Here is a 144179-nt window from a genome sequence, read left to right on the forward strand (position 1 = left end):
GAAAAAACACACCAGAGTAACCTCTTCTGTTTTCCAGGTGGGTTTTGGCCAGCAACACCCCACCCAAAACTTGCCAAAATACTCGAGAATCACATACTTCTCTTTAGCGTTGTGGTTCTCAACAATGTGTATGCTGATGTGCGTTCCCTTCGAGAGGCCACTGTGGAAAACCCCTGGGGACACGGTCGAAAAGACCCCCTACACTAATAAATTGTGAATTTAAAAAACAGTAGGTAAATTAACGAGGGAGAAAAGCGTTTCAAAATATTTTCAAAAATGATTGCAAAAAGCTGAAAAGTAATCTCATACAATTAAAGATCAGAAAATACAAATTCGATACGCCGAAATAACATAGTTGCTTACCGATCATAATAATATTGGGATACTAAATACTTAAACCCATGCAAAGTCGTCGTCTTAAAAAACTTTGCGATTGCATTGCTGAGAGATGATTGTTTCATATTGGCTCACTTTTGAAGTGGCGCGATATCTGTACGAATAATCAGCTGAATGGCGAGTGCTAGACTAACCCCAAACATTAGCTACCCTGGACATGAAGGTGGTTGTTAAGTGAACAATTCCGATCGTTATCTCCGTGATCGCATGGAATTTATAATCGATCAGCGTCAAGTACACGCTCTGCGGACGCCCACTCGCGACCTTACCCCTGACTACTTCAAATTAAGTCAATCAAACATAACGATACAATAATGCACCGCTGACCTTCGCTATCAGAATAAATCAAAGTGAACGTACACGTGGCATGATGAATGTAGGTACAAATTGCAATTAAAATCAATGTGTAGGAAAGGAGTATTTAAAATTATCATCGCTAAAGTAAAAGATAAACTTAGTGAGGATTAGGGAATAGGAAGCTTAAGTCGCAGTCTATAGGCTGATAAATTCTGCCAAAGAACAACAGTGGACTGGGTAGGCTGATGATGATCATGATCATTACAAAACGCACAAAATACATAAGACACATTCATTTAATGACATAAATTCATCATTTTTTATTCATCTACTTATAAATAATATGTTTTCAAAACTATTTTGTCTATAGGCTATCTATAGCTGAAGACACCAAGAACCGGAATTATTTGAGTATATGCTACAATTGCGATCTACGTTTTTTATTAGACACCAATACAAAACATATTTTAAATTTTACAATAATTATATATTTTTCTTGGTAGGTAGGTATTAACTACAAATACAATCAGTACAGTATAAAAATAATATAGTAAAAAAACAAGTACATACATATAAAAAGATGGAACGTTAAAGATATGATTATAATATGTATTATTATTATACTATTTAAACATACTGTTGAGTAGATACAATAAATGTGAATATTATTAAGTATTAAACTTGATCAATCATTTTATTCTATTTCATGGAATATGCATGCAGCCAGTTGGCGTAAGTCTAGAGCTTTATTAAAATATGTATAATATTTAGAAGCTATTCAAAGGTAGAATCGATAAAAATATATTTATCACATAAATTTTGTGGCACTATATTAGCATTCTCGTACCAGCTATTACTAAAATAATTATAAACTAAAAAGTCTCACTAAGTTTAGTTAAAAATAAATTATGAGTAGCGTTTAATGACTAATGAGAATTGCATAATCATGATCAATTTGGTAAAAAGTCCAAAATGATCAAATTAGTTAATGTGTAAAAATAAGCTTTGGCTTTCGAAGTTCATTTGAAAAAAAAATTAGAAAAAAACATAACAGCGTAAAAAAATTTGGGCAATAACCAATAATTCAGTTTTCACTGAGATTAACAATCATGATTTAAAAAAATATAATAATGGTTTCACCAGACTTAATTCTTAAACTATAAGCTTCAACACGTAACATTAAAGACACAAATATTACATTTATCGCCGACCAAATATAATTTTGGCGACGTTTCTAAGTCTCCGTTTGATAAAATACCGATTCCGTAACTCCATAACGTCAATCGATTTCATTCCATAAACAATAGCTCCAACCATAGTATAAATGGAGTAAGTTGATAATTTATAGTAATTATGACTCACGCTGAACTGTCCCGCCAAACTCAATGACAGGGGGGCGCTACCATCGTTCAACTATATGGTTTCCAACATGGCAAAAATCGGAGCTAGCGATCCGGTATTGACGGTGGCGCCCCACTGTCAATGTCATGCATAGGACAGTTCAGTATTTTGGAACTATAACAATGGTTTTATATATTTATTTTTCTGTTTAATGGCTTCAATGGTGCGTATTTGAAGCACACTGGTTTCGCCAATGTCGAGTGTTTAACAATGTTTTATGTAGGCCGCAATCAAATCGAGGTGCTTGAAGAAAATGTTACTTTTTTTAAGTTACTCCTTTGTTTACGGCCAGAGGATGTAGGTCCACACAGCACCACCTCCTTAAAATTGTCAAGTGAAAGGTTAACAGAACTCACACCGCAGTCAGACGCGGTAGGTGCGGCGCTATGTGTTTTTTTTAAGTTGTTACTTTTGTTTACGGCCAGAGGATGTAGGTCCACACAGCACCACCTCCTTAAAATTGTCAAGTGAAAGGTTAACAGAACTCACACCGCAGCCAGACGCGGTACGTGCGGCGCTATGTATCGGGCGCGGTTGGCGCGGTTGCCGCGGGCGCGTTGGTGGCGGGACACACGTCGAGCAGGCAGAAGCGCGCGCGGCACACGGGGCACGTGGCGCGCCCGGCGAGCCACTCGCTGGGCGGGCCCTTGGCGCGTGCTGCCCACCAGCGCGCCATGCACGAGCAGCACCACAGCACTCTGTGACGAAATGGGTATATTTTGTGGAGGTCCAAAAGTGCCCATTCTCCTTTTTTCGCAATAAATATAGAAGTTTTAATTAATGGAAATTGGAATTGAAAGCTATATTCATACAGCACATAGGTATCGTTTTTCTTTAATATCTTGAGCTTAACATTTAACCTTTCAAGTACCAGCGAATCAGACACAATAGAAATCAATTGTTGCTGCAGTCAGTCTCTTACTTTGGGTTCCATAAGTTAACTTTCTAATGCCAAATAAGTAAGGATTTACGTAATTTGTTGGACATGAAACTGAAACCCTTCCCTTCTGTCAATATATTCTGTTGAGATGCGACTCTTAACGCTAAAAATTAAATAACTAATATGCCAATGATTTAAATATGAGCTTAATAAAGATAGGAACTGACCTGCAGTTGCACGGCTGGCACTGCTGCGGCCCGTTGGCGGCCTCGAACTGCGGCGGCGGCGCCAGGCAGCGCCGCGTCAGCTTCACGTCGGCCGCGGCCTGCATGCAGCCGATGATAGGGACTGACCTGCAGTTGCACGGCTGGCACTGCTGCGGCCCGTTGGCGGCCTCGAACTGCGGCGGGTCAGCTTCACGTCGGCCGCGGCCTGCATGCAGCCGATGATAGGGACTGACCTGCAGTTGCACGGCTGGCACTGCTGCGGCCCGTTGGCGGCCTCGAACTGCGGCGGCGGCGCCAGGCAGCGCCGCGTTAGCTTCACGTCGGCCGTGGCCTGCATGCAGCCGATGCAAGCCTCCAACTCCTGATATAGCACAAAAAATAATCTATAAACATAATACTTTTAAAACAGCTACAAATTCAAACAACAACAAAAGCCAAGATTACACATTTATCATTTACACAATCGCTTTGAAAAAGACATAATTCACTTAATATTATAATAACTTAAATAGTAAAATGAAAGTTAGTCTCAACATCACAATAGGATGTTGATGAGATCAACAATACAAATATTGACAACTAGCGGCCACCCGCGACTTCATATGTGTGGATCCCGTTTTACTCCCTTAGGGGTGGTTTCATAAAATCCGTTCTTAGTGGGCACCTATGTTCTAAAAAGAACCCTAGCTCTTGTAGTTTCTGAGATTTCATGATGAGTAAGTCAGTCAATCAGTGACCTTTCGCTTTTATAGTGACACATTTTACTTGTGACAATAAAGTTAAATCATCTTTTTAACAAGATTCCTAGGACTGTATGAAAGTTTTTAAATGCTATTTACATACCTGATCAACATAATATGTAGGATTCTGATCAACATATTGTTTGAAAACGCTCACAAATCTCTCAATCAGTGAAGGAAGCAATGAGAGATGTTCCGGCACTCGCACGGGGTGAATCAGTCTTGGTTGCAGGTCTCTCAGTGCAGCGGTTGAAATGCGGAAGGAGAAGCGCGGAATATTGTTATCGGTGGGTATCGCTTCAATTTTGATGAACTGGATTTCATCCTCAGCTGATCTGGTCAAATAGTGAACATCTGTCTGTTGATAAAAAATAATCATTAGGTAAGTATTAATCTATGAAATCAAGATTTAGAAGTATAAATGCACTTACTGAGGTGGCCACTAAAGAACATTCTGTTTGCTTAATAATATGTAGGTTGTATTGAGTTACTTTTATGAGCCATGTTTCAGTGGCTACAAACTTGCTGGTAGCTGTCAAAGGGATTGATACTTTATCCACACTGTAACAAAAAATTAAGGAACATGAAATGTTAAGAATTTTGACAATATCCTCTTAATTTTTTAATAAGATATTACAGAATACATACCCCCTAAAGTCCATGTTCAATTGGGAGGCCACCACTCGCCAGTCGCTGTCAACAGGTGCATATCTGATCAAGGGCCTCACCACAGGATGCTTGGATTTATCGTGCTCCCACCAGGTCACCAGTCGATAGCACATCAGCAGCGGGATTATTGCGGTCGCGGCCGCGGACGCCGGCAGCCATTGGTTGGTCACTCCACCGCACCACAGCGTGAACACATACCCCAACGGCAGTAACGAGTGAATGAAAGCAGTAATTGAGATCCTCTTCATATGATAACCGACAAAATTCACATTCTCCGACCCTAAAAACCCTTCGAAGAGCTGCGCGATAGTAAATCCAGCGGACACGAATTCCGTGGGAGGGTAGATTATGCAGATAGATAAAAGTACATAAAACAACGTCACCAACACCGCCATTGTATAATAAGTTATTTCAATCCATTAAATTAATCAAACATTATACTATTTTGCTTGAAAATGATAAAATACAAGCAAGACCAGCTGCGACGTCAACTGAAAATTCGTGAACTTTGACATTTCTAGGGTTGTCCAGCAATATGTAATTGATTAGTTTAGTCGATTTTTATTCAATCCTTCTACGGAAATGTAAAAACTGGAATATTAGCGCCGAGATAGATGATGAGTACAATTTTTAAACAGTTTTTAACAAGAAAAATAACGTTTTTAACATTATGCATAACATTTGGAACTATTAAATTCTTGCTTTTGATCAATCGTCATTCGTCATATCACTCATATCATAAGTAGCGTACTCATCCACCATAGCGGTGTGGCTCATACCCAGGGTACGGAAACTTCCATACAACGGTCATCGAAGTGAAACTTGCTTCCAAACAGCGACATCGGTGAATAAATTCAAATACTTTTTAACTACCCTAAAACGCTCTAGATGTCGCTGCTCCTGTTTCCTTCATATTTTCATTTTTTTCTTAATTAAAATATATTTGAGAATATTGTTAATTACAATGTGAAAACTTTTTTTAAATGAAATTAATTTGTTTTAATTTAAAACTGAACGGTGACAGTTTTGTTATAATTTACATAATAGAGTAGTAGAAATTACTATTTAACATATGGCAACTTTGTTTTTCCTCCAAAATGGCCGGTGTTGTTTTTGTTATGTTAAATGCATTCTTGTTTTCTTAGCCATCATTTAAGTGTTCTGTGGCCCTATTAAAGTATTGAAGAGTCGTCGAGTCAAATTCAAGTTCATTCCTTCGTACCTGCTGCTGTTCTGGTTCATCGGAGTTTTGTTCGTTCCTTCGTGAATCGCGAAGAAACTTTCTGTTATGTTCACAAGTGATCTGAGTTTTCTCAATGTGCAAATGCTTTTTCAGTGTTGTTGAAAACTTTGCGAAAAGACGCTTTTGGTGTATAATATTATGTGTGTTCATAAATAAAGTGAAATTATTAAATTCAAAAGTTTTTGTTTACTTATTTGCATTTCCATGTACAATGTAGAATTTTTCCAAATCCATTGTTTTGAAAATAATACAATACGTACACCATAAAGATAAATATTTTCAAAATAGTGGATTTGAAAAAATTCTACATTGTACATCATAAAAACAATAATTCTTTGAAGGTTATGAGGGCCTATGTGTGCGTGAACTGTGTGTATGTGTGCGTGGACTTTATGTATGTATGTGTGCGTGTACTATGTATGTATGTGAGCGTTACGTACGTAGGTTAAGTACAGGGAATTTAACACCAGGCTGTCAATTAGTAGGTTCAAAAATTTGACAGAGAGGGCTCTCTATTTCCTATGTATTACTTTTCTCTATGCTCATACCTAGAAATGTCAGTTTGACGTTTGACATGTTTGCTGTTGGATGTGGACACGTATCGTTTTTGTGAAATAAATTGTTTTTTTGAGTAATTCTGAATATTCTATTCAGAACATCAAATAAAATATACTATTCGGTTTAAGTTTCCGTATTTTATTATATTACCAGGTAAGTTTTTTGTATCCATTAACTGCTATAAATGGTCGCCGGATACATAATTGTTTGATAAATTCCACAGTTTTCCCATCCTTTATCGCTGTAGGAATCTTTATACCCCTTTTTGAGTATGTAATACCAGCAGTATGTATTCATCAATACTATCCGTACAAGTTGATCATGTGTTCTAAATCTTTACCTTAGTAATTGATTACACATGATTTTATTTGTATCGTAAAGGTTAGTAGTTAGAATCAACTTGTTTTATCAAATTGCTAAATTTATTTTTGTCTCTGAGTTAAGCACTTAAGTACCATGTATATTTGGGTATTGCAAGTAGTCTTGCATTTGTTTGTTTCATTTTTTTATATTACTACTCCCCTAAAATTATATACCAATTTGAAATCAGGTATGCCCTCGTTCTATAGTAATTTGTAAACAGCTAGTATTAGAATAATATTTTCTAGAACTTCAGCAATAGTGTGGCAAGACCAGTGATGGCTAAACGATGACATACTGTACCTACCTGTTGTAAATTACTTTATTGAAATGTAATTACTTATTTTCAGCATGGCGGGAGTGGAGCAGCCATGTTACACTTTGATCAACTTCCCCACCGACACAGAGCGCCACAATGAGATGCAGCTCAAACTGGATCTTGGTAATTATTTCAGCTCTGGCAATACTATTTTCAACTAATAAACAGTCTGGTGTTTTTACTAAACCTTTTACTCATGTTTGTCAATAGAAAAAGGAGACACGAAAAAGAAAATTGAAGCCCTAAAGAAAGTGATTGGCATAATCCTTTCTGGGGAAAAAATCCCAGGATTGCTTATGATTATAATCCGGTTTGTGCTGCCGCTGCAAGACCACACCATCAAGAAGCTTCTGCTTATTTTCTGGGAGATCGTCCCGAAGACTACAGCAGATGGAAAGCTGATGCAGGAGATGATCCTTGTTTGTGATGCCTACAGGAAGGTATGTCACTGAAATTAGTGCCACTGTTTGACCTTATTTTTATACAGTAACTAATTTAAAATTGAAACTAAACTACCAATTCTAATTGTAACTGCAAGAAACCCTAAGTATTGCATCTTTTGAGGCTACAGCCAATACTTTTTTTGCAACAAATGTATAGTTGTGATATTCATCTCTATTAATAATCGTTGTTTGTTAACTTTTGCTTTGGAAAAAATTTGCCTAGCCTATTATATCATGCCCAACTGTTATTTTATCATTGTAGGAAGGCCTTTATATGCCCAACTGCTATTGTATCATTGGAAGAAGCCCTATGCATGCCCAACTGTTATTGTATCAATGGAGGAAGGCATGCAAAGGTGTCCCTCCAGTGATACAATAAAGCATCATATTCGTCCCAGGACCTCCAACACCCCAACGAGTTCATCCGGGGCTCGACGCTGCGGTTCCTGTGCAAGCTGAAGGAGCCAGAGCTGCTGGAGCCACTAATGCCGGCCATCCGCGCCTGCCTCGAGCACCGCCACTCCTACGTGCGCAGGAACGCCGTGCTGGCCATCTTCACCATCTACCGGTGAGTGTGGCCAGAGCTTGTGACAAAGCTGTAGACGAATGTACAGCGCAGGAACGCCGTGCTGGCCATCTTCACCATCTACCGGTGAGTGTGGCCAGAGCTTGTGACAAAGCTGTAGACGAATGTACAGCGCAGGAACGCCGTGCTGGCCATCTTCACCATCTACCGGTGAGTGTGGCCAGAGCTTGTGACAAAGCTGTAGACGAATGTACAGCGCAGGAACGCCGTGCTGGCCATCTTCACCATCTACCGGTGAGTGTGGGTATAGCCTGGGACAAAGAGATGAATGTCTGAGTTAGGGCAGTAACTTGCAGCTCTGTTGCATTGAGCATCATCTACACTGGTTTTGGAGAGTAGACCCCGCCCTTTTGGTGGAGAGAGTGTCCCACGTTAACCCACTGTCAGCAGGGCCGTCTTTAACCTACTAAAAGCCCTGGGCACTTAAGGATTAAGGGGGGCCCTTATTATCTGGATAAAGGTATTTTAAGCAGATGGGGGCCCCCCTCGGTCGCGGGGCCCTGGGCACGTGTCCAAAGTGCCCAGTGAGAAAGAGGGGTCTGACTGTCAGTCCCTAATGACCCCCAAAGCACAAAGCATCTCCCGACAAATAAAAAGTCACACTTTTATTTTATGTAAAATGTACAAGTTCATTCAACTTCGGCCAAATCAACGCGTGCAGCTCGCGTCGGCAATGGCGATGGCGATCATTGCGCCTAAATAGATCACCGCGACCAATGACAGAGGACGCGTTGATGTGAACTCATCGCTACAAATTCATATTCGACATCTGATCGCCATCGCTATTGCGCACGCAGTCTGCAGTCTGATGCGTACTACGAGTTACGACTTATTGGCCTAGTTAGGATATATTCAACTGTAGTGCCTATACAATTTCTTAGGCTGAGTTGCACCACCTTACTTTGACGGTAACTATAAGAGTAGGCGCACACCGTTGATTTTTAGTTGGCCGATAGTTGTGCCCGATTTTAATTTGTATGAAGAATCGGCGTAGTGTGCGCACTCCCATACATGCCCATTCTGATCAACTGCCCGACTAAACTATCGGCCGACGAAAAATCAACGGTGTGCGCCTACTCTTACGGTAACCGATGTTTTTTGTATGAATTTTGACAGATTTTTGATGTTTGTAAAAGTTGAAGTAAGATGGTGCAACCCAGCCTTAGATCACAAGATTTAAAAAATTTGATTGCCATTATCTTTTTTCATTATGCTTTTATCTGAAAATAAATGATTTTTATTCATTTTATTTATTATCTTCCCAGCAACTTCGAGTTCCTAATCCCCGACGCTCCCGAGCTCGTCGCCAACTTCTTAGAGAGTGAGCAAGACATGTCGTGCAAGAGGAACGCCTTCCTAATGCTGCTGCATGCCGACCAGGAGCGCGCACTGGCCTACCTGGCTGCTAGGCTGGATAACGTGCACAGCTTCGGGGATATCCTGCAGCTGGTTATTGTGGAGCTGATTTATAAGGTCAGTTTGTGAACTAGGAATGTCGAAATGTCAGCGAATGTAATTCTTATAAGCTTTTTTGTTTTATGCCTTCACCATTAAAATAATTGGAAATGAATTTTGCTATGGGTATAGATAAATAATAATAAATAAAAAACTTTATTCTCACCATAGTCAATTTACAGTGCAACAGGTAAACTTTAAAAACTAGGTACAATGAAGGTAGGACAAAAAAAAAATCTCGCAGTATTACAATGTAAGCAGGTTTGGTACGTACACAATATAGTTGGTCTCTCAGTAGGACTATGGCGGGCTAATACCTGAATTAGGAAAATCCTGTATCCCAGGTTATTAACCCTCCACCCCATTCTAGGGTGACTAAATGGCTTTTTCTGTGAGCGGGCAGTCTGCATGCGGACTAGCAGGGCTACTTCGAAACACCGTTTACCTTGTTTCGGGTTTATCTGTCCCTGTCGCAACATTCGAAACTTTAGTTAACGTTTTTCACATGCGTGCCGAAATCCGCATCGCACGGAAAAAGCACTAATGAGAAGGACACTTTTGTCGCAAAAAAATCAAATAAAAAAAAACATGAAGATTCACGGTGATGAAGTCTAGTTGTAGAGTCATTTCCAGTGTAGGAACGCGCCGTAGACGCTCATCTCATCGTATCTAATCTGGATAGTTAAAATACCGCTCACTCAACATCAAATAAACCGCACCTTCCGCGACGCGAACTTTAAAGATATTCTTCCGACACAATCATGGTACCCCAACAATATTGGTGTTATTTGAAAGCTCAATAAATATCCTTGAAGAAAAATACATTTCATTTCTAAATAAATGATTAACATATACCATAAATGTGACTTGAAAATAGACCTCACTTTGGGCTCACCTCTGGGATCAATTAGACCAATTTTTATGGTTATAAAACCAAATATAGATCTCACGTGTCCTCTTTAACAGATGGATAGCGATTAATCCCAACTTAACAGTTTTATAGTCATAAAAATGGCTATAGCGTAACTACCTATTTTTTGAAGAAGTGACTCTGGATCCTTGTAAAGACACATTTTTGGGGTAAAAACCTTTCCTTTAATGAAATGAAGTTTAGAACTAGGCTTTCAAATGGTACTAATGTTGGTTGAAAGTGGGGATGCATACGTTTGATAAGTGCTTGTCGCGGGAGGTGCGATTTATTTGATGCCGAGTGTAGTTTCAAACTTCACGATCTACAAAAAAGATCCGAGCACTAAGCTCAGAATAAAAACGCGATCTTCAATAACGATGACAATAATGAGTACCAAGTGAATGTCCCGCAGGTGTGCCACGCCAACCCGTCGGAGCGGTCGCGCTTCATCCGCACGGTGTACGGGCTTCTCAACGCGCCGAGTGCCGCCGTGCGCTACGAGGCCGCCGGCACGCTCGTCACGCTCTCCAACGCACCCGCAGCTATCAAGGTAACCACTTGTTATAGGAGTTATTAAGACTTTTTAAGGCGAGAGTGAATAAGCACTTACAGGGCATACGTACCATCCTAGACAGCATCTCACTTAATATCAGGTGCGATTGCGGTCAAATACCAGCCTTGTTCTGCATAAAAAATACTTGTGATTGTGAGTGAAGCAGACCCCCATTTATTAGTTGCACCGTTAGTACAAACCGCAGGTGTTCGCAGCGTTCGCCCTCCCATCGTCGAGCGTGAAACCCGTCACATGCGATACATGACATGAAAAGAAAAAAAAAAGTGATTTAGAGGCCCCCCGTCTTTCGAACGTCCTCTCACCGGCGCATGCGCAGCGACGACCCAGCGGACCAACTCTATTTTAACTAAATAACTTGACGCCAGCGCTACGTAAATCCGGTGTTCGGCAGCCGGCTTCGCGATGACCCTAAGGCAGTGCCGTATCGATGCTGCGCGGGCGATAGCAAGATAAGAGCCCTAAGCTCTAAAGACGCTAGTGTAGGGGTCCTGAAGATATAAACGTGATTTTTTTTTAAAGATTATTAGTAATTTGTTATTACACAAATTACTAATACTCCCGTTAGCCCCTCGTACTAAGCTAAATAATATTTAGCTTAGTACGCATATTTAGTAAATATGCTTGTGTCACGAGTGAGCTCACCACAATAGTCGAGCGGCGGCGGGGACCGAACTCGCGTTCCCCGGATCACGAGTCGGCCAGTCCTACCCCTTCACCGCTCGGCTATCGTGGCAAGTATCGTGGCAAGCAAAAATTATAATGTGCGTGGACGTAGGCCTTCGTTGATGACACATAATATTTGTTCAATAGTACGCTTGCGTGCGTATGACTGGCTGAATTCCTTCCATTGTTTCACCCCCAGGCGGCAGCGGCGTGCTACATCGACCTGATCGTAAAAGAGAGCGACAACAACGTGAAGCTGATCGTGGTGGGGCGGCTGGCGGCGCTTCGCGAGGACGGCGGCGAGGCGGCGGCGCGCGCGCTGCCCGACCTCGCCATGGACGTGCTGCGCGTGCTCGCCTCCTCCGACCTGGACGTGCGAAAGCACACGCTGCAGCTGGGTGAGTTCTAAAGCCCGGTCTAAAGCAGCTGTCTAAAGCCCGGTCCGTGAGCACGTAGAATTTTGTCCAATGACCTCTATCTACCCATCATTATCGCTCGCGCGTAATTATCTGTCGCTGTCGCGTCTAGTAGCTGTCGCGACTGTGCGACGCGCGCCCGCAGTGAGGGTGCGAGCGCTATAGCAACATAATTACGCGCGAGCAATAAGGATGGGTAGATAGGGGTTCGTTCGTTCGTTCGTTTCAGCCGAAAGACGTCCACTGCTGGACAAAGGCCTCCCCCAAGGTTCTTGAGTGGCGACCACGAGCTGGAAGACGTAGCGTGGGCAGGCCTCCCACTAGGTGGACCGACGATCTGGTGAAGGTCGCGGGAAGTACATGGATGCAAGCGGCGCAGGACCGGTCTTTGTGGGTAGATAGCGGTCATTGGACAAAATTCTACGTGCTCACGGACCAGACTATAGTGCTCGCGGTGGGCGGCGCGCGTGCCCGACCTGGCATGGACGTGCTGCGCGTGCTCGCCTCCTCCGACCTGGACGTGCGCAAGCACACGCTGCAGCTGGGTGAGTTGCAAGCCCGTGATGATGCAACAATAGCTGGGAGCGCCGACGCCGTGCCCCTACAGCTACACTGTTCATACGCGCCGAGTAAAGTCCGCTGCCGCGCCGCCGCCGCGCCGCCACCGCGCCGCCGCCGCGCCTCCGCCGCGCCGCCACCGCGCCGTCAAAGCATAATTTCGCCGGCGGCGCGGCAGTATAAACAGTGCAAAGGCTGTACGCTGAAACTTAAGGCGATTAGAGTCCTCAATGACCTTGGGCGTTTGACCTTCACGCCGCGAGCAACACCCGTGTACCCCGCACCAAAAACTCCGATTTGACACCGATCAAAAATACACGGGCATAGGTAGATACAGAATAGAAGCTCTTTCTTCATACATTACTGCCTATTATTTTAAACTTAAATTGATGAACCTTGATGTTGGTGTCATTTAACTCAGGCGTAAAGGTATTTAATAAAAATAACAAAATCCATGAACATTTTGTACGGGATAAAATTTTATTTTATTTTTCGTAAATTTTCTAATGCTTTTGTCGGTTCAGTCGTTCTCGAAATTTGAACAAACCCGACTTTATTACAAGCTTTTATTTAGCTTGCAATTTATGATGTATGTAGGTAATTACATAAATGTTTGTTCGGGTGGAATCTTGCAAGCTGAATTAGTTAGACCAACTTCCTGACGACAACTAGGCTAGATGACAAAATTTCAATTATTTGTCCGTCAGACAGATAATTAGAAAATATTAAACTCATATTTTTTATTTTCTTTCATAATTAAATAATAACAGTGCTACATCGAGTTGAAAAGGCGCGATACGCCACGCTTGAGTAGAAGTTTTACTCAAATGTGACGTCACGCGAGATTTCAACTCAATATAATACTGTAATTATTCGATTATGGAAAAAATTAAAAAATATGAGTCTAATATTTTCTAATTATCTGTCTGGACGGACTAAATAGAATTTCGATTTCATTACCCAGTCATCATCATCCCTATTGGAACGCATTAGTACCTACCTAGTATTGTCTATGGCCTAAAAAAGCAAATGTTTCTGCTTTTGTCTATTGTCATTCTCTCTGTGTCACTTATGAAGAATAAACTGAAAATGTATTTGTCTTTTTATTAGAAATCCTTCATCAATTGATTGAGTTAAAATGTCGGATATACATGTAATTCGGGTGACAATGCAATAATGTGATGACATGGAGCTGATCTGATGGTAGAGCTGGAATGCCAGTGGCCCCATAGCAACTCCGGGATTAAACGATTCCATCGAGTTTAGGCTCGTTTGATTTGTATTTATTTATTACTAGCGGCCGCCCGCGACTTCGTACGCGTGGATCCCGTTTTATCCCCTTTAAATTTTTCCTGAATTTTCTTTACTATAAATCTCACGGAGCCCGAGACCTTTCCAACGAATGCAAAACCGTGGAAATCGGTTCGTGCGTTCTGGAGTTATAGCGTCAGGGAGGAAAACCCGACTTATTTTTATATAGTAACTAGATTATACCTAAATAATTTCATTACAATTTTCTAAAAATGCACAAAAACTTAAAAATCTTGAAAACGGTGATATTTTTACTGGGGTCAAAATTGGACGTTAGGGAGACCATGGCGAGGCCTATCGATGGTTGAAGGGTTATCCATTGTTTTTGGGACACCCTGTATAAGCAAGTTAGGTACTTGCTTATATTGTTATGTAAGTACGCTACTTTGAAAATCATGAGTCTTCAATTCTCTAAGGTAAACTGCAGGGTCTGATGATGGAGCTGGAATGTGGCCATAAGAATAGGCTAGTTTCTTAAAAAAAAAACTTATGAGCCGTCAATTTTACATTATCAAAAAATATTGGACACAGGATATTTTTATTTGTCAATTAAACAAGTAATTACGAAGATATGATGCGATGAAATTCCGCGTGACGACACAAATCGCCACATTTTTAAGCATGCCTTGACGTCATGTGCCTCATCTTCTGAACTTTGGTGCGCTTCATCTCTTTAAATTTTCATATGTTTAAAAATGTGAAAAATACATTTAGAGTTTGTTTTTGGTAAGTTCACCGACGGATTAATTCAAACTCTTGCTACTTTCTTGCTTTATCCACGAAACATCCCTATTCTTCGAAATTATTACGATCTACAAACGGAAAATCTCTGCTACTACGCCGCAGTAAATTCCCCATCATAAATAAAAAGATTTTTTTTAAAACAAGCTCTTGTATGCTAATAATTTTGGTTTCATGACATGCTCCTAAAATTCATCACCTTATAAGAGGATTTCAGTTTTTATCTGCGTAATTTTTTAATAATATAGGTACGTTTCATGGTTTGGTAATTTATGGAAGTTTATTTGCACTTAACATGAAAAATATGGTATCAATGTACTGTGTACCTATGCACCTTCAGTGGCAACAACAAGGTCTACTAAGTACCTATAGTCTACTAAAGGCATGAAATATATTAATTTCTCTAAAAATTAAAACCAACTCCAAAACGACTCACCAAAAGGTAGGCTGCCACCGACTCCGAAAATGGCTAATTTTGTAATCAGTATCCAAATTTTTTAATAAGCTCTATAGAACAATTCAATACCACTTTATCTTAATTTTTTTTAATGTGACAGGAGGCAAACGAGCAAACGGATCACCTGTTGGTAAATGATTACCGTCGCCCATAGACACCCGCAGACCCAGGGGCGTTACAGGTGTTATTTTTAATTGTGGTATTTTCGCGAAGAAATATATTGAAAATATAAATTGTTTTCTTCACGTAAATCGATTAAGTTACAGATTCTGACTAGCTCCTAATTTGGATACTGATTGCAAAGGCCTAGTAAATAAATAACGTAATAATTTTTCTACTTGTATTTATCTAGTGCAGTTGTTTTGGAGTCAATTATAGTTTTTTTACACTAATAGATTCTATTCAGGTAGAAAATAGCGTCTGAGCGCGTCATAATTCAATTGTATCATCTGACTGCACGTACTCTATGAACAATTCTGACATAAAATCTATTGTCGAACAAAAGCTGGGTTGCACCATCTTACTTCAACTTTGACAAGCGTCAAAAGTCTGTCTAACTCCATACAAAAAACACCGGTTATCGCCAAAGCTACGGTCAAAGTTAGGTCACGTCAGGTGGTGCAACTCAGCCAAAGAAAAAATTCATTTTGATCGCTAATGTCAGTTTGCAGCGAGTGACACAACCTCCCCGTCTGAAGGCCAGCGGCCGACTGCCGCCCGCACCCCGCGAAGGCCCCCTCAACAGCAAAACGTTCGGAATTTATCAAAAGTAAAATTTATGAATGAAAGTAATGTTCGATTGAAAAACGCAACGTGTCATTTAAAGATTAAAGAATTCCTAATCTATTCGTGCAAAAATCTTTTAAATTAACATAGCCGTTTTGGAGGAGTAGGGAATTTAAGTAAAAAATCGATGTCCCGTATTTATTTTTTTAATCCAAAACAAAGAGACGTAGCGAAAATTCAAACGTCACAAATGTAGTCCTTGAACTGTTGTATAACATATATTTTTTTCAACTATTTCTATCCAGCAGTAAAAGAGGAGTAGGCTTTACAAAATGCCCATTTGGCGCGGATTGAGGACTCTAATCGCCTTAATGTGTGCCAAAAGCGGGCACCCGTTTCGGAAATTCGACGCAAGCTACTGCGTTTCGCGACGGGTATCCACTGTGCACACACCTATTATGTAGTTGCTCGCATGCGGCGTGCATCCGCTCGCGCCTATTGTGTAGAAAGAAACCCGTCTCGTATCATGTGTCCGAACCACGCTGCGCGATACATTTTTTCGATAGGCGTGTCATGCGTGCATGCGCTTGTGCAAGTTTTAGCTTAGGCCCTCATTGGTGATGTAACTGCAGCAGGATTATGTATATTTAATGACATTGCGACATCTGAAGCAGTAACAGACACCCATATAGTTGACCATCGTCTGGCGGCTTTGCGGGAAGCAGTGGTAGAGTAGGTCAAAGTTCAAACTTTTTTTGAACTATCATCATTCGTCATCACATCATATCTAAGACTATTGCTAAACATAGACGTCCCCCAATGATTTCTGGACCAATCTATGTATACATATTTTGTTCAGTATTTATATCTATTGTTCCATTCCAGCGCTGGACCTGGTGACGCCGCGGCACGCCGAGGAGCTGGTGCAGGTGCTTCGCAAGGAGGCGGCGCGCTCGCACAGCGCCGACCACGACGACGCCAACAAGTATCGCCAGCTGTTAGTGCGGGCCTTGCACCGCGCCGCGCTCAAGGTAAAACCACAGAATAATAATAAGTATAGCCTGACCAGGAACATAAAAACCTTGGCATAGAGGCGCGTCGATTGCATTTGATAGTGCAACACTGAGTACAGTCGTACCTGTGTTAAATTAATAGGCTAACTTTATGTATCAGGATTCAGGATTACGGGCTAATTTGATATTTTCATAAATTAACGAAAAAATATTATTATAGGTAACCTGGTTTAAATAAATTAAATGAAACCATCAATCGAGCTAGTAGGATTTATTTTATTATTCATCAATAATCAAATTCAGAACTTGAATATTCAACTGCAATGTTTGCTCATGAACGCTTCATACTCGGTACTTCTTTCCCAATTCCATAAAATTCAACACTTAGAAAGTGACAAAAATTTTTAAAATAGGTAGTTGAAACAAACCACAGCTAATTTTCATAGTGGACTGTACTATGCGATAAAAATGTCAGTCAATTTGACAACCTTTGTCCGAAACATTATTCAATGAAAATATTGTCCGAACCCTTAGTATTTCTCTTCGACAAATACTTTAACACATTGTAAACCACTTTTATTTCACGACTATAAAAAGATTTTAGCAATTTAATTCACAAAATCAATTGCGCACATTTAAAATAAAGTTTGTTTACACTTTGACAGCAATCGACTGACATGCAAGGTGACATGACAATGAAGTTTTCAGTTACTGTTGCCATTAAAAGAAATTAGTACCATTAGTTTTCCGCAACATGGCGAGGGTTTTTATGTTCCTGGTCAGGCTATACTACGTACAGAAGTTTTACTTCGCAAAGGTATTTAAAAAAATGTATGCTCAATGTCGTTAACAATATGGTGGAATTTAGCCTGTCTCAAGAGTCACGCACCATTTTGTTGACAAACGTCAGTGATCGGCACTGCGCCGAAGCTATAGGGCTGACTTCGGTAAAATGATGTGGGACGTGAGGTGCCAAACTACGGAAAATGGCTACATAGTTTATTACAAAATACATACGAGGGGCGGCTGAAAATTTCGCGGCCTAAGGTACTTAGCGATGAGTAATTAGCTTGTTACTCATATCACTAGTTGCGACACTCAGTAGTATTATAAAAAGCAATCACTAATTAAGTTTGCACTGATAGTTCAATTTCTATCGAACAAATGACATCACCATGTCCGCCGAATCTGGAGATTTGCGGAATTTCGACACCGCGCGCCGCGGACATAATTCCTCGTAAAGAAGGAAAATAGACCGAAAGACATTTTTGAAGAGATGTCATTGGTTCTTCAGGATTCTGGACCTTCATATACTATGGTTAAAAAATGGGCCCGACTATTTCAACACGGACGAGAGACCTGTGAAAACGAACCCCGCCCTGTCACGATACTGAGTGAAGGAAACGTTCAAAAGTGGAAAAAATCGTTCCGGCTGACCAAAGAATTAAATCGTGGCAGATAGCTGAAGAATATTTCTTTATGTTCGCGAGGCTATTGTACAGAAATGACGGGGGAAACTGACACGCGGATTGCTCTTTCCGCAAGACAACGCGCCCGTTCACGCCGCACGTGTTGCGAGGCCAAGCCCTGAAAGACACCGGGTTCTCAGAGATTGACCACCCACCATATAGCCAAGACCTATTACCTAGCGATATTTTCCCGTTTTTCGATTTGAAAAAGGACTTACGGGGCCGGAGATATGCAGATGACAACGAAATTAAAGCTGCGGTTGGTCGTCATTTTGAAAAAAAATTTTTTGGGTGGGTAAAAGGCATTGTATGCGAGATTTAAGAAATGTATTTCTTTTGAGGGAGATTATATTACAAAATAAAAAATAGAAACCATTTATTTTATTTCATTAAGTATCTTAGGCCGCGAAATTATCAGCCGGCCCTCGTAGTTTATTGTGTTTACAATGCAAATGGGTGAAGAATACACGTGTGTGCGTCAATGCTCACTCGTGATTGTCCTGTCGATTAGATATCTCAGGATATGCACGCAGTCGCGCGTGTTTTGTTTTCGATACAAACTTGCGGAGATGCACAGGCCTGATATAATTTCCTGTTAGTTAAAATAAAACTGTGTTCATCATGACCATAACCATGAACCATACTAGCTTTTGGCCTAAGAGGAGGGGAACAGCTGCCTTCTCACCGTCACCAGCTAACGTGTGTTGTCTACCCTCAGTTCCCGGAGGTGGCCGGCTCGGTAGCGCCGGCATTACTGGAGCTGCTGGGCGACGGGGCCGAACCGCACGCGCACGACGTGTTGTTGTTCCTTCGTGCCGCCCTGCACACTTTCGCTGATTTGCTCGACACCATCTACGAGGTGAGTGCGCTTATTGTCCGAGTGGTCCGTTCATCACCATTATCATTTATTTATTTATTAAGGCATACACAACAGGTAACAATCAAGGGATACAACAGTAGTTACAAATAATTGCAATTTTTTTTTTTTTTTTATGTGATAGGAGGCAAACGAGCAAACGGATCACCTGATGGTAAGTGATTACCGTCGCCCATAGACACCCGCAGACCCAGGAATTATTACAAAATAATGCTTATAAATCTAGATTGCAACCTAAAAACGTGTACACACAGCATGCAATAACAATCACGTAAACGTTGTGTCACAGAGATAAAAGTAACAAAAAAGTAAGCTGCGCCTATGAATTACCCATAAAGACAAGTAATCCACAGGCGCAACCCATTCGCTTTAAAATCATAAAAGTAAAACAATAGTAACAATATTGAACAGGTGGGCGTTCATTAAACTTTCGCGTTCCATTTCAATTAAAATAGTAAGACACGGGTCTTAACGCGACGTTTATTAATGAGTTTATTTATTTATTTATTAGGTACACCAACAAAGTCACATACATAATACAGTTCATACATTTTAACATGGTTTAACACATGGTGCGTATATGACCTCAATTACAGGTATACACAGCATTTATTTTTGCAATGTTAGAGTACCTACTTATACACTAGTAAAAACAAAAATCAATTGAATAGAGTTTAAGCACCGAACAATATAAAGGTTTTAGTAATTGTTCATTTTGTTCGGTGCCTAAGTCGTTCCGAATACAGGCTTGAGTTTTGACTTAAATTTAGGGAGGCTGTCACTGAAAACGTCAAGACCTGTGTCTGTGTCGCCAGCCACCGCTTTATTATACGTTGCACACAACCGGTTAATTGGCGAGTTTTGGACTAGCTTAGTTTTGCACAAGGGGATGTGCAAAACTAAGCTAAGCCAAAACTCATAGTGCTTAGTGTTAGCTTTGTAGTTCCTTTAGGGTCTGAAACTTGCGTGGGTGCCCGCTCTGGTCTTCTGATCCTGGTCTGCACCTGCGCAAGCACCGTAAGGCTGGTTTTAGTGTCACGCTGACTGTCAGTGCGGATCGCTCCGCACAGCCGATCTGTATGAACTGCTAGGGAGCGGAGCGGTTCCTTCCGACCGCATTACTCTAAAACGCTCCCTAAAAGTTCATACAGATTGGCCGTGCGGAGCGGGTTCGCACCGGACGGTCCGCGTGACACTAAAACCAGCCTTAGGGTGCTTGCGCAGGTGCATGAAGCAGTTGCCCGCTCCAATCTTCCGACGCGTCTACTACGCTACGCGGCAGGTGTTGGTAGCTTGGCATCTCCCGGGGATTCTTCGCACCCCTTGCCCCACCGTTACCGTGACCGCTACCGTGGTCCGGGATAGTGGGGCCGCCGGGGACTAGGGGCCGTTTTTTTGTTTGTGCCACCATTTGGAGGGTTTTGCCCTAATCGCCACGCTTGGCAGGCGGGTTGGCGATCGCAGTTTTTTGCTTGGTTTCGCACGCAGACGCTGCTGCCCGTCCGGTGCTATAGGAGTTTGTCGCCTCTTACGACACGCCTCCTGTGGGCGGTGGGGAAAAGTATTCTTTTACGGCCGTCCCCACACGGCAGGTGCCTCCTGCCTATTACTGTTCATCCGTGGCGTGTTTCGTTGTCGTTGTCGTCGATTGAACCAAAAACGTCCACTGCTGGGCAAAGGTTTCTTCCAAGGATTACGAGCTACGACGATTGGTCATGTATAGTTAACATCTAGGTGTTTGCCGTGACATTCACCGATCGCAATCGTCGGTCCACCTAATAGGACGCCTACGTATTATACCACATTTTCTGGTTTTTAGTCGCTACGGTCATTAAACTATGTGCACCGCCCACTGCCACTTGGTTTAGTGAATTTAGTGATTCGTGTTGCTCATTGGTAACGCAGCATAAAATTGGAATTTGGAATGCCTTAAATGGTATATCTAGACTAGAAAAGGAAAATGTCTTCCATATGCTTACAAAAGCTAACTATCGATGTTGTTCCAGAAACTTCTCGAATGCATCTCGCAAATCAAAGTGGGCAAGGTTGCCCGCGCGGCGCTATGGCTGCTCGCAGAGTTCGCCGACACGCCGGCGCGCGCGAACGCCGCGCTCGACGCGCTCGCCGACGCCATCCCTGCGCTCGAGCAGAGCGAGGACAAGGTAATATAGCTCTTGTTACAACTGAATAAGATACCTTCCCTATCCGTCCCCCGGACACGGCCTGAGCCGAGGTCCGAATCTACCGTGGCGCCCTCAGACCGCGTCCGTAGTCCCTTCGATCGGGCCCACTAAAATGAGCCCACCGTAGGCTGGACTTTGGTCCGACACCGCGGTGGGCAACCCTCTAGTTGGGTTCGCCACTGATCGGGCGCCTTATGCGCTCGATACGGCCCGATCGCGAACGTCAGTCTGCGACCGACGATCGCCAAACGGCTAGAGTACCTTCTGTACTCGCCACTCTGCCCGGTGAAGCTGGAAAAGCTCTTCAAGCTACAAGCGCGCGTCCCTTCAAAAAAAAAATTAAAAAAATAATAATAAAAAAGATACCAGTTGAAAGTGAAGCGTCATGTTTAGCAGTTTTGTTTTATTTAATTAATGTGTCATAATGGTAGACTTATTAACCATCAAGTGTTTAAGTGTAGGCCAATGAAACAAAATAGTGCAAAACTAATTTTAAAATTCTCTCAAGATCAAATTCTCTTTCCAAAAGAAAGAGTTCGTTTGTTCAAAATGCTTCAAAACTTTAGAAGGTCGCGTGACGTATTTTTATCGCTCGCTTGTACCAATATATTAAACGCATTATTGTGTTGCAGGACGAGGCTGCGGCGCCCAAGGTGGATACTTCTGCGCCGCGACAGCTGGTGACCAGTGACGGCACCTACGCCTCGCAGTCCGCCTTCAACTTGCCGCAGTAAGTCATAATATACAGAGTGAACTTTCCAGTGTGTGGGGCTGACGAAGCCCATAATTATGATAATACTAGCTTTTGCCCGCGGCTTCACCCGCGTGAAATTTAGTTTGTCACAGATCTTCATAAATTATAGCCTATATGTTATTCTGGGTTATAAACAATAATACTGTAAAGTTTCATCAAAATCCATTCAATAGTTTTTGCATGAAAGAGCAACAAACATCCAGACATCCAAACTTTCGCATTTATAATATTAGTATGAGTAGGATTCTTAATTAATCAGCAACATTTGATAATTGAGAATGTTACTAGGTATGCAAAATCACTTGAAACCTTTGTTACAGTTAAGCTTTTACATATACAAATACATTTGTTTTTATTTCATTCAAAAATACCAAGTAGTTATGATTTTATAGGCATTCAAAGTTCGCTTAAATATCGAGCCCCGCCGACGGTCACGTGACCCCGCGTGACGTACATTCACAGTGTCCGCTCACTAGACAACGGATATAAACATACTTAAATACATTTTTTTTTGTAAATACATACATATTTATACATATTAACACCCAGACCCATCACAGAAATTAAAATTGAACCAAACCCAAACTTGATGCGATTGTGTCATTTTATCGAAGTACCTTCCAGAGCCATCATCAGACCCTGATTACTATATAGAATTGAAGTACTCGTCAATACAAAACGAACGAGCCCAAACTCGATGGAGTTAAGTCGTTTTATTATGGAGTTCCTATGGCCACCTTCCAGCTCCATCATCAGATCAGCTCCATGTAATCATAATATTGCATGGTCATCCAAATTACATGTGTATGCGAAATTTCAGCTTAATCGGTTGTCCGGAAGTGGGTCTTAATTCAGCTTGCAAGATTCCACCCATACAAATTTGAGCCAGTCACTGTAAAATGACGTCACGCGCATAAAATGGCGGGCCGGCCGCCGCCCGCACCTTTAAAATTCAATATCTTGGAAACTAAAGCACGTATCGAAATAATTCTTTCACGAGTATTTTTTATTTTTAACAGAGAATACAGAAAGCTAAAAAACAAAATTAGTGAACATTCTTCATTCAATAAAAATTGAATTGTATATCGAAGAATATTTAAAAAAAAAAAAAAACTTCGTTCAGATATCAGGGCAGTCGCCTAGCAATCAAAAATATTCTAAGTGTAATTTCCATGTAAAATTTCGCGGGTAGCGACGTGGTTTACACAGACACGCCCCGTTGCCGCGCTGCTATTTTCGAGGGCAGGTTATTTTATTTTATGAAAAAGATCCTGCCGCTCCCGCGCCATCCCATGACCGCGAAATTCGAGGCAGCGGCCTTAGAATTTGTCAAAATTAGTGCATTAGGTATAGATGACCCACACTGAACTGTCCCACCAAACTCAATGACAGGGGGGCGCTACCATCGTTCAACTAAATGGTTTTCAACATGGCAAAAATTCGGTATTTACGGTGGCGCCCCACTGTCAATGTCATGGATAGGACAGTTCAGTATTTTGGAACTATAGGTCAAATCCTCCTGTCGTTTCCCAGAGGATTGTGTTCCGGTAATGAAGATTCAATGACTCGACGATGACAGATGTTCGTTTCTGTCACAGGTCGTCAAGCGCAACAACAAACGCCGAATCCGGCCTCAGCACAGCGCTCCGCAGCGGTGAATCGTTCACGGCAGCGTGCGCGTGCTCGGCGCTGGCCAAGCTGGCGCTGCGCCTGCCGCCCGCCGCCGCCGCGCGCGCGTTGCACCTCGCAGCGCGACTACTCGCCCACCACAAGCTGCGAGCCAGTGAGTGCACTCACTAATGAACTATAGGCAGGGTGCGAGTGGAAGGTGTAACCTAAACGATCACAGCGCTCGCAGCGGTGAATCATTCACGGCAGCGTGCGCGAGCTCATCACTGGCTAAGATGGCGCTGCACCTCGCCGCGCGACTACTCGCCCACCACAAGCTGCGAGCCAGTGAGTGCACTCACTAATGAACTATAGGCAGGGTGCGAGTGGAAGGTGTAACCTAAACGATCACAGCGCTCGCAGCGGTGAATCATTCACGGCAGCGTGCGCGAGCTCATCACTGGCTAAGATGGCGCTGCACTTCGCCGCGCGACTACTCGCCCACCACAAGCTGCGAGCCAGTGAGTGCACTCACTAATGAACTATAGGCAGGGTGCGAGTGGAAGGTGTAACCTAAACGATCACAGCGCTCGCAGCGGTGAATCATTCACGGCAGCGTGCGCGAGCTCATCACTGGCTAAGATGGCGCTGCACTTCGCCGCGCGACTACTCGCCCACCACAAGCTGCGAGCCAGTGAGTGCACTCACTAATGAACTATAGGCAGGGTGCGAGTGGAAGGTGTAACCTAAACGATCACAGCGCTCGCAGCGGTGAATCATTCACGGCAGCGTGCGCGAGCTCATCACTGGCTAAGATGGCGCTGCACCTCGCCGCGCGACTACTCGCCCACCACAAGCTGCGAGCCAGTGAGTGCACTCACTAATGAACTATAGGCAGGGTGCGAGTGGAAGGTGTAACCTAAACGATCACAGCGCTCGCAGCGGTGAATCATTCACGGCAGCGTGCGCGAGCTCATCACTGGCTAAGATGGCGCTGCACTTCGCCGCGCGACTACTCGCCCACCACAAGCTGCGAGCCAGTGAGTGCACTCACTAATGAACTATAGGCAGGGTGCGAGTGGAAGGTGTAACCTAAACGATCACAGCGCTCGCAGCGGTGAATCATTCACGGCAGCGTGCGCGAGCTCATCACTGGCTAAGATGGCGCTGCACTTCGCCGCGCGACTACTCGCCCACCACAAGCTGCGAGCCAGTGAGTTCACTCACTAATGAACTATAGGCAGGGTGCGAGTGGAAGGTGTAACCTAAACGATCACAGCGCTCGCAGCGGTGAATCATTCACGGCAGCGTGCGCGAGCTCATCACTGGCTAAGATGGCGCTGCACCTCGCCGCGCGACTACTCGCCCACCACAAGCTGCGAGCCAGTGAGTGACGTCACTAGTGGACTATTGGCAGGGTACAAAGTGGATGGAGGGAGTAGCCTAAACGATCACTATATAATCACGCGCGAGCGATAAGGATGGGTAGCTAGGGGTCATTGGACAAAATTCTACGTGCTCACGGACCGGGCTTTAAAAGATCACAGCGCTCGCTGCGGCGAATCGTTCACAGCGGCGTGCGCGCGCGCTGCACCTCGCCGCGCGACTACTGGCCCACCACAAGCTGCGAGCCAGTAAGTGACGTCATTAGCAGAGTAAATACAAATGAGTAGGTTATCGTCATAGGGCGTGGTTTGTATGAGAGCGCGCCAATACGTATGCGGCGCGCACGCACACACTGACAAAATTTAGCGTGGCTTAGCGGGGAGCCACGAATTTTGAGTGCACTCACTAGGGAACTATTGGCAGGGTGCAAAGAGGCTGGAGGGAGTAGCCTAAAGTCTGGTCCGTGAGCACGCAGAATTTTGTCCAATGACTCCAAGCTACCCATCCTTATCGCTCGCGCGTAATTATATTGCTGTCGCGACTGTGCGACGGGCGCCCGCAGTGAGTGTGACCGGACTTTAAAAGATCACAGCGCTCGCTGCGGCGAATCGTTTACAGCGGCGTGCGCGCGCGCTGCACCACAAGCGGCGAGCCAGTGAGTGACGTCACTAGGGAACTATAGGCAGCGTGCAAAGCGAGTGGAGTGGAGGGAATAGCCTAAACGGTCACAGCGCTGCGCAGTGGCGTGTCATTCACGGCGGCGTGCGTCTGCTGGCGCACCACAAGCTGCGAGCCAGTGAGTGCACTCACTAGCAGAGTAAATACAAATGAGTAAGTTATCTTCATAGAAACGCACCGGGCGCGGTTTGTATGTGAGCGCGCCAATACGTATGCGGCGCGCACGCACACACTGACAAAATTTAGCGGGGATTAGCGGGGAGCCAGTCGTGGTTGCGCCGAATTTTTTCAGTGTGTGCGTGCGCGCCGCATACGTATATTGGCGCGCTCATATACAAACCGCGCTCGGTGCGTTTCTATGAAGATGACCTACTCATTTGTATTTACTCTGTCACTAGGGAACTATTCTTCTTCTTATTCGTTACGCTCTTGGCAGAGCGGTCGTGGTCACGTTGAGGCGTTGTTCACATCGGTTGTAGAGGCGGATACAACTCTCCGCACGATCTCCCTCCATCTCTCTCTATTGGCAGACTGTCTGGTGCAGTCACATACGCCGTCTCCCACTGCTGATTTCACTCGGTCGGTCCAGCGCATTGGTGACCTGCCACGCGATCGGGTTCCTTCGACTTTTCCTTGGACGACCTGGAACTATTGGCAGGGTGCAAAGCGGGTGGAGGGAGTAGCCTAAACGATCACAGCGCTCGCAGCGGTGAATCATTCACAGCGGCGTGCGCGTGTTCGGCGCTAGCCAAGCTGGCGCTGCACCTCGCCGCGCGGCTGACAAGCTGCGAGCCAGTGAGTGACGTCACAAGAGACAATGACTCGCCGGCCCATATGTTGGAGGCTGGAGCCAATGTTACAAGGGAACTGACTCGTCGGCCGCATATGTTGGCGCCAATGTTGGCCAAAAATCAGCTACCTCTACGTGTGAACTCAAGTTGGAGACAATGTTGGTCCAAATGCGACTACCAAGGTGTGGCCTCACGTTGGCGCCAATATCGTCTCAAACGCTATTTCTCCATTCAACGTGTGGCCTCAATCAGACTCTAATACTGATCGGGTCTTAAATGATGTCTGCGTGTTCACACTGCCGGCGAGCTACGAGCCTCATTGCGCGCTTAACGATTTCGCACCCGAATTTAAACTTTATTTGCTTTGACACAAAATTTAAGACATTTGACATTTATGGTTATTCGTGCTGATGACTTTAATCTACATCATTTAGGTATAGTTACAGGGCAAGTACGGTACATTTAATTTAATCTGCGTCTACAAACGTGTGAATCAATCAAGTGACTGCCCTGCCGCGTAAATATTCGAGTGACAAAAAGAAGTACATAGGAAATGAAACCGTATTCTAGGCACTTTACTTATTAATATCTTCTGTCGGCAGACACCAACGGCACCCAGTCGGGCCTGACTGCTGATGACCTAGAGCATGCCGCGCTGTGCCTGCAGGCCGCCTCCGCGCGCCCTGAGGTAAGTGTTGCCATATGCAATTTATTTCTCCTTTGTGCATTATGTATCTTATAACTATATATCGTTTCATCCACGAAGACGCGCCCCGCCATTCTTCTGCTAATGTTTAAATGTTATCATTGCTTATTTTTATTGCTTTGATAGTACCTAGAAATAAGAATAACAACAAAAAATTGTTCTGAATTTGCTTTTATAAATGTATCCCAATGAGAATCTGACGTGCATCTTTATAAACATTCTACTATGAAAATGGAAAATTCAAATCGCTATAACTTCTTAAAAAGCAAATATTTTCAATTTGTAATCGCACTTTTTTATACAAATTTGCTTATACAGGGTGTCCCGTAATGTAACGTCAAGCCGGAACTGGGTGTTGAGGCAAGTTATGCTGGTTATCAGAAAAATATAAAAAAAAATCTATGTGGCATTTGGCAAAATAATAGGCATTTAAAAAAAAACAAAAAAATCTACTCCCGGTGACGGTTTTTTTACTCGTGTTGCCACAAATCTTCACTTTTTCCAAATTTTTTTTTTGTTATGTAACCCTGAATAATGCTTCTCTAAATTGTTATCAAAATTACAAAACCAGCTGCTCCAGCTTAGATGAAAAAAATACATTATTCCCAAAAAAAAATTTCAAAATAAAAATTTTGCCTAGTTTAAACTGACTGTACTGAAAAAAAATTGTACTACGCGAGTGTGGCAAGTGACGTCATAATTTGGCGCATTTAGTAAGGATTCCAAAATGGTATAACACTTGGTAAATTCTTGCTGTGATTGTCGACAATTTTTGGTTTTTTGGAAATAATCCCGTTTTTAACATTATCTACCTTGGTTAAAAATTATTGTTCTAATGTGCCCAAAATTCAAGTTTCTGTGACTGACTACCGTACTGTCAGTCACAGAAACTTTTGTCATCATGACAGTAATTAGTAGTTGACATACTGTGACAAAAGTCACCCGTGCGCGCGCGCCTTTACTACCTGCTCTGCCTGCACTTGTACTTGGTAACAGGGATAATAAGGATATGAAGTTTCGGTTATGGATACGGTTACGGATATTAGAATAATATTATACCAGTTTCGGTTACGGTCACGGATATGAAATCATTTCAGATTATCCGAAACTTTCGGATAATCTAAAATTTCGGTTACGGAATTATTAGAATTTCAAAAATGTAGGTATAATTCAAATAGCAAGATGCTGCGTGACCCACATAGCTACTTTATGTACCAACTAAGACGACACCTATGTATGATAAAGGTAAAACAGGCTGGCATATTAGATGGTGCCAGGGAATGCCAGACAAGTTGGTAACAAATATTAAGATTTAAGGTACAATTCCAAGACGTGCCGCAACCGCAAACTGCAAAACTCTATGAAATCGGCAGCGCGGCATTGCAGCTGCGGCGTGTATACTGCAGATTTCATAGAGTTTTGCAGTTTCAGCAGTTTGGAATTGTACCCTTGAGACTCCGCCTTTATCCGAAACTATCCGTAACTTTTGAATCAGTTTCGGTTACGGTAATGGATATTTTTTTATTTCGGATATCCGATAGTTTCGGTTACGGTTACGGATATCCATAACATCCCTGCTTGGTAAAATGGCCCTCTCCGTCCCGCTCATATCTTTTAAAATGGCTTCTTCACCTCACTTAAGCAAGAAACTTGAATTTTGGGCACATTAGAATAATAATTCTTAACCAAGGTACATAAAGTTAAAAACGGGATTATTTCCAAAAAACCAAAAATTGACGAGAATTACAGCAAGAATTTAAAAGTGTTATACCATTTTGAAATCCTTACTAAATGCGCCAAATTATGACGTCACTTGCCACACTCGCGTAGTACAATTTTTTTTCAGTACAGTCAGTTTAAACTAGGCAAAATTTTTATTTTGAAAAATTTTTTGGGAATAATGTATTTTTTTCATCCAAGCTGGAGCAGCTGGTTTTGTAATTTTGATAACAATTTAGAGAAGCATTATTCAGGGTTACATAACAAAAAAAAATTAGGAAAAAGTGAAGATTTGTGGCAACACGAGTAAAAAGACCGTCACCGGGAGTAGATTTTTTTGTTTTTTTTTTAAATGCCTATTATTTTGACAAAATGCCACATAGATTTTTTTTTATATTTTTCTGATAACCAGCATAACTTGCCTCAACACCCAGTTCCGGCTTGACGTTACATTATGGGACACCCTGTATAATCAGAATATAATAAATAAAATCCATGCGCAAAAAAATATTTTTTTTTTGTTGACCGGTGTTATCCATGCGTGCACACGCACACTACAATAATGACGCTCAAATCTAACTCCCCGCACCCCGCGCTTCCCTCAACCAAAAATTGGTGGAGCGCGTCTTCGTGGATGAAACGGTCTATAACTGGTAATTTCTACAGGTGGTAGTAGACGCGCTGCTGACGACATCTCGCTCCGCGTTATCCGCGCTGCTGGCTCTGCCGGACTCGGCTGCTCATCTGCTTGAGCCCTCACAGGTGAGTGACGTCATATTACGCTGCATGTCATGGGCCGGAAGAATCCGGATGGCTCTTCACGAGCCATAATCTTTTGTTTGCGCATACTCTTTGTTTTGTCCGTCATATGAAACATGCACTAACTTTTTTGCGATCGTCGTATTTATGACTTAGTTCAGGTCTATTCCATTTTGATCAGGTGATCAACCTGTGATCGCCTGGAGTCCACTTTGATCACCTGGGTGATCTAATCCAGAAAGTGGACTCCAGGCGATACTTTGGTGTCCTTTGATCACCTATGGATAAGATCACTTAGGTGATCAAAGATCAAATCCAGGTGTTCAAAGTAGACTAGATCTCAGTTCAAGGTGTTTTATAGTTTAGTCGTGTTATTGTGTTCTTTGAATTACATGTCTTATTCCTTTAATGATACTTGCGCAAGTGCACGCACTCTCAAGTCGAAAATTTGTATGAGCAAAACAAAGTGGTGCGAACCACTATTATAGGCTCGCCGATGGGGCAGCAAGGTTGTGGGGTGGAGGCAACGTACCAAAAAGCTCAGCGTAGGAAGTCCACCCATAAGGTGGACCAATGACCTCATAAAGGTAGCAGGAAGGCGCTGGATGCAGGCCGCTACCAACCGGTCTTTATGGAAAACATTAAGGGAGGTCTATGTTCATCAGTGGACGTCCTATGGTTAAAATTATGATGATGAGTGGCCACCTGCTCCGTGTATCTGCGCAAGTTTCAGCGTAGGCCTCGAAAGTGACATTTCTGTGCTTAATGTAGTTCTTCTTCCCAGGACTATATTGCTACACATATAATACACACAACACTCCACTCACAACACAACACACTAATTCACTCAATACACCACTCATAACACTACACACAAATTCACTCAATACACCACAAAGTCCACAAACACACTAACTAAGAATGTATGTTAATACTTTTGGAAGAGCGGTAACCTCCTACTACAGGTATTCTTATACTTAAAAGGATGGTTACCAAAATATCTTGTTAATCCACTTTATTTATCAAATAAAACATTTTCATTTTTTTCATTTTTCATTTCAGGAGCGCGAGAGCAAGCGTGTGGAGCCGAAGGTGGAGGTGGAGACGGGCATCCAGTTCGCGCTGCTGGCCGGCGCCGGCGCCGCGCACCAGCACCACGACATCTTCGAGCTCTCGCTCAACCGGGCGCTGCAAGGTACATGATGTACACTAATCACGTTTTAGGCCTCAGCCTCGAGTTTAGCGGGCAGCGGGGCGGGAGCGGCGGCGGCGCGGGAGCGGCAGGATCTTATGCGTAAAATCAAATAGACCGGTTCTCGAAAACAGCGGCGCGGGAGCGGGCAACAAGCGGGCAGCGGCGCGGGAGCGGGCAACGAGCGGGCAGCGGCGAGGGAGCGGGCAACGAGCGGGCAGAGCGCACTCCTTCTTTTGCCCACAGTAAATCGAGCGTAAGGAATAAATTTGAATCGAAATAAAATTGTCGCTGTTGTTCAGACATTTCGTTCGCGAATAAAAACAAATATCTCGACAACACAACCCCGAACACAACACTTCGCCGCTAAAGCGCCGCGCGAGCTGCCCGCTGGTTTCGAGAACGGGTCTGCGTTGCCCGCCCCGCTCCCGCGCCGCCGCCGCCGCCGCCCCGCTGCCCGCTAAGTTCGAGGCTGAGGCCTTAGGCCCGCCATACACGGACAGCTCGAGCAGTTAGTCAGTGATCAACATACACGTACCACTCTTGTTTCTTCCTTCCTTCCATCATCGGGGAACCAGACGCAGGTTAGCGTACCATCCCTATATTGTTGACATTCCACCAGCTCGCACTAAGCGTTTCGATGACTCTTTTATAATGCGAACAGCTAGGGACTGGAATTCGTTACCTGCTGCTGTCTTTCCCGAAAACTATAATCCGGGCCTCTTCAAGGCGAGAGTGAATAGGCACTTACAGGGCAGATATGTACCATTCTAGACTGCATCCCACTTAACATCAGGTGCGATTGTGGTCAAATACCTGCCTTGTTATGCATAAAAAAAATTGTAGTCAAGAGTCAACAGCTAGAAGCTGCCAGTGATAACTGCTCGAGCAGTTGGTCTTAACTGCAGTCAACAAATCACAAGCGCGCGCGCCGTGGAATGAAGAAAGTGGGCGGAGGTAACTGCGCGAGAGCTGTCGACAGCTCGAGCAGTCAGTGTATGGCTGGCGACTGCTTGACCGCACGATGAAAATTCACCGTGCTGTCGACCGCCCGAATCAGTTGCAACCGCTCGAGCGGTTCGTGTATGTGCGTCCATAGAACTCTGCAGTTCACTGTGCAGTCGCAGCTTGAAGCTGTCGACCCTGACTGCTTCAAGCGGTCCGTGTATTGCCGGCCTTAGGTTGCAGAACGGAATCTTGAAATAAAATGACACAGTTTGAGTCATGAGTTCATGACGGTTATTTTGGCGGGTATATTCATTTTTTCAACTTAATGTGTAATTATCTTAGAAAATTTTCATGTGTATACTTGGGTCTAGTGCAAATCTAGCCAGGCCCAGCGAAGAGACAAAATATAAATTGAAACAAATCCCAAATGTGTATATCATACGGTTGAAAATGACTTTCCAAAGCTAAAAATTTGCAAACAGTTCTGAGAACAGCAAATAAAACGACGTTTGATAACTCCGCTTGGTGAAATGTCCCTGCTGACGCATGATTCAATATCGATTTTTCGCATTCGATCGAAGCGCGATGGATAGTCCGCTTTGGCCTTAGCTATTGACGAATGACGGCTAATATTTAAGAGCCATTTCACAAAAATATTCCGCGCGAATTTAGGTAAAAGCTGTCAACGCAACGTCAAAAGAGTAAAAAGAACGCTGAAATGGACAAAAAAATCTTGAGCCGTGACCGTATTAAGATTTGATTTAAGTTATTAATTTTAAGGTAGAATGAGGTATTCAAACTTGATAAATTAATTTAAATTTTTAATAGAGTTTAATAAGTCTTTTATATTTCGATTCATAATGAAACACGAATAGGTATAATATGTAAAATATATATTAAGTACAAAATAAAGACAGTCACATAGTGAAAAAAAAATCTGCCCCTTTACAGCTCCATCATCGGGCCCTGGATACGAAATATTCGTCAAGGCGAATCACATAAGCCCAAACTCCATAGGGTTCTATTGTTTTGTTACGGAGGTGGCCATTGCATCTCCTCCAGATCCATTATCAGACAGAGCTAAGAAATAAATAAATAAATATTATTATAAGTAAACAAATAGGTAACTAAAATAATTCATCTTACTATCTTACTTCTTACTAGTCTTACTAATATTATAAATACGAAAGTTTGTGTGGATGTCTGGATGTTTGTTACACTTTCACGCAAAAACTACTGAACAGATTTTGATGAAACTTTACAGTACAGTACAGCAGTACTAGGCAGTCTGTGTTCAACTATCACTCGGGTCGGAAGTTCCTATCGCAAGACCTTTGGTTCACTCAGTTCCGATACGACTCTAGTGCTGTGTGTAATTATTTTCGTGAATACACTGAATTTATTAATTTTATTTATTGATATAAATTTCTACGAGTGGATTTCATTTTGCCTGAGACCTACGCCATGAACCCTGAACCAGAAGACCCTGTCGCCAGCGACAGCGACGCTCATCCATCCCTGGCGTCGACCAGAATAACAATGTTAGGCTATAATTTATGACGATCTGTGACAAACTAAATTTCAAGCGGGTGAAGCCGCGGGCAATACTACATATTTCATACTAGCTTTTTGCCCGCGACTTCTTCTGCGATGAAGTGGAAAATGGTTCTAATAGAATTAAGAGATTCTAAGAAAATTAATTTTGTTAAAATAAATGATTATATTTTTTGATATAAAATCTACAAATTATTATGTTTAAATATTTGAATACTTACAAAATTATGAGATCTTTCTAAAACAAAATTAAAACACTACACCTGCCGCAGATTAAAATTTCTTTGTAAACAATGTTTTTTTGTTTTTCCTTCAGGTGCTAAAATCACCAGGCTATTGTGTGCGTATACTCTGGAGTATGCCACATACAACTGGTCGTCGGAGAAGCATAGATTTCCATTAAGTCTACTCCCGCTACCATATGGAACTCCGCTAAAACTCGTGAGGGCGCCAACACTTGCTTTTTATCGAAAATTAGTATGAGCAGCTGCGCACGCGGTTGCCCGTTGCAGGCTCTATGCAACCACACTATTTTAAACCGTGGTCCCTAAGTATGAGATGGGAAACTGCACTCTCTTGAATTCTCTTGAATTTGATGGTGTTAGGGGAATCCTAGGAATGAATACAGACTTTCCAATGGGATCTCCTCATCAATATTGCGAAATTGCGAGTTGCAATGCAATGTTACGTTTTCACTTGTTATTTTATTGTAATCTGACCTTGATTTTTCAAACACGTGTCAAAAAAAAAATTAAATCAAAAGTACTAAGGAATATTTCATTGATATCAACTTAGAAACAAGCACAGATCACAGAAACTAAAGGGAAATGTGACAAGGGACAAATTGGAACATATTATTGCTTGTGAAAGCAATGATGACAGTAGCGACGTCATTATGTAAACAGTTTATATTGCTTGCATAGTACTAAAGATTATTCGAATGTTGAATACTGATACCGCAGTGGATAATGAGCACATAATTTGATTTCTTTGTGTGTGTGAATTTCTAATACGACACTGAGTTTCGAACTCAGCGCATTACTTAGCATCTCTCTATATTTCTATGGAACCAAGTTATCTCCAAAATAACATTCCACACCTTTTTAACATAGTCAGGTAATAATTTTAATAAAATACGAAGAACGTCATCTATCAATAGGATATATGTATATTTTAGAAGTTAATAAATTATGCATAAAATATAAACACTAGAAGTTTAGTTAAATCGTAGACTTTCTGAAAAACAAGTACTAAAATCGTACTGAAAAAAAAGTATTAATATTATGTTATCTAATTTATTTGTTAAACGTCGAATTTTATCAAAGATTTTGTACTATAATATAGTTTTTGAAAATATTTTATAGCCTACATAGAAAAAAAATTAGGATTCAAAATCGTGAAAGAATTTTTTTTCGGAGCTATTGCCTCCAAACAAACAAACAAACAATCAAATCTTTCCTCTTTTATTACTATAGATTTAACAACAAAGCTTCCCTCTCGAAACAAAACGCTTCTTTTTTTTCTTCACGAAACAAAACTCAAAGCGGATAAATAAATAAACAAATCTTTGAACAATTTCACAGCGCCATCTAGTCCAAAAGTAGGCAACCAATATGCTTGTGTTAAGGGTGCTAGCATAATGGATATACTTTTTTATAATTTATTTATTAAATTAAATACATGGTACCTACATATTATACATAGTTACACCCAGATCCGTCAAAGAAATTAAAATTCATCATTTCAATTTCTGCTCGGCCAGCCGACTCGAAAAAGCCTCTCGGCATAGTATCAAATGTATTTGGTCGCCGTATAAATCACCGCTTTACGACACGAACGCACGTAAACGTCACGGCGGGAAAAATGACACAGGTCCTGCCTTGACGGGCGCTCGCGCCATACTAATCGATGTCGGCTTGCGCATTGTAATTTATATTGATATTCACATCAATATTTTGACAAAGTGGTTACTAATATTTAAACAATAACTGTAGAAATCAATTCTACAATGAATATTCTTTATTTTGGGATACTTTTATTGCAGTTATTGCTGTGTTTTTAAACCAAAAACCACGATCAAAATGTGACGTTAATCTTCAAATTTGCCAAATTATTTTTAGATTTTACTCAATAATGGTAATGAAATTCAAGAATCTATTTCATTAATGGACTACAAGAATATATGTCCGATGATTACTATATATTTTTAAGCTTATTATATGAGCATAAATAATAGATACAGGACTTTGAAAATGAGTCTGCGGCAATTTTTCCGTAAAATGGTTGTGGGAGATGGGGCACTGTGAATTAAGCAAAAGAATTTTAGTAAATCCGTTTCATTAATGGTCAACACCAAGGATTGACCTATCTTTCGCAGTTATTAAATAATCTCTGGGTGTTGCTTAAGATAGTAATTCATGCTTCCAAAATCTTAGAATTTCGCACGAAAATGTAAAATGGCTCTTAATGTATATTGTTATATAATTTTGTAGCATTAACGGCCGAATACTGAAACGCCATTTAAATATTTGACGGCTTCTCAAATAGTTAAGCAGCTCCTAAACTTACATTTCGCATACTCAAAACAATATCTGAGCAGTTCTCAATTTGTAAGCACCTCTCAAATTAAGTTGCACTTAAAAACGCCACTCAAATGAATTTTCGCATACTGAAACGCCATTCAACGCTAAGCATTACTCAAACAACTGTCAAATCGTCTTAAGCAGCTGTTAAATTTGAGAGTGCTTGCCCGGTATCTTAAATCCTATTCTTATACCTAAATCGACCTAAATAGTGGTAAATAATGTGTGTCATCGTTATCATTTCTTTCGAGCCTTGAGGAAATACCTAGATCTAATCGCAGGAACGCAATAAGGCTGAACGCTATTGAAAAATATTATTATAATGACATGCAATTCCGAGCGAGGTTCCGCGTCTCTAAAGAAACGGTGTTGTTTCTGGATTCATAATTTGGAAGCTCTTTGAAACCCCTCACCAAACGCCATACAACCAGTGGACCAAATACTTATATAACCCTACTGTTCTACGCAACGGGAAGTTATGAACGTGTACTAGGTGATATCTTCCACATCTAACAACCAACTGTGCATCGTATAGTGCACGAAGTAACAACCAAAATAGCTGCTATGAAACCGCAATACATAAACATGCCTATTTCTGAGGAATAAGGGGACATCGCATAAGTAGCAGCATTTCCAAGAGTTGTTGATTTGTCAATTTGATGCTCTGTCAACAATAATAAATGTCAATATTGTGGTTACGTTTCGGTCCACGATCGCCACTTAATAGATTTCAACAATAAAAAGTATCACCTTTAAAATTATTTTTTTAATTAAATAAAAATGCAAGCATTAATTTTTTTATATGACAAAACGAGATTTATATATAATAGAAACTAAAAATAAACTGTTCTATGTTAAGTTGATTGAGTATATTTCCATAAAAGACAATATATAAACAAACGATGCTGCGTGTAATGGATAAAAAACGCAAAGTTATCATTTGTGTAAATGAAAACATACTTTTTTTGGTAAATGTTGCCATTATGTAAACATTTGAGAGCTGCTTAGCTGATCACGACTTCAAATCCGTTAAGTGGCGTTTGAGAATACCATTTAAAATTGAAGGATACTTAAATTTAGGAGCCCGTCAGCTGAGTGAAAGATTTGAGTAGCGTTTCAGTATTCGGCCGTAAGAGTCGTATCTCAAACTAATTCAATTCCCGCCTTAGGCAGTTCGATTTTTTCAAGTTATTTATAATTTTCAAATTTAATGTATATTGTTTGCCTCTCAGGTCGCAACACAACGTCGGCCGACCAGAGCAGCAAGCTGTCGAAGGTGACGCAGCTGACGGGCTTCTCGGACCCCGTGTACGCCGAAGCCATCGTGGCCGTCAACCAGTACGACATCGTGCTCGACGTGCTCGTCGTCAACCAGACCGGTCAGTCGCATCATCATCACCACTAGCTGTCACCATCACCATTTAGGACCTAGGGATACCGTGATTGCTGGACGTGTCACACATTCTTCGTCGCTACACTCTTGCCAGAGTGGTTGTGGTCGTCACACCCGGTCCGGTGGCATGCCTCACAATCCGTCGCCATTCCTCCCGCACTGCAGCCTTTCTAGTGCACTCGTGGAGTGAACCATTCAGTGCGGTTTTGACCTGGTCAGTCCAGCGTATGGGCGACCTGCCGCACTCTATTGTGCCCTCAACCTTCCCCTGCACGACAAGTCGTTCAACAGAAGCGACGTCTCCACGTGTAGCACATATGTATGGCTCTTTAATTGGACAGGCTGACCCATCATCATAATCCTAAGTGGTTCACTGCTGAATTAGTGTGATCCTGTTAACCAATAGAATGATTCAACATCACTATCATCTGTGTGTGCGATACAATGTCGCCGTATAGTCAATCAAGAGTTATATGAATGTGGGTCTCAGTCAATTTCATTTACAACCACAGAGCTAATGCAATAGTGGGTTGACTTATCTTCCTTGGGCCTGCGATACACATCCCTTTACCTATATGATTCGTAGCTAACATATTTTGACATACTTTGTAAAAGTCCCTTAATTAATAAATAGAAAAAAAAAAAACATATTTTGAACTTTATTGAGATGAAATAAGGTACAAAATTGTAGGAAAAGATATTTTGTGTATTGTAAAGTTTGCACATTTCGTAGATATGAAATAAATAATATGTGATTTATTTAATATTTGTGTATGTATCGAGTGGCGACCACGGCCTGGAAGACGTAGCGTGGGCAGGCCTCCTACTAAGTGGACTGACGATCTGGTGAAGGTCGCGGGAAGAGCCTGGATGCGGGCAGCGCAGGACCGTTCATTGTGGAAAACCTCGGAGGAGGCCTTTGTCCAGTGGACGTCATTCGGCTGAAACGAACGAACCAACGAACTGAATTTACATGTATCTCTTAACTTCTATCTGGTGTCATGTATGTGTTACGGTTAATGTGATAAATTGAAAATTATTAATAATAACCGGTTATTATGAATAATTACCGACAGTCGCGGTAAAAGTGATAAATTAATCACATATAATAGTGATTATTTAATAATTCAACCTTAGTAGGTAATAATTTCATAAAAGAGAACAACATCTTGTGTATGTGCTCGTGTACAACCAAACTTTTGAACGTTTTGATATCATAAATTAATATAATTTGGCATAATGAGTTTGGAATGTTTCTTGCATAATATTACTTTTCTATGATGCCCATAACATAATGTTTTGATTTAAAGTGAAAAATAGGTTAAGGTGCGGCGGGGGTGGCCCTTGGGCGACCCCTAAGCCGCCTATTTAGTTTTATACACACTTAAATGACCTCATATTAATCACATTTACCAAATCATGCGGTAATTATTCATAATAACCGGCGATTATTCATAATTTTCACATTTATCACTTTGACCGTAACATATGCATGTGTTGCAGACGACACTCTCCAGAACTGCACGGTGGAGCTGGCCACGCTGGGCGACCTTCGGCTGGTGGAGCGGCCGGCGGCGGTGGTGCTCGCGCCGCGCGACTTCGCCACCATCAAGGCGCACGTCAAGGTCGCCTCCACCGAGAACGGCATCATCTTCGGCAACATCGGTCAGTGCGCTATACAGACGATACTCCCCAGAACTGCACGGTGGAGTTGGCCACGCTGGGCGACCTGCGGCTGGTGGAGCGGCCGGCGGCGGTGGTGCTCGCGCCGCGCGACTTCGCCACCATCAAGGCGCACGTCAAGGTCGCCTCCACCGAGAACGGGATCATCTTCGGCAACATCGGTCAGTGCGCTATAACTATAATAGACATGTTGACACCACAGTCAATTGACGTACTTTTTAAAACTGTCAAAACGAAACTCTCCCATAGATTTTGTATGGCTCTACAAGCAAGTGACGTCACTATTTTGTCAACCCAATTAAACTGCTTTTTTCAATTACAATTCGAACAAAAATCGAAATTTACAGGTAATTTCAAATAAATTAGGTTTTTAAGAGCAGAATGAAGAGTCTTTTTATAACAGTTGTGGTTTCGAATTATTGGGGTATGGTGTCAAACTGTCTATTAGTGATGCAACGAATACTACTTTTACGAATACGAATATCTCTACATAGTCATGAAACACTCATAAATTTAACTCTTTTTATCATGGTTAATGTTTTAGTAATTAAAAGTTACTAATGGCATTTTTTTGGTATTGTATGTGAAGGAATTGTAGCTTTTGTGGTAAATAAAAGAAATATTGAGGAATATAACTTTCTATTCGGTTTAGAGCGCACACAAATCACAGAGTTCAAAATGGCAGTAACAGTAGTGTCAACATGAAAAAACTAAACGGATTTCCGTATTGCCAACATACACAATATAAAATGGTTGCGTTCCATTTATTCTAACACCCACCCCTGGAACGTAACCCCATTTTAGTTACACAATACAAATGCTTATCAGCGGTAGTACCCTTAGTTAAATTATCAGCAATCATGTCTTCACCTTTAACATAACAAAATTTAACATTTAAATTATTAACATGATCCTTCAGAAAATGATAACGAATGTCTATATGCTTAGACCTAGGTAAGTAACAGTCATTCATAGATAACTTGATCGCACTCTGGTTGTCACTGAAGATGACGAGCGGGCCGTGCGGCGGCTGGCCGAGCTCGCCGTGCAGCTGCTGCAGCCACAACGCTTCCTGCGTCGCGGAGGACATCGACATGTACTCGGCTTCGGCTGTCGACAAGGCAACAGTCTGCTGTTTATGTGACCGCCAAGAGATGGCGCCACCCTGTAACATAAAAATGTAACCTGTGCACGATTTTCGGTCGCACACATCTCCTGCCCAATCTGCATCACAATATCCTGTGATTTTCTCATTACCATCTTTGGTGTAAATCAATTTCAAATCTTTTGTGCCCTGTAGATATCGAAATATTCTCTTCACTGCAGTCCAATGCGTAGCCTTGGGATTGTTGTTGAATCTGCTCAGTGTGTTAACTGCAAATGATATATCTGGCCGGGTAACCTGAGCCAGATAAAGCAATGAACCAATAGCTTGTTGATATGGACAGTTTAACAATGCTTCTTGTTCTTCATTTTCATTAAATTTCATACCAACTTCAATAGGTGTTTTCACAGGTTTGCAGTCCGACATTCTGAATCTTGCTAATGTTTCTTTAATATATTTCTCCTGATCCAGTACAACATCACTTCCACACCTAGTGATGTGCATGCCCAAGCACTGGCTAGCTGGGCCTAGATCTTTCATTTCCAAGTGTTCTTTTAATTTTTCCTTAAATAACATCTTTGTAGACTCTTGAGCAGTAAATAAAATTAGATCATCAACCCAGACAGCTATAAATGTGTTCTGTTCTATATTGAAATAAACACATGGATCTGTTTTCGATTGTTGCATTCCCAACTCATGTAGGACTTTGTTAAGTTTGACATTCCAAAGCCTACTGGCCTGTTTTAGCCCATATATCGATTTATGTAGAATGCATACCTGAGATCCCTGTTTATACTGTTCTGGTTGCTCCATATAGATAGTTTTATCTATCTCTCCTTGCAAAAAGGCTGATACAGCATCCATTTGATCTATTTCCAGATTATATTTAGCTGCCAATGCAAATAAGTAGCGAATAGTGGTGTACCTGACAACTGGTGAGTATGTTTCTTCATAGTCTAATCCATTTCTCTGAGCATAGCCTTTTATTACAAGCCTAGCCTTGTAACTGGTGATATTTCCACTCTGGTCAGTTTTCGTTTTGAATACCCACTTATAGGGTAGAGCCTTTTTTCCCGGTGGAAGGTCTGTCAAACTCCAGGTTTCATTTTTCATTAAAGAATTGTATTCTTTATCCATCGCCTTCTTCCATTCTGTGGCTTGAGGTGATGACAGAGCCTCTTCTACAGTCTGTGGATCAGATGAGTCAGTGTACAAACACAAATAACTATTTTTGTCACTCTCTTCATTCCTTTGCTTCTGAGACCGCAATGATCTTACTGTGATGTTGCTGTTAACATCCTGCTGCCGTCTCACTGAACACGGTGGATGGTAAGTTTCATCAGAATCTCCAACATCAGTTTCATACTCACTTGAGTCTTCATGGACATCCGAGTCATTGTGCTCCGGAGTGAGTATTTCGGGATCAGAACTGCCTTTGCTGCTCTCACTTTCCACTGTATCACAATCAACAGGGAGATTTGCATGTGTATTCACAGTTTCTATAAAAGTGACATCTCTACTTTTTACTATTTTCTTTGTTTCAGGGTCAAACAATCGGTAACCCTTCGAGTTTTCACAATAGCCAACTAGTATCATCCTTGATGATTTCTTGTCCCACTTTTGACGTTTTTCTTTTGGAACATAGACCATAGCAACAGAGCCAAATATCTTCATGTGTGACAAGTTGGGTTTCCGTCCTTTCCAAATTTCAAATGGAGTTTTACCTTCTAGTGCCTTTGTTGGTGACCGGTTGACAACATATGCTGCAGTCGCCACAGCTTCAGCCCACAAGCTCTTTTCCAAACCAGCATAAAATAGCATGCACCTCGCTCGCTCAACCAGGGTTCGGTTCATCCGTTCAGCGAGGCCGTTGTGCTGAGGCGTGTAGGGAGTGGACGTCTGGTGAACAATACCATGATTAGACAAAAACTTCTCAAAATTATGATTACAATATTCTTTGCCATTATCTGTGCGTATAATTTTGATTTTGTGGTCCAATTCATTCTCTACCTTTGACTTGAAATCCTTAAAGGTGTCCAGAACATTCATTTTATCTTTGAGAAAGTACAAATGGACCTTTCGGGTAAAGTCGTCGATGAAAGTGATAAAGTATTTCATACCTCCATATGATATGTTCTCCATCGGGCCGCACAAATCAGAATGTATTAGTTCCAGTGGTCTTGTTGCTCTGGAACCAACATTTTTGAACGGCAGTCTGGCTTGTTTCCCTTCCAGACAGTGGGTACAGGTGACATTACTTACATTCTGAGTCAGAGTCACACCCTCAGCACAACCAGGCAGCTTCTTCACATCTGTAACATTCAGATGGCCCATACGTAAATGCCATAAGTAAACATTATTACAGTTTGTGTCACTAGATGATAAGTGAGCCATTTCTCCGCTAGTGTCCATGATATACAAGTTATTATTTAATGTTGCAGTACATATGATGTCTCCTTTGATGTTTCTAATAAAACATCCTCTGTTATCAAATGTAACATTAAATCCACCTTTCACTATAGTGCTAACTGAGAGAAGATTAGCAGCTAGTCCAGGAACAAATAAAACATTTTTTACCTGAATTTTATGTTCCTTATTTACTTGAATATCTACACAACCAACTCCCTTGACAGCCAATGGTTCCCTGTTGGCAACTGTAATGTGTTTCACTGACGGCTCGGTGTCATTGTACATCCAGTCTTCTCTACTTGTCATGTGCATGGATGCACCGGAGTCAATCAACCATTTATCACTGTTGTCACCAATGGTAGCTGAAAAAGCTGCAACAAAACTAGAAGTTTCTCCTTTACTACTTGTAGTTGATGGTTTCTTTGGCTGCTTACAAAACTTTGCAAAATGTCCTTGTTTGTTGCAATTAAAACATCTCGGTCCTTTTGATTTAGGTGGCTGATCTTTGCTCTTCGTTTTCTTGGAGTTTGTATAGAATGCAGTAGATGTTGATGTTTTTATTTCCTGAATAAGTTTGGATTTCACCGTGTCAGCACTGATTACTATACCAGAACTCTCCAGCCCCATGATCATGGGCTTATATTCATCAGGCAGTCCAGCCAACATTAGGGTCCCGAGCCACTCATCGTTCACATCAAATCCTATGTTCCGCAGTTTGTGCGCTGTGGTCATTATCTTACTGACATAGGTTTCAACACTGTTATTCGATTCTAAAGTGGTGTTTATCAAGTCTTTAAGCAAACCAACTCTTCTTGTAAGGCCATTGTCATCAAAAGCTCTCTGTAAGCTATCCCACACCTGTTTTGCCGTTGAGCATTCCTGAACATGGACATAATTCTGGGGATCCAGTAGCAAAATTAGCTTGGCCTTCGCCTTGACATCCTTGGCAGCATCAACAGGTTTGTTATCAGGCGGTTCCACACAGCACCACAAATCCTCGTGCTCTAAATATGTTTTCATGCTGAATTTCCAGGTGGCAAAGTTCTCTCGCCCGATCAGCTTTTCGAGACTGAACATATTTGCACTCATCCTGACGCGTTTTCACCAGATAAGCAAGCAAGCAAGCGTTTTTCACAAACACGTTGTTGTACATAACCTCAATTCGGACTTCAATTGGAATTTCACCGACTGATTGAAGATTTTCTGATTTCTTCCAGATTTACCACAACTACGCTCTGCTACCATGAAGGAATTGTAGCTTTTGTGGTAAATAAAAGAAATATTGAGGAATATAACTTTCTATTCGGTTTAGAGCGCACACAAATCACAGAGTTCAAAATGGCAGTAACAGTAGTGTCAACATGAAAAAACTAAACGGATTTCCGTATTGCCAACATACACAATATAAAATGGTTGCGTTCCATTTATTCTAACAGTATGAATTGTATCACTTTACTTTGTAACTAATCACAAAACAAAATAATACTTGTACAATCGACCTGCTATTGACTGTCAAATTCCGGAAGAGAACTTGCTCACTACTTTGTTACATACTGACCGGGGGTTTCCCGTCATGTCGTTGTGGCTACAGTGTTCGGAGACACACACGTGTGTGACAAAATTTAAAAAAAGTAGGTATTCGTTATTATTATTTCACCGAATACGAATATTCGGTAAATGTCTACTATTTTGCATCACTAGCTTTAATGCTCGAAATTACCTACAGCTCGGCCTTGTGGTTCCATTTGTCTGTTCTATCCTATTCACAGATTTAAAAAGAAAACGTCTCTAAGGATGGGTTGCACCATCTTACTTTAACTTTGACAAACGTAAAAAGGGTTATGCCCACTTAGTATGGGACCTTTGGCCTGAGGTGGACAGACATTACAGCATGTATTTTGTTATTTATTAAATAGTCTATACCAGTAAGAAACAGAATATAAATATCATTTTGTATCCAAGTCCTTAAAAAAATTTTTTTTTGCTTAAGACTAGAAAGGTTAGAAGCAAAATAAAACACCATTTTTTAATTATTATTATTTGAATCTGACTCATGGGTCAATAAAATATTGTCTAGGAACTAGGCAGGTGGAAATACATGTTCCTGATACCTTGCCCAGCTCAAAAACCACAAAATTGTCATAACATGAGCACAGCAACCTACTGTTATTCGGCCAATATCAGGGCAAATGAATCCTCGTCCCATCATGTGTTTGTTGGGGCTCCACAGCATGTGTAGCAGCTCGATCAGCTCACTGCCACTTAAGGATGACATATTTGGTCAGATCCCCGCAGCTGAAACAAAGAAATTAATTATGGTATCATTCAAAATTCATTCTTTAAGATATTGAGATGTGATGTCAATTTTTATCTATCAGTAAGAAGTATTTGTATAGAAAAAAATAAACACTTTGTTCAAATATATCAAGCCAATGTCTTTAATAAAATATAATGAAAATAATTATAAAAAAACTTACTTGACGAGGTGAAATCTGTTCCATTATTACATTATTTTCGAATATGTGATTCTCTTTCCGTGTTAATATGCAGTCTATGGAACGTATTTGTAACAAAGACAATCCACGTTAACAGTGACCAGTGCTAGTGGTTGCTTCTTCATTTGAAATATTATTTGTCCTTGATTGGTGCAGAGCCACACCGTGGCCACGGTCCAACATGAGTGACAACATACACTGCTGTTATCAATCTAAAAAAAAAGTTTTATTAGGATTATGGTAATCTACGGTAAAGGTAGTTGATCAAATACATTGTACAAGTCCACACGCTCATTCAATAACTTACCAGCTGAGGAGTCATCCACTGACATTATAACCAACTGAACTTAATAAGCTCTAGGCTATGTCGCCTCCTCTGCATCATTGACAGCTATACAATTGATACATTATCATAGGTTCCTCATGAGGTTGAGGAATTGCTAGTTGCATTATCCAAAATCGGGCTGGGGTTAACATTGGGGCTCGGGTCGGAGTCCATACGTAAGCCGTGGTCGGCGTTTAGGCAAGGTTCGATGGCCGAAAGTGAGCCATTGGTCATTGGTTGAGTGAGATTCGTAGTTCGAGAGTATGCCAGGGTCATCGGGAAGGGAAGCATCGAGGACCATGGTCAAAAAAATTAAGACGTCAAAAGGGAAACTTATACAACACTCTTCTGCTTTTATTTTGGCAAAAACTTGGTTTTGAGAACTAAACAACACTCACGATGAAAAATACAAAACAAAGCGAATGACAGATAACAGCTGTGACAATATTTTCAGTGTTGCCATGCTAATAATGTGGTGATGAATAAAAATAATCGATATAAAAATCGATTGTATTTTTGATGACTCGAAATAAGGTGTATAATAAGGTGTGTGTGAAATAAGGTTTTATTTAGTTATTTAAATATTTTTGGTAGTGTTATTAGAATATTAAAAAAAAATTTATAAATGTCATTTTAATGAATACGTATTTTAAAAAATAATAATTGTCATAGTCAAACAACAATCGATATGAATCGATTCTTACCGATAAGATTCATTTTGGCAACACTTCACTTTGAAATGAGTGTTAAAGACAGGAAGTTGTAATTATCACATAAAGTACTATTTAAATTGGATTTTTATAAAGGCAAATTGATACAAAGTTACACTAAGTGAATACTTTAAAAATTAATTAAAAATTTTTGGCAAATTCATATTTTCATTAGCAGCTTGTCCACGCCAGGCCAGAAATGAACATTGTCCTTTGTCAAAATTAAAAAAAAAACCGGTTACCGTCATAGTTACGGTCAAAGTTAGGTGGTGCAACTCAGCCTTATGCCTGTTTTCACCATCAATCCCTAATTTTTAAGTGATCATAGGGATCGAGCAGCAAAATTCTTATTAATTGTTACCATAGGGGTCACATAAAAATTAGGGATTGATGGTGAAAACGGGCATTAATCTCTTACGTGAGATCAGATCGCCTCTAGATTTTTAATTAAACACAAGTCCGTAGCAGGCCTTTCACTAGGTGAACCTACGATCTGGTGAAGGTCGCGGGAGGTATCTGGATTCGAGTAGTGCAGGTCGTTATGGAAATCTTTAGGGGAGGTCTTAGTGCAGCTGTGGACGTCATTTGGCTGAAACAAACGAGCGAGATGAACCAGTTTTTTTAATCAGTGATGAGAACAAGTTTAAACCAGGCCTGGCTCACTCCGCGCGGTACATCCGATAATTACCTACAGCGAAGCGCCCCGCCGGCGGGTATTATATCAGTCGAGTGTCATGCGTTGTAGTACCTAATTCTATGATCGAAGTATTATTACAAAATGGACATAAAGAGAAAGAAATATTATTGTGCGGCGTTCGGGTGTTTAAATTCGAAAAGAAACCTAACGGATTTATCTCTTTTTTCGCTTCCCAAAGATGCTGAAAGGTATGTTGGCCATGTAGGTAATCAATAATTCTTAGGATAGTATAGGAACCTAACCTACCATGACTACTGCTCAGAATGCGTTCGTTCGTTTCAGCCAAATGACGTCCACTGCTGGACAAAGGCCTCTCCCAAGGTTTTCCATAATGAATGCGTACTTTAGGTACCTACTATCGTACCTCATTTAAAATAAGTAGATTAATTATTTTTTTACTAGACACTACTAGACAGCAACCCTAACAGCGTAAGAAGAGTTCAGAGGCACGCGATAGAAAGAGACAAAACTTGAAGGTGAATAAAATTGTAGGTACGTAGTGCTGTGCGAGCTGAATTCCACTGTATCGCGTCGTAGCAAGACTCGCATTTATTTAAATCGTCTTGCGGAGTAATCCTTCTGTACCTGTACTATTACTTATTCTGTGTTTAAACTATAATTTTTGAACCTTAAAACAAGCCAATAAGGTTTAAACTACTGAGCATTGCATTCACTGTGCATGTTTATAAAGGTGAATTGGTCCGCAGTGTACGAAGTGTCGGGCGCGTCGATGGACCGCGGCGTGGTGGTGCTTAACGACATCCACATCGACATCGTGGACTACATCCAGCCTTGCGCCTGCAGCGACGCCGACTTCCGCCAGATGTGGGCCGAGTTCGAGTGGGAGAACAAGGTGATGAAGCTCTTGAGAAATAATGTTGCTGAGCGAGATATTCTGGCAATATTGCCCGCTATATTGGAATACCCTCATTCCGTTTCGCGTATGAAAGATCCGCTAGATGGCGGGACGTGGATGTGGGGTCTGACTGCTGCGTGATAGGTGGATTTTGACATATCTGTCAATGTCATGTCAAAAGTAACCAATCATGCAGCATTTGGACCTCGCGTCTACGTTTTGCCATCTGGCGGATTATTCATACGCGAAAATCCTCATTTTGCGACAGCCAGGCAACATTGGGCCAGCTGAGAGAGAAATTAGCGACAATATTGCTCGACAACATTGTGTCAAGTAAACAAGAAGTATAGCGACAATGTTTCTCGGGAATAACGGGAAATATTGTGAAAATATTGCCTGGCAATATTGTGTCAAGTGAACAAGAACTGTTTCGGAAATATTGCCCAGTAAAATTATGTTTACTGTACGAGAAATATAGCGTCAATATTGCCAGGCAACATTGGGTCAAGTGATCGAGAAATATAGCGGCAATATTGCTTGGCAAAGTTGCTTTAACTGTACGAGAAATATAGCGACAATATTCCCGGCAAAGTTGCGTTAACTCTACGAGAAATATAGCGACAATATTCCTGACAAAGTTGCGTTAACTCTACGAGAAATATAGCGACAATATTGTCCGGCAAAGTTGCGTTAACTGTTCGAGAAATATAGCGACAATATTCCCGGCAAAGTTGCGTTAATTCTACGAAAAATATAGCTACAATATTGCCCGGCAAAGTGGTGTTAACTGTATGAGAAATATAGTGACAATATTGCCCGGCAATAATGCGTCATTGGAGAACTATGTTCAGTAGTGGACATCTGGTGGTAAAATGATGATGATGAATATTGCGTCAAGTGAACGAGAAATATTGCAACAGTATTGTCTAGTAACTTTGTGTCTACTTTTTTTGTTAACTTGGTGCTATTGTTGTATTGTGAATATAATTCTGATGTCACTGATGGAAGTTATTTGTTTTCAGGTGTCTGTGAACACAAACATCACGGATCTACGCGAATACCTCGAGCACTTACTAAGTTCCACAAATATGAAGTGCCTTACGCCAGATAAGGTATCGTATAACTTTTTTTCATACATCGACTCTAGAAGTATGACAACAAGTGGAAATGTTTTGTGTCGTCGTCACTTTTATTTATAAAAGAACAAAAAACTAAGGCTTGTATTTAAAACGTTTTGTGTTGTCGTCGTCACTTTTATTTATAAAGGACAAAAATCTATCGCATATAATGTTCATTCGCAGGCGTTATCTGGCCAATGCGGCTTCATGGCGGCGAATCTGTACGCGCGCTCGATATTCGGCGAGGACGCGCTCGCGAACCTCAGCATCGAGGTGCCGCTGCACAAGCCCGGCGCGCCCGTCGTCGGCCACGTGCGCATCCGCGCCAAGAGCCAGGTCGGTACAGCCAGGGGAACACAGCTCCTATAGCCAGGGGAACGTGGCTTCATGGCGGCGAACCTGACGCGCGCTCGATATTCGGCGAGGACGCGCTCGCGAACCTCAGCATCGAGGTGCCGCTGCACAAGCCCGGCGCGCCCGTCGTCGGCCACGTGCGCATCCGCGCCAAGAGCCAGGTCGGTACAGCCAGGGGAACACAGCTCCTATAGCCAGGGGAACGTGGCTTCATGGCGGCGAACCTGACGCGCGCTCGATATTCGGCGAGGACGCGCTCGCGAACCTCAGCATCGAGGTGCCGCTGCACAAGCCCGGCGCGCCCGTCGTCGGCCACGTGCGCATCCGCGCCAAGAGCCAGGTCGGTACAGCCAGGGGAACACAGCTCCTGTAGCCAGGGGAATGTGGCTTCAAGGCGGCGAACCTGACGCGCGCTCGATATTCAGTACTGCAGCCAGGGGAATATAGCGCATATAGCTTGGGCAGTGGTTCTTAACCTTTAAGGCACGAGGGACCATTTTACCAAATTTCTGTCTCGTCAAGGACCACTTTTTTTTTCAAAATCCTATGAAAGGGGAGGTCGATTTCTCGCCCACTGTGCGCCGTTTGCGTTGTGTTGACTCGACTCATCGCGTCACGTCACTTATTTATTACGATGTCTCGTGGACCCCTTGGAATGTCTCCAGGGACCACCAGTGGTCCGCGGACCACCGGTTAAGAACCACTGAGCTAGGGGAACTCATGACAAAAAAGAATAGCATGCACAATCTGCTGCTTGTATACCTTTCTTGCAAATAAAAAGTTTTCTATTCTATTCTATTCTATTCACAATCAAATGAGTACAGCTTCCACAGCCAATAAAGTTTGGCATCCACAATCAGGTATGTAGCTTCCACAGTCCGGCTAAGCGGAGTATGGCACCTGCACCCAAAGTTTATGTTATTGCTAGAAAGTCACGTGATTAATTCGAATTGTTACTTCTAATTAATTCAGTCTATAAATTAATTTATATTGACATTGCTGCAGAGCATTCGCGAACCCACAAACATTAAAAAAAAAAACATCGAATACATATTAATTCACAGCTGTGAACAGCTTACTACGGTCCCTCGTTTGTCAAAATGTACGAATCAGAATCAGTCCCTCATTAGTCATAATAATGTATACGGATAAAAAAGAAGATGAAGATTTTTATTTGTTGTTATACTAATGCCCGTTTTCACCATCAATCCCTAACTTCTAAGTGACCCCTACTATGAAAACAAAATTCCTGTTATTTGTTACCATAGGGGTCACTCAAAAATTATGGATTGATGGTGAATACGGGCATTAAGCTTACAAGAATGACGGCTGTTTCCAGGGCATGGCTCTGAGCCTGGGCGACAAGATCAACCTGATGCAGAAAGCGCAGCCCGCCAAGCCGGCCGCCGCCGCCGCGCCCATTCCCGCTGCGTAGCACAGCCTAAGTATTCCCCCGCGCACTGCATAGCTATGAACGGACGGCCTTTAGGCTTGATTTCCTTTTAGGCTTGATTTCCTTTTAGGCTGACATCGGTGACCGACGTCAGCGGCGCGCACGATTACACACTAGTTCTATGTAATCATCTGCCGCTGACGACGGCGTTGCAGTGCGGTGCTTCATAGAACATTGTGTTTATTCGTACGCTCGACCGATGTACGCGACCGACGTCAGTGTAGGAGGAAATCAAGCCTTAGACTAAGAGCTAGTGAGCGCCGGACCTACGTCATTTTATAAAAGCTGAAAGTTTGTCAGAGTAAATAAGCCTAACGGTGGCTTTTTCTGTATATTCAATAGACTGTAATTCTACACTGGTCATCACACAAAACTCGACCCTCCCGCGACAAGCACTTTCAAACGTATGCATTCCCACTTCCCACAAATGTTGGCACCATTTGAAAGCCTAGTTCTAAAGTTCATTTCATTAAAGGAAAGGTTTTTACCCCAAAAATGTGTCTTTAGAAGGATCCAGAGTCACTTCTTCAAAAAATAGGTAGTTACGCTATAGCCATTTTTTATGACTATGAAACTGTTAAGTTGGGATTAATCGCTATCCATCTGTTAAAAAGGACACGTGAGATCTTTATTTGGTTTTATAACCATGAAAATTGGTCTTATTGATCCCAGAGGTGAGCCCAAAGTGAGGTCTATTTTCAAGTCACATTTATGGTATATGTTAATCATTTATTTAGAAATGAAATGTATTTTTCTTTAAGGATATTTATTGAGCTTTCAAATAACACCAATATTGTTGGGGTACCATGATTGTGTCAGAAGAAAATCTTTAAAGTTCGCGTCGCGGAAGGTGCGGTTTATTTGATGTTGAGTGTATTAGTATAGATATAGATATTTGGGAAAGGATAGAAGTAATTTCCTCATCAGCCAGATAGTTTTGACCGTTCCAACTCCTTGCCAGACAATTTTTTTAGGGTAGCTGCCAAAGCCACGATGGCCCAAACTTCATGATGCACCAACATTCTAAATCTAAACTATATTAGGAGCATGCGCTGACAAAACTTTCTCAGCTTTTATAAAATGACGTAGGTCTGGTTCACTAGCTCTTAGTCTACCACCTCTATCGGCTCGAGTGTTGCCTTCCCAGACAAAATAAAAAAAAACATCGACTGATTTAGATGTTGCCATGTTATAAAAGTTAACTTTAAGCACTAAATTGAAGCTAGCAGGTGCTGATGTTTTTTCTCTTGCGCTTTCATTACAGATGTTCTGTTACTTTGACATTCCTAATTCCATGTTCTTTGTGTCCATTTAAACAAAGCGAAGAGGTGATTTCGAAGTATTTCGTTCATAGTTATCAAGTAGTGTATTTTATAGTTTTACATTATTTTAAAATTATATTATATTATTATGATTGAATACACTAGTTATGACCTGAATGATAGTTTCTTTAAAGTATCTATTTTAACTTCCATCCCGATACTAACATAGATTTATGGTTCTGTTATGAATATCATTATTCGGATCGTAATTTGACTCTGGATAGACTTGGCGTTCAGTCGACTGACCTTGTAAACTTTCGTATCGTATTACTCGTGTCATAATGTCATAAGCCCGTCTCATTTGGCATTGGCAATGGTGGATAATGTATACAGAGTGTTTATTTATTTTGGGCCATATTTGCGGACGCTTTGCTATCGGGATAATAAAAAGGTATGGTCTCTGCTATCGGGATAACAAAAAGGTATGGTCTCATTGTCACGTTATGTGTCTCGCACGTGACAAACGTTTTGCGCGACCACGGTTTTGCACGTGAAAATTATCATTCTCAGTGTTTCCATAGCGAATGTTGTTTAGATCGAAACCATTTCCTCAATATCACACGTTTGAAAATTTGAAATACACCCTGTATAAATTTAATACTTAGGCGTTGTGCCAAATTGGATTTGGTGTTGATATCGAAAAGGCAGCATCAATATCTCGTTTGAAACGCTATTAAGTTTTGAATTCAGTCCAAGGTGATTAGTGTATTGATATTTCCATAGTCATAAACATAAATATTATCTTCCTTATCTATTAAAATACCTTGTTACGTGTGACTCTTTCATAGTATTTATCTCTGGACTGAGTATGTTGCGGCGCTTTTCTCAGCTCTACTATTGCTATGCATATGGCATATAGCAATCACGCGTACGATTCCTTTTTTACTGAACGGACATAGTATTTAATAGGTGACTGCTATTAAAGCTAGCTTCTTTTAATACGTAATACCTGGGTAAAATAAATAAGTCGACAGCCTTATGAAATAAATTAGTTTATTGTGTGTCACAGATGTTCGCGACGCGTGCAAAAGCAGTGCATGTTCCGTAACGAGCGTTCAACAGTATAAATAATAAAAATAATTTATAATAATAAGTTAATGGATTGGTTACAAAACAGTACGGGCCGGCGCGCGGCCGGCGGTCTGGCTTCCCTGGCGGCTGGATCATTGTATCTGAAACAAAAGATAAAGTAACTTAGCATCATTTCAAATTAATCAACTGTAAAACTACATTTTCGGCGTGTCACCAAAATGAGGTGATTTTGAGTAAAAGCATTGTAATTATCGTAAATTTCTCTCGTCGATGCTATTTGTTTTCTCTTCACTCGGTCCTTCAAACTTCTTAATAAAATATGCTCATTAAGTTGTCAGGCTCCTTTTATCTCTTTTACACATATACATTCATCTCTTATTTTCCCATTCTCTTGTCGTTGCTTACTCTTTCTCCTACTCATATTCCCAGACACATCGGAAAGTGGCGGCACAAAATTAACCTATAAATTGAGATTGCTTCACTGTATAAACCCTTACCCGGACAAATATTTCTGTATTGTTTTGGACCTTAATTCAGGGCAACAAAAGTCACAAGGATATCATTGTTTATGCATAACAATGCAGGTATTTGACCACAATCGCACCTGATATTAAGTGGGATGCAGTCTAGGATAGTACATATCTGCCCTGTAAGTTCATATTCACTCTCGCCTTGAAAAGGCCCGGATTATAGTCTTCGGGAAAAACAGCAGCAGGCAGCGAATTCCAGTGCTTATCTGTTCGCATTAGAAAAGAGTCATCGAATCGCTTAGTGCGAGTTGGTGGAATCGACAATATAGGGATGGTACGCTAAACTGCGTCTGGTTCCCCGGTGATGGAAGGGGGCTGGTGGAATTTAGCTCGTCAACCATCATCATCATCATTTCAGCCACAGGACGTTCACTGCTGAACATAGGCCTCCCCCAATGACTTCCACATCGCACGGTTGGTAGCGGCCTGCATCCAGCGCCTTCCTGCTACCCTTATCAGCCTTAGCCTAACCTTGTGGGTGGACGTCCCACGCTGCGTTTTCCGGTACGCGGCCTCCATTCCAGAACCTTGCTGCCCCATCGGCCGTCAGTTCTGCGTACTATGTGCCCTGCCCACTGCCACTTCAGCTTGCTAATCCGTCGGGCTATGTCAGCGACTTTAGTTCGTTTACGGATCTCCTCGTCAACCATCGCTTATACAGGATGTTAGGTAAATGGGTATATGAGCCGACACTAGCCCATGTTAACATGGTCATATAAATGGTATAGTGAAGTCAGAAATTTAATATCATCATTTTATTTTTTAAATTTTCATACAAAATAAATTTTATAAAATCCGATTTGTATGAAAATTAAAATAATTGAAATGAAGATATCAATTTTCTGACTTCACCATGCCATTTATATGACCATGTTAACATGGGCTAGTGTCGGCTCATATACCCATTTACCTAACACCCTGTATAAAATATCAATGAAAACTACTCACTTATTCCTCTTCCTCTTCTTCCTCCTCCTCTTCCTCCTCCTCCTCTTCCTCCTCCTCCTCCTCCTCCTCCACGACCTCCTCCTCCTCCTCCTCGGGCTCGGGCTCGTACGCGGGCTCGTCGTCCTCGGGCTCGGCCTTCACGTCCTCCTCGCCCTCCGGCGATTCCAGGTCACCCTTCTTCTTGCCGGGCCTCTCTCCGAACCATTTGGGCAGTCTCGCTGTAGGGGTTAAAGTTATTGATGTAGTAAAGAAATGGTGAAGTGTTTAAGTGAATGTAAAGATAGCATTCGGATCAAGACGACCGCGACGAGAGACCACGACCCGAGACCGCGACAGGCAACCGGTCGCAGGTCGCAGGGCGACAGCTACTTACGAATCTTCGCGACACGAGTCGTGCGACCCATACGAAACTTACTAATTCTATTAAAATTTCGTTTTCGTGCGAAGAAAACACGGCCATTTTGCATCCGTCGCGTCACGGCACTGCCTTGTGAGCGACCGAGTCGCGCGACGCAAGTAGCCGGCAGGCCACGCCCACACGTCGCGCGACTCGGTTGCTTGCATCCGTCTGCACTTCCTATTAATTCATATAAAGCAGTGGGTCGCGGTCGCCGGTCGCGGTCTCGAGTCGCGGTCGTCTTGATCCGAATGCTACCTTTAGTCGTTTAGGAATTTATTTCTGTTGTTTTGACTAGCTCGGGTTTGTCACTCATGCCAACATCATCTTATAATTGAGTGACATGGATAGATCCGAAGATATGGAAACAGCTTCGGGCAGTAGCCTTACATTTTAAGAGCCGGCAAATCTGTGCTTTTTAAACTACAGGTTCAGCCTAGCTATTGTTAAAGAAATTATGTAATAATTTTTCCTCTATGTTGAGTTTCTGGAATTCAAACCCAGAGCTCGCTGTGTTTGAACCTCGAAATCAGAGAGGAGTTATAAATAATGTGTGGATAATACACATTAAATATCGGGAAAGACAAATTCTGTAGAAAGTGGTAAAACATTGACACTCAAGAAGGAGAAATAACGTTCAGAAAAACTATACTTGCAACGTGCAATCATACAAATCAATGAATGGGGAGGATATTTTAAATTAAAAATATTTTCTATTTTTGGATGAACCATCCATCTTTGATCTTCATGCTTTAAAGATCGGTTCCAAAATAGATTCATGGTGTATCCAAATATAGGTTAAGTACTTACTCTTTTGCCTGCCGCCGAACTGGTCGGCTCTCTCCTGCCACACCTTCTCAAGGAAGTCCTTGTTGAGTTTCTCTAGGTCCTAGGGGAATGGTTAACACAAGGGTGAATACATGAAGGTTACACAGGGCTCGAGGGCTTGCAGGCTTGGACGTGCGATGCTACCAAATATCAATCACCAATCAGTGTTGGCAATTGTATTCGTATGATGACGCAGTAGACTCAGATTTAGTGGTCGTAAAACCATTGGAATTGGTACTTAGTTCCATTCAATATTAAGGTTCGAGCAATACATTAGTGAGGGAGGAACACTGAATAGAATGTGGTCTAATGTAATACTCAAAGTCAAATAAATAATGTTACATCTCCCGGTGAGGGCGCACCTTTACAGATATTATTTCATCGAAACATTACATCTTACGATAAACAAAAGCATATCCGGTTACAAGAACGAGTTTTACGATCACATATGAATCTAATGCGTCACAGGGTCCTAAATACAACATTGGAGGTCTAAAAATGGGTATATCGTAACAGACATGCCATGTCGACATGCGTGGGGGTTAACGGGCCCGGCTTACTTTTGGTGCGGTTCATGAAGTCGGTCATCCTGTCATTCCACAACTTATCCATGAACTCGGCCATTTGAGTATCTAAACCCTGTATTTAAATTGCTTTAAATTAAATTGTCTTTATTTGTGTGTTTATGGGGGTACGGATCATGTTGTATTATTTATTTATCATATGGTTTATAGATATATTTTATAGGAAAACATTATCAAATAGAAAAGTAAATCAAATTTCTGAAATGAATTCATATCTGACTTGTGTCATATCACATTGTAATCATAAGATTGCTGATTTATCAAAATTTTTAATTTTATGTTCCGTTACAGAACACTCAAATGTAATTTAACCATTGTATAAGTAATTGTTTTGTATCATGTCAGAGTATTTATACTTACACCCTCGAAGAGTTTCTTTTTGTCGTCATATGACCGTGTGTCCACACGTCGCTCATACTTGGACGCTACTTGGATTTTGGGCTGAAAATTAAAGTATTTGTTAGACTCGATTTCCTTTGAAGTTAAACTAAAATAATAATGTATGATTCATATAGGATCTTACCGGGTGCTTGCCTGTGAGGGCTTCAGGGTCGAGACCCTTCTTTAGGGCTTTGTGCCTCAACTGTTGTTTCTGTCTTTCTTTGAGCTCTTTTAACTGTTGACAAAAGACAATTCATTAGTTCCATAAACATGTAAACAGTTCAAACATTCGGTGTTATCAAGGGTAAAATTTAGATTAATTCCATCTCGGTCTTTAATAAATGATTGAACCAAAAATTTCCGTGTATATCCACGCGTTAACATTAGTATTATCATAGAGGCCTTCGATCCCCAAGCGGTCACATAATGACTGTGTAACAATTGATTTTATCTATTGTGTCTTCTTTATTCGCGGGGCTTGAAAAGCTACTATAGAGAGCTAATGACAAAAATTCGAGTCAAGTCAAGTCAAAGTATTTATTTGACTTCAAGTGACTCTCAAGTAGTAATCATAAATAAATCTCATAGATAAATAAGGATTATCTTATTTATCTAAGGTAATGTGAAACAACGGGTACTCACGTCGTAGTCCTGCCTTTTTTGCCTCTCCTCGAGATCGTATTTCTCGGTCTCGAGTTTGACGATGCACTCCCAGAGTTCCTGCGCCTTGACTCTGAGCTTGTCCACTGAGAGGTTCTCGATGTTGAGGGGCTTGATGCGGATGGAGAGGGAGATCTTCTTCTCTTCCTCCAGCTGTTCCTTGGTCTTGTTGCGTTCCAGTTGAGCGTTGCTGAGGCCGAACTGTAAGGGGAAAGAGTCATGTTGAATAAATCATTTTCTTTAGTTTCTCTTATTTTTGCATTTGCTGTCATTCAAGTGACTTCTTACTATGGCTTTTTTTATTTCAGAAATTTTACATTGTGGTCTTATGGGGCAATAAATTATGGAATTTAAAGTCTCTTTACTGGATTTCCGATATTGATATTGTTCTTTTAGTAGCATAGGCGTTTATAGCCCAATAACCATTTTGTTTGCGAGCGGCGCAGGACCGGTTGTGGAAATCCTCGGGGGAAGCCTTTGTCCAGCAGTGGACGTCTTTCGGCTGAAACGAAGACGAAGAACCATTTTGTTGTGACTTTGTATAATTTTCCAAAATTTTACAAATTGGACAACAAACGAAAGTTCTAATCATCACACTTCTAGTACTTTTCTCTTCTCTTGTGGGTTACACTAATAAGTTCGTATACTCACGTTATCACTCTTCTTCTGAATGGTGAAGTTGGGTCCGGTCTTGCTAGATTCCTTCATGGCCTGGAGCATAGCCTGGCGCTTCTTCTCGGCCTCCTCGAGTCGCTGCCTCTTCTCCTCGATGTCGCGCTGTTTCTTCTCCTCAATCTCGCGGACTCTCCTTTCTTCTTCCTCTTTCTTCTTCTGGGCGAGGCGCTTCTCTTCTTCAGCGCGAGATACCTACAATTTGAGGAATATTATTAATAAATACACAAATTTAAGATACATATAAAAAATACCCATACCAATAAACAAATTTAAGATACATATAAAAAATACCCTTATGTCCAAAGGGTACTACAAGGTTCGAGACTATATTGATGACAAGGATGCGTGGTCAGTTCAGTCTGCACATATTTGATGTACTCGAATTTGGTTATTCTTAGCGTTAGATAATTCCCGGCAATTAGTGGTGACTGAGTTTGTTCCGGCGTTTCTTCTCAGCACTTGCCATATGTTTGTCTCGAAGCGCTGGTAGGGCCCAAAAGATAAGGAGACATGTAAAGTGCCCCATAAGGGCTAACTTTTCTTTCTTTTTTATTATTTTCTATAATAATTTTGACGTTCATAAGTGCCACTTGTGGTCTAAACTGAATAAATACTTTTGATTTTGATTTTGAATATCTGGTTTAGGTTGGGAAAAAGGGCTTCATCTGTAGCTAAAAGGTGATAAGAAACGTGTCTTTTCAATTGCGAAAATTAGACCAATATTTTATTTAAAGTTGCACTTATGTCTTCCAAGTGACTAGGAAAATACTATCATATCATCGAGGTATGAATATCTTACCTTGCGCTTAGCCTGCTTCTCTTTGAGGCGCTTGAGCTCGTCCTCCTCCTTGGCCCGCTGTTTGCGCCATTCGTTAATGTATTCCTTCAGCTGCTCGTCCAAGTCCGACCGTTTCTGATCTTGACGCTGTTGAACAAGAGTTAGTAAATTAACTTCTGGTAGAATATAGGATCTCCGGAACTAGGAAACATAGTATTTTAGTGAGCTGAGGTACTTTTGAATCTCAGAAAGTATTTTTTTAAATGCCTCTAAATAATTATTGCCAAAGGAAGATTTTTATTATTCTGTTTGGAAATAGGTTTTACAGGTTGCTATTACAATCAAATAGTAGTTTAGTTTTTGGCAACGGCATCAAAGATTTACAAATTGTGTAGTAGAGTAAACATGTAAAGTATATTTACCTTGATGAATTCTGGATCTCCCTCGCCCCTGAGGAAATAACGGAATCGATTAGTTACCTCGCCTCAACGCGACCTTGTGTTAATGTTAGGCACCGTTGTACAACGGCCGACATACAAATATAACGTCTGTTACGGTGATTGAGTTTTAACAGTCTGTTTATAAATTCGTTAGAATTATCAGTTTTCTGTTAACGCTCTTTTAGTAGCGTCTAAACAGGAATTTTAGGTTGTTTCTGTACATATTGTTAAAATTTTAGATGTTGTCTGTAATGTAAACATAAAATTGTTAAAATAAAACTAAGTCAGTTTTTTCGTTTGTAGATCCTCTAACTACTGGTATTAAAATTTAGATCGTTTCGAGTAAGCTATTATTACATCTATTGTGTATTGGCATTATTTATTACGACTAAAGCACGTGTAGTGTATTGTAATTGTATATGGTTTGTTTATTTGTTTGTTTGTTTCGCTAAATGATACAGGTAACGACAACGTTTCACAGATACACATATAATGATTATGTATATTACTAGGTAATCATGCTCAGATGTCATGCTATTCCTTCATGCAGCCCAGGAATACGCCGAGACAACTCGGGCGGTCTGTTGACCGACATCTTGTATCGTAGAGCGGCGCGGGCGCGAGTGCCAAAATAGAACGGCTACCGGCGGTATAAATAGCTACGTGTGCGGTTATACGCTTCGACCGGTCAACTGGTCGGATGCGATCAATCTGGAATCTGGGGAACGGCCGTAAACTGTGCGCCCGCGCCTCACTGTGTTAATGATTGGATTATAGTTAGTGACACCACAGAGAGCGGTGCAACTTACGCGATCGATGGTCTACTCCTAGAAACAGAAAACGACAATCAGCCTCTACTTATCTTTGCAATAAACTACAGTTTTCGCAATACACCTTTTTATTTACCAAACGATCGCCAATGATACTTGTAAAAGTAGGATTTTGGACTTACGCTTTTGATTCGTTCACTGGTAAACAAAAAGGCCTCAAAAAGAAACTTAAGCGTGAAACGATTATCTGCTCACCCACGACACAAACACTGCGTTAATAGCTATTGTAACTTTTAGAATTTTGAAGAACCTAAAATACAGATCATTCGTATTTTTGTAATTTGTCAGTTAACGCCAATCATTCCAATGTAAGAACATACAGGTGTATGCCGAAGCAAAGCGTTTACTGAGATATTTGGTTTGAGGTACTTACTCTTGTTTAGGAGCGGGTCTGTGGTCGGCAACGAAGGCAGCGGCAGGTGGAAAAAAATAATATCGATTAAAATATATCCAGATGTTGAATAAATGACAACAAGAAGGTACAAGAAGCGAACATTATGTTACAGCGCAGACGGACCACAACGGCACTCCATTATCAGTCACACAACAGGACAATGATTCCGATGACGTCAGGAAGACCAGCGTTACTTACGTGAGATGGACTGATCTTTTCTATCAGAGTCGCGCATCTTCGACTCTTGGTTAATGAAATGTCCCACATTGATAAGCGTTAATTGCAGCAGCGTTTAGAGGCTCGCGGTGAGTCTGTAAGCAACAGAAGCGTTCGACTTAGCACTAGAAGCGTTAGACAAGCGCTACCCTTAGCCTAGAATGAGCCAAGCGAGTGTAAGTGCCGGATCAACCAAAAGGGCACGCCACTTACTTCCTGCAACAAAAGAGAGAAGAGGGTTTGGTGAGGGCGTGCACAAAGCCCAAGAGTTGGGAGACCGAAGAGAACGGGACCAAGTCGCGGCCATGCCTCAAATCCTTCACACCGTATCAACCAGAAACTAAAACTTGACGGTCTATATGAGTCTAATAGTTTTGGAAAGTAGAATCGCCGAGGCAAAGTAGGTACCAGGCGCAGAGAAGCTGAAGTGTTCAAAACCAAACAGTTTCTAGAGAGAACTAAATTTCGGTAGGACAGGTCGAGAGCAGCCGGCTGCAACACTTACGTCTCTTGGACTTCTTCTTCTACTTCCTCCTCTTCGGAGCCACTGTGGAACACACGCAAACGTTAACAGAAGGTTTGACACAGAAAATCCGTTATATACCGTACAACACTAGGGAAATTCAATAAAAACAAATGACTATAGGGTGTTCAATGTATGTTAGCACTTGGTGACTATAAATTATGCAAGTTAAAGTACAGGGGTATTCTAACGTTTGTGTAAATTGTGTTCTCTGAATTATGTACTGTATGTAGTATGTAACTTTAAATATTGTGTCTTATGAAATGATACTTACGAGTATTCTTCTTCGTCAGACATGTTGGTAGTTTTTTATTCTGTAAAACAAAAATATATGTTAGTGTCGAGTGTTGTGTTAGATAGAAAAGTGTTTATTTATGTTGTGGCGATCCATTTATAAGCGACGGACATTGTTTACAATCAACTCGCACGCTATCAATCTCGGATTGGCATCGCATCAAGTTATTTTCGGAAACTATGCATTTTGATTGCGTCGATTCTATTCTCTTTCTAACTATACAGATCGAAACTTGTTGCATGATAATTGTTGTCATATAATTTGGTTTTAAATTCATCATTGTATTTTCCATGTAATCAATTTAGGAGCATCATCTTTAAGTACTCTAAGCGTAAGCAACGTGAACTATCTCTCAATTTTGTTGATGTTGAGAGCATCAATCAATCGAGTTTGTTTCTGTTTGGATTTCTTGTTTATCTCGGTTTCATTGCATTTCATATTATTATCTGTGTCATGTTTATTGTGTTTTATCTGATAATCAAATCGCTATATCCGTAGATCGCGAATCGCTATCGCTCATGAAACGCTGCATTCCAGCGTCGTTGCCAACGTGAAAAATTCGCGTGGGCCACCCGTGAACGGGGAAACGTATTGTTTATGTGTGATATTTCTGGCGGGGTTAGCTTTCGCGCCATTACGCACTCCTACGGCGGTTGGCAGCGGTTCAACGAAAGCGCAAAAATGGCCGCGCTCCGGCCAGACTCGGGTTTCGTCGAGCCTTGAATTTTTTTAGAACCCGCGACACAGCTGCGTGGCAACCGACGCGACTGCTCCATAAGATTTTCCGAAAAATATTTATAGCGTGAAAGTGCCGAATGATATTTTAACTACCAGATATTTTATCAATTTCAAAGAAATTGTTGAATGAAAAAATTCTAATCATTTTTCATTTTGTATCATTATTTTATGTTTCATATTTTATTTTATTTAAGTAACGTTTAAAATCTTTAGAGTAGCGCAAAATTAAATTACAGAATACATTTATTTATTTTATTTATGAGTTTATTTATATTTTTTAATATTATTTTTATCAAGTTTTCATCAAGTTTGAAAGTTGTTCATTAAAAAATACTATGTTACATTTGTAAGTGCTTTTTAGAAAGTTTTATCCTTTTCAGTTATTTTTATACTTTATTTTATTAAACTTCCGTCAGTTTTTTTTAAATTATGTAGCTATGATTCGATAGTTTTATATTAATATTATGTATCGAAAATGTAGGTCAACTTTCCAAGAAGAGCTTTCAAAAAACTTCTCAACATAGATTATATCATGAAAACATGATAATTAAGGGTAATTTACGTTTGGTGTACTTCGGTAAAAAATATTCATTAGAAAGCAATGCGGAAAAACATTTTTATCACAGTTAAAAGGACATAAAGCAATGTTGATCCGATTTTTAAAGAACTTTACTATAGTTTTCAAAACAATCTGATAGAATTCTGATAGTTTTGATTTCTTACAGAGATTATAAATTGAGTCAACTTGAGTCTTATATCTTGGAGCTGGAATTTTGGAATTCTTTACATTCCATACATTTTTTCCAACTTTTCTTGTAAAATACTATTTTTTACAGTTTTTTACCAATTTCAGCAACGTGTAAAATGTGTGTCATGTATGTGTGTTTGTGTTACAAAAATAAGTTTTAACGTAGTTTCCGCAGCCGGGCCCGTAGCCGCTACGAGCGTAACGTAATCCGCTCTATACATGGCGCTGCTATTTCCACGCGCGCGCGTATTTTTAGCCAAACCACTTTCGCCGAGAGTTCCACCACAAAAGTCACTCTTCACTGTATCACTGCACTTACGTCGCACGGGTAGAAGACGGTCACTCAGTCACTGGTACAGAGACCGGCAGCACAGCGACGTTGGAATGTGGAGTCCGCGGCGACCAGGGCGGCTCTGGCGAGTGGCGGGTGCGCGCACAGCGCTCTCGCTCCCCGCCCCCCGCGCTATATTTAGCGCGCGGGTGCCGCCATTACGAGCCAGCTCCGGTTTCTGAGTCCCCCGGATCGCGTCACGCTGCAAGTGCAATGCCCACTGCGAAATGAAAGCAGAAGGCGGAAGGCCTGCAGCTTCCCGCATGCCGTGCAGCGGTAGTCTCCTGGGAGGTGCAAGACGCTTGCAGGGTTTGTTGTTTCTGTTGGTGAGCTAAGTAAATGTCCTACATGATCTCATACATTTGTAGATAACTCAATGGCAATCAAAGTTGATTTTATACGGGTGAGATTACTTAAGACTAAATTGAAATACTTCATGTCAGACATTCCTCATTCAATCATTCGGAGCTAAGTACCACTCAAATTCAGGATAGACAACAAGACACGGTCGCTATAGTATCAGGTATAGGTAAGGGTAGTACTAGTACCTACCTACAATCCTACATATAAGTAATATTATTAGTAGGGTAGGCAACGTAGTGTAAATAACTAGGTACCTACCTACTTACTCTTAAGTACTAATCCGTAATATAAACAACACTGTATGGAATGCGATTCCAGAATCATAAAGCGTGGAGCAATGAAACGATCTCCACAGTTTCTACATAGGCCACGGTCATCTACAACTGGGTTAGTGAAGGTATTGATTACGACGACCCAAACTGTCGCGGGTTTGATTCCCAAAAATTTAAACCATTTCAAGCCTTAAAATATGCATCATATACGGTGAAGCGTCTATCATGTTGCTGCAGTGGTTAAAACTTACACACTATTTTAGTATTTGTACAATCGTTTTTTGATTTGCCTATTAGTTTCAGTTCACTGCTGGACAAAGACCTTCCCCAAGGATTTTCACAACGACCGGTTCTGTTCTGATCTACCTGTATCAAGATGCGTCCCGCGAAATAGGCCTATAAAATATTGGTTAGCTTAAGTAGGTAAATTAATGAAAAAAAAAAAAATACTGCCTCATTACGAAACGTTGCTTGGTGAATAGGCCACAGAAAAGTGACGTACGATGTAAGTATCGTTTACCCCTGCGGTACTATTACTATTATATGTACGGGACTATTCCTCTCACCTCTCGTTTTCACCGCTGCAACTCCTGTACAGCCAGGACCTACAGCTTAATCGCCAACAAAAACCCAACCAGGTGGACCAACGATCTAGTGAAGGTTGCAGCTGGTAAGGGAAATACCTGTATGCGGGCAGCGCAAGACCGATCGTTGCTGAAATTCTTGGAAGAGAGGCCTTTGTCCAGCCGTGGACGTCATTTTGCTGAAACAAATGCAGACAAAAAACTGTATGATCTTGATGTCTTTGCCGATCCAGAGTGAATGAATTAAAAAAAAAGATTGAAATGTCAAAACAACAATATTTTGCGCACGAAAACAGAAACTTTTTTTCAGAAATTGTTAGTATTTTGCCGGCATTTTACTGGATTTTTATAAAATTGTACCATATGAAACATGGTACCATAAGTATAATTCAAATAATAAAATGAGCTCCAGACATGAAAGTGTTCAGGAAAACACTTCTACACCAAAACGACGTCGACTTGGTACAGGTAGAATTTTGAGGGTGAATAAGCCTAATAAAGAAAACAGTTTTCTACTTTCCAATCATAGCCCTATTTATCGAAGAGTTACTGCTACTGTTAGACCTGAAGTATGTGAATCACCACCATTGCCTTCTAACCAAATCAAGTATCTGCATGATTCGCGAAATAGCAGTTCCAGCGACATCCCATCATCCCCTGGAGTTTTTGAGAAGAATGACGAACATTGGGAGTCTTTATCATCGACTAACCTGGATGATTTGTGTAAAAGCGAAGCTTCAGCTCATAAAAATGTGTCTGAAATTGAAGATATATCGGATGATATGTTTCAGTCCAGATTGGAGCAGGAATCGAGCCAGGTAAAACCAGAATCTCAATTAAATTTACCTATAGGCATTAATCAGACTGATTTTGATACTCAGCTCAAAGAATCAAGTTTTATAAGTGGTAGTAAGTTGTTAGATTTAAGCCTAGAAACAAAATCAGAAGAGAATCAAGACATGAATGAATTATTAACTTCAAAATATGAAAAGCATTTTAGAGATAATCTTGAGGAGAGTTTTGAAATGGTTAATCAATCCATTTGTGGTATACAAGAAGAAACTAAGAAATCAGACAGGAGCTCATTATTTGAAACTAGGGATTCTTTTTTACTTGATATAAGAGAAAGTGGTATGATAACAAATGAAAAAAACAGTAATCATGAGTTTGTAAAACCGAAGACTCCTATGAAAGACATTAACAGTGACAATGGGTTCTATGGGCTGCCGATAGTAACAAAAAGCTTGTTCAAGACATACAGGAATATTGAAAAGTTTTATGGTTAGTATTAACATTTATCCTTTTCTTGTGATCTTTCTTGAAAGTTTGATGAAGATATGACATTTAGTACATGTGAAGTAAATTACTTGAGACTTCATTTTAAATCCTGATTAAGACAGCATATTCTATAACCTATGGTAAACTTTACAAACCTGCAGCATCTATCACAATTACATACTTTGGATTACTATGGGTCACTTATTAGGACTTTTTTTATAGACTGGCAAGAAGAATGCTTGAACCTTGATGCCATTAAAGAGAGGCGTAACCTGATCTACGCGCTCCCTACCAGCGGTGGCAAGACACTTGTGGCTGAGGTGCTGATGCTCCGGGAAGTATTGAATAGGAAAAAGAATGCCCTATTTATCCTTCCCTTTGTAGCCATCGTGCAGGAGAAGGTAAATGTACCTATTTATATTTTAAAATGTTCATTTTTGTGTACTCAGAACTTACTAAATACAATTTATTTCTTGCTTGATTGATTCAGATTTGGGCCCTATCACCCTTTGCAATAAAGTTGGATTTTCTGGTGGAGGAGTATGCAGCAGGAAAGGGTCACTTGCCTCCCAAAAAGAGGAGGAAAAAGAACAGCATTTACATAGCCACCATTGAGAAAGGGCTGGCTCTACTCAGAAGCCTCATTGAGTTGAACCGGCTAGACGAACTTGGGCTTATTGTGGTATGTTATAGTTCTTTTAGCTTTGTCTTTCACCACACAGTTGATATTTACATTATTATAGGTGACATTTTTTACAGGTAGATGAGCTACATCTAATAGGAGAACCAGGTCGAGGTGGGACCTTGGAAATTCTGCTCACTACTGCCATGTTTGCTAGCAGTAAGTATCTTGGTAAATACTTTGGAATAAAAGATAGGTTTAGGCCTACTCCACACTAGCGTCTTCCGAACGTCGTCGTATCACCAGCGTCTGCGCAGATTCGTCACGGCGCTGACGCCAACGCTAAGCACAGTCAGGTAAAGGTGTTACGTTACTTGTCCGAAAAAAGCGACACTGCGCGGGCGCTGGCAAGACAACGATAACTCGAAAGTTGCATAGTGTGTTGGTTCCTCTCTCAAATCGAAAGATACTTAGGTATAAACTACATTTTGTTCTACCAGAAGACATCCAGATAGTGGGCATGAGTGCGACGATCGGCAACCTCCCAGAGATAGCCGAGTTTTTATCGGCGCGCGTATTCGAGCGTCACTTCCGACCCGTGGCGCTGGCCGAGTTCGTCAAGCTGGGAGATTCGCTGCATAAACTGGTGGCCAATGATGATGGAGTGGACGCCGTGCTGGAGAGGCAGCTGGCTTATGACGTGAGTGATACTACCTACTTTTTCTTTCTTTATTACTAAAAAAGGACGGGCCGCATTTTTAGGGTGCTATGCTGCGTTACACGTGCTGCAAATGTCATTTATGTTGTGTAACCACAAAACCGGGAAGCCCTGTATTTCGCCTGATGGAAAGTGATTGATCAGGCCCAAGCAAAATCGAGCTTCACCCGGAATCCTCAACTACATAGGAACTGGCAGATCTCATCCAACTACCGAAATACAACAGCACTGTAAGCATTGCCCAAAGAAGAAGAATACTAATTCGGGACTCGTCATTATATCATCTACTGCTGGACAAAAACCCCACGGATTTCCACAACGACCGATCCTGCGCTCCACACATTCAGGTGCTTTCCGGGGCCAGAAGCAGGAAACTTCTCGGAAAGCGACCACATACCGGAAGACGTAGTGTAGGCAGACCACTCATTCAGAAAACCAACGATCTCTTGAATTCAGTCTTCTTCTTAGTCGGGCACTCTTGCCAGAGTGGTCGAGGTACGGTGTGGTGTTCGATGTCATCTCTGAGGGTAGCTCTCCAGGCGACGTGCCACCATTTCTGACTGCAGAAGTAAAGAGTGCGATATGGAAGTCATTAGCGCTCCTGCACACGACGCCGCCGCCGCGCCGCCCCCGCGCCTTTGCAATGCTTATACGCGCTGCGTGAAACCCTCTGCCGCGTCGCCGGCGAAATTATGCTTTGACGGTGCGGTGGCGGCGCGGCGGCGGGCTTTACTCGGCGCGTATGAACAGTGTAGGGGCGCGGCGACGGCGCGGTGGCGTCGTGTGCAGGAGCGCTTAGGGGAGGCCTATGTTCAGCAGTGGACGTCCTGTGGCTGAAATGATGATGATGATGATGAAAGATAATTCGTCGGCAGTATTCGTCGGCGGCCACGACGATGGATCCAGACCTGCTAGGCGGGCTGGTGTCAGAGGTGGTGCCGGGTGCCAGCTGCCTGGTGTTCTGCCCCACCAAGCGGAACTGCGAGAACGTTGCGGCATTGCTGTGCAAGCTGCAGAGGAGGTATTCAGAACTTAAGCTAACTTAATAAGGCAGTAGGAATATTCTCACCATATTTTTAAGTTAATTCACTTGTCGAAAATAATGGAAATTATTAACTTGGTGTGCTCTGTAAAGGGCTAGATAGTAGAAGGCTTTGCATTGCACCAATAAAATGTGACCCTTGAAGCCTCAGGGTTACCCTTTTCATAAAAACGTCAGTCTTCAATTAGCTCTGAATCACACTGCAACACTTGGAGCGTATAATTGCCATCTTGTTATAAACCTTATTGCTTTGTATTACGTTCCAAAAACAACAAATATTTTTCTTGCTGTGCCTATCAAAGGGCTACCCCTAGTCTAGCAGTCCCGTAGTTCGTTCGTTCGTTTCAGCCGAAAGACAACCACTGCTGGACAAAGGCCTCTCCCAAGGATTTCCACATAGACCGGTCCTGCTCCGCTCGCATCCAGGCACCTCCCGCGACGTGTAGTACTTACCAATAACTTACAACATATGAAATAATTAACTTTTTAAAAAAATAAAACCGACTTCAAATGCGTGAACACAAAAAAAACTAAAAATTAAAAATATTGCGTATAAAAAAGTTCATCCTCAATTTTCCACCCTTGGGGGTTGTTTTTTCTATTATTAAATTTAAATGGAACCACCCTTGAGGTATTACCTATACGCAGAAAAAAGATTTGTTCAAATCGGTTCATAATTGGCGGAGTTATCGCGTAACAAACATAGAAAAAAAAAACATACGGGTCGAATTGAGAACCTCCTCCTTTTTTGAAGTCGGTTGAAAATACAGATAAATGTCGCCGAACAGTCTATAGGCTTTATGTTCTTTCAGAGAAATGACACTACACCGGACAGCCGATCGCGTATCTCTTGCAAGCGCGTTGCGCGCTGAAGGTGCCAGCAGTGACTTAGTGAAGTCCGTCCGCTACGGAATCGCCTTCCACCATGCCGGGCTCGCTGGCGACGAGAGAAGTCTGCTGGAACAGGCTTTTAGGTAAGAACTTTTACTGTAAGTTTTGGAAGTCCTTTGTCACAGTCAACATAAAAATAAAATAATAATAATAAAAATTGTTTATTTTATCAGACACTCATTATAGTACATTAAAAAAAATTTTGAAAGATAATAATTGTTGTTCTGAGTGTGCGATCTGGAGCCTAAACTAGGGTCAGCCTGTATTTCAGGCCTCCAGGTCCCCCACCCGCGGATCACAATAAGATATTACAATACAAAAAGATTAAAGTTAAGTGCTAATAAAGTGCCTATGCGTAAGTTTTTATGGCGCGCGTGTATACGTTGCGATATGTTAGTGTATGAGTGTGAGTGTGTGTGTTTGTGTGTGTGTGTGTGTGTGTGTGTGTGTGTGTGTGTGTGTGTGTGTGTGTGTGAACATAAAGATACATAGGGTACATAAAGAACCTAGAGGGCTATCTAAAAGCCTTGCTTAGTCCTTTAGGTTCTTCTGTGCCAGTGCCTTTCTGCCAAAGAGGCAATCGTATTTTGGTGCATCATTTCTGCCAATGTCGTATGGACTTGGTGTATTCTTAATTCCAAGAAATGTATGTAACTTGATGTGTTTAACTTTTGAATAAGAACTGTAATAGGGAACGAAGACCAACTTTCAAAATCAAATCAAAATTATTTTATTCAGTTTAGACCAATATTTTGGCACTTAAGAACGTCAAAAATAAAATAAAAAAGGTAGCCCTTTAGGGGCACTTTTGATGTCTCCTATTTTTTGGGCTCCTATTTTTTCTACCAGCCTTGCCGATAAAATATTTTTTCTAAACAGAAACGGCGTAATCTCGGTCCTATGCTGCACGTCAACTTTAGCCGCGGGCGTGAATCTACCCGCAAAGCGCGTGATCGTGCGCGCGCCGTTAGTAGGCCGCGAGTTCATTACGCTAGCTGCCTACCGCCAAATGGTGGGCCGGGCGGGCCGCGCCGGCGTGTGTGAGGAAGGTTGGTTATATTTTTAATGATTTATCCCACCAAAAACATTCTGTAAAAAACTAGCCAAGTCTCGATGGAGCTGCTTGTTTATCTCTAAAAAGTAATGAAATCTAGACAAAGTCGTGCCAAGTCTATGGTTCTTTACTGCGATTTCTTTTTTATTATAGTTAATGTTGTGTGACTTGGCCGTTGAAGGGTACAAAACCAGGTGCTCCATGACACCATTGCACCAATCTGTTGCCAGAACCACTACCCATTGACGATGGAAAATTGCCACTTGGAAAACGTTGATTTAATAACCAGTGAATTGTAGGCTTAATAAAGCTGCGTATTTCAATAATACTTATGCATAATTATTGATTATCTTAATAAAGATTGTTCAACGGCCAAGTCACACAACATTAACTATAATAAAAAAGAAATCGCAGTAAAGAACCATAGACTTGGCACGACTTTGTCTAGATTTCATTACTTTTTAGAGATAAACAAGCAGCTCCATCGAGACTTGGCTAGTTTTTTACAGAATGTTTTTGGTGGGATTTCACTTCTTTTTGTAGAATGTGGCATAATTATTTAACGTCGTCGTCCTTTAATATTATCGTCATTTTTTTTACGATATTAAACACATCTTTAAAAAGGACAACGAATCAGAATTGATTTAATAATAACTAGAGGGGAAAAAAAATCTGGACACCGCGGTGCAGAAAATCGACGCTCAAAGTGCTAGCGCCATCTAGCGGTGAGCGGTACAGGCGAACACCACGGCGCCGGTGTGGCGCTAGTAGTATTGATTATTATGAATGTGGTGTTACTCCAGATCTTCGATTTTCCTAGTTTTTATAGTTTTCCCTTTATGTGGCCATTAAACCCTAACTCTGTACCAAATTTCAGCTCTCTGAGTTAATGGGAAGTACTAGTTCTATTTTGATGATCATCAGTGAGTGAGTGTCATAAATGCGAAACTTTGCTTTCGCTTAACTTCGGAACTAATTGACCTACAGACTTGAAATTTTGGATTTTAAGTGTGTGATTATAGCTTACTAGATGACGAAAATTTCTGCGTTCTGGTCTTATCTAAAGGTTCTCAAATAGAGGCCTGAAAATGCGGCGAAATGGTTCCAGTAAAGGATGGTACGGCAGTGTTTGCTTCGCGCTCGACTTGGCGGGGGCACTGCCGTGCCCCCAGATTGAATTAACATGCATGATGGTGTTAGAAAGTTGAGTGTATGAAATTATTAAGGTTTTTTTTTTTATGTAGGATTTTGCATTTTTTGTTGCAATATTCGCGTGCTTATTTCTATCTAAACGGTTTTGTTGCGATTTACCTTTCATATTTACAATGTTTAGCTGTGGCCACATTAGTCTACCACATTTTAGGCATATGAGCGTAAATTTCATCACATTTTTTAAGCGGGTTATAAACGTTCCAATCGAGTTTCGTGGCTCGAACTGCCGTTGTTGTGTCGAATGTAGCTCAAAATACGCGTTACAAATTACGCTCGTGTCTTAGACTTGTTTATCAGTGCTGTATCTACTCAGGCGAGAGCATTATAATCTGCGGCGCGCGCGAGTGGCCGCTTCTACGCGGCGTGCTGCGTGGCGGATTACTTGCGGCCGCGTCACAACTGGCACCGGCTGCGCCCGCGCTCGCGCTCAGCGCGGCTGCGTTGAAACTGGCTCACACGCGCGTTGGACTGAGAGAGCTGCTGGCCAGGACGCTGCTAGCGAGAAGGTAGGCTAGAAGGAAGTGTTGTTAGCGACCGGTACTAACAGGCGAGAGCGTGATATTCTGCGGCGCGCTCGTGTGGTCGCATCACAACTCGCGCCCGCGCTCTAACTCAGCGCGGCTGCGTTAAAACTAGCTCACTTCACACACGCGTTGGATTGAGAGAGCTTGCTGGCCAGGACGCTGCTAGCGAGGAGGTAACTGTTGATAACGACCGGTACTAACAGGCGAGAGCATGATATTCTGCGGCCGTTACTATGCGATGTGCTATGTGGCGGGTTACTTACTGGCTCACACGCGCGTCGGACTGAGAGAGCTGCTGGCTAGGACGCTGCTAGCGAGGAGGTAACTGTTGATAGCGACCACATACGTTAAAACTAGCTCACCTCACTTTGCGCACTTACTTACTGGCTCACACGCGCGTTGGACTTAGAAAGCTGCTGGCTAGGACGCTGCTTGCGAGGAGGTAACTGTTGATAACGACCGGTACTACCAGGAGAGAGTCTGCGCTTGCGCTCGCACTCAGCGCCGCTGCGTTAAAACTAGCTCACCTCACACACGCGTTGGATTGAGAGAGCTTGCTGGGTAGGACGTTGCTAGCGAGGAGGTAACTGTTGATAGCGACCGGTACTATACAAGCAGCATCATAATCTGCGGCCGCTACTATGCGGCGTGCTGCGTGGCGGGTTACTTACTGGCTCACACGCGTGTCGGACTGAGAGAGCTGCTGGCTAGGACGCTGCTAGCGAGGAGGTAACTGTTGATAGCGACTGGTACCATACAAGCGGCATCATAATCTGCGGCCGCTACTATGCTATATGCTGCGTGGCAGATTACTTGCGGCCGCGTCGCAACTGGCACCCACTGCGCCCGCGCTCGCGCTCAGCGCGGCTGCGTTGAAACTGGCTCACACGCGCGTTGGACTGAGAGAGCTGCTGGCTAGCACGCTGCTAGCGAGGAGGTAACTGTTGATAGCGACCGGTACTAACAGGCGAGAGCATCGTAATCTGCGGCCGCTACTATGAGGAGTGCTGCGTGGCGGGCTGGTAGCGGCCGCGTCGCAACTGGCACCCGCTGCGCCCGCGCTCGCGCTCAGCGCGGCTGCGTTGAAACTGGCTCACACGCGCGTTGGACTGAGAGAGCTGCTGGCTAGGACGCTGCTAGCGAGGAGGTAACTGTTGATAGCGACCGGTACTATACAGGCAGCATCATAATCTGCGGCCGTTACTATGCGGCGTGCGGATTGGCGGATTACTTGCGGCTGCGTCGCAACTGGCACCTATTGCGCCCGCGCTCGCACTCAGCGCGGCTGCGTTGAAACTGGCTCACACGCGCGTGGGACTTAGAGAGCTGCTGGCTAGAACGCTGCTAGCGAGGAGGTAACTGTCGATAATGAGCGGTACTATACAGGCAGCATCGTAATCTGCGGCCGCTACTATGCTATAGGCTGCGTGGCGGGCTACTTGCGGCCGCGTCGCAACTGGCACCGGCTGCGTCCGCGCTCTAACTCAGCGCGGCTGCGTTGAAACTGGCTCACACGCGCGTTGGACTGAGAGAGCTGCTGGCTAGAACGCTGCTAGCGAGGAGGTAACTGTTGATAGCGACCGGTACTAACAGGCGAGAGCATGATATTCTGCGGCGCGCGCGTGTGGTCGCGTCGCAGCTGGAACCGGCTGCGCCTGCGCTCGCGCTCAGTGCCTCTGCGTTGAAACTGGCTCACACGCGCGTCGGACTGAGAGAGCTGCTGGCTAGGACGCTGCTAGCGAGGAGGTAACTGTTCATAGCGACCGGTACTATACGGCAGCATCGTAATATGCGGCCGCTACTATGCGGCGTGCTGAGTGGCGGGTTACTTGCTGGCTCACACGCGTTGGACTGAGAGAACTGCTGGCTAGAACGCTGCTAGCGAGGAGGTAACTGTTGATAACGACCGGTACTATACAGGCAGCATCATAATCTGCGGCCGCTACTATGAGACGTGCTGCGTGGCGGATTACTAGCGGCCGCGTCCCAGCTGGCACCGGCTGCGCCCGCGCTCGCTCTCAGCGCGGCTGCGTTGAAACTGGCTCACACGCGCGTTGGACTGAGAGAGCTGCTGGCTAGGACGCTGCTAGCGAGGAGGTAACTGTTGATAGCGACCGGTACTATACAGGCGGCATCATAATCTGCGGCCGTTACTATGTGTCGTGCTGAGTGGCGGGTTACTTGCGGCCGCGTCGCAACTGGCATCCGCTGCGCCTGCGCTCGCGCTCAGCGCGGCTGCGTTGAAACTGGCTCACACGCGCGTTGGATTGAGAGAGCTGCTGGCTAGGACGCTGCTAGCGAGGAGGTAACTGTTGATAGCGACCGGTACTAACAGGCGAGAGCATGATATTCTGCGTCGCTACTGGCACCGGCTGCGCCCGCGCTTGCGCTCAGCGCCGCTGCGTTGAAACTGGCTCACACGCGCGTTGGACTGAGAGAGCTGCTGGCTAGGACGCTACTTGCAAGGAGGTAACTGTTGATAACGACCGTACTATACAGGCGAAAGCATGATATTCTGCGGCGCGCGCGTGTGGTCGCGTCACAACTGGCACTGGCTGCGCCCGCGCTCTAACTCAGCGCGGCTGCGTTGAAACTGGCTCACACGCGCGTTGGACTGAGATAGCTGCTGGCCAGGACACTGCTAGCAAGGAGGTAATTAATGTTTGATCTTTACCCAAATAAAAAAAATTTTCATTGGTTTTCAAATTGATGGGACCTGGTTAAGGGGTAAATATGTTGTCATAATAACTAAGGCAAGGGCACAGATGCCAAATCTGAATTGTGCACGAGTGATCGCTTTGACGCAGCTATCTTATACCACCCATTCGTTAAGGCCGGGTAGCAGAGAAAATGGCGAAAATGAGGTTTTCATTTTTCATTTTTGAGGTACTAAACAGTAAAATTAAAGGCTAAGATTTTTATTGGGCATAGTTGAGGATATTTTCTAGGGCTATTAACGGATGGAAACACGATTTGATGAAGTTGACTCGATAGAATAAATTCCCAAAGTTACCTCTATTCGTTTTCTATTTATGGTTTTATTTTTAAAATAAGCGATTTGAGATTCTAAATCTTTTACTAAACTAAAGTTCAGAAATAATTTGAGGGCTTTTAACGGATGAAATTTTTATATTGCGTCTTATTTAGTTACTATGTTAAAAAATGTGGAAAAAATCGTCCATGACGGCTTGGACAATCTCAATCAGTCGCGCGTTGGCGCTTACGGAGGTCGGACGCGTGTTAGTTTTTTGGCCGTGACAGTTCGCGATTTGTCAATATTTTTGACAATGATGACTTTGATGAGTCACAGTATAATAATATCAGTGTTACTGGAGAAAGCTAAAATTTTTAATAATAATGAATTATCAACTTTGTCTACCTATTGAAATTTAAATCGCTTGCATCCTTTTAAACGAAGACTCTACTCATGATACATAGTACATTCCTCAAATATGAGACAAAACCAATGAGTTAAAATTACATTTTAATAGTACCTACATACAATCGTCTTACACTCTTTAGAAGAGCACACTGATACAAATAAATAATAAAAAATTAGGTCAGTGGGTCAAATATAGGGGCAGCTGAACATGAACCCTTGTTTACAGATGCAGATGTAAATGGAGTTATAACTGGACAAATTTTACATGAAATGTGTAACAGAAATCAGTTAAAAGACACATACATGGAATACCAATAAGGTTGCGGAGGGAAAGCTACCTATTATAAACTAGCGGCCGCCCGCGACTTCGTTCGCGTGGACCTCGTTTTACCCCCGTTAGATATCATGTTGATAGATGGCGTTTCACGGCTTCCCCCGAATGAATATTTACGAACGTCATACAGTAGTTTGTCCAGCGCTGTCGATTTTAACCAATAGGTATCTACAGGTAGATGGCGCTTTTTAGACACGTCTTATTTATTTATTGAAATTTATTTGTCACATATCGTCATAAGTTAGCCTGTATGTTAATCTGGGTTATAAACAATAATACTGTAAAGTTTCAACAAAATCCGTTCAGTAGTTTTTGCGTGAAAGAGTAACAAACATCCAGACATCATGACATCCAGACATCCAATCTTTCGCCTTTATAATATAAGTAGGATAGGATATTTCACAACCCAAACCAATATTTACTATTTAGCATTTACTTGCAGTAAATATTAGTTTGGATTGTGAAATGTTTAAAATAAAAAAAAGAATAAAACAAAATAGATTTTCAAATTACCTATCTTTATCTAATTTAGAAGGAGGTAAAGTTTGTGTGTTTGTATATTTGTTAAATTGTAAGGGGTAATCTCGGGATCTGCTGAACCGATTTAAAAAAAATTTTCACCAATAGAAAGCCACATTATATCTGAGTGTAATAGGTTATATAAAAACCGAAAAATTCTACGCGGGCGAAGCGGCGGGCGGAAAGCTAGTTTATTTATAACTAGCGGCCGCCCGCGACTTCGTACGCGTCACAGATATATGTATGTGGTATGCGTGGATCCCGTTTTACCCCCTTCATCTATCTTACGCGGTTTAGAATTTTTTATACAAATGTTTTTTCCCGCTAACTCCCGTTCCCGTGGGAATTTTGCAATATCCTTTTGTAACTAAGCTTTAAGTTTACAAAGGTACCTGCATGCCAAATTTCAAGCGTCTATCATAAGCGGTTTAGATTTTTCATACAAAACTATTTTCCCGCTAATTCCCGTTCCCGTGGGAATTCCTAAGTATACTATAACCTGCCCAGGAGTATAAAGAATAATTATACCAAGTTTCGTTAAAATCCGTCGAGTAGTTTTTATTTCTATAAGGAACATACAGACAGACAGACAGACAGACAGACAGACAAAAATTTTACTGATTGCATTTTTGGCATCAGTATCGATCACTAATCACCCCCTGATAGTTATTTTGAAAATATATTTCATGTACAGAATTGACCTCTCTACAGATTTATTATAAGTATAGATTATGTAAGAGCATAATTATTGAAGTCTAAGTCAAACATTCTTTATTTGTGTGGACCTATATTAACGAGAGATTACAAGGCGTCAAATATTTCAAGAAAATTAAAAACTATTATAAAGCAAAATTTTGCTCTCATGGAGCCTTTACCTACTCTGCAAATCAAGACTTAAAGAAGAAACTAACAATAAAACTATTTAACTGTCCTGCAATGAAAAGCTTGATCGGGTACAACACCTCAAGTTATTTTAGAACTTGATTTCATTAAAAGACTCTGAATATCAAATCGCTTAGGTATCTAAAGTCAAACGATTCTAAAATGTCAAGTGGCATAAGGTTGGGACTAATAAATAACCCATTAAGATAGTAGCGCCCTCCTGTCAATGACATACCTGGAACGTTAGAGTATTGGACAACTAATAAAAATGCTTTGTCCTAAATGACTGACGGATATCGTAGAGACCTGAAAGTTGTTGTGTTCTTTGTATGACCTTGGCATCCGATTTTCCGAAATGGGGGTGAAAAAAGGGGGCAAAGTTTGTATGGGACAAAGTGATTCTTTGGTTCAATCTACTTGAAATTTTGCTTAACAATTCCTTAATATTATATATTTTATAATTCCTTTATATAATTCATGACAAACGTGTAAAAGGGGAGAAAGTTATTTTGGGAGTCATTTGCTTCGAAGTTGATATCAATAGATAGATACTTGCTGCTTTTGATTTAATTACTTTTTATTTTTACAAGTGTTTGAAAACTCCATGTCAGATTGCAATCAATGTCAAGTGAAATCTCAAATTGAAATGTCTCAATCTCAATGAGGAGGCTCTGCATTTATTCCTAGAATTCCCCTAACACCGTCAAATTACCCTTTAACCCGGCGAGGCTGTGGTGGCAAAATGTAACAATGAGTATGTGGTGGGGTTTCACATACCCACTTATCAAATTGGCCATAAAGATTATAATATCGATAAATTAAGTTCTAATCTTATGTTTTGTGATATTAATATAAACAATAAACAGCTTTTAATGAAAAAACTTTAATATTTTAATATTTTTATTATTATTGTTTAGGTAAATAAAAGAAACTGAGTTTTTTTTAAACAAAAATAGGCCTTATCTTCACAAACCTCTAAAATAAACAAAAACAAAATTTTACTTTAAACAACAACTACTAAATTAAGTAAAAAACATCAGTCTTTGAATTAGAAATAAAAAACTATCATAATACTTTGGAACAGCTTAGGAACTAGGGTCATCATCACAACAATTTTTGCAGGAAAATATTGCATGCTCTATACATATGGCCTTCCCACATGTTGAGGAAGAGTGCTTTGTCTTTCTATCTTTTTTCCTTGGACAATCAGCACATCTCGTATATCGCCCAGTAGTATTTTGGAGTGAACGACTTGGTTCTTCATTAATTTGCGAACAGATCCTCTTCCGAATATAGACTGGAATGTTTTTTTGGTCTTTTCGTAATCGTAAATGTTCATACACCAGAGCTAACCCTAGATTACGGATAAACTCTGTTCGCTTTATGTTTACATTAAGTTTACATTCCAACATTCAACTTCCGTTTTAGCTAACTTTGCAATTCCTTTTACGCCAGGCCGTTCGAAAATTATGTTCTCACTGCGAGTACGTAAATTAGTCCGCGGTGGTTTTTTGAGCCATTTCTGACCATCTTTGGACTCATAATAAGGAACTTGAACAGAAGAACAACGTCGATTTCTCAAAACTGACAGCGGGATATCTTCGTCAGAATCATCAAAATCTAGTGCAAGTTCACTGACCTCTTGTTCTCGATCGCTAATCTCCTGTTCTGTCTCAGATCCTAGGCTATGTTCGCTGCAATGATCAGATTCGGGTTCGGAGCTTGACTCGTCCGAACATTCTTGAAAAACCTCCTCTATCATGGACTCAAGATGCCTTTGATCTCTTTCGAAACTCATTTTCGTTCAAAAACTAAAACAAAAAACAAATAATAAGCTAATAAACTAAAAAAAAAACAATTTTCAATTTTACCGAAATAACCACACACCAACTATGTGGCGGGGTATTACGTACCCAACAGGAGTTTGCGCACGTATATCTCAAGCGCCTTTTAGCGCAACACTGCGATCACGCCACTATCCCCTCCCGCAGCTCTTTAGCTCCAGCTATGCGGCGAGACAAACCGTTACAGCAAAAATTTAAAACAAAACGATCGTTGAAGTTAAGCGTGGGGTATGTCACACCCCACCACAGCCTCGCCGGGTTAATATTCAAGACAGTGCAGTTTCCCATCAAAATCTGCTTTGTAATGACTATAAACAAAGCTCAAAGTCAAAATCTAGCAACCTCTGCATAAACTCCCATGAGTGCTCAGAGCGAGTGCCTGCGGCAGGTAACCGCGTGTGATGCTCATAGTAATTTTCGATACAGAGCCCCGTACATACGTGCATAAATTATGGAAAGAAAACACCCAGACCAATACAATCAAATAATATGTATGCAATTTTAGTATGATATTTTTATTTATTAATAAACAAAAAGACTGAACAAAATTGATGCGTGTACTGATTAATGTAATTAACCACATGCAAAGTTTCGTGAATTGCAACAACTATAATTTATTATCCAAGCTCTAAATAATCGCTACTACGAGTAACTGATCATAAAATGTTTTTCCAATCGCTCAAGCTCCCGAGGACCTACTATCGGTGGGTAACGTAATCTTGAAATTATTTTGGCCGGCGCGGAACTTCCAGAAGGTCGGGCGACGCCACGCCTCTTTGAACCGTGTTTACTTTGGCAGTTATATTTTATATTTATTCGATTCTAAAATATATTCCCAAAAATTCTGAAAGGTGTTTTAATTTGTATCACTTGGATATGATTTGTATTAAAAAGCGTTGAACGGAAGGAAGTCAACCTAACCTAACCAACTGGTATTTTTATACTGTGTAGCTGGGAGAGCTCTTTGGCGCGCTGTCTTCGGCGAAGTATTGCGCGCGCAGATTTTGACAGCGCGAAATACCTACTTTAGCAGAAATACCAAGCCTTAACAAACTACGAAATATTTATTTATTATTATATTACCACTACTGCTACAAGCAGCATTTAATTTTACTGGTGCAATTAGGATCTAAAGCTAACTTGTCACTGGACGTGCTACGAAATTAACCAAAATGACTCATACAATCGTCATCTCAACAGTTCGGAAGTGGACGTGAAGCAGCTCTGCGACGATTCCATTCGCAGCCTCATCCAGTCGGGCGCTCTACAGGTAGCGAGCGGAGAAAGAGACCCTGACGATACCACGTGCTACGTGCGGGATGACGACGAGTTGGTCGTTAGCAAGCTGGGCCGAGCGGCTATCAAAGGTTCGTGCTGTGTTTTGACTGTAGTAAGGCCCAGAACACACGGTGAAACGCAGTTGACCAGTTCAAACCGGTTTCAAACTGGTCGCGTCATGTGTGGTCTCTCAACGGTCGCTATGGCAGAAACTTAGATGCAACTCAAAAGTAACTAGAAGTTGCAGTTTCGTTGCAGTTGCGTTTCACCGTGTGTTCTGGACCTAAGGGTTAGAATTACTGGTTACAATGCCCTGACCAGATCGTCGGTATCTCGAAAGGGGGAAGCCAGCCTATATCTTCTGGTTCGAGCACTTTTCTGCCCCAAGGGCCATCAGTTCTTCTCACACAGAAGCCATTATCATGTTAAGCCGACGACCTGATAAAAGTAGCAGGAAGGCGCTGGATGCAGACCGATACCAACCGTGCGATGTGGAAGTCATTGGGGGAGGCCCATGTTCAGCAGTGGAAGATGATGATGATGATGTTGATTGTTGAAGCGTATGTTCAAAGAGAATGCATGAAAGACACACCATTTCGAAGTTTGCTGACCTCAACCATTTGTACCTAATTGTGTACAAACTGTAGTGATCACAAAAGCAAAAAGATTTACCCCCTTACTAATAAAAAGTTACAGTTGTTGAACACTGTTAAAATGACATTTCCATACTAAACGTCACTTTAAAACACTGTTCAACGAGCGTGTAAGTTTTATTAGTAAGGGGGTTAGTTAATAATTACTTGTTGGCTAGGATGCATGGATCTCAGCACCGCCAAACAGCTGCTTGAAGACCTGAAGGTGGCTTCCCAGGGCCTGGTGCTGATGGGCAGCCTGCACCTCATCTACCTGGTCACGCCGCATGACGCGGCTAGCATCAGGCCCGACTACAGGCATTATTATACCTTGGTAAGGTTCAGAGCCCGTTCTAACACTCCCTGATATATCGAACAGCCGGCAGACAGAGTGACCGAGTTATTTGGGGTACAACACTGACGGAATGTTCGTTTCAAATGAAAAAACGAGCCTATCGAGATTTTCCCTGTCAGCTAATGAGAAATAAATCTTAATTATTTGATTTGTAACACTACAATACTTTAACAGCTGGGACACTAATCTCTCTACAGATGCTGTGTCGCCCATAGCAGCTTGTAGTTATACATAAATCATGTTTGTTTTAGTATGGGACTCTAGATGAAGAGGGCTTGCAGACGGCAAAGATACTGGGAATCACAGAAATGAATGCCATCAGAATGATGACCGGGAAACCTATTACAGTAAGTAGAAGCAATCACGATTTATAAAGATTTTCATTAAAAATGTGGATGAGTAAACCTTTCAATTATTATTTTAGAATGTTCCCGAGCGAGTGTTGTGCCGGTTCTACTTAGCGCTGATGCTGCACGACCTTTGGAAACAAGTTCCTTTTCCAGCAGTTGCAGATAAGTAAGTTCTCCATAATTTGGCCATGTGTTTATAATCTTTGTATTGACTTTGCTCTTGATTCCTTAAATATTTTATGTCTGCAGATACTGTCTCCCTCGTGGTACAGTGCAGTCCGTAATGGCAAGTGCGTCATCGTTCGCGTCGTGCGCGCATAAAGTTTGCGAGGAGTTGGATTTGCGCTGGTTCACGCCGCTCATGCAAGAACTAGCATCTCGCCTGCAGCACTGTGCAGCGCCAGAATTGCATCAGCTGATGGAATTGCCAGCTGTTAAAAAGGTACATAGATTGTAACTGCTAAAGCTACGCGCACAATCAAGTTCCTAACTGTAAATAAATAAACAAGTGGTCCAAAATGGATGCCTTGAAGAGCTCCTAAAGTGCAATACGTATAATGTAAATTATATCGGGTAAGTCTCTTCTAGCGTACTTAGTTGGTGATACGCCTGGATGCTTAGTAGGATTGAAGTTAAGGTCCATTGACTTTTTTATTTATTTAGGCTGAGTTGCGTCATCTTATTATAACAGTATATGGTGTTTTATGGAGTTTGACAGACTTTTGACGTTAAAGTAAGATGGTGCAACCCAGCCAAGTGTTTTATTTACAGGCACGCGCTCTCCAACTGATGAGAGGCGGTTACAAGCGGATCGAAGACGTGGCCAAGGCGTCCGTAGACGACCTAGTGGGCACCGTGGACCACTTGTCTAGGACTGCCGCTACACATCTCATCAGTGCTGCTAGGGTATGTTCAAATGACGGGTAAAAGAGTGGGAGTTAAGGAAGAAAGAGATGAAAAGACTACGAAACTGTTGTTTTTGAAAATCAGGCAAGTCTACTGCCTTATTCTTATTGCTTTATTTATAAGTAACCTTTTTTCCAGATGATGCTGATAGAGAAGGTAGAAAACCTCAGGGCCGAGGCTGAGGACGTCATGGAAGAGCTTAACTTGTGATAATCATGATTAATGTGATAGTAAACTCTTGAACCAAGCATTAGGTCAAATCAAGAAAACAAACATGGATCTTATTTAGGCCTTTTTCTTTCTATACTGAAAGGAAATTAATGTAAAGTACCTAACAAAACTACAACTTGATTTCTTATCTGTATAAAATTGTCAATGGATTTACCAATGGATTTGTTTTTGTTACCAAAAGTTTGTTCATAAATGCATTCATTTTTTTCCACAATTATTTTAATTTTAAAACAAATAAATTGACTCATATTATTATCGAAAAAATTATTGAAACATATTTGTAAATGGTAATAATGAGTTAATGATAAAATAATTTTATCAGATTTGAGAGTAGTAAGGGTAAATAAATATGGAAAATGTATTTTGTCCAAGATGTAAATATTATTAATAAATCAGTTTATGAATTTCTTTCTTTCTATTATCTCATTGATCATGTTAAAAAAAATACTGCATAGAATCGAATTCTATATTGACAAAATATAATTTACAATAATGTACATATTTTATCACCGTTTTTTATACAAACAAGGTTTGAGTGTCAACGTGGGTAGTTTGGATTTCTTCGCGGGCGGGTCGCGCACCTTTGTGAACTCCATGAAGAAGAATACCTAGTGGAAAATTATTAGTTTATTTTAACATTTAAAAAAATGAAATTAACTTTTTGAATTGTCTTGTTCAATAGGTTTACGGTTGGTACACTAGGGGCTCGAACTGAATAATGAAAATAATGTTATAGGTTTTATTGATGAAACTCACCTCATGGCTTTTGTCTAGGTTCTTGAGCTTGAAGCCGAGACGCTGGACAAGGTCTGTGAAGTTTTCCACCTTGTCAAAGCGACTTTCTACTTCTGCTATGAGAAGATGCCCACTGAAACAAGTTTATACTGTTATTCTAGTCAAGATACTTTAAAATTAATTACTGGAGTATTCATTCAAAATCTTATAGTCATTTATTGTAATAATCCTTTAAATATTGTATAAAATATTTCCAGATCCCAACTAACCCAACTTTCAACACCCTATTAGCTTCCACAAGGTACTGCGTTAGGTCCGTTCCCATAAGGGCCAGGCAGTACACGGCGGCATCCACGGAATCGCTTAGCAGCGGCGTATGCGCCATGTCGCAAGCTTCCACGCCCGGCGCGCTCGCTACTAGGTCGAAGGATCGAACGGTCTGTTGGACCCTCTTAGAGAGGGCAGCTTCACCACAACCCATGTCCGCTATGACGTGAGTTTTGGGCCTGGTAACAAAGAAATTTAGTTAAAAAAGATATTTATTGCGCACTGCAGAAATCGACAAAGAAATACCAAATGGAATAAGGACCAAAATTACGGCACACGTTTTTAAGGGGGAGGGAGGGGGACCAAAAATAATAAAATTCGTGTGATGTAAATTGTGTATGGCCCCCAATATATGTAGATAGTTTTATAGAAGGAAACAATCTCTTCCAAACAACCCTAGAAAATAACAATGTTCAGATAAGTAAGGTTTTTTGTTCTCAAGCAACATGGTTTTTTAAAACATTAACCTTACATTTTAGATATTCTTTTGACTATCAAGTCTAGTGGATTCACTGGCCATTTCTTCAACTGCTGCTGGTATCCCTGGTGGTAAGTGTGGAATGCCTCTGGGTCTGATTGGAACAACTGCTGTGCTTCGGATCCTGATGTTGTGTACAGTTTCTCATTTAGGAACCTGAATTGGGCAGCTAAAAGAAACAATAATTTTCAGTTATTATTTTTTAGTTGGCTGAAGTAATTTCTAGTGTCAATGTATATCATGATACTAGGAGCATACTAGAGCACAGGACGGGTAAGAAGTTTCTGGAGGTTTAGCCAAAAAAGAAAAGAAAATTTAAATAGTAAGAACATTTACCTTTCAGCCGTTCCAACATCCTTTGTCTAAGGTTTTCTCCACTAACATTTATAGGATTTCTGTTAGTTCCTACTTGTAATAATTTTCTAAACTTCTCTTTCTTTTTATCGACTTTAGTCATATAAGGAATTGTCTTTGTTTCAGTTTCTAGATCTTCGTCTTGGTTTGCTTTTTTCTTCTTCGTTGGCACCATATTTGATGAATCGTGATCATCATTGAATTTCTTCTTTTTGGGTTTGCTAGGGTTACTGATATCAATACCATCGTCTATGCTTTCCTGCATTTGGCTGTCATTTGCAGAAGTGGATTCATGGAGTTTTGCCTTCCTTTTCTTGGACTTTTTCTTAGGCTTATCTAAAGAATTTACTTGCTTACTATCACTACCTTTTGAATTCCCATTGAACTGTGGTTGATTATTATTTACACTAGTTTTAATGGGGCTGTGTTTCTGTTCATTTGGTGCTATATTTGGCTGCTTAGCAATGTTCTTCTTTTTATTCTTTACAGCACTGTTGTTTCTGACTTGTTTTTTGAAATCACTGGAACCATTTATATTTGGCTGGCCAAGTGTGCTATTGTTTTTGTTAAATTTTTTCTTATTACTTTTAGAATGTTTCTTATTATTCTTCACATCTTCAGTTCTCGTGTCTTGTTTCGAGTTTTGTGGAGGCTTCAACTGTTCAACAAACTTCTTTTCTTTTTTATTCTACAAAAAATTATAGGTTAGTTAGATACTGAGACCGATTAATTTGATACTAATGTTATGTTACATTTAAATATAAACAAAAACGTTTTTATAAGAATTGATACGTTGAAAATGTAGACGTATTACATGTATTCTATCTACCTAAGGCATTGGAAGTTCTGTAAAATGTAAACAAACCAACCTTGCTTGTTTTGCCAAAGTCAACATTACTCTTTGGTACGTCGTCTTCCCAGTTTGGAATTTTAAACATTTTGCTTATGAATATTTCAATCAATTCGGCTTACATAAAATACTGTTGCCGCCGTTATTCACAAAAAAATACTTTAACATATCAAAACATAACCTAACTTTTATGCGACTGACATGCGAATTCTTGCTCAAATGTCAACGTCATTTTTGTGACCACACTTCTGTCAAGTTGACAATGCGTTTTGTTCTTAGTTCCTGTGTTATTTCCACTTATCATGAAAAAAATAATACAGGGTGTTCAGAATTGTTAACACCGGTTCCATACGTTGCCGCCAAAACTTGTTGATCGGTTAAATTCGTGAGGCGTTTACACCTTGTTTATTAAACCTGTCAGTCACTCAGTCCCCTGTACCTTTAGAGCCAACGTGAAGAAGATGTTCCAACGTGGGTATCAATTTGATTCTATCGTCAGACTAATGGCGCGATGGCGTTGGGACCAAAACCAATGTTGGGGCCAGTGTGTGCGTGCAGCCGGCATAAGACGAAAGGTTCAACAAATTAGTATTAAAAATTAATTAGCCAACGGCAAGTGGAAAAGAAGTAATTAGTACAAATTATTATTTATACCATTATTCATTATTATACCAAATTAATCGTAAGTCTCCAAATAGGTATTGACATTGGATACGTAATTATATTACCTACTCTTTATCGCACTCAACTTTTTATCAACAACCATTGGAATACCTACAGCATCAATAGCATATTATCACGGTATTATTATACATTTTCAGACTTTAAAAGTAATTCAGTTCAATTTGCTACGTTAATTAGACTTAACGGCTAACTAGTTACTCACATAAATGCCTCTTATTTCTCATTTACGTTACTTAGTAGGTAGTGTTCAATCAGATTATAAGTAATAGGTACGTTTGAAAATTGAATTTGAATTTACGTTGTTGTGACCTTCAAGAATCACGGTCACCATCGTACCAAGAATTGGAGCCCTTCTGCCCTCTTGAACTTATGTAGGTAGGTATATACCTACATAATTTAACCGCGCATGTGCTAACTTCGGGCCTGCGCAGTTCCCATTAAAGCCACCCATCTGTCTTCTGTTTTTGTTACCTAAATCTAAATATTCTAACCAGAAAATATTACAAACTGGCGTTTTAATACTGGTAAGTTGAATTTTATTTTTTAAATTAAATTTTTAAGTTAGATACTTCTGTAGATAATTTTAATTTAAATCAATGCTTTCAAACTGGTAGGTAGGTAGATTTAACCTCAAAACAATATTGCAGTTGTTATCAATTATTCAGAGTGTGTCCGGACACCTGTGTAGGTACTTAGGTACTGCCTATTGTAGGTATCTAAGTACCTACATCCTATTCTTGAAATCCAGATTTCTGCATAACTATTAAAAAACTTAATATAAAAAAAAGTTTCATTATTTTTATATCATTATCAATCCCTAGACAACGAATAAAAAATGTTGAAACGGAGTTTCAAAATCTGGTCTTCCGTAGGTGGGTAGGCTCTACATAGCTAAGTACTTAACTTCTTACCTACCTAAGTACCCACTTACTTCCGAAATTCAAATTGAAGCAAGTACTTACTTACCTTCGTAAATATTCAGAATCACTGTACAGTGAATGGTCGTGTTTATCATTTAAAAACGTCGTCGCGTACCGCACTTAAATTTTTTAAAGTCTTTAATTACTTACCCCGGCTTCACCGTGTGCTGTGTAGGTATTATTATGTACTGCTGACTACTTAAACTTCCTCTCGAATCACTTCTATTGCTGAAAACTGCATTAAAATCCGATAAGTACTTACTTAGCTGATAAGATCTAAGCGCACAGACGTAAATTTTTAAACATAGGCACGGTAATAATATCATACAGTATTGTAACTTCATATAAACAGACGAAACGAGAACTTTCTTTCGAAATTCAAATCTCGGTATGCGCTCGGTATGCTAAAGTCGGGGGTGTCGCGAATGTGCCGAATGGACGTCGGTGGCCAAGTGTTAAAAATGACAAAACTGATTGAATTTGACTGACCGTCATTTTTACGGTCAAATTGGTCAAAAACTGGTCCTATTGTCATTTTCAGTCAGTTTGATTTGAAATGAAAATTATAATAATATTGTATTAATCCAGCTTTTGCCCACGACTTCGCCCGCCCGAAATTAAAGTAACAGATCATTATGATTATTAAAGTTTCAAAATTATTTAAGTAGTTTTTACTAAATTTACTAATCACAAAACAAACATTTTTAACCTATTCCATTCACAAAGTATTTTGTTTGTCTAACTAAATAAAAAAATACAATGACAAAACTAGATAGAAATTCTAAGTAGGCAGATGTAATTAAACTAGGTACTGTAGGTGGGCAGCCCTATCGCATGTTGTCATACTGTGACGTACCGCGCGACTGTTGACATTTATTTCAAAATTAGGGCCGAGTTGGAATACTGTATAGATAGTATTACCGTGACATAGGTATTCTAAGCTTGATTATGAATAAAAAAGCTTTCTATGTACCTAGATAATATCGAAATCTAAGTTTTTTATCGTTCTTAATCATACGATAACACAATACATTGATGGTTTTCATTGTTGGTTTGATTGCTTTCTCTAAATTACCTACTAAGATTACTTTTCCATTGTAGTCTGTGATTATGTATTGAAATTATTGATCACTGATGGGTTAGATGGGTAATAGATAAGTTAATAGCTCTACTGTGTGTCCAACAGAGTGAGGGCGCCAATGGATCCTCGGGTGTCAGGATGATGGTGGTTGCGCTCGGCTTGGGATGGGTCACATGAAAGTACACCGGCCAATGGCGAAGATTCGCAGGGACAAGATTGTAAGCCATAGTTTTTGCTATTTTCCATCTCAAAATAAAATTTAAATTACGTTATCACGCGTATAAAACCTTTTAAATGAAGTGACGGAACCCCAAGAAATAAAAATCATGCCACGGTCATAAAACTTTAAGAATCGTTGTGCGTGATTACCTAATTAATTAACTATGCACTAAAGTTAAAACTCACTTAAAAATAACAAAATAGAATCGGAAAAAACATGACTGCGCTTCTATTTGAGTCGTAACTGTAGCGTTCCTTTTCCTATTATAGTAGTGGTATAGCGATGGCGTCTCGTCCGCAGTGGTGGCGCTGGCGGTGCCAATGGAGCATAGTGACGATCGCGGCGGTGGCGCTGGTCGTTTACAACGCGGCGGCCAACGTGTGGCTGCTGCGGCCGCCCGCCTGCCCCGCGCCCGCCACGCCGCCCGCCGCCGAGCCGCCGTCCTGCGAGCCCTGCCTCGACACGCAGAACCCAGCCCTAGACGACGATCCCATCGCCCGCTTGGACCTCCGCCTCGGCCGCTGGGACGGCTCGCGCTCCTACCGCATGTTCGACTACGCCACCGTCGGCGACATGTACGCCGAAATCTCCATGAACAGGCGCGTCTGCCTCGCCACCCAGAGCTCCATCGAACGACTCCACGAGTTACTCCGGATAGCGGCTCACTGGACCGGGCCCATATCCGTCGCGGTCTTCGTGGCCGGTGACGAATTAAGACTGCTTCGAGCCTTCGCCACGTGGCTTTTCAGATGCCAGCCGGACGTGTACTCCAGACTCGCGCTGCACGTCGCCACGTCGGCGGAGAGACCCGGGGTTCAGGGTGCGGTTCCGAACTGGGCGAGAGACTGTGAGGCTAAGCCGCTGCCGCCTGGAGAAAGGCGAGCAGACACTGTTGCATGGAGAGCGAGGCACCCGTACCCTCAGAACCATTTGCGGAATCTTGCGCGGCGGAACTGCCAGACGCCTTACGTTTTCTTGGTGGACGTGGACATAGTTCCCTCGAGGGGCATGTCGGAGGCGCTGGATAAATTCCTGTCTACAGCGCCACGCTGCCCATTGTGCGCCTATGTAGTGCCGACGTACGAGTTGGACCGAAGAGTGGCCAATTTCCCGGCCAACAAGTCGGAGCTGCTGCGGCTCTCCAAGAACAAGTTGGCGATACCTTTCCATAGGAAGGTGTTTATTTATAACCAGTATGCTTCCAATTTTTCTAGGTAAGTGAATGCGTGAATTTTACATTCTTACAAATATGGACATAAAATACCTATTTCAGTAGCAATAATATACATAATTATAGAGCCGTCTCACGGCAAAATTACCCACCTTCACTTTAGCACAACTTTAGCAATCTTGCAAGTACCACGGTAATACTATCTATACAGTATTCCAACTCGGCCATATTTTTGAAATAAATGTCAACACCCGCTCGGTACGTCACGGTATGACAACATGCGATAGGGCTGCCCACCTGCAGACCCTTTTTTCATTACATCTGCCTACTTAGAATTTCTATCTAGGTTTGTGAATGTAATTTTTTATTTTATTTTGACAAACAAAATACTTAGTGAATGAAATAGGATAAAAATGCATGTTGTCTTGTCATTAGTAGATTTAATTTAAAAAATATATTTGTGTTAAGATTTAGTAACAAATCTTATGCGACCGTAAAATGTATGCGTCTCGACCGAGGCGTACAAAATGCTTGATTATTATACAGGGTGTTAGGTAAATGGGTTTATAAGCGGATACTAGCCCATGTTAACATGTGCATATAAATAGTATGGTAAAGGCAGAAAATTGATGTAATCATTTTAATAATTTTAATAGAAATCTGATTTTATAAATTTTATTTTGTATGAAAATTAAAAAAAGAAATGATATCACTGACTACACCATACCATTTACATGCATAAATGTTAACATGGGCTAGTGTCGGCTTATAAACCCATTTACCTAACACCCTGTATAAATAGGTACTTGTAATTATTTTTATAAAAAAAACACTTACTGTTTAAAAAACAACACATCGTCCGTTTATTACTGTGGCACATTCGCGACACCCCCGACATTTGCATGTCGAGCGCATACCGAGATTTGAATTTCGAAGGAAAGCTCGCGTTTCGTCCGTTTATATGAAGTTACAATACTGTATGATAGTATTACCGTGGTCTAACGCCAGCGTCACGGTAATACTATATATACAGTATTCCAACTCGACCATATTTTTAAAATAAATGCCAACAGCCGCGCGGAACGTCACGGAATGACAACATGCGATAGGGCTGCTCACCTGCAGACCCTATTTTCATTACATCTGCCTACTTAGAATTTCTATCTAGTTCTGTAAATGTTTTTTGTGATTGTATTTTGACAAACAAAATATTTTGTGAATGAAATAGGATAAACATGCATGTTGTTTAGGATTTAATTAAAAAAATATATTTGTGTTAAGATTTAGTAACAAATCTTATAAATTTGCGACCGTAAAATGAGGCGAACAAAATGCTTGATTATTATACAGGGTGTTAGTAAATAGGTTTTTATGCCGACACTAGCCCATGTTAACATGTGTATAATTATAAATGGTATGGTGAAGTCAGAAAATTGATAATCTAATTTTAATAATTTGAATTTTCATACAAATCTGATTTTATAAATTTTATTTTGTATGAAAATTAAAAAAAATAAAATGATGATATCACTGACTTCACCATACCATTTAATGTTAACATGGCCTAATGTCGGCTTATAAACCCATTTACCTAACACCCTGTATAAATAGGTACTTGTAATAATTTTTATAAAAAAAAGAGCGCTTACTGTTTATAAAACAACACATCGTCCGTTTATTATTGTGGCACATTCGTGACACCCCCGACTTTTGCATGTCGAGCGCATACCGAGATTTGAATTTCGAAGGAAAGCTCGCGTTTCGTTCGTTTATATGAAGTTACAATACTGTATGATAGTATTACCGTGCAAGTACTAAAGATAATGCCAGCTAGGCAGCTAGAACCAATGGAACACAAACGGAGATTTGAATTTTGACTTATATGCCCGTTTTCACCATCAATAAGTGACCCCTATGATAACACTTAACAGGAATTTTGTTTTACTTTAGTCACTTAAAATTAGGAATTGATGGTGAAAACGGGCATTAGTGCCTTCTAATATTACTTTCGTGGCTCTTTATTGTCTAAAAAAAAGCGAAACAAACAGTCTCCCTTCAAACCATATTCCTCGTACAGATGGGAGGCGAGCGGCGGCAACGAGAGCCTGGAAACACACGTGAGCCACAACGTGACCAACTTCGAGCTGCTGTACGAGCCCTTCTACGTGGCGCCTGATACTGTGCCACCACATGATGAGAGGTTCCTGGGCTACGGGTTCACCAGGAACACGCAGGTAAGGCAGCACTTAGCAGTGTAGGGGAATATAGATTTATTTCGCTGTGTAAGAGGGAAAGCTAAAAGATACTTAGCCACAAAACGTGACCAATTTCGAGCTACTGTATGAGCCTTTCTACGTGGCGCCCGACACTGTGCCACCGCACGACGAAAGGTTCCTGGGCTACGGGTTCACCAGGAACACGCAGGTAAGGCAGCACTTAGCAGTGTAGGGGAATATAGATTTATTTCGCTGTGTAAGAGGGAAAGCTAAAAGATACTTAGCCACAAAACGTGACCAATTTCGAGCTGCTGTACGAGTCCTTCTATGTGGCGCCCGATACCGTGCCACCACATGATTAGAGGTTCCTGGGCTACGGGTTCACCAGGAACACGCAGGTAAGGCAGCACTTAGCAGTGTAGGGGAACAGAGATTGATTTCGTTGTGTAAGGGGAAAGCTAAAAGATGGCTAGAGCTAGAAGATACTTAGCCACAACGTGACGAACTTCGAGCTGCTGTACGAGCCCTTCTGCGTGGCGCCCGACACTGTGCCACCACACGACGAAAGGTTCCTGGGCTACGGGTTCACCAGGAACACGCAGGTAAGGCAGCACTTAGTAGTGTGAGGAGACAGAGATTGATTTCGTTGTGTAAGGGGAAGCTAAAAGACGGCTAGAGCTAGAAGTTACTTAGCCACAACGTGACCAACTTCGAGCTGCTGTACGAGCCCTTTTACGTGGGGCCTGATACTGTGCCACCACATGATGAGAGGTTCCTGGGCTACGGGTTCACCAGGAACACGCAGGTAATGCAGCACTTAGCAGTGTAGGGGAATATAGATTTATTTCGCTGTGTAAGAGGGAAAGCTAAAATATACTTAGCCACAAAACGTGACCAATTTCGAGCTACTGTATGAGCCTTTCTACGTGGCGCCCGACACTGTGCCACCACACGACGAAAGGTTCCTGGGCTACGGGTTCACCAGGAACACGCAGGTAAGGCAGCACTTATCAGTGTGGGGGAACAGATTGATTTCGTTGTGTAAGGGGGAAGCTAAAAGACGGCTAGAGCTAGAAGATACTTAGCCACAAAACGTGACCAACTTCGCGAAAGTGAGACTCCAAGCTTCATACACGAGCTATGGTGTTCGATACTGAGCTCGCTCATGACGAACCGTTTCTAGGCTACGGAAATATGGAATACACAGGTAATTGTTTGTTTGGAAGACGAGTTGACGCCAATTTCCACAAATTTTGTAAAAGGCTTTGGCATTCAATACCGTCTCGACTGTAATTAACTTCGTAATTAAAGTTGTTAAATTGTTTAGCATTCAGTGATAAACGAAACATCTGTAATCTTTAGCGTGTATGTTTACGATGTGTCGTGACGTTTATTCATTTATCTATGCGTTTTGTGTAAAAGTTTTCAAGTTACTACAGGATCCATGAAAAATGTTCCACATGAAAATGATAATTACGACACCAGTGTCGGTTGTTAAGTTTTTAACTAAGTAAAATTGCTAATTGAGACTGACAACATAAGTAAATTATTATTAGCATATTGCTATAGATCTTGCTTAAATAAAAGTTGGTGTTGGTACCTCCTACTCCCACGATATAACTTTTCAATACTAATGAGTGCCCGCGACTTCGTCTTAATTAACTTCGAACAACCTATGTCATTTCTCTTTCCTATTAAAAGTACGTACACCAATGTCAACGGTTGAATCTACCTCGAATTAAAAAAAAACGGGCTTAGTGTTAAAAAAACTTAGACATAAATTGATACACTTTCGGATATTTATATAATATGACGCATGTTTTTCGCATAAGTATTTGTTTTATTATTTTTGTTATTGTAGAAACAATTTATTGATGAATCTTACTAAATTATTCCTGTATCTACGTTTAATCACGGAGAAAGCTCGGTTCATCCCATCCATCTTCTAACAATACCGGCTGAATACAGGCTGTTCCCATCCATCACTGTCTTGCTGGGACCAGTCGGTGAGGTAGCACTTAGGTCTCCAGACCGCCAGACCGTATGGTCAATAATATTATTACGGTCATGACAGAGTTGAGGCTCATCCACAGCACTAATTGGATTGACGGATCCTTCGAATTGCGACGGCATCGAATAAGATTTCATATTTAAAGTAGCATTTAGGTACGTAAACAAACATGACTGACGTCACTTTTTGTTGCATATTGAAGAGTTAGGAGGATCATCGCATTTTCTTTTCGCTCTGCTACAGTCACAAGTGGCCAGCTACACTAACGTTATAGCCACAAACCATAGATCCCCGGTCCAGCTGCGAACATGGTGCAGCGGTTTTATTCAGGTCATGCGGCACCAGCGCACCGCTGGCAGCCCGCCAGGGTCGCAGCATTGTTTACATCTGCCGGGCTGATTAAATCATTATTGCTTTTCATTATACGGGGTGCACCAGTAAATAGTTCTTGAATCGGAATCAGAAGCTAACAAACAACAAGTGAAAGTGATGACAGTTAAGAATTAATGAGGGTGTCCTCTTTGCTCAAATGAAAAAAATGCAGACGACATAATTTGTAAGCTGAAAAGGAACTGGCTGTCAACAACTCTTGGTTCCATTGTCAAAACAAATAAGTATTTGTGATATGAAAATAAACTGTTTACTCGACAACAGCTGTCCGTAACGCAAAAATTCCGGCGGAGCGCTAAAAGTTGTAATGACCTGTTTATGTAGGTGGACGCGTTAGAACATAACGGCTTCTCAACATTGTGCTACACCATGAAAAGTTCTATTAATAGCTGATTGAATTAGCTTTTGATGATTCTTTCTAACTCTTCTTAACGCCATTATCAACATTATAACAGCCATTCGCAAGGGACCTAAATTACTTTTGATACGATAAGATGTCACAAATTCACAATGATATTTTGTGTTTGACGTATCGCCCCGTTCGTACATGAAATAGGTGAAGTAAAAAAATAGATAATCCTTTCCCTCTGGATCTCAGGCAGAACCTGAGCATCTCTTACAAAAGGATGAGCCAATAGCAGTGTTGTTAAAGGTTGCATCTATCTGCTACACAGTAGTTGCCTACTGTAACAGTGCCTATCTGCTCATTATTTGGTGTTCAGGCTATGAATCATCTCATGCAGAGTGCAGACTTCCTTGCAACTCCGGATGATCGTCTGACGTAATAACACAGTTTGACGTCAGTTCTGATCTTTACCAATGCGCCAATTAGGTATAAACAATTTTGTCAAGATGATGTTATAGGTCAAACAGTTTAAAATTATCTAAATTATCTTAATTTTTAATTACAAACATGAAATTACTAACTGTCAGATATCACTGAGATGCTCTCTACATTAATGGTATTCTTAAAATTTTCTAATACGCTACCTTCTAATCAATGAGTTTGTGCGTTTGTCTTAATTGCTTGTGCTAATCGAAAATAGCTCAGTAACTCGGGCTTGGCGGATTATTAAGAAACGCGTCCCATTTTTATGGAATTATAAAAATGTTTTGTGCTGTCCCGCCCACTCGTTGGCGCCGGCTCAAGAATCTTCAGTTCGACACGTTATCGCTACGATTACGCGTTTATACAATGATTGACTTTAAATGCACCTTATTGATAAAAAAAAGGGTTCGGAACATACGTCGGTAAACAAAAATAACAATTTTATGCAAGCCAGGAGAAATCAACGGGAGAGGGATAGATGTTCCAATGACGATGACATCATACATTCAAAACGGACATTCCTTTTACAGATGGGCAATTCAGCCCCCTTTCTTTTGTCAAAAACTTCAGCAATGACAGGCCTATCCCGTTTAGGGCACGCGATGACCAATAAAGTGCGACCCAGCAGACAGTCCGGTAATTGGTTACGGCAAATTTATCGGTGCAACTACACCGATATTGAAATACCATCGGATTAACGAGTTTCATCCCGCGGCGAGGAGACAAGTAATTTCCAGTTCGGCGACCATAAATTGCAAAAAAGACAGGAATTTGTCCGGAAGTTTCAATTAAACGGTCCAATATGTTGGCCCCGTTTTTTCAGTTCAACTGTCGGGGTATTGGATCTTTCTTTAAAATACGGTGGTTGGTTTTATTTATGTATTGGCATTGTCCCGTTCTCAGATAGAACTTTAATTGGAGAATAATTTTTTTCTGATTTTCTCCTAAAGTATGGAAAAATTTGATTCCTGAATATGACTTCACATCACTTGTAAATATCACAAAATGTCTATTGAGTTGCGACTTGTGATTGATAGAGTCTATATCATAACATTCGTATCTAGAGACTCTTAATTGTGTTCGTATGCACATTTGATTATTAAATAGTAGTTGTTCGAGCTTAAGTTTGGATGTCAAAGTCACATCGTTTTCCGTGGAAGCCGGCCAAATGGAGCCGTTTGGCAGGGAGGCGTGGAAATCTATCAGTGGCCGCGCGCCACGTGCGCGAAACAATCCCTGTTGTCATTGGGGGGAGGAGGAATGGACATACGTGATCACGGACACTAGAGACGGCTACATTTGTATTAATATTAGCTACCTACCACCAGTTACTTAATTGCGAAGATAGGATTGACCGATTGTATGTACTTAACGTTTACGAACTCTTACAAGAGTGTACCTTATTAGCAACAATCAGAGCGAATGAGTTTCTTAGCAAACAAAAATCATAATAAAACAAATAATCCTAACACTTAAACCAATGAAACAAATTCTTGTAGTAATTTTAAATAATCCGTTTTATCCAAATCATTAACGGGCCGACCGCCGACGTGCAACTTATTATTTAATTTTATTGGTCCTTTTGACGTTAAATTTTCTTTTGATCCGATCGAGATACGTAGCTATGTATACCAAAGCCTTTATTTAACGTGGAACGTTTTTTGTAAACAAGTCTACGTTAAACATTTTTTATTGAAAATTAAAGGACGCGTAGCACGTAATATGTGTGTCTGCCGAGATCGCACGCGCATCGAAAATAGTTTGCGTGAAACGTGATCCGCGGCATGCGCCTGAATCGCGGCGGGAGCACAGCGCTGCGCCCGCGGATTCGCTCGCGATATTTATTTTTGAAATTCAGTTGGACAAAGTGAAAAAAAAAAGAATTGCCGACGATTTTAACCGGCTGGCGTTTGCGGATGTAATAATAATGACTTAAAATGAAATTCAGGAAAAATGTTTTATACTAGTAAATTAAGGCTTTGTTACTTTATGTTAAATATTTATTTTTCAGCTCGATAAAAAGGAGACATAGGCTTAGTTATAACAGATAATAGGGTAGATTCCTTGATATCCATTTCTAAGTATTGCAAAGATTGATTCTAGAAATGAGATAAGTCATAGTCACTTCTAGCATAAAAGTATATTTTGTCCCATGTGCATTTATTAGGTACCTACTTCTCAGTTAAATTTTCACCAGTCAGTTATTATTTGTACGGACAAACTGTAAACTTAACGTAAAATATTATTTGGCGAACTCTACATTGTTATTGACTGTCTACGAAAATAAAATTGGTTTGTTTGGCTAACTGTTTCCAAGTGCATAATAACAATGCAAACTTACGATTACAAGTAGGTATTGTTAGTTGTTACCGTATTCAAAATAATCATAAAATATTGTATAGAAAAAATCTTCTTAGTATGACGCGTCGTCTTGTCTTCTTCTTATTTATTATCAGGCCTTTCAATCCTGAGGATAAACCTCATTATTGTTTTTATTTATCTAGTAATTCCTAAAAATATACTAATACAATTTTCTAATATTACATTGGGCTAGGTCAGTGGTTCTTAACCGGTGGTCCGCGGACCACTGGTGGTCCCTGGAGACATTTCAAGTGGTCCACGAAGATATCGTAATAAATAAGTGACGTGACGTGATGAGTCGAGTCAACACCACGCAAACGGCGCACATTGGGCGAGAAATCTATCTCCCCTTTCATAGGATTTTGAAAAAATAAAAGTGGTCCCTGACAAGACAGAAATTTGGTAAAATGGTCCCTCGTGACTTAAAGGTTAAGAACCACTGGGCTAGGTAAATGTTGTGATACTTGAATTTGTAAAATCTAATCATAGTATGGTTTATCTGAGGGTAGAGCAAGTTTTACCGCCATTTGGTAATATTATCGCAAGTTGTCCTAAGTATTAAATAAATATTGAAATATTACGAGTAATTCGCAATGCTTTGTAGAGTCGTGCAGAGAACTGTACAGCTGCATTTGAATGAAAGATTACCCAGTTTTAGATTGCCGAACTCCCATAATCTAGTTCAATGTTCACAAATAGATGATGGCGTGTGCTACAAGTGACGAACTAATAGCGGATACCATTTTAAACTACATTAAAAATAGTATTTTATCGTACATTTTAATACGATTGAGCTGTTCTTCTTCTTCTTTTCCCTAGCCCTTTTTCCTATTATTTGGGCTCTCTTTGTTCTGAGGCGTCAGGACAGTCTGTCCTGTTGGGCTGGGCTGCTGAGGTATCCTGTTTAAATTATAGCTGCATAATATTTTAGTGTCTTCATATGAACGCCTCATTTCTCTGCCCTCAAAATTTCCCAACAACTACAAAATCTTAACATGTTACGTTTCATCAACTTTGATAATTCTCCGTCTCATTGAATTACGGAAGATGGCACTTTAAATCAACAACCGAATAGAGAGAACGAAAGAGGAGAAAAGAGAAGAACGGAATACATCTTCAAGCGTTCATAGTTCATCATCATTAATTCATATCGCTTGTATTTTATGCTTGTACCACTCGGATGGAAGTAGGTCTGTCACGGTCCGCTGCCGGTTGAAGGTCGCTCCGGCGGGTCACGTCGGGCGATGCGATGTCTCGAAAATACCTCTTGGGACAGGAGTGACAAGATAAAGAAAATAGGCCACGTGAAAAATATTCGGAAGAAAGAACCATTTATTATTCAAAATCATAAATCTTGATAAGTTAGGTCTAGAAGACTCGATCGGAAAATATTCTAGTGACACTTAGCTACTAGGTATTTGTAATATTATTGCTTGTTTTCTCTATGTATTATCTTGCCTGGATTATATGTAATCATAAGAATGTTACAGACCACTTCCAAGCCAATCAAACTCTAAGCAAACTGATAAGTTATCAATAAAATCTATTGCTTCTGATATTCTCCACCAAACAAGATGGACCAACGATATGCTCAAACTGGGAAGCAGTAGTGAAGTATCCTAAAATTGGGCTCAATGACTTGAATTGAGAAAGAAGAAGACCGGCATAGGCAGATGGTGATGAACTGTTGAATAATGCACCTCCTCAGTACAAAATCAATAATTGTCTCTGATTCAAATCTACAAGTGAGGAACACAAATCACTACATCAGACAATCTAACGATAGTCTTTAGCAAGAGCATGACGTGCTGCCACCTAATTCACATTTGATACATGGTCTGCATTGTTTTGGCGGTGCAGGAGTGCTTCATTTGTATCAGCACATACTGCATTATGAAACGGTGAGTCACGCGCTATTCCGGCGCGGTAACGAACTCGGAGTGACGCCTGCAGCCGGGTTACGAGCAGTAAATATCGGATTCAGTTTAGCGTCATGACCTTGATGCTCCTTCATTAAACTAAATACTTCATGGGAGGTCGAATTGAAAGAGTAGGAGTTGGGTTGGATTATGGATGGGCTAGCTTTTGAATATGATCCAGGAGATATCAATATTCAGGACTCTCATACCTTTTTGAAATGGGTTTAATACTTAAAAAGGATGATAGAAATCTTTGTGAAAGATGATTTTGTCCTTCAGATTCAGGGTGATGGATAGCTGGCTGGCCGAATAGAGCAGAAGCTCTTTAGAAAGCTTTTTTGATGGTGTGTGTAAACTACACCATATACTTACCTACTGTACTGTTGTATAAATGTAGAGTTTTACAATAGGTACTATGAAAAATAGCCAATCAATCAGAACACTGTATAAATTGTAGAAATGCTTTTGGTTTCCACGGTGTAGTTTTCAATGAAAACATGAAACTGTGATATTTGAAGCAATACGTGTCTATGTCACGTGATCTCTGAAAATAGCTCAAACCTAACGGCCACAACAGTCGGAGTGTCGGCTGCAGAGGCGGCGGAAAATTACATGATTACGTTGGAAATTTACGGGAGCTGGTTCCCTTGTATTTATTTTATTCTTTTTGTCTATCGTGTGGGCTGTGTTGATAACGTCAATGTGTATTATGTATGTTTGTGCCATATGTTTGTCTCGAAGCGCTGGTAGGGCCCACAAGATAAGGAGACATGTAAAGTGCCCCACTATTGACGTTCATAAGTGCCACTTGTGGTCTAAACTGAATAAATATTTTTGATTTTGATTTTGATTTTTGATTTTATTATTTCTGTTGGTAACTCCTAAAGTTACTAATAGAACATTGGTACAACAATAACAACAGTCGTTATGTAGCTTCAAGTTGTGCTTGCACATAGTACAAGGTCTACTGGCTAACTACAGCAATAAGACAACATATTATGTAGGTTCTTTAATAGTTACATTAATGGATATACATGCGGTATTTGAACCCGCAGCTGTCACGCAAACCACACCCAGCTAAATGTTACCAACCTTTCCTTGATTGGCTGAAAATTTTGCGCACAGCACGTTCTCTTCAAGAAAAAATGCGATTTGATATTACCTCAATCATAATTTCACAAACTCAACGGAAAATTCTTGATCTAAAACTGGCTTAAGCCGTTAATTTCGAAATAACAGCCTAGTGTCAGAATTAGAAATTAGTGCTGAAAACCAGTAACTAATTGACCCGCGTTGTGAAATGTTTCGGAAACAAAGTTTCCGGCGCATAGACTAATAGACAACTCATTTGGAATCGATTTGGCGCAGCGGCGATGCTTGGCGAATTCATGATTCCCACTTCAATATTACTGTACCTTCCTGTACATACTACCCTCTTATTAATAACCAACCATAGTTGGTAATTGGTATCTACTGGGTGATTTGTGAAATTGTGATCAAATAACCAAAAAGTAAAAGTATCAGGCAAATAGTAGAGACAATTCATGACATCATTAGGTACATACGAGTACATATTACTAAATGTCAATTAATCAAATCGAAACTGTGTATTTTGTGTTTATTAATGGACACACGTGAACTGTGTCTCAGCGCAAATAAAAGTTTCTTTAATGACATTCTCGCTCTACATTTTACTTTTTTTATGCTTGTACGATTTGTTTTTTCAAAGACTTGCCTTGGGTTTGATTTATTGTAAGCCCGATTTTGATATTTCATTGTGATTACAAATAACTAACACTAAATTACACTCGCGAAATGCGATATGTGCGATTTGTCATGATGTATCCTATACACATGGATACTAGGATTGTGAAAAGTTCTTTCAAATAAGCTTTCTTAAAATTCGTGATATATGTAATTCCTGTATCACTCGTAATTAAAATTTTTAAGACGGATAAATCTTCGAATGAATGAATGCTTTTTCAGCTTTCTTTTTTAATTTTTTTGGGAAATTACTTGTCGCGTACGCCTCATTAACCACTGAACTTGACAAAACAACAAGATCTGTGAAGCACCTTGACCGTGGCTTGCGCCCAGACTGTGTTGCCCAATCGTAGACCTTCACGAATCGAGTTAAGGTCTAAAGTGCAGAAGTGCTTGTCCCCGCGGTTCCATTGGGCAATGGTAGAGGACCGGCGCGGGCGCAGCTGACGGCACAGCCAGGACCACCGCTGAAATGGACGTACGCCTTCTCCTGCTGTTCAGCCTCCTCACTGGCGCTGGTAAGTACTTTTTCATATATGGTTAATGAACTAGCAGCAGTGATATATCCATTTTCTTTCGTTATAATATTTCATAACCAGTTAGCATTTATCGTAAATTTTTTGGCTGGAGCAGTCTGTTGCATGTGTGTATTTTCATGGCATTTTTTAAATTAAATACCTAATGTGATTAGAATGAGTATAGCCTCGATTTACCATAGCTAAAGATAAGTAGTTCCTGAAATTATACAAAAGACTATGATTCTAGGTATCCTGACATCGCTTTGAAGATTTAAGGGAATGAAATTCCATTCCAGCGTCAGTTTTCCCTTAACGTTTATTCTTTCTACGTAACCTGTGAATAAATGAACCTCCGATATTTCAGCACATAAAGTTTCAGTGAGTGTTGCGTGTCGTGTAAAAGTTTGAGTGAGATTTAATAGAACAGTGTTACCAGTGTTGAAAGCAAAGACGGACAAAGAGGGTTAACCTATTGGTCGATTTGTCCGCAAACAAATCTGCAAACTTTTTATATCCTTGTTCAAAGCTCATAGGTATAAGTGTGCTGAAATATTGGAGACTCGTTCTCAAAGGTGCCCTACATGACATAGAAGACTTACTATAACTTTTTTATCATCTTCACCTATCGTAAGATGAGATTTATGTAAATTAGGCATATTCAATTTCTCACAGAGAACAAAACAGAAATAATGCACTTGAAACACCACACTGAAATAAAATATTATTCTCTAATTCGATACTCAGCAGGTTAAATTTTAATTATTGGCTAATATAACTAATCAGTGGAACATTGAAAATTATTCGGCATTGAATTCAGTGCCAATTTTTTGCCATAATCAATTTCTAGATTGGCGTTTACTTTTGTTTTGTTATGCTTTTGATTGTTGTTTTTGTATTAATTAACTTATTATTCAGTAAGATAACATTAAATGTTCAGAACTTCAGGGCATACTGAGTACCGTAAATAATGACGTGAAGAATCTATTATTCTGTAGTTTGCTTATTAGTGTCTCAAGATTAGCCTAATACATGCTTTGCAATACATGTTAAAGCTTATCATTATCACCTCATCAGTATTTATAGTAGTATTACTATACTGATAGTAGACAGTCATTTTCAGGCAAATAAGTACTGACTTATTTGCCTGAAAATGACTGACTTCATTACTTAATGTCTCAAAATGACGAGAAATTAATTTCATGCATCTTAGTACCTTACTTTCAAAAATCCTAACCTACATCTTTATTACCAAAGCCATCTCGTTTTAGACTTCCAAGAGACAGTGGAGGCGGAATGTTGCTCCAACGATGTCGATGGCACGCAGCAGGACACCGCCGACCAGACTACAGAGGTGGCAGAGTTCCAAGACCTGCTGGAACTAGAAGCAGCATGCCCCGAGCTGAGCGGTCAGATCATCGGCGGCAGGCCTAGCTCGGTCACCAGACACCCATACCAGGTGTCCATGGTGCTCAATGGGAACTCTTTCTGTGGAGGGTTCATCATCAGCCCGAGCTATGTCCTGACTGCGGCGCACTGTGTTCAGAAGTAAGTCTTGGTGTACGTCCATGAGACTTTTACGTTTTATTTGTTGAACATAGACTAGATTTGCTATATTTTTTTCCTTGATGAAACAGTAATAAAAACAAAAAAAACATTTGTGCATAACAAAATATTTATCTACTTGTAAAAAAGTTCATTTCTAAAATTATTTTGTATGAAATGAACTAAAACTATTTGGCCGTCATAGAAAACTGCTACTCTGAAGGTCACATACCTATGATTAGGTACTTTATTTCATAGCTGAGTACCAAATAGATCAAGAATACTTTATCCTAGATCGATCTGAAATTTTTCAGCCAAACGGCTCTATTTTTGTGCGTTTAGACCTTAACTTAGGGCTCTAAATTTTACGAGTTCCCGAATAAAACTTGCGCCCGGCTATAAAGCGCCCTTTTTATACCCTCAGAGATACAAAGGCGCTGTCTTGAGTTTTAGTTTTATGTGTTGGGGTGACAATAGTGTAAAGTGTGGGGCAACTTAGCCCTCGTCGTTATTTACCATAGGTGAGGTTAAGGTCAAATACTTAGTACAAATGTCACTTAAAAGTAAAGTTTTCTGGTTGGAAATAATTTTCGTTATGCAACTAGGTAATATAAACAATTTGAATATTCCTTAACATAATGCCTGACCCACTGATCTGAAAATACTTTTTGTGCCAATCAATTATAATTTTAAACCTTCAATGAGATTAGATATGCAAAACTGTGTACGAATAATAAAACACCGCGAGTTCAAGAGTGCAGCCTTGACATAGCGACCGTGCTTATTGATTTATTAGCTTTCTCAAAGTACTGGCAATAAATGTTAGACAAATTCAATCTAATTCAGCATGAAAAACAAAACCTTTGTAATGTTTTAACCTTAAGGATCTCACATTTGTTTTTTAAGAATTTACTAATTTGTGCAATACAAATCCCGGTAACCGTTATTGAATGGCTTTGATGTAAGTGTCAATTTAGTTGAACGTTTCAAATAACAAATAAAAAATTCTTCAGCGTATCCCCGAACGCGATCCGCTTGCGCGTGGGCAGCACACGACGCGACTCGGGCGGGCGTATCGTGCGCGTGGCCAACGTCACCGTGCACCCGCGGTACGGACAGCCGCAGTATGACAACGACATTGCTGTGCTAGGGCTGGCCCGGCCTCTGGTCTTCAACGATGCCATCAGATCCATCCGGCTGCCCCAGCCGAGACAGGCCGTGCCGCTGGCGAGAATGACGGTCACTGGCTGGGGTCTCACTGCGGTAAGTTCTCACTATATCAATATGCGAGACTACCATATAATAGGGTTGGTCCACCGTGCACCCACGGTACGGACACTCACAGTATGACAACGACATCGCTGTATTAGGCCTGGCCCGGCCGCTGGTCTTCAACGATGCCATCAGATCAATCCGGCTGCCTCAGGCGAGACAAGCCGTGCCGCTGGCGAGGATGACGGTCACGGGCTGGGGACTTACTGCGGTAAGTCCTCACTATTATCAATATGCGAGACTCTACCATATAATAGGGTTGGTCCACGATGCACCCGCGTTACGGACAGCCGCAGTATGACAACGACATCGCTGTGCTAGGCCTGGCCCGGCCGCTGGTCTTTAACGATGCCATCAGATCCATCCGGCTGCCCCAGCCGAGACAAGCCGTGCCGCTGGCGAGGATGACGGTCACGGGCTGGGGCCTCACTGCGGTAAGTCACTCGTATCAATGTGCTAGACTCTATCACTAGAATAGGGTTGGTCCACGATGCACCCGCGTTACGGACAACCGCAGTATGACAACGACATCGCTGTCTTAGGCCTGGCCCGGCCACTGGTCTTCAACGATGCCATCAGATCAATCCGGCTGCCTCAGCCGAGACAGGCCGTGCCGCTGGCGAGGATGACGGTCACGGGCTGGGGCCTCACTGCGGTAAGTCACTCGTATCAATGTGCTAGACTCTATCAATAGAATAGGGTTGGCCCACGATACGGACAACTGCAGTATGACAACGACATCGCTGTCTTAGGATTGGCCCGGCCGCTGGTCTTCAACGATGCCATCAGATCCATCCGGCTGCCCCAGCCGAGACAGGCCGTGCCGCTGGCGAGAATGACGGTCACTGGCTGGGGTCTCACTGCGGTAAGTCACTCGTATCAATGTGCTAGACTCTATCAATAGAATAGGGCCAAGGACAACCGCAGTATGACAACGACATTGCTGTGCTAGGCCTGGCCCGGCCGCTGGTCTTCAACGATGCCATCAGATCCATCCGGCTGCCCCAGCCGAGACAAGCCGTGCCGCTGGCGAGGATGACAGTTACAGGCTGGGGACTTACCGCGGTAAGGGGCGGGTTGGCCTTTAACCATGAGCCATCCAGCTAGGATGGTCACTGGCTAGGCCGTCATGGCGACAAGTCATAATGATGACTTTATCCCACTACACTGTATAATTATATGTATAAGACTCAATCGGGACTGAATCACGCAAAACCGCACCAAATTCTGTTCCGCATATCTCATAATATGTGAACTATAACAAAAGTATCGATAATCTTACTTCCACTGCAAGGGCATACCAAAGCCTCTCTACACCTCAACACTTTGATATAAATTTTTCAGCTGCGCCTATGTGTAGGAAATCAGCAGACCTCTGCTTTTAGTTTATGACTTACTAGCTTTCCGCCCGTGGCTTCGCGCGCGTGGACTACATTACCTACATATTTCGAGGAACCCTATTTTTTCCTAAATAAAATTTAGCCTATGTTACTCGTGGATAATGTAGCTTTCGAATGGTGAAAGAATTTTTAAAAACGGCCCAGTAGTTTTTGAGCCTATTCATTACAACCAAACAAACAAACTGTTTTCCTCTTTATAATATTAGTGTAGATTATTACACGATTGATTGTATAACAATGGTATAACCCTCAACAGCCGCGCGGACGACGCATCCCGCGCATCATGATGGAGGCACGGGTGCCGGTGGTGCCGCACTGGCTGTGCCAGCTGTCTTACGGCGACGCGCTCACCACCAACATGTTCTGCGGAGGACACTTCCTCATAGGCGGCGTGTCTTCTTGCCAGGTAACCTGACGATGTGGACGGATGGTCATGATTTGCATTTCAATACCTATTTTCTCATTGTTCTTTAGGTGGTCTAGAAGAGAACGCTCTACAGCGATACGAGCGCTTAAAATGGTGCTGTCTCTCTTTTGTATATTTCTTTCTTTTCTTGTCTTGTGTGGTGTAAAATAAAAAATGTGTTCTATCTATCAATCTATTTATTTGAATAACTAGCTTTCCGCCCGCGGCTTCGCCCGCGTGGAATTTTGTCTGTCGCAGAAAAATTTTATCGCGCGCGTCCCTGTTTCAAAAACCGGGATAAAAACTATCCTATGTCCTTTCCCGGGACTCAAACTATCTCTATGACAAATTTCATCGAAATCGGTTCAGGGGTTTAGGCGTTAAGTTTAGGCGGCGGTTAAGAGAGACAGACAGACAGACAGACAGAGTTACTTTCGCATTTATAATATTAGTATAGATTAAACGTAGTGTCAATTTAAGTCTTTTGCATAAACTCAAATGGAACAGCAACTTTTCTAATGTATTCATTCGATAGGAGTCAGAAAACGTGTCAAAAAAGACAAAAGAAAAAAATCTCTCTTATGCATAAAGCGATTTGAATAACTAATAATTGTCTTTTCTTTAACGGATCTTGTTTGTTGAACAAAGTATTTCTACTTCTTTTAGTTTCAGCCTCCTTCTTTCAGTTTCTCTTATTACTTTGCAGGGTGACTCTGGAGGGCCAGCAGTATTCAGAGGGACGGCTTACGGGGTGGTTTCTTTCGCCAGAGGGTGTGCCTTACCTCTCTCGCCTACCGTCTTCTCCAACGTCGCAGCTTTGAGGGACTGGGTCACACAGACCACGGGAGTTTGACCTACTTTGGATAGCGATAATCTAAATAAAGACTTTGAAAATGAATACTCCTATTACAGTATTATTTAGTTTTAGGTATTTTTGTAAAGTGTTTTTGTAACGAATTAAATGTGTATAGAATTTTGAAGTGTTGTTTTATTTCATTTAAATTATATCCACTAATATGAGTAAGTACGAGTATATATTTTGATTAAATAATGTTAGTAATAAAATGTTAAAACTGGCATGTGCTCACGGCTCCATTCGCGTGGGTTACGGTCAGAAATAAGATGTTGATCAAACTATCTTTTAATGTGTGTGTACTATACTGTGTACTATAAAATCATCAAGAATTCATGTTTCTAAAGCTATTAAATGTAATGCTAATTGAAATCGTCTTTCTTTCCAGGTATACGAAATGTTCCTAATCGGGTACCAGTTCAGGGTACTTTCGCCGATCTTCACGATCCACTGGGGACTGCAAGCTCGCAGGACGCGCCCTCTCTGGAGGGAGAAACAGAACGAAAAGAACAGAAAGCACTTCGAGACCTTCAAGAGGGAACTCTTCGCACGATACCGGAGGGACCCCCTCCATCTCATCAGAAGACCGCCACAACCCGGCAAGAAAACCTAGGCAGCGCAGGGCCGCGCCACAAGTGTAGCCGGCCTGCTAACAATCACTTTTGCTGTCCTGTTGTTTTGACAGTGATGATTAAACTGGACAATATTACAATTAGGAAGACAATACGCCAGATGTGTCTGGTAGTGGACGTTTTAGTCGCCAGTGATATATGTATATCTAGCTATTTTTGTAACGGTTTGAAATAGAACGCTGTGCGCTTGCCGGCTTGAGGATATAACGTGATACTGTCAGCAGCAATATACCGATTTCAATTATTTCATATTGTATTTGAATGAAATTGATATAACGTTGCTGAGATTACCAAATGTTGGAACGAAAGTCTAGTTGGTTTAGTGCCTTTGCACCTTTGTTAAGTTTCATAGAACCAAATAATATTTTAGGCCAATATGATGTGAAGTTGTTGTTTATCACAGGATTTCTTTCTTGAACCTTTTATGGATGAGACTGACTTGTCTGCTGATAAATTTTCACTAACATTTACTTCAGTTCTGTAGGTTATTATGGTGTATGAAACTGCACGTAAATGTCGAAATCGTATCCAAAAAGGTACATGAAAGAATTTCTGAGCTTATCAACAATTTATGCATAAGTGACAATGAAAATTTTAAGATAATATTAACTGATATTGGTCACAAAGGCGTTACTAAGTTGTTATTACGGGCTACTCTTAGTTGTTTTTAGACATAGTGACCCGTAGATATTGGAATGTATTGTGTTTATAAATGATATTAAACTAATTTAATTTCATAGAATATTTTATGCAAGTTTTTCTGCAAGCTATGTCTATTTATATATTTTATCTACCGCAAAAATTATGTAATGGTTGAAGAATTTGACCGAAGAATACCTCAGTAAAATAAATATGAAACCAAAACATAATATAAAAGGCATTTGTATGAATGAAGTATAATTATAATGTAAATATTAAGAGCTAAGTTTGTACAAAGATCACATCCCTAGAATAAATGTATGAATGAATAGCTGATAACATTTTCGTCGAAGTAATCAGTCAGAGTGAGCCATATTGTTACTCAATACTGAAATCTTAGTAACTTACATAATACAGCGTGTAATTGAATTAATGAAATATTGAAATTGAAAGTAGAATTTACTTTCAGTCTATCAAAATTTCAATCATTACTGAAATCATCACAATTTTTTATCACAAAAATGTATATTTTGATGACTAGCAAAAGTAGAAATGAGAGGTCTTGATTAATATTCCACTGTCCGTTTCATTACTGTAGGTAGACGCTCGTAGTCTCGTACTCATTTATATTTACTTACAATTACATAAATATTTTGGCACGCATATTTGTGAGTAAGTTACATATTAGTCAAATATATTGTTTTAGTATTAAGTAAATGCACAAAAATTTGCAAGCACAAGATGATATACGAAGTATTTAATGTAATATTGGTAATGTTAAGTTTGATGACGTATGTAGAGTCATTTAGAATAACTTCATAAATAACCTTTCTTTCTGAGGAATATTTTAATCGTAAAATGATGATTTAATAGTGGTATTTGATTTTTTAGTTTTTAATTTTACTAGTTAAAGAAAACTTATTGGACTTTTTGTCTAAAATATGAAAAATGATGTCGCTATTGGTCTTATGAATTAAATATACTTACTTTATATCACATTCAAATAATTTATGATAAGTAGGTACCTATTAGGTACACGTCTTATTTTATTTTATGCATTTGTTTCTTTTTAAATCAATGTAACATGTTACCATAGTATAAGTAAAGGGAGCAGACTTAGGCCTGATTTTTCATTCGTCGGATAACTTTTAACTGAAGAATAAGTTTGGCACATTGACAGTTTTAGTATGGAAATTATGTCAAAATGACAAGGTTATTCTTCAGTTAAAAGATATCTGACGATTGAAAAATCAGCCCTTAATAGCGGCTGTGTTACCAGTCTCAAAACTGGAAAAACGTATTTTATTAGTGCATGATGCAACTAATGTAGTTAACCACACTTCAGGTGATTAAAGTGGAATAAACCTTTACCCTCTGGTCCTCACTGCTACAATGTTTTGTGCAGCCAGGATCTACAGTTTGATAAAAACTTAACCAGTGAAGGCCACGTTTGCTGTGAAAGTTAAACTGCTTTTGGACCCAGCAACGCTTGCTAACAACACCGTTCTGTGGGCTTAGAGTAGGCGCACACCGTTGATTTTTCGTCGGCCGATAGTTTAGTCGGGCAGTTGATCAGTATGGGCATGTGAGTACACACTACGCCGATTCGATTTGGCCGATTCTTCATACAATTTAAAATCGGGCACAACTATCGGCCAACTAAAAATCAACGGTGTGCGCCTACTCTAAGAGTAGGTTAATGTGAGTTTACATCAAATGTTTTTACTAGTGACTGCGTAAAAAAATGACATGAATGTTGTACCTACAGCGACCCTAGCGGATACTTTTTGACGCGCTCGCTAGTGGTCGAAGTTTCATGTAAACTCACACCAAGCCATCTGAAATTGAAACAATAATGGGGATGTTGCCTGGGTCAAAAAGCAAGAGTTTTAATTAGTCCGTCAGTTAACTTATCAAAAAATACTCTACACGTATTTTTCACTTTTTCAAACTAATGAAAATTTAAAGAGACAAAGCGCCCCAAAGTTCATAAGAAGAGGCCCGTGACGTCAACGCTTGCTTAAAAATGCCGCACGTTGTGACGTCGTGCGCAACTTCAACGCACCATAACTATGTAATTATTTGTTAGATTGACAAATAAAATTATACGTGTCCAATATTTTTTGATATTAAACATTACGGACTAAAAAAAATTTTTTAGGCAACTAGCCTATTGACTCTTATTTATGTTAATTACGTATTACAAAATGACTTTGGTTTACTTACACTCAAAATTGTTTTTAGATGAATGAGGTTCTAATGTTACTCGGCTTAGTTACTAGCTTTAATTATATTATTGTTATATTATTTTAGGTCAATACAAGTGTAGATAATAATTATTTTATTTTCCAGTGTTGTGAATATGTAAGATCATGATTAGGTAGGAATTTTGTTGTTTTTGTGAATAAAGTTGTAAATGCCATGAAGGTAAGTGATGTAGGTTATTTTTATATTTTATTAAGTACAATTATTTATTTTTAAGGGCACTTGTAGACCAATTGACGATTGTAAATGTTGTGGAAAGTGAAAAACCTTAAAAACCTAACCCAGTAAAATCCTAAATCAATTCAGGCAAAATAATACTTTATTTATGGACTAGGGTTGTAATAAAAATACCTACTTATTGGGTTTCTTTAATACATACCATTACTTATGTTGAAAATTAAAAAGAAAAAGATTAATTTTAGATGATATTATTCAAATTGTATGAGCTTTTGTTATTGTTAATACACAATAGTTAGTAGTGAATTTAAAAGTAGCTAGACAAACTTATAGTTGAATCACATACTTTTTATTTACCTGAATATTTATCATTCACAGGGTAATTTATTGTTTGTTGTAGTTATGTAGATAATTTCTGTTATTTATAATCTTTTTTATTATAATTTTATTTAAACAGTTTTTTTTTCTATTATGCATACATTTATAATATTGTTATTTTTCTTTTGAGAATAATAAAAATACTTTGGGATTAAGGTATTATTATCTAGATATTATAAAGTTATTATTTTCATTACTTGGAATAAAATGTTAATTTCTATTGGTATTAAAGTGTTTTATTAATGAATTGGGTCAAACGTATGAGTTTAAAACCTTTAATTGAAGTCATTATGAATATGTATTATTAACTGAATGTAGGTAGTTTTTTGTATTTAAAACTGGTGATGGTGAATTAGATCATCTTCCTAATGGTCCAGTGGCTACAGTGTAGGTAATGCATGAGTTTGAATCCTGAAACTGGTCAGATTTATTTTTGTTATTTAATTTTGTTGGTGCTCTTAGGTGTTGGTCATATAAATCCTCTCACAACAGCTGGAAAATCTCGAACATGGGAGAAGAGAGTAAGCTCCACATGAAAATACTTTATTTATCGTAGTTTTAAATGTTCTGCACAAACACACATAAATACTACACAACTAACGAATGAATATGCAATTTCGAAAAGGGCACTGTAAGCAAATTAAAATTCTGTAATTCATCAGAAACACGCCTAATAGTGTTCAAACATATTATGTCGTTCTCGAAAATGCATATTACCCAATTGCAATAAAGCCTTCGTCATGTGTCGGGCTTCCTAGTGATGTGTTGATGCACCCAGTCCCAGATGATGTGGTGCGAGAGACGCGTATAAACGCCGGGAAAGTTCCCGCGCGCGCAGCCAAGGCCCCAAGACACCACGCCGATCAGCACGCCGTCGCTTACGATAGGCCCGCCGCTGTCACCCTGGTAAAAAGTTCAAATTCTTAACCCACCAGACGTCCATTGCTGGATAAAGGATTCCCTCAAGGTTTCGCAAAGCAGTCGGTCCTGCGGACTCCTGTGCCGCTTGCATCCAGGAGTATTCGTACCCTGTACAAGGCATTTAAATTCTAAGCCGACAGACGTCCATTGCTGGATAAAGGATTCTCACAAGGATTTGCATAGCAGTCGTTCTTGAGTCGCCTGCATCCAGGAGTTTTCATGCCCTGCATAAGGCAGTTAATGGGCCATCGACTGAGAGGACTGGTCCGTGGTAGCTACTCGAGAACTTTCTGCCCTATGGCTATCATTCTACGAGGCACGTGCTTCGCCCACCATCTACTTTCTTATCTTCAAGACTTCTAAGTAAGTGGTAGGTATGTTCTAGACAAGCGGTCCAAAATAAAAATAGTCACAGCGGGGGTGTGACCCAGTTACCTAAAATAACTTCAAGTCACGTAAGCAAAATGTTACCTACCTACAACATTGTCTACAACCTTCGCGGCTTATGTTCCTTTCGTTCTCGATCAAATCAAAATTCACCAGAGATTCTCATCGTTTTACTCATAACCCACAATTTCTAAAAGCTTTACTTACCTGGCAAGCGTCAGGCGAAGGCTGCGTGAAGGAGCCCGCACAGAACATGGATGGCGGGTCGATGGCCTTGCGGTCCAGCCCCGAGTGCTTGCACAGCTTCATGGCCACCGTCTTGATGGTGGACGACTGGAGGTACGTCGCGCTTGGACCCCCTTCCTGATAGAAATAAAGAAAAGACACAATTTCGTAAAGTCCACCGAATGTTTTAAAACAGTCAGCATAATGATAATCGAGCAGCTAAGGATTTGACTAGGAAGCTTAAGTCAAGTTACCCCTATGAAAACAAAATTCCTGTTATGTGTTACCTACCTACGGGCATGTATATTAATGTTTTTTCCTAATTCTAAAAGGGAAGACGACTCTATACATCGGAAGGTTTGATGGAGCTGCCTATCTATGATAGGGGAGACCTAGGAGAGTTGTGACAGAGGTGAGTTGTGACAAGGACGATATCTCCTTACTTAATATAGTTAGGAAGCTGGTAAAAACGCTGGTTTGTCGCATTTAAGACGCTCTTCTTGACTAAGTACCTGCGGGCGGCGCATGAGGCACGGTTACGTAAATATGACGTCTGTGTACAAAAAAATGCGAAAAGTAAGTTTTTCTTCAAAATTTTATTTCAATTTATATCATGTTGTAGTATATGTGCACTGTTGTGTTATTTTTTCTCAAGTTGCATGGTTATTCAGGTCTCAAAATGTAGCACTGATCTTTTGTGTGCGCATGGTGTTTAGAAAATAAAAATTATTATTCGAACCAAGTCGTCATTTTAAACACCTAGGAAAGTTGTGACAGGCTGTCACAACTCTCCTAGCTTACTGAATTTTTCTGATGGGCCATTTCCACGATGTTTTTAGACTTTTTTTTTGTGTGTTAGTAGGTTCATAATTTGTATAATTGCATGCTGCTACTCTTTTGATTCAGAATGCCTAATAACTATACATGAAAGCCTTATAGAGGAACTGTTTGCTAAAGTCGAAATCTAGGACCTTATGGCTTATGAACTTATGACTGGCTTATGAAGTGATAAGGTTAAAGGGTTAAAGTTATGAGATATGCTGCGACCTCTTACAATCTAAACTTGTCAAGATATATTAAGAAGAAAGAGGCTTATCAAGTAAATCCAGAAGGCGATGCTCCGTCTATGGATTTTACCACCGCGACTATTTTATTTTTACAGAAGAGGAAGAAAATATATCTATAATATTAGCTAAAAAATATAATTTTAAAAAATACAGTGTCGTGGGAGAAAAATGAAAGCTGGAGAAATGTGGCTCAATCTGTGTAACGACATCCTATAACTATTGGTTTTAATTGGTACTTAAGGATGATTAAAGTACTTTTTTGGTAAAAAAATCATATTTCATTGAGTATTATGGTATTTTGTAGTATGGTTTTTTCTAATAGATGGAATACAATGCTGTCACAACTCACCTCGGTACCTGTCACAACTTACCTCGGTGCTAGGAGAGTTGTGACAGAGGGAGTGGTCTAAGATTTTGGTGATTTTCTTAGAAACCCCAATACTTTAGTTAACTTTGGTGATTGTTTTGAAAACAGAAGGAACGGCGCTACATTAATTTGTATGATTCTTAGCTGTGGAATGTTTTTTGAGCGAGATATGGCCTCTAAAGTAAAAATTGTCACAACTCTCCTAGGTCTCCCCTACCTAGTCATAAAGCTTGGATGGTAGGTATTTACAGCTCACACAAAAATAAAAGAGAACGTATTAATGTAAGACCTTCTGACTTTTCTCAGGGTTCAATTACCTTCAACTTCCCCCATCCAGAAACAATAGCCGGCACATCAGCCGGCAGCCTGGCTTCCCTCGCCACCAGCTTGATCGGCAGCACCCTCTCGGAGAAGCGGAGCGGTGAGTACAGTCGCACCAGCCCCACGTCGTTGATCTTGGTCTTGCTGACGTAGCGTGGGTGCACGAAGCACTCTTTGACGTCATACATCTCGCCCCCATGCGTCTTCCATGAGGAACCCAGGCGGACGCTCAGTTCGCTTGAGCGGGCCCTGAAAAAGATTTGACTAAGGAGTGCATACTTTCACCGGTTCATTTATTTAAATGAAAAAATAGCACCGAATGAACCAGTTATATGGCTTCAAAGATATTATTCGCACAGTTTTAAGTTCCTAAACTTCATCAAAAAGCGTGATTTAGACTTATTTCATAACCAGTCTTTGTAAACAGATCTCCCTACTAGATAGATAGTAGGTAAGTAGGTATCACCATAGTTTCGAATCCCCAATAGCGTAACTTCAAATCAACCGCGTTCCAAACATGCGCCGAGCAGCGAAGCATTTCAGCACACCAATCGCTCTCGTGTTGAATAAATCCGGCGGGCATCGCGACACTCTTTATGGGGCCCCTCGTGAACGCCTCCCGCGTTCCTTTCACAATTTCAATTTATCCTTCGCCTCGGATTGTGTTTTTTCGAATGCAAAGCAGCGATCGCCTCTGGGGCGACTCGCTACGTGACGCCGGCGGTGCCCCCAAACGTGTGGATTCTTGAATATGTAATGATTCCGTATTGACATGGGAATCTATCGTCTACTTTTTCAGGGAATCTTATTTTAGGCACATTTTCTTTTGCCAATTCCCTGGATGTTGTCATTTTAAATCGGCATTGCTGCTACGAACATATTCGTAGCTACGATTCCCTCTACAGAGAATTTCAGGTGTTGCAGAATTAAGCTAACATTTGGACTTGAATAGGCCATTTACTTTATGTGGTATTGCTGTGGTAACCAGCGGCCGTAAGAGCTGAGTGTACACACGGAGCAATTCCCATTACCCACAGCCCGATGAATAAAGCCAACACACGTGACCAACACTTATGATACTCGTAACCTATGACGTTTCGAAGTTACGTAAGCTGAGCGTGCGTTTGCAAATAATGCATGCAGATTTTTATTATTGTAGGTAGATAGGAACTACCTAGGTAACGCAACTGCCACTATTATAGCATATTTAGAGCCAAAAACATGTGACTTGATTTTCTACCACTCAACAAGAGTCAAGGCCGAATTAATCATTGACAATACAATGTAGAAGTAAAAAGAACTAGCTGTTCTCGCCACCCCGTGGGCAATCGCAGCGTAGCGCCGCATGTATCGACGCTCTCGGAGTTACGACGGCTCTCAAGAAATTTATAGTCCTTCCCGGAAAGCGATATGTCCGAGGCCTCGCTCCAATATTCCTGTATTAGATAGCCGCTCGGCCCTATGTCTCCCGAATGTCCGCAACTAGAGTTTTGTATCAGCGTTTGTTTTGATTTTCTTGTCAATGTTCTTTGATATATTTTCTTGGACGTTACGTAGTTTGCGATCCTAAAATTGGTTAAATACTGAAAAATATGAAAAATCTTGTGTGGAAATCATCGGGGAAGGTTTATGTTCAGCAGTAGACATCCTGTGACTGAAATTATGACGAGGATGTAAGTATAAACTAGTGCTAACGTGCTTAATTCAAAGTTAGTAAAAATTGCATTCAATACTTAACGGCAAAGGTCAAGAAGAGTCAGTACAATAGGGTCTATTCCACTTTGATCACCTGGATTTGATCACCCGGGTGATCAAAGTGGACTCATGGCGACACTTTGGTGTCCTTTGATTACCCATCACCCGTGATCGAAGTGGAATAGACCTACAATAGGAATCGTCGGACCATATTAAGTACCTCAAGAGACAGTGGGCAGCAGTGAGCAGCCACAGGTCGGTGATGACGGAGCCCCCGCAAATGGGATAGGTCTTCTCCCGCAGGGACACCTGCCACGGGACTGCTGCTATCGACGTGTTGCGCCCTGACACTATGCGCCTGGTAGAGCCTGTGTAAATCAAACCAATGGATACCTAAGTATCTTGAAGGTAGATCTTGTAATTAAAAAACAAACACATGCATGAGCCTCTATTGAGAAAAAGCAAAACAGGTAAGCCACCTTCTCTTGCACTGTGTCAACACCTAATGATGGCATGACATTTTCATAAAATATCTAGGTTAGGTATTATTATACTGAAAACTTGAATTACCTCTTCGATTCTGCGGCGCGCTTTCTGAAAAGAACAATGTACCTATATATTGGTGTGCATAAATACGGCGTGACAAACGCCGGCAGTGATCCCGCCTCGCGTTTAGGCTTTGTGGATCTCCTATTTACATTTATGCCCGCAGTTTATCACGCTGTAGCAATGTTTACATTAGTAGAATGTTCCAATATGCTGCATCCGCGTTTTATGCCACGCGCCGCGGCCGTTGATTTTTGTTACCAGGTACTTAGGCTGTTCTGTAGTTAACTTATGAGCATTTGAGTGTTGCTATAATTTATGAATAACCTGAAAATACTCGTACGATGAAAGTGGTATTACTGATATAATCGGTATGTAATACGAGTAGGTACCTATTCATTTATCTAATCTTGTTATTTTAATGCTAAAGCTATGCCTACGTACAGTTAGCAGTGCTACGTACATTATTTTTCTCTCTATTGCCGAAATCATGGGAATATTATTTTTATTAATTAAATATCCACACAGTAAGAAGGACATAAAAATGATCCAAGACGCCCATAAAATTATTACCAACGACGCAATAAGTTCCTCCGACATACTTAATCTAGATTATTATTTCCAAGAGATTTTCTTTTACTGAAGGAAAGGATAAATCTGTTCAATTATGGAGATACTTAGCTGTTTAAATACGCATTAGTAGAGACAAGTTAAAGAAATTTTGAATACGGCACAAAATTGTTTGCTGATGAAGTTAATTTTCAAATGACCGACTTTTTTTTTCAAAGCAAAAATCTTTAGGTTATTTACCTAACAGTTTTGAGAGCAAGCATTTGTACATCGTTTTGTACTTTTCTTGAACACGCGTTTGGTTTAAGAATTTCAATATCTCATGTTTGTGTCGCTCCGCCTCCCCCGCTAAATCCGAATAGTCTATGTCTGCCGCTTTCCCGGCGTTTATCACTTCAGTGTCTTCGCCACAGACGCTAATAAACAACAAAAACAATATTCCACGGAACATCGCGACTTCGAAAGCAAGTTTCATTTAAACTTAGTTGATTTGGCAACGTGAAAGGAAACTTGGACACGTCCCGAATATGGACAATTCCCTTCGTAACATTGCGACTGTACGTTACTTAGTTTTAGACCGATAATACTGACTTTCTGGTTCTGGTTACCACGTATGTTCAAGCAGGCAGACATAAAGTGTAACGACCGTGAAATTGCTAGAACTTTATGGAGTGCATTGAAAAGTTATACGCAACGCCATCGTACGTACCGAAGTACGCTATTACACTGTTTTCTTCATAGCTAAAACGTTTAAACGAGACTTGTTGCTATTAAGTTTTAGGAGGCGCTAAATTGTAAGTTTATTTTTATTATGCGGGTAGGAAATAAAATTTAAAGTGAAATTCTATCCCTTTGATCGTCTCTCTATACTCGTAGAATAGACATAAAATATTAATCACGGTTATGAATTGTCAAAAAGGTCTTAAAGTTTCATTTGAAAAGGGTGCGAAGTTCAGTATTGCCTCAGGGTCTTGTTTTGGGATTTTAAAACTTGGAAAATCCGCTGTAGGATCGTACTAACGAGTTTTGCTCCAGGTGGCATTCGTCCCGGGTCGGCCAATCTGTAATTAAATTTATTTCATTTGAGCAAGTTCGCGTTTGTTTGAAAGACTCCGTGACGCGAGTGGACAAGAAAAAGCTTTCATGGACGGACTTGTTTTCTTTGTGTTTCATTGAAATTATTTGTTTGTGTCTGCAGCTGGTGGGAGAACTTTAGGGTTCTTGTATTTCAAAGTAGGTTAATGTAAAGTTATAATTATTGAATCTTTTAACTTAGTTTTCCAAGCTTTTTATTTATTTTACTTGTTTTGCTTTTCATGGAGCAGTAAGGTAAACGGCTACTAGTTCGTGATAGTACGTAAGTTCGTAAGTTTTTTTTCTAGCTCAAATAATAAGCAAATGGAATATTATTTATAAAAATTCTTTATTACTACAAAAACTCTATTATTTAAGCTATCTAAAAAACCAAGTACCAACATTGTGGCGCCAAAAATGAGAGCAATACGAAGCTTCAAACTCTCAGAGAGCCAAAAACAGCCGTGCGGCGTGAAAATGTTGCTCTCACCGTAAGGTTAGCGCTCCAACTTCTTAAGCTTATAGAAAGGCGAAGAAACGTCCATTTGCATAAAACTTGCAATAGTGGTTTCATGTGTTCCTTGACAATTGATTTGGCTTAGAAAAAAGTTATATGAAAACGTAGAATTCCTTTAAAATTGCGATTAATTGACTCACGAAATAGCGTACATATTATTTTTCGGGTGTCCCCTGTTTCGTGATACTACCGAATCAAGGATATTATGGATAATATTTTGATGCTTGGTTTTTAAATAATTATTTATGATAATTGAAATATAAGTTATGAAACAAATAATACATTTATTTAAGTTTCTCATGATCTAAATTCGTTATATGTTTCGTTCACTAGAATTTATATGACACGGGTTTGAAGTTCACATAAATGACCAATTTTAAGATAAATTAGCATAAGTACTACCAGCGTAATTTTGGTTTTAATTCGATTCGTCTTATTTATCTTGGTTTATTTGTATTTTATATGGGATAGATAATAGTTAATTGACACAATTTGAAAATAATCCATGAATTTTACTTGGGGAATTGGAATAATCAGTATCACGAAACAAGGAACCGTAATTATTGTTACTTTTTCCCAAGTTCGTGATATATAAATGTATAGTATTAGGTACTTGTATGACACATAACATCAAAGAAATCGACATACTTTTTAGTTTTTAATACTTACCTACCTAAGTAATAAATTAATTAATTTTTATTATGAGTCATTGGCGTATATGGGGTTATTTTCAGGGGGGGACTACCCTCACTTGAAGCAGCTCCAGGTGTGGGGGGTAATACCCCCCCCCTCATTTTTTAGACTTGTATGAATATTTTCACATATCGTTAAAAATAAAAAAATTAAATCTTATGGGTACGAAGGGGGGGGGGGGGGGGTAAGGCCCCCTACATTTCTGATGGTTATATAAATATTTTCACATATTGTTAGAATAATAAATCAAAACTTTATAATAAGGTACGTACCTAGCTAGACAGACTCACATTATTTCTCATGAATATTTCAGGTAAGTAATATCGTCAATTTCACAGAATTATTTTATTCTAAATGACATTGGGAACTTTTTGCCCCACTTTTCGAAAAGAAGCGGACACAAACGAAACCTATCACAGATGATACATACTAATATCCAATGAATTTCCGTGCATTTTTTTTTTCTCTCTTATATGGGAATATTGAGAAAATGAAGTTTTAATATTTTATTTTATTTTACATTTAGGTAACATTTTTGACGACCTCCGTGGCGGAGAGGCGCACACACCGGTTTTCAAGGTGTGCCGGGCCAATCCTGAGGTCCCGGGTTCGATTCCCGGCCGGGACAATATAGAAAACGATCTTTTCACATTGTCTCTGGTTTGGGTGTGTTGTGGTACTTGTGGTTCGTCGTTCCCGATTTCCATAACACAAATGCCTTAGCTACTTATTTTGGGTTGGAGTAATATATGAGATGTTGTCTAATATTAATTTAAGTATTTATAATATTTTATTTATTTATATTATTTTATTTATATTTTTTATTTATTTATATTATTTTATTTACTTTTATTGGTTACTCTGCAATGCCAAACAACATAACATGTAAAAATATCAAATCATTTTAGACAAATATATTTTCAACTTAGACTCGTCATATCTCAGAATTCCCATATCTCACAACATAGCGCTTTAAGTGAATATACCTACAAGTATAAAGCTTTGAAATAAAATACGTTTCATCTTTGTCCGCCGTGGGGCATTTTCTCATATTAAAGTTCCCAATGTCCTTTATACTATCGTTTTTAAATTTATTAAACCCTTAATCATTATTAAAATATCCTAACTCGATGCGTAAAACTTTATCCCGAAATAGGGGACATGAGTTCACGAACTTAGAAACAGAGCAAAATTTTATCACGAAACAGGATCCAAACAAGAGGTCCGCAGAACAATTAATATTAAAAAAAGTTCAAACAATATAACTATAATTTATGTATTAAGTTACTGTCAAAAGACCAAAGTTACTGATATCATGCTTGGTTATTTTTAAATAAATTGTTAAAGTCGTAAGAGCCTTAATATACCGAAGTAGGGGGCACTTACCTTATTCTGTTTACCACAGATTATAAATATTATTAGAAAATCTATGGAAAATAGAAAGCGGTATAAATTTTATGACCTTTGCCTCTTAGAAAAAAAAGAAAGTCAATATTTATTGCTTGTGGAAAATGGCGTGTGTGTTTACAATTAATTAATCTATTAATTATTAATTAAAACGCTGTGATTATCTAAGTACATGTTCAGTGAGTTAACTTTAGGGTTAATCTAGTAAAGATTTTCTTGTAAAATGAAATTGTTAATCATTGTTGTCATTAGTGAAAATATTAAATGGAAAAGTTGGGTGCTGTATCAAGACTCGGGAGAAAGAAAATGTCAATAAGGTACCTACTTAATTAAATGTTTTTAAGTGTTGTTAGAGCTTTATGCCAGAGTGTGTTCTATTAAATTATTTACTTCATTGTTAAAAGTAAATTTTATTTTTAACAAATTGTAAAAAGTTTGATAATGAATGTCAAAGATTTACGTAGGTTTTTTTCTGCCTGGATAACAGCACAGTTAACAGCGTGATGTTTTCGCTGGAACGGAGCGTATCTACCTACATACAATAGCCTACAATTTTCTTGCTCCATTTGTATGTACATAGTGAAAATCATCGACGGTTTAGTTGTTTAAGTGTGAAAACATTACCGTAAGATATCTCGCAGTTCAATATTCATTGCATTATGTTCGTTAGTAAGTAAGTATGTATATTTTAATGCATTTAATAGTTGATTCGAGTGGGCTTTTTAGACAACCGAGATAATAAGCCGACACCTGAAAGCTCGTAATTTGCAAGCTTCTTTGTCGTAAAACAGAACGCGAACGCGCGATACCAAGAAGTTGTTAGGGCGACAAGTCCCCGCAACACCTACTTCGCAGGTCCACAATGACTGGGCTGGGACCAACTTGATAAGCACATCTTATTTTTAAGCGAAAAGTTGAATATTTTTAATTGAGAGCAAGACAAGCAGATTATTATTAACTAAGTGTTCTTTACAGGGCCATGAAACACGCCGAAAATACGCAGTCATCCGCTGAGAACTTCAAGTTTCATGGTAAGTTTATTTTACTAATTTTCTAGTTGTTTAACAATTTTGTAATACGCGTTGTACCTACCTTACCACGTGATGTGTGCTTGTAGAGAGCACATTTTTCTATAGAATTGTGTAGGGTCTTGTTAACTAATTAATTTCTACTTGAATAAAAATCTGAAAATTAAAACCACCTTTAAGTGGTTTCATAACCGTGAGCCCCACCACATTATTTGTATTTCGCAAATTCGTTAAAAAAGGCGAGATCGGTGCATTAATACGAACCTAAGTGTGGAACGCCGTCGAAATTTCCGTCGAGCAAACTTTGCACTCACTAACACTTCTTATTAGTATTCGCCGAGTATCGACCTAATTATAACTTCCGCAAGAGGGCGCTTTGATTCTTTTTATTGCCTAATGAATTTATAATACGCACCGCAATTTGGCGGAACTTCGGTATATCTTGACGACATTGTGCTAGCCACTTAACGTGGCGATTGTAATTCCAAGTTGTATTACATTGTTTGCTTATTCATGTTTGATTAACTTTTTGTGTTCATTTTAACTTTGTAAAGAAATTACAAACTTGCCGGTTGTAGGGATTGTCGTTAAATGGCTATAAAGATTGTATTTTAACTCGCATTTTAGTACAAAAACGTTTATTATTTTATGAATAAATTATGACGAGCCGTCTGTGCCTTTGAAAGTGCAAGTAGCTCGCAGCTCAACTTTAGTGTATTTCGGTTCATATCGGCGTTTTAGTTTCTGTTATGATTTTTATTTTACATAAAGTCACAAAATTTCATTACAAAAGCTCTTTAAAGGCTATTTAGAGTGAAGGAGCGTATGGCTGAGAGCTGTAAGAATGCATGTGTACGTAATATTGTGTAGTAAATAATACCTGCTAGGTTTTACAGAAATTCGACTTTACAAGCTTTTATTTACCCAACGCGTCCCCAAAATGAAGTGGAACGGAATGTTCCCGCGGAGGTAATTATAAGTTGCGCGATCCGAGACAAATGAGTCAACAATTCACTTCGCGCTTTAATTAGATGCTCGACTTTAGCCCGGACTGAGTTCACCAAGTTGCGGCTGAGGGATGTGGTGGCCACACGATGTGTTATTGCAGGCTATAGGCTTCAAGCGTACCCAGAACGACACCACGAGGACGCTCAGTACTCACAGCAGGACTTAGAGCACTTTCACGTGCTTTCACATTTAGGCGATTTAGCAGCACGACAATCACGCGCAAGACGCGCTGCCGAAAATTTCATACTATGTGACTGCTGATGCCTCCCTTCACATTACAAAAACGCCGCTGCCGCGCTGCTGTCGCGCTACTAACGCCCTAATGTGAAAGCGCTCTTAGTAGGGCTCTCTAAGGCTATTGGAATATTTTCAATTCTTGCTGTTGTCGCTGTCACTCTAGACAGAATTTTGCTGAAATGAGAGGAATAGACTTAATAGACAAAACTGAAATTGCGTTAGCTATGCTGGCCTCAAAAAATATGATCAATAAAAAACTAACTCTACTATTAGTTGCCAAAGTGCGCCTTGGAGCTTTTCTCTTCAAATCCTGATTGAAGTTTGTACGTTTCTTCATTTCGGTTTCAACGGGAGCGACATTAGTGTCTTTGTTTCCGTATGCTCATCGAAGTGCTACTGTCACTTTCAAGTTTTGATATTTTTTTAATTTTTTATGTAACTGTAATTATTTCGCTCAGTTCATATCCACCCTACGCTAGTGGAGGTAAGTTTCGAGCGGCAAAAGTTTGTATGTTTTAAATCGGGCTGAATTAACAATTTAGCGGTCGCCATGCAGATGAGCCCAACCCCGAATCCCGGCCAATCCCGGAGCCCCGACACTTCCGGGATTTTTTCCGTTGCCTGTGATAACATTTAATGAGCTTGCAGCCGCTTTGAGGATTATAAAACGGGATTAGTACTTAACTACTTCTTTTTGGCTCGAGGAGAGGGTATTTGGCAGAGTCAAAGGAAGGCGGCAGAAATTCAGAGCTAGTACAAGCATAATAATATGTTTTTATGTATATGTTATTGTATAGAATAAAACGAACTAAAACTGTGATTGAATAATAATTTGATACTTTTATACTTCACCTGGGTGGTTACACAATAATTTAGATTCTAATGAAGACTTTGGAAAACAATCTAGGCAAAAGCCGTCTTCGAGTGAGATGGTATGGAAAGCAAGCCAATATTGTATAAAAATATAATGAGACAAGTCACAAAGACAGCAAGTCTCTGCGCAACCTCCGTTTTTGTCGCGCTAGGGCCCTCAGCGCGAGAGGCGAGCTAGTTACGCGCTAAGAGCCTCTGACTCTGACCTAGTATTACTACGACTTATTCCTCTCAGTATATTGTATATTTCAGATTGAATTCTGAAAGGGCGATGGATTATGAAGGTTATGCGTCTGAATAGGGAGAAAAATAAAACAGACTGGGTTGTTTGTTCTCTGTTTGTAGCCTGTAGTTTATGAGACGGACTTGTACAAACAGCGGCAGCGTGTACTGATGGCGGTTCTAGAACTGAGTTGGAACTCCCCGCGCGGGTGTGCGCACGAGCGCACGCACTATACTTGGCTCCGTCGATAATTGTTGTTTAAAGCGATTCAAAGTGAATATTTCAACCTACAAATTGTATACATCAATTCCTCACAAAAAACTATAAAGACAGTGCTATTTTGTTTAAACAAACATTACGCTTTTAGTGGTTTAAAACAGTGCAAAGATACTAAACAAACAGTGATACGTTGTGTGTGTGACTCATCAAGTGCTCGTTTTCGAAACAAATTGCCTTATATGGTCACGAAAGTCGACCAAAGCAAAGTTTACCACGACAATATAAGCAAACTTTTCGTCGATGACGTCATGTGTCAGCGTAGCTCCGTGATTGTGGTGTTGGAAAGTTTAAGCGCGGTGGCCCAATATTGAGGGTTCGAATCTCACTGCGGCGAACATTTTTTACTTTTTTATTATTTTTTTTGCTTTTTTGTTTTGATTTTTTTATTTCATAACATATCAGCAAAATGACTGGGAAATGCGGCAAATGCTCAAAAAATCTACCAAGAAAGCAATATTTGACATGTTCAGTATGCGGTATCAGCTACGACATCGACTGTGCAGGTGCGGAGAAGCGTTTTTTTATAATGAATGACGAACATAAAATACGATGGAAATGTCTTCCTTGCACGCAACCTACAAGTTCAAAAATAAACATGTCTACTCCTAACACTGAGAACGTTACTGTTAGAAAGAAGGACATCATCAACGTTTCAACATCAAACTCTTTTGATTCACTGACTGAAACTTTATTGGATGATGATTATGATGATGATGACAACTCAAGATTGAACAGAAGTTGCCCAGAGTTATCGACAGTCAGGCCAGAAGACCTGGAAGAGCTAAAGCTAAAGATATTAAGCTTACAATCAAAGTTAGACATTGCAGAGAGGGAAATAGAAAATCTTGTTTCGGAAAATACCTATTTAACAGAAAAACTAGCTAAAAACGAAACAAATATACATCGACTAAAGCTAGTGTCCAGCTCTAGCAAGAAATCCTGTAAAAATCGGAAAAAAATGTCTGATTTAAAATTGTCATCAAGTACAAATCGAGCTTCTGGTGAGAAGCGGAAGGAAACCTCTGAATTAAGACACTCACTAGCTGCAAACCAAAGTTTTGAAGGTTTAAATATACCTAAAACAGATTCTAATAAATCGGAAAGAAACGAACATCTATCAAAAGAAACTAAATCTAAAAAGAAGAACATATATATCCTGGGAGATCAACAAGTACGTGGTTTAGCGTTGAAATTGTTGGAGTCACGCTTTGGACGGTGGAACGATGCGTATAACGTTATCAGTCTTATCAAGCCTCAAGCCCAAAGCAGCGATATCTTACAAAGTTTCAAGGTTTTGTCTGACAATGTTAATAATGATGATATTATAGTTTTGTCTATAGGATCTAACGACACAGACCCTTATTTGTTATTTCATAATGTATGCAACACTTTATGTAAATTTAATAATTGTAAAGTTTTTGTGATAAATGTGTCAAAAAATCGGCATCTAAATGTAAATAGATTAAATAATGAACTTTTTATGTTGATAAGTAAATATGACAATTGCACATATATAGATGCTAATAAAAGTAATTACGAAAATTATAAATCATATTTGCAAAAGCTGACATTTAAAATAAATATTGAAATTGATTTTATAAAGTATAAGAGGGACTTTATAGATGGTATAAAAATGCGTTTAGGTAATAACATAACGTATATCAGTAGGCGCATACCTAATGTATCTTGTAGCAGTGGCATCAACATAATTTCTATGTGTAATTCGCCTGACAAAAATGTAAACAAACCGGAAACTGAAACTGATTCACAAAAATCACCTCAAAGAACACAAACACAATCAAATGATAACATAATTTTTTTTTCGATCATAACAACTTTACAATTTTACATCAAAATATAGCCGGCCTTCTAAATAAAATAGATAATTTTATAGTAGCGCTAGAAGAACTAAAAAGTAAAAATATGGACATACAAGTACTATGCCTATCTGAAACATTTGTACAAAGTGGTGACGAAGTAGTTCTTAAATTACCGAATCATAAATTAGCTGCATTCTTCTCTCGGTGTAATCAGAAAAGAGGCGGTTCTATGATATTAGTAAATAAAGAATTTGACTTTAAAATTATAAACATCTGTAAAGAACTATCACTATCTAAGACTTTTGAATGTTGTGGTGTACAAATACCATTATATAAATTAGTCATTGTCAATATTTACAGAACCCCTGACTCTAATGTAGATTTATTTTTGACAAGACTTCAAGAGCTGTTGCACAATTTAATGAAAAACAAATTTAAAAACAAAATAATTCTGACAGGTGATTGGAATATAAATTTATTAAAGGACAATAATACAACAAGAAATTTGACAAGCATACTCAAAAATTTTAACTTGAAATCACACATAAATACTGCAACTCGTCAACGAGCATGTTTGGATTTAATTATAAGCAATATTCGTAAGGTTCAACCAGATCTACATATACTTGGTCTGTCCGATCATGAATCAGCTCAGACGATAACATTTAAACTAAAACGAATAAAAAAAGAATACACTATACAGAAAACGGACTGTAGCAAAGAAAATATTGATAAATTTGTTTCCTGTATATCCGCTTTATCATTTAATGAAGTATATAGTAATGACAATGCTAATTTAGCTTTTAATGAATTGCATAATCTATTTCAACTATTCAATAAACTCTGTTTTCCAAAAAGTTTAGTAAAAATTCGAAACAAATTTATACATCAGAAATGGCTCAGTAAAGGAATCAAATTAGCGTGTAAAAAGAAACGGGTGTTATATATTAAGTATACTAGAAGTAAAAATGCTCAAAGGATTGACAATAAATATAAATATAAAAAATATAGCCAAATTCTTAAAAAGTGTATTTTTAAAGCTCAAAAGTTACAAAATCAAAAAACTATAAATGAAGCTTCTAATAAGTGTAAAGCGACATGGAATATTATAAATGAAAATAATTTATATAATGACCCAGGAAATTATTGCATTGACATAATAAAGAAAAATGACATAGAATATAATGACCCTAATATAATATGTGACATTTTTAATAATTATTTCATTGATATGACTAACTCAATAGATGATAATTTAAATTCTAATTTAATTGACATTCCATTTAATAATAAATCAATATTCTTAACTCCGACTAATGAAATCGAAATACAATCCATTATTAACTCCTTAAAAAATACCAATGCTGTGGGTCATGACGACATAAATACTCGTATCATAAAGTTATGTGCTAGGTACATAAGCCGCCCCCTCGCCTATGTAATTAATTTATCGATAGAGCAAGGTTACTTTCCGGACATCCTAAAGTTTTCTATTGTTAAACCACTATTTAAGAAAGGGGATAAGTATGAAATGAACAATTATAGACCAATAACACTAATACCAGTCTTTTCAAAAATTTATGAGAAAGTAATGCACAAACGTATATATAGCTTTATTTCCGCGAATAATATACTAAACGATAACCAGTATGGTTTTCGCAAGGGAAGCTCTACAACCTTAGCTTGTTACAATGTAATACACTTGATAACAGAAAGTATTAATAGTAGGATACCGATCGTTGCTTTATTTCTAGACATGAGCAAAGCATTCGATTTTGTTCCTCACAAGAGACTTCTAAGTAAGCTTAATAGATATGGTATTAGAGGTAATGCTTTCGATTGGTTGGAAAGTTATATTACGAATAGACAACAATGTACGGAAATAACAAATGTAAAGGACACTAAACGAACTACTTTCAGGTCTAAATATCGAATAAACGCCTGTGGAGTGCCACAAGGCAGTGTGCTAGGACCTCTACTGTTTTTACTATACATTAATGACCTGCCTAAGGTAACAAAACATACATGTTTCATGTTTGCAGACGATACCACTGTGTTGATAAAATGTAATGACCTAAACAAATTTAATGACGATATTAATGAAACCTTAAAGAGTCTGATAGAGTGGCTCCATTTAAACAACCTTAAAATAAACATTGAGAAGACAAACTTTGTTCAATTTTCTTCCTACAAGGCAAAACCATTAGATTTGTTGGTCCAATATGGTGGTGAAACTGTTGACATGAAAAACGATGTGAATTTTCTTGGCTTTACTATAGACAAAAATTGTAACTGGAAAGTACATATAGAAAAATTATGTAAAAAAATTAATAAATTTGTATACGCTTTACGACGTCTCAGTAATATTTCGTCTACCGAAACTGCTATTTCTGCGTATCATGGTTATGTGTCGTCCCTACTCAACTACGGTACTTTGTTATGGGGTAACTCAGTTGATATAAACAAAGTTTTCATAGCACAAAAAAAATGTATAAGGGCAATTTGCAGAGCACATTTTTTGGAGTCTTGTAAACCCTTATTCTTACAACTTAAAATTTTACCATTACCATGCTTGTACATAAAACAAATGTGTATATTTGTAAAACAAAACCCTCAATATTTTGTTACAAGAGGCCAATATAAAAATAAGCAAACGAGACACCAAAATAGAATAATGTTTCCTAGCATAAGACTGCAATTATTTAAACGAAGCCCCTATTGTATGGCTATTAAAATATATAATAAGTTGCCTGAATTTTTTAAACTGTTGCCACTAGAGTTGTTTAAAAAAAAGGTCCATATCTGGCTTTTGAATAAATGCTATTACTCAGTACAAGAATACTTTGACGACAAATTATTATGACTAACAGACTATTTAATTTTCTCGACTAGAATTATTTATTGTAAAGCATGTTAATATAATCCATTGTAATAATAATCCTGACATTCAAACGCTGTAATTTATTATTGTTATTTTGTACTTACATTTTTTTTTTTTCTCAATATTTGCATGACTAATTAAGTCAACATGTGGACATGCCAATTGTAATAATAATATCTTGTAAAACCATGTAAAAGCAAATAAATATTTCTGATTTCTGATTTCTGATTTCTGATTTCTGATTTCATAATACTTGACTTGACTTATGGTCCTATGTCCCCTAGATGGGGCAGAGGGCGTCCACAACAGTCCTCCATCTCGTTCGGTCTTGAGCTTCTCGCTTGATCTCGCTCCAGGTTTTGCCGATCTTCTTCGCCTCGTCCGCTACAGTGTGCCACCAAGTTTGCCTGGGTCGACCACGTTTGCGTTTTCCTTGGGGATTCCAATCCAGAGCCTGCTTAGGAATGTGATCGGGGTCCCTTCGGAGAGTGTGGCCAATCCAGTTCCACTTGCGGCGCTTGATCTGCTGGTCGATCGGAATTTCGTGGCAGCGTTCCAATAGCTCGACGTTGGAGATTTTCTCGGGCCAGTATATGCCGAGAATTCGGCGAAGGCATTTGATGAAGACCTGCAGCTGGTGCGAGATAACCTTGGTGACCTTCCACGTTTCACACCCATAGAGCAGAACGGATTTAAAGTTTTATAATAAGATGAGTATAAAAGTTACAAAGACAGCAAGTTTGGGTGCAACACCTCAGCCTTTGTCGCGCTAGGGCCCTCAGCGCGAGAGGCGAGCTAGTTAGGGCTGAGAGCCCTGACCTACTATTACTCGGCTCGGCCGCTGCTGTCGAGGGCTATTGTGCACTTTAGACTTGCATCGAGTGCTGTGCAGTATTGAAAGAAGAAGAATGAACTATTCTTTAGTTTGTCTATTATTTAGTTATTGTGGTTGTATAACGTGTTAAAATAGTTCCTTGTATAATTTATTAGCTTATACCTACATTACATAATTAGAGCTTTTAACTGTGCTTTTAATAATACTTTAATCGTATTTAATGATAAAGCTTACTTACCTTATCACATTTTTTACACCAAGGTCCACTGTAGGTTTCCATTCAATTTTCATGTGTCTGCAATCAATACCTACACCTACACCTCCACCTCAAATACATAAATAAACAACGAAAATAATTCCAAACGGTGATTCCACGACAAATCCTACTGACCGATTCGTTTGCGCTCTCCCATAAAAAATACGGCCTCATCTGTGAAGGTGGGTCGTAAAAAATGAAGACGTCCGCGCTCATTACAGTTGCCGGTGATTATCGGGGGGCCGATAATACTCAAAGGATGTTCCGAAATGGAGTTGTCTTGTTAGGAAAAAATGCCAAAAGTTCCGGGACCCGGCTAATTTGGCAGGCACGAGAGGCGCGGATAGAAACGGAATCATAAATATTTCATATCTCCACTTTGTTCTTCGCAATGTGCTTTCAGTAATACAGTTTTTTGATAAGGCTATAATATTGAGATTGGGAGGAAAGTTTAAATTCATGGATAGATTTTAATTTACGCTAACGCCTCGAGATAAAAAGCGGAAGAGTATAGTTAGTAGTTTCTTAGGATTACGATATGACCAGTTATGAACTTCAATTGACTGATAAATAGAGCAATTATTTTTGACTAGCGGCCGTCCGCGACTTCCCACGCGTGGATCCCGCTTTACCCCCTACCTACGTAATAACATCTACCTGCATGCCAAATTTCAGCCCGATCCGTCCAGTGATTTGGGCTGTGCGTTGATAGATCACTATGTCAGTCAGTCAATCAGTCAGTTATATATATTTAGATATGTAAAGGCATAGGAATGGGACTCAACTTCTTATTCCCACTGCTACAGATTCTGGTTTAATACCTACTTGCCTGTGTAGAAAAGATCTACAGTTATTAAACACCAGTGAAGGTCAAGCAAGGGAAGACTTTAGTCTCGAAATTAACCAAAAGAAAATGGGCGCAGGTAAAAACTAAGGATAACAAAGGATAGAAAAATATCATCACAATACTATATTTATCAATTTTATTATTCTTCATGAAAATACCTACATTAACCAATTATAATGCATGTGATTTATTTATTTCTTTATTTTTATGTCACTTGCTATCGTAAGTAAAAGAAGGCCTAAATCATCACGTCTTTTATTCTCACAGTTGAAGAGGCACTGGTTCCCATAGGTTTTCCCGTCGCTGCTAGTCACCGGATCATAGTTCTTTGGGCATGCGCAGCCGCAAGCACCTTCACTGGTCACTTCCAGGCAGGGAAGACCTTCTTTCACCCTCTTCTGACTCGCACATTGCAACGCGCAAATATTTGTGTAAGTTTTCCCATCATTTCCACAAACGGGACAATAGTCATTTGAACAAGTGCAACTACCGCATTCTCCTTCATAAGCAACGATCAATGGGGGCAAATCCTTCCTTGCTCGTTTTGCATTCTCACATCTCAGGACACAACGGGTCGCATACGTGTTATCGTCGCTGGCACATACCGGTTGATACTCATATGTGCAGGCACACTCGACACATTGTCCTTCATAATCTATACCAATCGATGGCAGACACATTTTTTCCCTTTTCTTGTTGTGACAAGCTAGAGAACAGGCGCTACTATAAGTTTTCTCGTCCGTGCCACAAACAGGGTCATAAATCGCCGGGCATATGCATTGGACGCACTCACCTTCATACGCTATTGTCAAGTTCTCAAGACCTTCTCTTCGTCTCTTTTTATTTTGACATTCAAACATGCAAATGTTGCTGTATGTAATGCCATCAGATCCACAGACTGGCCTGAGATCAGCTGTGCACACACAAGTGATACATTCACCGTCATACAATATCGTCAATGGTTCTATTCCTTGTTTTTCTCTGTGTTTGTTTTCGCAATTAAATGAGCAGTTATTTCCATAAGTTTTCTCGTCGCTACCACAAACAGGATTATAATTCAACGGGCAAATACACTCAATACATTTATCATCATAAAGAATCTCTAATTTTGGCAAACCTTGTGCCTGCCTTTTGGCATTTTCACATTCAAAGATACATTTGTTACCGTACGTATTCCAGTCACTTCCGCATACTGGTTTAAATTCTTTAGAGCAAGGGCAATGAATACATTCTCCTTTATATTGAACTGTTAACGCTGTTTTATTCTGCTTTTCTCTTATCTTATTTTCACACTCTAAGACACAAGAATTTGGATAGGTGTTATCATCGCTTGCACACAGCGGTACATATTCAAGTGTACATGGACATTGAACACATTCGCCTTTATATTTGATGTCTAATGGTGGCATATTTCTCGCTTTTCTTATACTGTTTTCGCATTCTAATGTACAAGGATTGCTGTAAGTAATTCCATCACTGGCGCATATGGGGTTGTATTCTTTAGTGCACTTGCATATAATACATTCACCCTCGTGCAACAAAGTCAGCCGCGGCAAACATCGTCTTTCTCTCCTTTTATTCTCACATTTAAAAGCACATTTATTACCATAAGTAACGCCATCGCTACCACACACGGGCCTGTAGTCTGCAGTACAGATACAATCGATGCAGGTACCATTGTAGTCTTTTGCAATTAGTGACAAGTTTTGTGCTTTTCTTTTTGTGTTTTCGCAATCTAACGCACATGGGTTGCTGTAAGTGTTTCCGTCAGTGCCGCAAATAGGGTTGTATTCTTTAGTACAGATGCAAACTATGCATTCTCCCTCATACAAAAAATTTACAGGTGGTAATCCTCGTTTCTCTCTTAGTTTATTATCACAACCAAGAGTACATCCGTTGCTGTATGTTTTCCCGTCGCTGCCACACACGGGCCTGTAGTCTGCGGTGCAAAAACAATCCACACAAGTGTCATTGTAGTCGATGGCAATTGGTGGTAAGTTCTGTGCTTTTCTTTTAGCATTTTCACAATCTAAAGCACATGGATTGCTGTAATTGTTTCCATCAGTGCCACATATCGGAGCGTATTCGTCAGTACAAATACAGTTGATACAATCTCCGTTGTATAGTAAATCTAGTGGCGATAAACCTCGTTTTTCTCTACGACGATTTTCACAACCAAGGGCACAAGCATTTCCGTAAGTATTCCCATCGCTGCCGCATACAGGAGTGTAGTCTGCGGTGCAAATACAATCTATGCAAGCACATTTATAGTCTATTGAAATTGGTGGTAATTGTTTCGCTTTTCTTACGGCGTTCTCACAGTCTAGCGCACAAGGATTGCTGTAAGTTACTCCGTCACTGCCACACACTGGGTTGTATTCTTCAGTGCAGGTGCATTCAACACATTCACCGTCATACAGCAAGTCCAGCGGCGGCAAACAACGTTTTTCTCTCCTTCGATTCTCACATCCAAAAGCACATTTATTACCATAAGTAACGCCGTCGCTTCCACATACAGGAGAGTAGTCTGCAGTACAGATGCAATCGATGCAGGTACCATTGTAATCTTTTGAAATTTGTGGTAAATTTTGTGCCTTCCTCTTAGCGTTTTCACAATCTAACGCACATTGGTTACTGTAAGTGTTACCGTCAGTACCGCAAACTGGATTGTATTCCTTAGTGCAGGTGCATTTAACACATTCGCCGTCATACAGCAAATCCAGCGGTGGCAAACATCGTTTTTCTCTCCTTCGATTTTCACATCCAAAAGAACATTTATTACCATAAGTAACGCCATCACTTCCGCACACGGGCCTGTAGTCTGCAGTACAAATACAATCGATGCAGGTACCATTGTAGTCTTTTGCAATTAGTGGCAAGTTTTGTGCTTTTCTTTTTGTATTTTCACAATCTAGTGCACAAGGATTGCTGTAAGTGTTTCCATCAGTGCCGCAAATGGGGTTGTATTCTTTAGTGCATATGCATTTAATACATTCGCCGTCATACAGCAAGTCCAGCGGGGGCAAACATCGTTTTTCTCGCCTTCGATTCTCACATCCAAAAGCACATTTATTACCATAAGTAACGCCATCGCTACCACACACGGGCCTGTAGTCTGCAGTACAGATACAATCGATGCAGGTACCATTGTAGTCTTTTGCAATTAGTGACAAGTTTTGTGCTTTTCTTTTTGTGTTTTCGCAATCTAACGCACATGGGTTGCTGTAAGTGTTTCCGTCAGTGCCGCAAATAGGGTTGTATTCTTTAGTACAGATGCAAACTATGCATTCTCCCTCATACAAAAAATTTACAGGTGGTAATCCTCGTTTCTCTCTTAGTTTATTATCACAACCAAGAGTACATCCGTTGCTGTATGTTTTCCCGTCGCTGCCACACACGGGCCTGTAGTCTGCGGTGCAAAAACAATCCACACAAGTGTCATTGTAGTCGATGGCAATTGGTGGTAAGTTCTGTGCTTTTCTTTTTGTATTTTCACAATCTAGTGCACAAGGATTGCTGTAAGTGTTTCCATCAGTGCCGCAAATAGGGTTGTATTCTTTAGTGCATATGCATTTAATACATTCGCCGTCATACAGCAAGTCCAGCGGCGGCAAACATCGTTTTTCTCTCCTTCGATTCTCACATCCAAAAGCACATTTATTACCATAAGTAACGCCGTCACTTCCGCACACGGGCCTGTAGTCTGCAGTACAAATACAATCGATGCAGGTACCATTATAGTCTTTTGCAATTGGTGGCAAGTTTTGTGCTTTTCTTTTTGTATTTTCGCAATCTAACGCACATGGGTTGCTGTAAGTGTTTCCGTCAGTGCCGCAAATAGGGTTGTATTCTTTAGTACAGATGCAAACTATGCATTCTCCCTCATACAAAAAATTTACAGGTGGTAGTCCTCGTTTCTCTCTTAGTTTATTATCACAACCAAGAGTACATCCGTTGCTGTATGTTTTCCCGTCGCTGCCACACACGGGCCTGTAGTCTGCGGTGCAAAAACAATCCACACAAGTGTCATTGTAGTCGATGGCAATTGGTGGTAAGTTCTGTGCTTTTCTTTTAGCATTTTCACAATTTAAAGCACATGGATTGCTGTAAGTGTTTCCATCAGTGCCACATATCGGAGCGACTTCGTCGGTACAAATACATTTGATACATTCTCCGTTGTATAGTAAATCTAGTGGCGACAAACCTCGTTTTTCTCTACGACGATTTTCACAACCAAGAGAACAAGCATTTCCGTAAGTATTCCCATCGCTGCCGCATACAGGAGTGTAGTCTGCGGTGCAAATACAATCTATGCAAGCACATTTATAGTCAATTGAAATTGGTGGTAATTGTTTCGCTTTTCTTACGGCGTTCTCACAGTCTAGTGCGCAAGGATTGCTGTAAGTTACTCCGTCACTGCCACACACTGGATTGTATTCTTCAGTGCAGGTGCATTTAATACATTCACCGTCATACAGCAAGTCCAGCGGTGGCAAACAACGTTTTTCTCTCCTTCGATTCTCACATCCAAAAGCACATTTATTACCATAAGTAACGCCGTCGCTTCCACATACAGGAGAGTAGTCTGCAGTACAGATGCAATCGATGCAGGTACCATTGTAATCTTTTGAAATTTGTGGTAAATTTTGTGCCTTCCTCTTAGCGTTTTCACAATCTAACGCACATTGGTTACTGTAAGTGTTACCGTCAGTACCGCAAACTGGATTGTATTCCTTAGTGCAGGTGCATTTAACACATTCGCCGTCATACAGCAAATCCAGCGGTGGCAAACATCGTTTTTCTCTCCTTCGATTTTCACATCCAAAAGAACATTTATTACCATAAGTAACGCCATCACTTCCGCACACGGGCCTGTAGTCTGCAGTACAAATACAATCGATGCAGGTACCATTGTAGTCTTTTGCAATTAGTGTTAAATTTTGTGCTTTTCTTTTTGTATTTTCACAATCTAGTGCACAAGGATTGCTGTAAGTGTTTCCATCAGTGCCGCAAATAGGGTTGTATTCTTTAGTGCATATGCATTTAATACATTCGCCGTCATACACCAAGTCCAGCGGCGGCAAACATCGTTTTTCTCTCCTTCGATTCTCACATCCAAAAGCACATTTATTACCATAAGTAACGCCGTCACTTCCGCACACGGGCCTGTAGTCTGCAGTACAGATACAATCGATGCAGGTACCATTGTAGTCTTTTGCAATTAGTGGCAAGTTTTGTGCTTTTCTTTTTGCAATTTCACAATCTAGTGCACAAGGATTGCTGTAAGTGTTTCCATCAGTGCCGCAAACTGGATTGTATTCCTTAGTGCAGGCGCATTTAATACATTCACCGTCATACAGCAAGTCCAGCGGCGGCAAACATCGTTTTTCTCTCCTTCGATTCTCACATCCAAAAGCACATTTATTACCATAAGTAACGCCGTCACTTCCGCACACGGGCCTGTAGTCTGCAGTACAGATGCAATCGATGCAGGTACCATTATAATCAATAGTGATTGATGATAAATTCTGTTTCTTGCGATCTACATTTTCACAATCCAGTCTGCAAGCGTTTTCGTATGTGACGCCATTGCTGCCACACACTGGGCTACCTTCCGCGACACATTCACAAAAAGTACAAACTCCTCGGTACTTCTTATACAGCACTGGAAGTCCAATTCTATCTATTTTTTTATTTTCACAAGCCAATTCGCAAGGATTACCATAAGTTTTACCATCGCTGGCACAAAGAGGATCTCCAATGGCTGTGCAAAAGCAGTTTTCGCATTCCCCTTTATATTCAATTGATATTAATGTGAGGTTTTGCTTTTTTCTGTACTTGTTTTCACAATCTAGTAAACATTTGTTGTTGTACGTGTTTCCATCAGTACCGCAGACTGGATTGGATTTTTTAGGGCAGTTACATTTAATGCAATTTCCCTTGAACAACAACTCCAAAGGTGATAGGCCAGATCGTTGTCGCACTTGATTTATACATTTTAATTCACATTTATTTTTGTATGTTCTGCGATCGCTAGCACACACAGGGTCCAGAACACCAGGACACACGCATCTGACACACTTACCTTTGTAGCGAATTGTTATTGGACTCAAACACTGTTTTTCCCTTCTCTTGTTCTCACATTCTAGCTCACATGGGTTACCATAATCTTTGCCATCACTGCCACAGATGGGGTCGCTAATCGCTGGGCAGGCACAGCTGACGCATGGACCTTTGTACAATTGTTGTACCTCTGGGTAGCCCATCGCATATCCAATTCTATTTTTGCAAGCCAGGTGGCAGGGAGTATTGTACGTGGTCCCATCGCTTCCACAAACAGGTTCGATATTCAGAGGACACATGCAGCTCTCGAAGAAGCAAGCTCCTGAATAAGCTAATCTAATCGGCTGGAGACCTTGAGCCTGATTTTTGCGACTAGCACATTGCAGCAGGCAAATATTTCTGTACGTTACACTGTCTGTACCGCAGACCGGCGTGATGATGCTGGAGCAGATACAGGGTGTGCTCGAACAATTTCCCTCGTGTGCAACGACGATGGGTCCAAGGCCCAGACGCTCGCGTCTGCTGCTCTCACATTTCAAGTAGCACTCGTTGCTGTAGGTGTAGTTATCACTGCCACATACCGGTAGGACGACTTGAGGACAAATACACGGGTCTTCTAGACATTCACCGTTCCCTTTGAGGAAGATGGGCGGCAGGCCTCGTCTTATGTTTTCAAAACTTATACAGTTCATGACACATACGTTCGTGTAGGTTCGTCCATCGGTTCCGCAGACAGGATAGTAAATATAGCTACAAGCACAGTCGATGATGGGTGGCGGCAATGGTGCTATTACCGATGATGAATTTTTGTTACCTGCGTGAGATGTGGAAGCATCTTGGAACTTGGTGTGAAGAATAACGAGAACCAGTAGTCCTGTTGACAAAAATAAAATAAAAAATATTAAAAATTATCACAATTAGTATTTCAGACTAAAGAATTAGTGCAAAAAATCAAAAATTACCCGCGCCAATCTTCATCTTGCGGTCGGCCTGAGCTGATTACATTTGAAAGGGTCCTTTATTAATTTATATTGCTCGTGTTGTTTGTTCTACACAAGATTTATGTCTTGTAGCGCACCTTCTGTGCAAATAATAGTACATAACTAGTCGCTTTTACCTGCTTCACCTGTTTTTATATTTTTATGTAGGTATCTGTAAGTTTTTTGGATTCGGTTCTAATAAATTATCTGTATTCATATAATAAAATAAACTAAGTATTGATGAAACAAACGCTGGCCGTAACAGCGTATTACACTTGAAAATTTCAACAATTTTGGGACCTCTGGATCTGAAGCAGATGATCTTAATTACCACTAGACCACAGAGGCGGTTAAAACCACCCACTGAAATAACTACTAATGTTTTTTAAATCGTGTAGATGGTAACAAATCTAGACCGTGTAGATGGTAACCGATGAAGCCTTTTTGGACTCTAGTCCTTGGGCTGATGGCTCTAATACATACCTACATTTATTTTTGAATTAAAGAAATTAAAATTTTTAATGTACAATTAATCAATGAACATGATCAATAGACAAAGAGAATAATCGCTTATTGTTATAATGTAAATAATTTTGAAAATCTAAATCATTAATTAATGTTGTTATTTGTAAAACAACAATATAACCATTTCTTAGGAAAAACTCGTATAATGCGTTTCAATGTTATTGTCTTTGAATAATAATGGTGTTTATCACAAGTGGGTATAACTGCGAACACCTTTGTAAACAGTAAAAAAGTATAAAAAATTACCTTATGTACAGGCTGATCTGGCATCTGGTAAACAAGTTGGTGGAGCCATTTTGAGAATATAATCGGCCGTTTGATCCTATGTGAGCAACTTTTTTTTAGTCTTTTTTGTTTTTAAATGTATTTTTTGCTAAAATACATTGTAAGAGAATATGGACGTCGTTATTTTTCTGTATACTTAGCTAACTAGGATTTTTAATAATTTTGAATACTTACTAAAATACTTAACTTAAAACGAAGTGTACCTATCGAGATTTACTGACAGAGCAGGGAATAAAGACGAAAAAGATAGGTTTGTATATTTTAAATTGTCTCCTTTTTCTAAAATAAAAGTGATTTTTTAAGCCATTAAACTGAATTTTTAAGACAGCATGTAGTAGGTAGGTTAGCATGCAACAAATAATGTGAACACTTTATTTGCATTGTACCTCGGCCGTTTGATCCTTTGTCAACGTAAACTGAGTTCAGGAACTGTAAACGTGGGGTCACGATGTAAGTAAGCAACGTACATAGGTAATCTAAACCTGGGACCAGCTAATTTGTCCAGCATTCTACAGAATGTTGAGTTATGTTGTTCGAATAGTTAACCATTTTATTATTGCGCTGTTTTAAAGACAATCTTACAAACGTACGGTCTATTTCATTTTAGATCGTCTTCTTTGGGTTGCAGTAACTATGAAATGAGGAATATTTACTTTTATTCGGATCCGAATTGGCAGCCTTGAATGTGACGTAGACAAGGTGAGACCACATTAGCCTGTTGATATTAAAATTAGTAATAGTGGCTGAAGCTAAATGGATTAGGCTGGACCCAGACCATAGGATTTAGAGAAGCAAGTTAGTGAAAATGACGGAATGTCCTAGATCCGCTTGTGCGCATGATTTGATAAAACCCGGCGGCCATCGTCATTCAATCTTGCCACCTTTCAATTGGGATTCGGGTGGCGCGTGACTCGATCGGGCGACCGCAGAGTAGGGCTGTCCGAAACAGAAGAATGTTAATTTTTCTTTTAACCGACTTCAAAAAAGAGCAGTATCCCAATTCATCGTAGTTAATCTTTTTTATGTCTTCCCAATTACTCAAAGATGCCTGCAATCTGTCTCATTCACTAAGTTTGTTTTTGCGGCAGGGCCTTGAGGGTAAGATAGAGTCTTCTTTGCCTCCGCCCGCCAATGAGCCGAGTTCCAAACCTCCTTCCCACAGTCACTCGACATGGTTCACCCACTGCATCTCCAGTCTTTAGCATCTCATTTTGACACTGCATCGGCCAATTTATGAAATTTTAATTAAGAACCTGACAAAATTTCATAAAGCATACCTACTTTAAAAATCTGAGATCATTTTTCTTTAATAATTATTTTGGCAAAACATAAAATCTCTCAACCCTAGGTGTAAATAAAGTAGCGAACATCGGATGTATGCCAAAACGCGACAAAAATACCTACGTCGCCGTTACGTAAGAATTCGGCAAAATCTATACCAGTCCGCCGCGCGGCGCGCCGTGTAGCGGGATGTGGGAATTCCGCCCAGGAAAATGGGTGAAAATTCCTGCAGTAGTTAAAAACTTCTACAGGAACGGGGTTCGAAAAAGAATTAAGCTTTTAAAGAATTTGAACCTTGGAAATGTTCTAGACAAAAAGAAGTTGGTTGGCAAAGCTTAGCTTGGTAGAGTCTACGAATTGGTTACCTACATGCACATTGACAAACCATTGGATGTATGTATGACTTCACCACTGAATTTCATAATGTTTCATTTTTATAATGCAAATATTTTATTAGTATAATAATAAGTCTAACTAAAGTTTTGAGTATGTGCTAAGAGTGTTTTCTTAAGTAATTTGTGTTTATAACGCGCTACACATCAGATTTACATTGGCCCACTAATTAATAGCAAATAGTTTATACAATTATACTATATCAACCACTAAATTAACAAATAACAAACTTAGCCGTTGAAACAACAGTCAAAATTCAGTTTATTGTTTAAACTACACGTGAAATTAACAGTTCGTGTTTGGTTTAGTAATGTTTACTCACTTGTGCAGGTGCTACTCATTACTGTTGGTTACAGTCAAATATCGTGTTCATTATTGAAAATATTTATTGTTATAACAGCTATACGACTGTGGAACATCTTGATAGTCCAGCGGTGACAAGGCTCGAATTGCTTCCTTGGAAATTTTTGAATCAGCCATTTCACTCGCCGACACCATAGTTGCCTATTTGCATAAAATATTAAGAAAAAAAAAATAGTGAACCTATACAGTGACACAGTGTATAATGATGAGGACTTCACACATAATACCTACACGTAGTTCCCTCGTTTACTACCTTTACGAGGGCTGCACTAAAAGTATCGGGAATGGAATATTTCCACTGTTCCAGTCATATTAAAATCTATTTAATTGCAAACTCCAGGGTTTTAAAAATCGTATACCATTTATTTATTTAAAAAAAGATTCTCGGTCGTATCACAAGGTCTTGTCAAACTTGTTTAGTCGTTGAGAAAATGGAATTGACTCGAGAAAATTCAAGAGCGATGATTTATTATGACTTTTGAAGTGGTTTAACACAAAAACAGTGTGTTGACCGGATGATTTCTGCATTTGGTAATGAAGCCCCATCCAAAACCACAATTTATCGCTGGTTTCCTGAATTTCAACGTGGACGTGTCAAGCTCAGTGATGATCCCCGTCAAGGTCGTCCAAAAACTGCAGTCACCTAAGAAAACGTTGATGCTGTGCGTAAGCTGATTGAAGAAGATCGACATGTGATATACCGCGAAATTCAGGCAACTTTAGACATTGGCATGAGTCAAATACAAATAATCTTGCATGAACAATTAGGTGTAAAAAAGTTGTTTTCCCGATGGATACCGCATTCGCTCTGTGAAGAGCAAAAAGCGGCTCGCGTTACTTGGTGCGTCAGAACTCTCGGGAGATTACATGCAGGATCCTCAAATGCTGTATACAACATCGTATCAGGTGACGAATCATGGATATACGCGTACGAACCCGAAACAAAAAACCAGTCACGAGTTTGGGTGTTCGAAAATGAATTAAAGCCAACAAAAATTGTTCGTTCACGGAGTGTTGCAAAAAAAATGGTGGCCACGTTTGTCTCCAAAACCGGCCATGTTGCGACTATTCCTCTTGGGGGACAAAGAACGGTTAATGCAGATTAGTATGCTAGCATTTGTTTGCCACAGGTCGTTTCTGAACTCTGTAAAGAGAACTGCAACCGCCGCATCATCCTCCATCACGACAATGCGAGTTCTCACACCGCGCACTGAACAAAAGAGTTTTTAGAGCAAGAAAACATAGAATTATTAGTCCATCCGCCGTACAGCCCCGACCTAAGCCCTAATGATTTCTATACTTTCCCTAAAATAAAGAATAAATTGCGTGGTCAGAGATTTTCATCACCTGAAGAAGCTGTGGAAGCCTACAAAACGGCCATTTTGGAGACCCAAACTTCCGAATGCAATGGTTGCTTCAATGATTGGTTTCGTGCATGGAAAAATGTGTCAAAGTTCGCGGAGAATACTTTAAAAAGCAATAAATACATTTTTAAATAGTAATGTTGTTTCACTTCCTTGATTCCCGAAATTTTCAGTGCCGCCCTCGTACCTGCTCTTTATTATTGACTGCCAGTGTGTGTTTCCACCGTAAATCGTATCTCATCGGCTTCGAGCAAAATTGTGTAACTTGTAACACTACATAAACAGTTTATTTATATAGTACGGTATTACCGGCTCAAATAATTCGCGTCGAGCCGAGGGCCTGTTTGAGTTGCCACTTGTTGTTTGGGCCCGTTCACCTCTCGTTGAATATGCAACCTTTAAGTTTTAATTGCCTACTTTGCTACAAACGTAAGTGATATGGAGTTTGTAACGCAGCAGTGAAATACTGAACGGGGCAGGTTATGCTAAATGGGTCATTGAGTGACATTACACAAAGGTAGATCAGTATGAATTTGAATTTATGAAATATCGGTAAATTTATGTTATTTTTAATCGAGTTCAAACAAGGAGAAGATATTGTGTTACAACTAAAAAATATACTCGATATTTAAATGCCTTTGCTATAACAATTACATAACTTTGTTAGAAATACTGAAACAATGTTCAAGAGTATCTTCAAAAGGATCGTAAAAATACATTTTAAAACAAAGGAGATCGCGCCTAATTTACAGCTTCATATTTAATTAAACATTACACCGGTACTAAATTTTCAAACGCAAGAAAATGTTTTTAACCTCTGAGCCAAGCTGCCGCACAATTTATAAACGCAGTAAGTACCACTTACTGCATTTATGATTGTTTTGAATATTCTGAATCCTGACATCGCGATCTATAAGAATCAAAGACCCGTTTTTTTCTATCTATCTTAGAACGGAAGATACATATTATCATAAACGCAGTAAAGAGCAGATTGTAGGTTTCTTCACATACTATGTTAGCAGTAAGAGCACATAATAACTTAATATTACGTGAATACTCGCGCTTACTTAATTTGCTACACAGTAATAGTGCAGTATGTGCCAATTACATCATTCTTATTGTTTCTACCATTGTTAAGTTCACCTTGTACATAGTATATGTGCAGTAATTCCACTTAAACACACACTGATATTATGTTTCCATAGGAAAAACAGATGACTTGTACTTAATATTAATGCAGTAATTACAATTATACTGCGTACATACTAAGGATTGTCAGAGTGCTGCCTAGGTGTTAACATGTTATGAACGCAGTGGCTGACTCTTACGTTATTGGAAGAAGTTGAAAACCTGTCCAAATGACAAATCTAGCCGAAGACCCAAGAGCTAGATTGACCCGTCACTATACCGAAGATATCCCAGACGTGTCTGTACGAGATTGGAATGGCTCTCAAACAGCTGAAAAACAACAAGGCACCGGGCGATGATGGAATCACGGCTGAGCTTCTGAAATCAGGCGGAACGCCGGTACTAAAGGCTCTTTAGAAGCTATTCGATTCCGTCATCCTTGAGGGAAAAACGCCTACGACATGGCACAGAAGTGTGGTGATACTCTTCTTCAAAAAAGGCAACAAAACCTTGTTGAAGAATTTATTTTATACCCATCTCACTTCTGATTCTGTTTTTGAGAGTCATCATGAATGGTTTCACGCGACATCTAGCCTCCCGAACAAATCGGTTTCCGATAAGGCTTTAGTACGATAGACCACATACTTATCTATGGCAG

The 144179-nt window shown here is 40.3% G+C and overlaps 9 protein-coding genes and 1 long non-coding RNA gene across 15 annotated transcripts; 4 read left to right on the forward strand and 6 right to left on the reverse strand.

Moving 5' to 3' along the window:
• Positions 1-971: 971 nt before the first annotated feature.
• LOC135073514 (E3 ubiquitin-protein ligase TM129) lies at positions 972-5106 on the reverse strand. The gene is made up of 6 exons (XM_063967698.1): positions 4590-5106; positions 4373-4502; positions 4045-4299; positions 3435-3562; positions 3202-3327; positions 972-2792 (listed from the first exon to the last, which is right to left on the reverse strand). The coding sequence occupies exons 1-6, from the start codon at positions 5003-5005 to the stop codon at positions 2612-2614; spliced, it is 1236 nt and encodes a 411-aa protein (XP_063823768.1). The 5' UTR covers positions 5006-5106; the 3' UTR covers positions 972-2611.
• Positions 5107-6403: 1297 nt separating this feature from the next.
• Positions 6404-52186, forward strand: LOC135073428 (coatomer subunit beta). Its single transcript, XM_063967611.1, is given in 21 exon segments — positions 6404-6564; positions 7122-7213; positions 7301-7530; positions 7932-8101; positions 9385-9592; positions 10897-11034; positions 11921-12119; positions 16816-16961; positions 19131-19271; positions 21296-21451; positions 22105-22206; positions 25218-25229; positions 27309-27377; positions 29781-29876; positions 30936-31068; positions 37382-37528; positions 39046-39207; positions 47674-47819; positions 48845-48934; positions 49124-49634; positions 50634-52186. Coding segments are annotated over 19 exon segments (2622 nt in total). The 5' UTR covers positions 6404-6564; position 7122; the 3' UTR covers positions 49310-49634; positions 50634-52186.
• Positions 44791-45619, reverse strand: LOC135073669 (uncharacterized). Its single transcript, XR_010257688.1, has 3 exons — positions 45542-45619; positions 45217-45446; positions 44791-45034 (listed from the first exon to the last, which is right to left on the reverse strand). It is a non-coding gene; the product is annotated as an uncharacterized LOC135073669 (long non-coding RNA).
• Positions 52187-53045: 859 nt separating the features above from the next.
• On the reverse strand, positions 53046-63497 carry LOC135073421 (troponin T, skeletal muscle). Of its 6 annotated transcripts, none has more exons than XM_063967603.1 (14): positions 63386-63497; positions 61560-61599; positions 61268-61309; positions 60526-60543; positions 60132-60149; positions 59305-59332; positions 58904-59029; positions 58081-58296; positions 57412-57630; positions 56912-57004; positions 56749-56829; positions 56365-56443; positions 54580-54797; positions 53046-53241 (listed from the first exon to the last, which is right to left on the reverse strand). In XM_063967603.1, exons 2-13 carry the CDS (start codon positions 61580-61582, stop codon positions 54580-54582), a joined length of 1161 nt encoding a protein of 386 aa, XP_063823673.1. In that variant the 5' UTR covers positions 61583-61599; positions 63386-63497; the 3' UTR covers positions 53046-53241. The 6 variants fall into 6 exon arrangements, with proteins under 6 accessions (XP_063823673.1, XP_063823672.1, XP_063823675.1 ...); XM_063967602.1 differs by lacking the exon at positions 56365-56443 and adding an exon at positions 55787-55865 and having other exon boundaries at positions 63386-63496; XM_063967605.1 differs by lacking the exon at positions 60132-60149.
• Positions 63498-64984: 1487 nt separating this feature from the next.
• LOC135073452 (helicase POLQ-like) lies at positions 64985-82947 on the forward strand. Its single transcript, XM_063967634.1, has 16 exons — positions 64985-65897; positions 66117-66295; positions 66385-66576; positions 66654-66735; positions 67017-67216; positions 68110-68255; positions 69089-69250; positions 70047-70216; positions 71747-71939; positions 80119-80285; positions 81008-81162; positions 81435-81530; positions 81608-81699; positions 81783-81975; positions 82305-82439; positions 82578-82947. The coding sequence occupies exons 1-16, from the start codon at positions 65018-65020 to the stop codon at positions 82647-82649; spliced, it is 3114 nt and encodes a 1037-aa protein (XP_063823704.1). The 5' UTR covers positions 64985-65017; the 3' UTR covers positions 82650-82947.
• Positions 82948-83122: 175 nt separating this feature from the next.
• Positions 83123-85645, reverse strand: LOC135073420 (uncharacterized). Its single transcript, XM_063967601.1, has 6 exons — positions 85434-85645; positions 84547-85252; positions 84205-84379; positions 83675-83911; positions 83427-83538; positions 83123-83278 (listed from the first exon to the last, which is right to left on the reverse strand). The coding sequence occupies exons 1-6, from the start codon at positions 85500-85502 to the stop codon at positions 83177-83179; spliced, it is 1401 nt and encodes a 466-aa protein (XP_063823671.1). The 5' UTR covers positions 85503-85645; the 3' UTR covers positions 83123-83176.
• Positions 85646-86140: 495 nt separating this feature from the next.
• LOC135073419 (beta-1,4-glucuronyltransferase 1) lies at positions 86141-109355 on the forward strand. Its single transcript, XM_063967600.1, has 5 exons — positions 86141-86622; positions 88205-88317; positions 88620-89533; positions 91568-91724; positions 107360-109355. The coding sequence occupies exons 2-5, from the start codon at positions 88264-88266 to the stop codon at positions 107582-107584; spliced, it is 1350 nt and encodes a 449-aa protein (XP_063823670.1). The 5' UTR covers positions 86141-86622; positions 88205-88263; the 3' UTR covers positions 107585-109355.
• On the forward strand, positions 101179-107098 carry LOC135073453 (uncharacterized). Its single transcript, XM_063967635.1, has 9 exons — positions 101179-101498; positions 102767-103043; positions 104054-104303; positions 104347-104523; positions 104570-104746; positions 104791-104967; positions 105040-105177; positions 105969-106118; positions 106825-107098. The coding sequence occupies exons 1-9, from the start codon at positions 101453-101455 to the stop codon at positions 106969-106971; spliced, it is 1539 nt and encodes a 512-aa protein (XP_063823705.1). The 5' UTR covers positions 101179-101452; the 3' UTR covers positions 106972-107098.
• A 2234-nt stretch (positions 109356-111589) lies between the features above and the next one.
• Positions 111590-117759, reverse strand: LOC135073670 (trypsin delta-like). The gene is made up of 6 exons (XM_063967819.1): positions 117402-117759; positions 116616-116639; positions 116266-116413; positions 114347-114599; positions 112578-112733; positions 111590-111965 (listed from the first exon to the last, which is right to left on the reverse strand). The coding sequence occupies exons 1-6, from the start codon at positions 117634-117636 to the stop codon at positions 111801-111803; spliced, it is 981 nt and encodes a 326-aa protein (XP_063823889.1). The 5' UTR covers positions 117637-117759; the 3' UTR covers positions 111590-111800.
• A 13528-nt stretch (positions 117760-131287) lies between these two features.
• LOC135073454 (serine protease inhibitor Kazal-type 5-like) lies at positions 131288-138196 on the reverse strand. The gene is made up of 3 exons (XM_063967636.1): positions 138165-138196; positions 134501-138076; positions 131288-132052 (listed from the first exon to the last, which is right to left on the reverse strand). Exons 1-3 carry the CDS (start codon positions 138178-138180, stop codon positions 131331-131333), a joined length of 4314 nt encoding a protein of 1437 aa, XP_063823706.1. The 5' UTR covers positions 138181-138196; the 3' UTR covers positions 131288-131330.
• Positions 138197-144179: the final 5983 nt, after the last annotated feature.

Source organism: Ostrinia nubilalis, chromosome 7 (assembly GCF_963855985.1).
Source record: "Ostrinia nubilalis chromosome 7, ilOstNubi1.1, whole genome shotgun sequence".
NCBI lineage: Eukaryota > Metazoa > Arthropoda > Insecta > Lepidoptera > Crambidae > Ostrinia > Ostrinia nubilalis.

Excerpts from the sequence above, each read along its gene's own strand:
- LOC135073420 (XM_063967601.1), bottom strand. The coding sequence starts at position 85,502 with ATGTTTAAAATTCCAAACTGGGAAGACGACGTACCAAAGAGTAATGTT. Across the intron at positions 84,380-84,546 it reads GATGTTGGAACGGCTGAAAG|CTGCCCAATTCAGGTTCCTA; the intron begins GTAAATGTTCTT and ends TGTTTCTTTTAG. Across the intron at positions 83,539-83,674 it reads AATAGGGTGTTGAAAGTTGG|TGGGCATCTTCTCATAGCAG; the intron begins GTTAGTTGGGAT and ends AACTTGTTTCAG.
- LOC135073452 (XM_063967634.1), top strand. The coding sequence starts at position 65,018 with ATGAGCTCCAGACATGAAAGTGTTCAGGAAAACACTTCTACACCAAAA. Across the intron at positions 66,736-67,016 it reads TACTGCCATGTTTGCTAGCA|AAGACATCCAGATAGTGGGC; the intron begins GTAAGTATCTTG and ends TTGTTCTACCAG. Across the intron at positions 81,700-81,782 it reads TTTCCAGCAGTTGCAGATAA|ATACTGTCTCCCTCGTGGTA; the intron begins GTAAGTTCTCCA and ends TTATGTCTGCAG.
- LOC135073421 (XM_063967603.1), bottom strand. The coding sequence starts at position 61,582 with ATGTCTGACGAAGAAGAATACTC. Across the intron at positions 61,310-61,559 it reads TCTGACGAAGAAGAATACTC|TGGCTCCGAAGAGGAGGAAG; the intron begins GTAAGTATCATT and ends TGTGTTCCACAG. Across the intron at positions 56,444-56,748 it reads AAAAGAAACTCTTCGAGGGT|GGTTTAGATACTCAAATGGC; the intron begins GTAAGTATAAAT and ends ATTTAAATACAG.
- LOC135073419 (XM_063967600.1), top strand. The coding sequence starts at position 88,264 with ATGGGTCACATGAAAGTACACCGGCCAATGGCGAAGATTCGCAGGGAC. Across the intron at positions 88,318-88,619 it reads AGATTCGCAGGGACAAGATT|TGGTGGCGCTGGCGGTGCCA; the intron begins GTAAGCCATAGT and ends TCTCGTCCGCAG. Across the intron at positions 89,534-91,567 it reads TATGCTTCCAATTTTTCTAG|ATGGGAGGCGAGCGGCGGCA; the intron begins GTAAGTGAATGC and ends TTCCTCGTACAG.
- LOC135073670 (XM_063967819.1), bottom strand. The coding sequence starts at position 117,636 with ATGAAACTTGCTTTCGAAGTCGCGATGTTCCGTGGAATATTGTTTTTG. Across the intron at positions 116,640-117,401 it reads CTTGCTCTCAAAACTGTTAG|AAAGCGCGCCGCAGAATCGA; the intron begins GTAAATAACCTA and ends TGTTCTTTTCAG. Across the intron at positions 112,734-114,346 it reads CTGGATGGGGGAAGTTGAAG|GAAGGGGGTCCAAGCGCGAC; the intron begins GTAATTGAACCC and ends TATTTCTATCAG.
- LOC135073454 (XM_063967636.1), bottom strand. Across the intron at positions 132,053-134,500 it reads GAAAACATACAGCAACGGAT|CTGATCTCAGGCCAGTCTGT; the intron begins GTACTCTTGGTT and ends GTGTGTGCACAG.
- LOC135073514 (XM_063967698.1), bottom strand. The coding sequence starts at position 5,005 with ATGGCGGTGTTGGTGACGTTGTTTTATGTACTTTTATCTATCTGCATA. Across the intron at positions 4,503-4,589 it reads TTGAACATGGACTTTAGGGG|TGTGGATAAAGTATCAATCC; the intron begins GTATGTATTCTG and ends TTTTTGTTACAG. Across the intron at positions 2,793-3,201 it reads TGCCAGCCGTGCAACTGCAG|AGTGCTGTGGTGCTGCTCGT; the intron begins GTCAGTTCCTAT and ends ATTTCGTCACAG.
- LOC135073453 (XM_063967635.1), top strand. The coding sequence starts at position 101,453 with ATGGACGTACGCCTTCTCCTGCTGTTCAGCCTCCTCACTGGCGCTG. Across the intron at positions 104,747-104,790 it reads CGGGCTGGGGCCTCACTGCG|GGTTGGTCCACGATGCACCC; the intron begins GTAAGTCACTCG and ends TCACTAGAATAG. Across the intron at positions 104,968-105,039 it reads CGGGCTGGGGCCTCACTGCG|TATGACAACGACATCGCTGT; the intron begins GTAAGTCACTCG and ends GGACAACTGCAG.